The sequence below is a fragment of the Salminus brasiliensis genome, chromosome 21 (genome assembly GCF_030463535.1).
Source record: "Salminus brasiliensis chromosome 21, fSalBra1.hap2, whole genome shotgun sequence".
Classification (NCBI taxonomy): domain Eukaryota; kingdom Metazoa; phylum Chordata; class Actinopteri; order Characiformes; family Bryconidae; genus Salminus; species Salminus brasiliensis.
The window spans coordinates 22,875,678-23,016,548 of NC_132898.1; the positions used below are offsets into that span (position 1 = coordinate 22,875,678).

The following is a 140,871-nucleotide window of genomic DNA, read 5'->3' on the forward strand; positions in this document are numbered from 1 at the left end:
ACACACACACCCCTCTACTGCACCCCACCATTACACTCTTTCGCATTCACTCACATAGTCTGTGCCCCAGCATCGCCGCTGCCTCTTGGCTTTTTGTTTTTTGCTTGGAAGACCTTTTTCTACAGTTGTACCAGAGCAAATACGTTTATCAACCTATAGGTCTTTGCTTCTGTGTTCCGAACGGTTGCTTGTTCTAGATATGAAGGTGCCTAGTACAGAAAAATTGCTGGGTTTTTATTTTATTAGCTTTTGATTTCAAGCCCTTTTCAGCAGTTTGTGGCACTTAAGGTCCTTGTGATGTTTGTCTTGAGGACCAGAGGTGCTTTGAGGATGGACACTAAATTAGTAGGCTAAATTAACGCAAATTCCTCTGTTTATTTCCAGCTAGGACCCTGTTTACACCTGCTCACTTCATGTGAGTAGTATATGGATTGTATCCTGATAAGATTTAGGCACATGGGTTTGCACTCTGTATAGTCAAATGCCTCTCTGGTTATGCCAGGTTCACACTACACAGACTTTTTTGGTAATGTCAGACAAAAGCCTCAGTTCAGGCATAAATCGGCACGGTCTCAGTCACTGTGTGTAAACTCCCAAAAGACGAAATCTGAGAGCTCATGGAGTCCTCAGCGATGATTTGAAACCCCCCGACAAATACCTAGCAGGTTTAATAGCTGGATCTGTGGGTGACTCTAAATCCAGTTGTGTGAGAAGTGTTGGAGGGTGGGGGAGTCTTGCACATGGCATCACATCAGTTCCCGTGTGTGTGTTTGGACAACTGATAGACTCGTCGCAGTTTTGTACTTTTCCTGCTCAAGCACACCTGATCAAACTCTCCTGTTAGTTGCCAGGTTTAGTAGGTCTTTTAAAGCAGGGAAGTATGAGAACTGTTCTGGGCACCAACCCCCATTGACCACCCCTGTTATTTATTATTTATTTATTTGTTTGTTTGTTTTAATCTCATCTGAGTGATGCCCTACGATTACCTAGAAATTAAATCACTTATGTGCGGCCTTCTATTTACTGCACAAAGATTAGTAGTACTGGGTTAGGGTACACTATATGATCAAAAGGATTGGGACACCTCCTTCGTTTCCCCTAGATTTTAAGAGTAGCTGTCTCTACTGTCCAAGAAAGGCTTTCTAATAGACTCTGGAGCATTGCTGTGAGGACTTGCTTACATTCCGTGATAAGAGCAGTTAGTGAGGTCAGGAGGTTGGATGATCACCACCCCAACTCACCCCAAGCATATTGGATGGCACACCATTATTCTAGAGAACACAGTTCCTCTGCCCCACCCCTGGCATTAGGCATGGAGCCAGCCTGCTTCAGGAAGTCCATTTCTATTGGCAAAATTTCTTAATTATTCCACCATCATCTCAGAAATGGAAGATGGATATGTTTATCATCTGCCCTCATTGCAGTCAGTGCGGTTTAATTGATGCTCTCTGGTAATTCGGTAATTTAACCTCAGCACCAGAGTCCCCGTCAGGGATTTTGAGCCCCATAACGCTTAGAATTTTGCCATAATACTCATTTACATTTTTCTGTCAGTCTGTGCCCCTGCCTAGACATGATCTACAACAAATATATTTATTTATTTATTTATATTTAAAGCAGTTTGACACTGACACTTATTCTTTAGGTTTCTCAAGATGACTGACTTGATTTGACTTCTGACTCTACGTGTAACGTTTGCAAGTGCAGCTAATATCGGAAAGTGTTTCAGCAGTCTCTGTAAGCCTTGTTCACTGGATTAGTCTACATCTCAGTGGTGAGGAGTTTCAGCGGGACAGTGTTGACCTACAAGCTTCTCTTAAGTGCGTGACTAGATAGATTAATTCCTTTGCTCAGAGTACAGTGAACTTAAGTAGCAATTTTACTACGAAGATAAAAATATGCTTAAGGGCTACAAATATAAGCTGTGTCCCAGTGATGACTTCTTACTAATACTAGAAGATGTACATTATGTAATAATCTAATGGTTTGGGTTTGGCAGGTTAGTACAGAAAATACCAAGGTGGTAACCAGTCTGCTTTGCAGCTGCGCTTACATTTACGCTATCCGTCTTTTTTTCGTTTTTTAATTGTTCCATGTGAGTAGCTTCATTACATGTTGCACTGTTGGATAATAGTATGGTGTCCATCATGACCATAGTATGCAAGTATCCTCAACTTTGACACATCTATATTACATACTTCATACTCAAAACATATGCAAGGAATGCACAGTAAAGCAAATACCTTAATCCAGGTGTTCTCTTGTGTGTCTAGAACACATACATGCTCTGGATGCAAGGCTGACTTTGTAGGGGGGGTGTAGGGTGTCCACAGTATGAATTGACACTAAGTCAGAGAGTCAGTCTGATCTGGTATGAAGTGGCAGCAGTTCTGATGAGTAAGCTTCACTGTACTGTACTATGCGTCTGTATAATACAAGCACAACCAGAGCCAGAGCTTTTCTCTTTCTTCTTTATTTAAAAACAGCAGGTTAGGCCACATTTTTCACCTTTAGTGTGACTGACTGGATCAGGAAAAAAAGGTTGTAAAGATTTGCCATTATAGTATTTATTACTGTCTGATCTTTACTCTCTAATAACTTGGTCACATGATCAGTCTATCTCTCAGCGATGGTCAGTATATTATAGCTAGGCCAGCCTCACTGAACTGCAAAGCTGTGTTTCTGTACAAACATGACTCAAACTGGAGCTATATCATTTTATACAAGCGTACCAGAGCAAATACTTGTATGAGTGTATAACCTTTTTGTCTAAGTATTTGCATTTGTATTCAAAACAAATGCTTTATCTGGAGACTAGGGTGATCCATACTAGGGGGACCATAGCTTTGAGACCCCCCCCCCCCCCCCCTCAGTCGTCTGAACGGCGGAGAATAAGTTCTTAAAAGTGTTCTTTTTATGCAATTAATGACGCCTTGGCTTAACACACCTTACTAATTCAGTCTCAGGGTCCAGCTGCATTAGTCATTAGTACATTAGTAGTAAGGAGTTGTTTCTCTTCGCAACCATCTTTTCATGTAATGGTAAATAGTACTGCTGGACCTATTTTGTTTTTATTGGTGTAGGGTTTTGAGGGGATTTAGGCCAGTACGTCTCAGTAGTGGTCTAGTTTTGTCTAATAGTGCAGGAACTCTGGGTGGAGCGCATTCAGTAAGCTGATTTACTTGGCAGGGGTGTCCAATGTTAACCGCAAAGGGCAGGTGTGACTGCAGGCCAAGCAGAAGCGCTTGAAGGCTGACCAGCCACACCAGCCCTTTGTGGATAAGTTTGGTCACCCCTGCCACAGATGAAGTAGAGCAGCTTAAAGAATCTGCGCTCAGTTCAGAGCCAAGGCCAGAAGCTTTCCACCACCAGGGGGCAGTAGTACTCCATCCATTGGATTCCCTTTTAATTCCCTAAATCCAGAACTGCCCTTTCTGGTTGAAGGAGTTCGGTTTCAGAAAGCTTCTGTTTTTTTTCCTGAATGGAATTTTAAATGCCATCACCATGATAAGCAAACTAAAAGCCATTACTTGAATTAAGGGTAAACACACAGGCAGTCCCTCAATCACACCTTAACATACAACAGCTCCAGTTCAGTCCAGCAGGTTCACTCTAACTCAACCCAATTTTTTCAAAATTCTTCACATAAAAAAAATGCTTAAGATGTGACCCAGAGTGGGTTTGGTGTGATGGAGAAACGTACCCAGTCAGAACGATGGATGGTGAATGGAACCTCTAAAAGCTCCCTCACTGAAAGTTATTACATCATGAAGACACTGCCTGATCCCTGAGACACTGTTTTACCAGAGTCTTGAGAAGATTTTGGGTATTTTACTATCATCAGCATTCCATATAAAACTCGTGTAGATGCGAGTAGGTTCTCCGATGGGTGTGGGGAATGAATTAAATGGCTGTATTAAACTGCAGGTGACTAAGTGTTGAAAGAAAAGCCTTTATCTTTATCGTAGGACCCATGAATATTTATGAATGATGATTTCTAGATGTTGTGGGGGTGGTTTTTGTGTTTGTTTTTTATGAGTAAAATGCTAAATCCCAGTTTGTCAAACATTGAGGTTATATTCTGGTTATATTTAGGAGGTACTGGAGCAGAGATGGTTCTTTGTTTTTTCGTTCTGTTTTGTGCACTGTGGAATAATAGTCCAGCGGCGCTGTTTGAAGCTGTGATGCTGTTTGGCCAATAGAGGGTGCAGATGCTCCACAGTTTTTAAAGCTTATTGGTGACATTTTAAGGGAAAAAATGAAACTGATCTATCTTGAAAGGAAGAAGAGCTCACAATGTAGGCTGGTGCTTGAGTGACATTGAAGTCACATGATCTATGTTTAGAGCACATCAGATGACTCCGTTCTGTTTAGCGTTTACACTGTTGTCACATTCAGTCACTTTCTAAATGTTGAACCAATTAAATGTCCAAATCTAGTAATATTTGAGCACTATGTGCACATCATTGCTGTTTGTTTTTCTATGTGTGTGTCAGTCAGTATCTATTGTGGTATTTCCTTGACCCTGCTGCTGTTCAGATACACACAGAACGGTATTCTTCACATGCTGGAGAGGAACAAGCGCATCAAGCCAAGGCCGGAGCGGTTCCAGAGCTGTAAAGAGCAGTTTGATCTGGTCATCACATGTGAGGAAAGAGTGTATGACCAGGTCCTAGAGGGTGAGCAGATTAGTCTGTGTGTGTGTGTGTGTGTGTGTGTGTGTGTGTGTGTGTATGGGTTTGCTTTCAGATCTCAGTGATGGGGTGCATGTGACCTTGAGTTTAGATATGCTACAATGAGAGCCACTGTTCTGAAGAGTCACTGAAGAGCCAACCACAGTGTGTTTAACTGTGTGCTGTGACCGTCCTGAGCAACCACAGCTCCAGACAAGTGTGTGGGTGTTTCAAAGAAGCGTGTTCATTAAATCAACATAAGAAAATTCATCAAAATAATGCAGCCTAAACCCAGCCTGCTTCTAGAGAACTTGTAGCTGCCCAGAAGAGTTCTAGAATGAGTTCCAAAATGTGAGAGTTCTGTGATGTAAGTAATTGCAACAGTTCCAGAATGCAAGTAATTGTGAGGGTTTTGAAATATGAGTAATGCTGAGTTCTGGAATTTAATATTTCTAGAATGCGAGTGTTTGTGAGAGTTCTGGAATTTAATATTTCTAGAATGCGAGTGTTTGTGAGAGTTCTGGAATTTAATATTTCTAGAATGCGAGTGTTTGTGAGAGTTCTGGAATTTAATATTTCTAGAATGCGAGTGTTTGTGAGAGTTCTGGAAGGTAAGTCATGGTGAGAGAAATGCAAATTCTTTGTGAGAGTTCTTGGTTTGGCTGGTGTTGCTGAGCACTGCTGATCTAATGTTAGTCTGTTAATGTAAAACGTAGGGGAGTGTGTAAAACTGAGTGTGTGGGTTTGTGTTTGTTCTCATCAGACCTGAACTCCCGTGAGCAGGAGACGTTCCAGCCTGTGCACGTCATCAATGTGGACGTCCAGGACAACCACGAGGAGGCCACACTCGGAGCCTTCCTCATCTGTGAGCTCTGCCAGTGTGTAAGTATCCAATACATACACACACACACACAATCCCTGTAGCACTGTGCACAGGTGAGTGACAGGCTTCAGTGCTGGTTAGAGTGTTGACAAGGCTGACTCTCTCTCTCCCTCTCTGTCTTTCTCTCTCAGATTCAGCACACTGATGATATGGAGAATGAAATAGATGAGCTGCTGCAGGAGTTTGAGGACAAAAGCAGCCGCCCGTTCCTCCACACAGTCTGCTTTTACTGACCACTGAATAATCTCACACACACACACACACACACACACACACACACACATACTGACACTGAACACATGCAATAGTCATAGGTCCATACACACACAGAAATTGATTGCCTTCTCTTTACATATACACACACACACACACACACACATCAATACAGGTCTCCTAGTCTAAACCTCAGACCTGTGCTGGTCTGGTCGCTGTTCGGTCTAGCAGAAAAGATGTGAACTGGTACAGAAACACACAGGCAACCACCTCAGGCCATCCAGGGAGATTGCACACAACATTATTTCTCGTTTAGCTGGATAACTTCTGCCCAAAGGTTTTCATTAAGCCTTGCATTTTTAATAACAATAATATAAGTAATAATTATCTTTCATACGCAAACATGCATCTGACTGAATCGCATTAAACAAACAAGACTGTAAATAAACAGCAAATGGCCAGTACATTGTTTTGGCTTCTATCCAAATCATACCTTCCTGGAAGCTGTGATTTGGATCAAACAAGCTGTTTATGGCGATATTGCACCATCATTTAGCTGGATAAATTAAGCCAAAAGTCAGGATTATCTGATTTTAATCAGACTTTCCTCGGTTTTGCCTCAAGTTATTCAGTGAATATAGCCTCAAGAACCCATGCAGAATCCACACTGACCTCAGCCTTCTCACACCACACCATCCCGTCACACTGAATCACCCAAACAACATTCTAAATACCAACTGACAGCTTCTGCACCTGGAGTTTCCACACACACACACACACACACACACACACACACATGCACATTCACTTCAGTCACATCATTAGCATCATATTTACAATTTACATTACTTTTTTTTATTATTATTATTCGTTCCCCTTTAATCAGACCCACCATGGTTTATAGTGAGCTGTTTTAGCCTAAAGGATACAAATCGTAACTCAACTTTTACTAGTAAAAATTCACATTTTTAAAGATATGCACAATTTTTACTAGTAATATCAGATGTACAGCCGTTCCACTTATACATAATGTAAGTCTGCCTTCTCGTGCATTACAATAGATATACATGGAATCTCAATATCTGTAATAATAAAAATGTAATTAAACTCCAATTACAGATTTACCAGTATAAAAGTAGTAGTACTAATTATAGGCCTTTACTAATTCTGACTAGCAAAATGTTGGATCATTTAAAAAATATATATATTTATATATTTATATTTATAATAGTTGGTATACTGGTTAAAACCTTAATTGTAGTCAAGATCTTTTGAGATCTGAAACTAAATTAGAGATATTAAATTACCATTTGTCAGAATGAATTTATATGGAGCTATTTACAAGTCAGAATTACGGAGTAGGTATCAGCTCCACATGTCCGTAAATTAATTTTGACTGCTGAAAATGATAATTCAGGATCTCTCTAATTTTGTAAATTAATATGAATTCAGATATGTGCGGTTTCACATCTCTTGCAATGTAATTGTAGATATTTATAATCTGGGTTTGGACTGGGCATAATTAATGTCAGACGACAGTTTCTGCTGGTTAGAATTTTGTATATATCCGTAATTGGAGTTTTTCCTGGATTAATGCAATTCTTGATTATCATTAGAAAATGATATTCCCTGTAAATCAGCGGTAACACAAGACTAGTCAGAATTACATTACACACAGTATGCAGTTCTGGAAATATGACTACTCAATTTCTTCAAAAAGATTTAGATCTGATATTACTAGTAAAAATTATATAGTTATCTGAAATTAGAACATCTACAAAAATTGTTAGGGTTTGTTTTGCTGCTCATGTTTTAGGCTAAAACAGCTGTAACGGTTACACATTAGAACACAATATATTATACATAATTATATTTATCACTTTTCCCCTTGTTTGTTTTGCCTTCTCATTTCTAAAAGCGGCAGTTTCATTCTCCAGCTAAACATTTTGTTCTTTTTATTATTGTTATTAATTTGTTTTATATAATTAATATGACGACCCTATTTGCGTTGGTGTGTTTGTGTGTATTTGTGCAGATTGGGGTCAAAGGGTCAGATTTGAGTGAGAAGTGTATGTGTGTGTGACTGTCTGAGTGAACTAGTGTTTAAAAATAAGAACATTTTTACTTGAACTGATGACAATGACAACGATGATGATGATGATGATAATGAGTTTCTGATGGTCTCTCTGTAATTTCTATTATTTTTGTTCATAGCTATTTAAACCTTATTTGACTTGGATAAATATATAGAATGAGTTGTTTTTTGTTTTGGATTTTTTTTTCCGTTTTTTTCTCTTTTTTTTTTTTCTTTTGTAAATTGAAAACAAGTATAATTGTAAGCGGAAAACGCGCAAGTCCAGAGTGCCTGAACTTCTTTGTGTAAATATTAAGCTTAAAAATGCAAAATAAACCTCTGAAGAAAATGCAACCAATCTGCTGTCTTTATTTACCGAGTAACAATCTGTGGCCACTTTATCAGAACCCCCCTTGACTCCATTCATTCAGATGTCTGATGGTTGTCTCTCTCTACTGATAATGGGTCGAGGGAGTCTGATAAACTGCAGTCTGTAACTGAATACCTACAAAGTGCACCGGTATGGTCACCAGGCCAACTGAGCTATTTACTGATTAGCTAATGGGACATAAACTCAAATCAATCAAGATAATGGAACAACAGTTAACACACACGCTTAGAATGTGAGCTGAGGTGTGTGATCTGCATGCATTATTACTGCAGGTAAAGCAGCCCGGTGTCAGTAACCCCCTGCAGGTATCACTGACCTGGTTGTGTTTCACAGGTGTGTTTACCTGTGCAGGTAAAGTCTAGGAAGGGTGGCAGAGAGTGTGATGTGTGAGTGTGGCTGTAGTATGTATAGTGTATGGGTTGTGTGTGTGTGTGTGTGTTTGGAAACAAATATACATTGCATAAATAAATAGTAACATTTAAAAACATATACAGTATGTTTAACACTATTGAACATGGTCCACAGTAAAGTATTGTAATGTGTATAGACTGTAAATGTAGACTGTAAAATTTAAAAGAAAGAAAAGTAATATAAAAAAGCTTACAAATGGTGAACGTAAAATACTGTTCAATTGGAAGAATATACTGTGGTCAGTTACTACAATTTAAAAATATATACAGTAGAAATGACACTTAAATTAGAAAATGATGCATTATATACATAAAATATACATTAAGGTAATAATAGTGAAAAGACTGATAAATGATTGGAAAAGTATAATACTGTAAAGTCAAATAATATACAGATAAAATGTGACACTAAAATTGAAACATAAAGGTATAATAATGTACAAAAATACTGTAAGTTTAGAAGGTGTGATACAATGTTTAAAATGATACAATGTGTAAAATGTAAAGTTTGAAAAATATACAGTAAGTAAAATACTGTACTATACTTATAGATATAGTACAGTATTTTACTTACTATATATTACATATAACTTTACATATATATTACATATAACTTATATATATATATATATATATATATATATATGTGTGTAAATAGTGAACATATATTAAAAGTGTAATAAGTAGATAATAAAGTAGGTAAATGGTAGTAATAAAATATCTGCCCTAATAATTCTGCCACAGATCAGACCAGCTGTACAGTGTGTGTATCTGTGCAGTGTAGTGCGTGTTCAGTGTTTACTGTGTGTGCTGACTACACGTGTATCGTATGTGTGTGTGTGTGTGTGTGTCTGAGTTCAGCTCTTCCCGCCAGAACCGTTAGGGGGCGCCGCGGTGGGAGGCGCGCGCCAGCGGAAGTATATGGCGCGGAGGGGAGCGCGAGGTACCGTTCTGTAGAGCCCGCGGAGCCTCACGCGCTGCTGTGTGTCTGTGTGTGTGTGTTAGTGGGAAAGCAGGGGCACGAGGGGGCAGTTAGAGCCCCGCGCGCGCGCAGGCATGGGGGCTCGGGCTGGTGTGACGTCGTGATCGATGGAGCTGCAGTGAGGAGGAGGAGGATGATCTTCATGCTCAGCGGCGCTGCTGTGGTGATGGTGAGGAAACACACTCGCGCGCGCGCTCACACACACATAGAGCTGTGCTGTGGACGCGTTTGGTGTGCAGTGGGAGCGCGAGCGCGACACTCGCTGAGATCTTCATTGTTGTGAGTGTGTGTGTGTGTGTGTGTGTGTGTGTTTGTGGGTATGTATGTGTGTGTGTGTTTGTGTTGATGACCACAGCGCTGTGTTGCTCCTCCTCCTCTAGGCCATCGCGTGCTGCTTGGACATGAACGCGCTGCTGGACCGCTTTCACAACTACATTCTACCGCACGTGCGCGGGGCGGATCGCGTGTGTCACTGCACCTGTGGCAGGTAAGGAGGGAAGGAGGGAGGGAGGGAGGGAGTGAGGGTGGGTGTCTGGTTTCAGTCCTAATCTAACACACCTGATCCAGGTGAGCAGTGTCTTCAGGGGGTCAGATCAGGATCAGGTGTGCTACAGTGAAGGTTGCAGAAAACAGGTTGTGAACATTCAGGTGAATTATGATGAATGTGGGTTTGTCCAGCTGTGTACTTTCATCAGGTGTGCTGGATTCCAGTGCACTGAGACCAGGTGTGTTACAGTAAAGATCATTAAAAGCAGGTGCACTGCCGTTCCATATGTTCAGGTGCATTCAGACCAGGTTCCGTTCCATATGTTCAGGTGCATTAAGACCAGGTTCCGTTCCATATGTTCAGGTGCATTCAGACCAGGTTCCGTTCCATATGTTCAGGTGCATTCAGACCAGGTTCCGTTCCATATGTTCAGGTGCATTCAGACCAGGTTCAGTTCCATATGTTCAGGTGCATTCAGACCAGGTTCCGTTTCATATGTTCAGGTGCATTAAGACCAGGTTCAGTTCCATATGTTCAGGTGCATTCAGACCAGGTTCCGTTCCATATGTTCAGGTGCATTCAGACCAGGTTCCGTTCCATATGTTCAGGTGCATTAAGACCCAGTTCCGTTCCATATGTTCAGGTGCATTAAGACCAGGTTCCGTTCCATATGTTCAGGTGCATTAAGACCAGGTTCCGTTCCATATGTTCAGGTGCATGAAGACCAGGTTCCGTTCCATATGTTCAGGTGCATTAAGACCAGGTTCAGTTCCATATGTTCAGGTGCATGAAGACCAGGTTCCATTCCATATATTTAGGTGTTCCATTCCATATGTTCAGGTGCATTAAGACCAGGTTCCGTTCCATATGTTCAGGTGCATTAAGACCAGGTTCCGTTCCATATGTTCAGGTGCATTCAGACCAGGTTCCGTTCCATATGTTCAGGTGCATTCAGACCAGGTTCCGTTCCATATGTTCAGGTGCATTCAGACCAGGTTCCGTTTCATATGTTCAGGTGCATTAAGACCAGGTTCAGTTCCATATGTTCAGGTGCATTAAGACCAGGTTCTGTTTCATATGTTCAGGTGCATTCAGACCAGGTTCCGTTCCATATGTTCAGGTGCATTAAGACCAGGTTCAGTTCCATATGTTCAGGTGCATTCAGACCAGGTTCCGTTTCATATGTTCAGGTGCATTCAGACCAGGTTCCGTTCCATATCTTCAGGTGCATTAAGACCAGGTTCAGTTCCATATGTTCAGGTGCATTCAGACCAGGTTCCGTTTCATATGTTCAGGTGCATTAAGACCAGGTTCCGTTTCATATGTTCAGGTGCATTAAGACCAGGTTCAGTTCCATATGTTCAGGTGCATTAAGACCAGGTTCCGTTCCATATGTTCAGGTGCATTCAGACCAGGTTCAGTTCCATATGTTCAGGTGCATTCAGACCAGGTTCCGTTCCATATGTTCAGGTGCATTAAGACCCAGTTCCGTTCCATATGTTCAGGTGCATTAAGACCAGGTTCCGTTCCATATGTTCAGGTGCATTAAGACCAGGTTCCGTTCCATATGTTCAGGTGCATGAAGACCAGGTTCCGTTCCATATGTTCAGGTGCATGAAGACCAGGTTCCATTCCATATATTTAGGTGTTCCATTCCATACATCCATGAGTACGGAGACCAGTGCATTGTGACTAGGTGTATTATGATCAGGTGTATAGAAACCAGCTTCCATACTTTCAGGTGTATTTGAGGTCAGGTGCATTAAGATCAGGTGTACTGAGATCAGAATCCATTTCATACATTCATGAGTATTGAGACCAGGTGTGCACTGAGACCAGGTGTATTATGATCAGGTGTGTTGAGATCATGTGTCACACATTCAGGTGATTTTAGATCAGGTGCACTGAGAATAGGTTCCAATGCTTCCATTAGGTGTTTTAAGACCAGGTGCATTGAGACCAGATTCCATACAACAAGGTGCACTGAGATCAGGTTGTGTACATTTAGGTGCATTTACATTTGTTCCATACGTTCAGGTGTATTGAGACCAGGTCTCCTTCCATACATTTAGGTGCTTTAAGATCGAATGTTATAGATGTAGGTGTATTGAGATCAGATGCTGTACATTCAGGTGCTTTGAGACCAGGTTCCATTCATTCAAGTATTTTGAGATAAGCTGCATTTAGACCAGGTGCTGTACAGTCAGGTGCATTTTGACATGGTTCCATACATGTAAATGTATTGAGATCAGGTGCAAAGAGACCTGGTTCCATACAGTCAGGTGCTTTGAGATCAGGTTCTTCAGGTGTTGTATCAGTTGTATGCTGAGGATGGATAAGACTAGCATCTCTAATCGCTGCACTGTCACTTTAAAGGTGAAGTGCTGTTGCCTCTCTTGTAAGCTTGTGAGTGTAAGCTGTCTGAGTGTGTGTGTGTGTGCGAGAGTGTGTGTTTGCAGGGCGCTAAACTGAGTGTAAAGCGATGTGTGTGAACAGAGAAGGCCGTGCTGTAATCCGTCCTCAGCAGCAGCAGCAGAGCAGCGTGGGGAGATCCAGCCTGTGGTGCGCTGTGGCATTTTCAGCAGCGCTGATTTGCAATGAGAGAACTCTTTTACTCCCACACACACACACACACACACAGACACACACATGCACATCCCTCCTGGCGGCTTAATCCTCTCCTGATGCGTGTGTGTGTGTGTGTGTTGGAGGAAGAGATGCGCAGCGTGTGTGGGAGAGTAGATGTGCGCCTTGGAAGATTGGCTGGTTTAACTTTATGGACAGGTCTGTTCACTCACTCTGTTTGCTAATATTATGGATGAAGAACATGGTCAAAAGTATTTGGACACCGGGTTTAGCTGCTTGAAGGTGCACCTATTACTGACACAGCTGTATAATCTCTATAGAAAAGCACTGACCGACAAAACACGCTCTGCAGCAGTTGTAAGCACATCAATCATCCAACCTCAGTGCTGACCTCACTGGTGCTTTCACTCTTATGGGGCTAGATGCAATCAAATCCTCCTCACAGCAATGTTCCAACATCTAGCATAAAGCCTAGAAAAAGCCTCTAGAATAGTAGAGGCTGTCACTGCCACAAAGGGGGACAAACTTCCAGAGATGCTCTCTGCGACTTCCAGGCACTGATGTATGGCTGTGGCATCACCAGGGATCAACCCTACCACATCTTGAAGACAGAGAGTACACTTGGACAGTTGCACAGTCGGGGATGTTTTTTTTTCATAGCTTGGAATGTAATGGAACTTCTTCATATCTCTCTCTCTCTCTCTCTCTCTCTCTCTCTCTCTCTCTCTCTCTCTCTCTCTCTTCAGAGACCGAGTGCAATATGTGATCCCATATGAAGGCTCCAGCTCGCTGGACAGAGACGGGCCAACAGGGGGCAGCAGCGTCACTAAGCAGGAAATGGACTTGGTTCTGGGGCTGCTCCTGGGTTTTATATTCAGCTGGGTTCTGCTGTGGCTGGATGGAGTTCTTCACCGGGTTCTGCGGGCCTGGAGAACCCGTCGACAGCAAGGTGAGTGTGCCACGAGGGTTGAAGGAACACTTAAAACAGTCGATCGGGCGAGTCATGTTTGGTGTATGAGGTTTGCTTTTCAAGTTAAATGCTAGAGAGAGAGAGTGAGGGAGGGAGAGAGAGAGAGAGAGAGAGAGAGAGAGATTGATATTAAATATGGGGACAGAGAGAGAGGGAGAGGGGGATTAGTTTCGTTTTAATTCTGAAAAGCTGTATGTCTAGAGGGGTTAGAGTGTGCGTGTGTGTGTGTGTGTGTGTGTGTAAGCTGCAGTGTGCAGTGTCCCTCAAAAGTGTGTGTGATATCTCTGAGGGGTTTATATGGGATTTACAGCACACACTTTACCATCACACACTGCCCATGACCGCAGAGTGTGTGTTTACAATTTCTCCAGATCTCTCTCTCTCTCTCTCTCTCTCTCTCTCTCTCTCTCTCTCTCTTCTCTCTCTCTCTCTCCTCTCCCCCCACCTCTTACTTTCCTTTCCTCTTCCTTCCCTCTGTTCTCCCTCTCTCCTCCCATTGTCTCTCTTTCTTTTCTCTCTCAAATCACTCTCTACCCCTCTACTTTCACTCTCCACTTTTCCTTTCCATCCTCTCTCTTCCTCTCTCTCTCTCTTTCTCTCTCTTTTCCCTCTCCCCTCTCCCCCCTCCATCTCTCTTTCCTCTTTCTTTCTCTCTCTCTCTTTGTGTGTGTGTCGGTGTTGTTTGTGTGTGTGAATCAGGAGTGTGAACTTGGTGTGTTCTAGGCTGGTGTCAGAGTGCAGCTCAGTGTTGGAATATTAATGGTTGGTTGTCTTCTTTTGTCATCCGTTTCACCCCCTCTCCGTTTCACATTCCTCTCTCTCACTCCTCGGCTCAAGTGTGTGTAACACCCCCCAGCCTGTCTTCTAATGTTATGAATGAGGTGACTCAGGAGTGCAGTAGTGTCTCCTTCTCTCAGCGTCTCTCACTCTTTCTCCTCCTCCTCCTCCTCCTCTCCGCTCTGCCTGCCCTCTTTAACTCCTCAGCCTGCAGGCAAATACACTCCATCCTCCATTGCACCCGTCTCACACATCCAGACGTTAAAGGGGCACTCCCAACTCAATCAAATATATACCATTTGGCACATCAGTCATAAACGTGCCTACTGTCCTCGTACAGTGGCACTGCGGTATCTGGAGAGCGCAATATTCCACTAAAGGAGGATAAAGACCAGTATTTACATAAATGTCAGATACGTCACACATCAGATACCAGTCTTCAACACTTCCACACAGTTTGAGGTGAGGTCAGCAGTTCCAGTACTAAATGGTGAGGCATAAGCTTCCATTATTTGTAAGCTACATTAGCCTTGTAGCTCCAGTGCTGATTTGCAGATTATACACTTCCATTACTTCTTAGCCAAAATAGCCTGATAGTTTCAGTGCTGTTTGGAGATGTATGTGCTTCCATCAGCTCCAGTGCTGATTGGTCGGGTAAAAGTAGAGATGGGCAATATGACAACATTTTTTTGTATCGTGATAAATTTTGTTATTGTGATACACAATATGCTTTTCTTAGCATATAGATGATTTAGTCAGTGCTTAAATAACACTGATCAGCTGCATGTTTCATTTTAAACTGTGTAATTAGACTGGTTTAACTGGATGAAGTGTGGCAAATTTGGGAAAAAAAATCATTATACTAAGTATGGGAGAGTATCTGAATAGTGTTTTTTAAAAATCTGTCACTACTGATGCATTTTCTCTGTAATCATGTCTATCGTGATTAATATTATGCATTGTGAAAATGTTTTTAAATTAGGGCTGCAACAACGAATCGATACAGTTGATAATACTCATTTATTAAAGGTGTCGATTTGTTGTGTTGTACGATTTTGTGTTACTCGCCTTGTGATCTGCTTACATCACCTGCGGGACTTCATCTACGCTGGAAAAAAGAAATAAATAAGAGTTGAACGAAGTGAGCCGGAGCGGAGGCGTAATCTTCAAAATACAGTGAGGAAAATAAGTATTTGAACACCCTGCGACTTTGCAAGTTCTCCCACTTAGAAATCATGGAGGGGTCTGAAATTTTCATCTTAGGTGCATGTCCACTGTGAGAGACATAATCTAAAAAAATAAAAATCCGGAAATCACAATGATTTTCAAATAATTTATTTGTGTGTTACTGCTGCAAATAAGTATTTAAACACCTGTGAAAATCAATGTTAATATTTGGTACAGTAGCCTTTGTTTGCAATTACAGAGTTTTTCATCAGGTTTGCACACACTGCAGCAGGGATTTTGGCCCATTCCTCCACACAGATCTTCTCCAGATCAGCCAGGTTTCTGGGCTGTCGCTGAGAAACACTGAGTTTGAGCTCCCTCCAAAAATGTTCTATAGGGTTTAGGTCTGGAGACTGGCTAGACCACTCCAGAACCTTGATATGCTTCTTACGGACCCACTCCATGGTTATCCTGGCTGTGTGCTTTGGGTCATTGTCATGTTGAAAGACCCAGCCACGACCCATCTTCAGTGCTCTGAACTGAGGAAGGAGGTTGTTCCCTAAAATCTCGCAATACGTGGCCCTGGTCATCCTCTCCTTAATACAGTGCAGTTGTCCTGTCCCATGTGCAAAAAAACACCCCCAAAGCATGATGCGTCCACCCCCATGCTTCACAGTAGGGATGGTGTTTTTGGCATGGTACTCATCATTCTTCGTCCTCCAAACACGGCGAGTGGAATTCAGACCAAAAAGTTCTATTTTGGTCTCATCTGACCACAGAACTTGGATCATCCAAATGGTCATGGGCAAACTTAAGACGGGCCTGGACGTGTGCTGATTTAAGCAGGGGAACCTTCCGTGCCATGCATGACTTTAAACTATGACGTCTTAGTGTACTTACCCACAGTAACCTTGGAAACAGTGGTGCCAGCTCTCTTCAGGTCATTGACCAGTTCCTCCCGTGTAGTTCTGGGCTGATTCCTCACCTTTCTTAGGACCATTGATACGCCACGAGGAGAGATCTTGCATGGAGCCCCAGTCCGAGGGATGATTGACAGTCATGTTTAGCTTCTTCCATTTTCTAATAATTGCTCCAACAGTCGATCTTTTTTCACCAAGCTGATTGGCAATTGCCCCGTAGCCCTTTCCAGCCTTGTGGAGGTCTACAATTTTGTCTCTGGTATCTTTGGACAGCTCTTTGGTCTTAGCCATGTTAGTAGTTGGAGTCTTACTGATTGTGTGGGGTGGACAGGTGTCTGTATGCAGCTAACGACCTCAAACGGGTGCTTCTAATTTAGAATAATAAGTGGAGTGGAGGTGGACCTTTTAGAGGCAGACTAACAGGTCTTTGAGGGCCAGAATTTTTTGCTGACGGGCAGGTGTTCAAATACATATTTGCAGCAGTAACACACAAATAAATTATTAAAAAATCATACATTGTGATTTCCGGATTTGTTTTTTTAGATTATGTCTCTCACAGTGGACATTCACCTAAGATGAAAATTTCAGACCCCTCCATGATTTCTAAGTGGGAGAACTTGCAAAGTCTAAGGGTGTTCAAATACTTATTTTCCTCACTGTAAGTTTAACATCAAGAAGTAAATACATTCCAAAAAATGAACCAGCAGAAAAGAAGCTTCGGATTAAATCCTCAAAAGTGTGGAGCACATTCACTACAATATCCCGAGTTTGTTCTGTTTTGAAGTGAGGAAACGTAACAGCGCACTCACACTATGCAAACTGGCACAGCACGGCACATGCTGTATTACGCTTGTTAACTGGACAATGACAGTAATAGGGTATGTGTGTGTGTGTGTGTGTGTGTGTTACTTTTATTATCAGTTTAATTCGCTTAAACAGTGTTTAAATGTGCTTTATAAAAACGTGTAACTTACTTGTACACAATGGTGGTAAATAATGATTAAGCTAAGTATGAGTGAAGACACTACATACAAACTAAATGCAGTTCATCCTGTCTCACTCCTCACTTCAATACAGTGCAGTGTTTGCATCATTTACATTTAAGGCATTTAGCAGACGCTCTTATCCAGAGCGACTTACAATAGTGCTTTGCACCCCCCAGCCTGTCTTCTAATGCGCTTATTTTTCTTTATTATTTTAATGTAATTGTAATTATTCAATGTACAATTTTCAAACAAAGACATGGAAATGTATTTGTAATCCGATTCATCAATTAATCGAAAAATAATCAACAGATTAATCGATTAACAAAATAATCGTTAGTTGCAGCCGTACTTTAAATATCATGATATAATAGTTTTAGCATATCGCCCAGTCCTAAGTAAAAGCTTCCATTGCTTGTTAGCTCCATTAGCCTCATAGCTCCAATGCTAAAACTAAAAAAGCAAACTTCAGACACTGAACATGACTTAATTACTTTATGTCTTTAATTGGGAGAACATTTATGGTTTTGTGTTTCATAACTAATGCCCTTCTTTTGATGACACACACACATACACTCTTTTCTCTGTGCAGACGCATGGCGCTCGTGGAAGTGGGTGACCCGTGTGTGTGACGTGAGGGAGCTGCACCGGCGACTGCAGCTGCGCAGGCCGGATGATACGGGAGGGAACAATGTGGTGCATATCAAACAGAAACACTACCATAACGGACATCCGAGCCCACGCAGACTCTAACACACACACAAACACACACACACACACACACACACACACTGCAACGAGTACCTGAGTAAGATGAATCCACCTGCAGTTACAGAGCACAGTGTGGCTTTAGGCTTGGACACAATTAGCATGCTGTGTTAGCATCACACTTGAATGTCTCTGAATCCTCTGAACAACAAACTCATTAAGGAGCTGAAATAGGAACAGTGCTACATGCTAAGCTAACACTCCTGCACACTATATAAGAGTCCTGTATAAGACTGACCTCAACAAAACACCTTAAACCGATCAGCAGCCTTTGTTAAAAGATGTTAGCTTATTGTGTTTAGCACTTTTAAGCTAAGTAGCTTAAGTAGCTGGTGTTGTTTGCTAACAATATTGAAGTGGGTGAAAATTGGTATTTTTTGCTCCTGGGCTCCCCCTACAGTTGGGGCGTGTAATGCACTTTTACTCCACTGCCATAAATGCAATTCAGGCTTTGAGTGCCCCCCCCTCATGGGCAGCTGTACAGGTGCATTTGTTGACAAGACAAGAGAGATACAAGAGTGGCATCTGTAGTGCAAGAAGCATGTGGACTAAGGTGGTAGAGTAAGATTTTACACGTATATGACTCGGGTTACGCAACGTTACGCAGTTCTAGCGAAAAGTCTCGTGCAGCTCCAACAAAGTTCCATAGTGCAGTAGCAGCGCGTCGGCCAGGAGTGGAAATGGCCGAGACGCCATTGTCCATGTTACAGTCAGTGGAGCATCAACATGATTCTTAAGTTGATGTTTTAAGGAACAACTGATACAGAATGTTGCTAAGGTTTAATAGTTGGCTTTCTTTCGTGCAACGTCAGTTCAAAGCACAGTGTTAGCTTAGCATGTAGCATGGATGTAGCGTTATTCATATTTTGACTCCGTAACCCCTTGAACCGTAGGCTTTTTTAGTTTTAAAACCCATTATTTAGTAACTACTATAAATGATTCTGTATCTAGATAAATGATTCAGTATCTACAATAAATGCTTGTGTATCTACTGTAACCAGTTCATTATCAACTATAAAGGATTCAGAATCTCTATTAAACGATTCATTATCTACAATTGATGAATCCATATTTAGTAGCTACTGTAAATGCTTCAGTATTTATTATAATTTATTTATTATCTACTATAAAGAATTCAAGCTCTTTTATAAATGGTTCAGTATCTACATTTAATGATTCTGTTTCCACTATAAATATTCAGTATTTCTAATTAAGGATTTCTAATTAATAAATGATTTAGTATCTACAATTAATGGTTCCATATTGAGTACCTACTACAAATGATATAGTATCTACAGTAAATGCTTTAGTATCTAATTAATTATGTACTATATAGGATTCAGAATCTACTATAAGTGGTTCAGTATTTGTAATAAATGATTCAATATCTACTATGTGATCTAGTAGCTACTATAAATTATTCAGTAGCTGCTATGAAAATACGTAAGTTATGTGGTTTGAGGGTATAGACTTGGTGAATGGGCCACACACTGGCTGTTTGGTTTAAAAGGGTTAATGTCCTTGTATTTCAGAGGATCCAGAGACATTCTGTGGGAAAATGTACACATAACTAAACATGTGGGGTTTGGAGTAAAGGGTGTGTTGACTACAGAGTTTATGAACCTGTTCATTTCTGTCAGAAACCCGTCTCAGATCCAGGGCTGATAATACGCACTCTGTGAGGAAATACGGCTGTTCTAACAGCTAGGGGGCGCTAACATTAAGCCACTTGCACTGAAACTGCAGGTTTAGAACTGCTGCTGGCACACATACACACACACATACATACACATATATACAACCACAACAGGCACCTGTGCCCACTCATACACACAAGCTCACACAGTCACTTGCAGTGGGAGCTGCAGCCCACACTCACAACATCTACAAACAGTAACACGGCTGCTCCAGCACACACACACACACACACACACACACACACACACACACACATAGATTGAACACTTACCTGGTCTCAAACACTCAAACAAAGTCAAACACAAACACATACACACTCTGCCGAGTGCTGTGTATTGTAATGACAACAGGACTGAAGGCCTGGTGTAAACGTCCAGCCTACCATCAGCAGCTCTCCGTTTCACTTCGGACAGGGACCGGACCCAACTTGCACTTTTTTCTGCCCGAGGTATTCCATTTTTGATGATTAGATGTTTATTTTGCTTGCTAATGTCTGTTTTTACGAGTTTTTGTGGGTAGTGTTAGTTTTGTACAGCCTGGGTGGGTGGAGTGGGGGTAGGGATGGGGTGTACTTAGGAACTCAGGATTTGCATTTTTTTAAAGGGGGGTGAATTTGTGTATTGAGGGGAAACATTTTGTGTCTATTTTAGGAAAAAAAAAAACGGCATGCCCACAAATCTTTAGTACTGTGGTGCAGTTTCAACTGTAATGGTGCAAAAACATGGGGTAGATATTTTTGTGTGGCATCATCAGCATGGGCAGGTTCCTCCTAGATCTCTTGCTGTAAATGGATTTGTTGTACATGGGTATGGAGACGTCTGATGAAATTTTGTTTGTTTTGCTATCAGTTTTTGTTTGTTTATTTATGTATTTGTTTATTTATTTTTCAGTAAAATTGTGTGTATTGTTGTGGGATACCAAATGTCTGCATCTAAAAAGCTGTTAAAGGATGAATCTAGTTTAAGCTGGAAGGGAAACACCTTCTCTTCCATACCCGACTGTCCAAAAAAACGACTGTCGTTTTCGTGAAGATGTTTGTGTGTTCGATTAAAAGGTGGAGTCGAACCGTGAACCCACTCGGACTGTTCCTTTCACTCCCACTGAGCAAACCTGGATTTGACAGCGATTGTTGTTTAAAACGTTCCACAAATTAGCCCAAGTGTAGTTCTTTGGGCCTGTTTCATTAGCTACAGGGCTAATGTTGCTAGGCTAAGTACTGCAAGCTACCAATGATCTAATGGGCAAGATGCTAACTGCATGGCTAAGTCACAGACCGTGTGGAGGTGTTCAGTAATCTCTAAAAGACTCAATTATGTGGTTTCTGACTCGGTATAAGACTCACAATTATCTAGAACATTGACTAAAGTACAAATAAGGTTCTAGCTATGCTAATGTAGATAACAGTGGTTCTCAGAGTGTCACGCTTTGATTAAAGAGTGTGATGATTTAGCATCAAGAAGTTAGCGCAGTGCTAATGTGTTTCATACAATGGAGCTACAAGTAATACTGCTTGTAAAATGTTATATGTGAAGTGTTAAATTATCAGCACATTTAGCAAAGTTTTCACCTGTAGCGAAAAAAACATGTCGTCTATACTGGGTAGTGCTATTGTTCAAACATGCATTATTGCAAACAGCTTGTAAGGTCATACAAGCAGTGGCTGACTAAATACTTTTTTGCCCCACATTCTAGATAACAGCAAATCATACAGTGTCAGAAAGCACATAAGCAAGTTTATTGAACATCTCCACGCGCTTTGTGTGCTAAGCAGCTCATAACTACATGTTAGCTACAGTAATGTCAATCACAGGATGCAAGTCTGTTAGACTGGAGTCCAGGGGTTTAGGTAACTGAAGCAGTTAGCATTGTCAGAACAGCTAAGCTCTAGAGTAATCTCATATGGCTATATATAATTGTTATATATATTATTTAGGCTGTAGTCTCATATGGCTGTATATTTATATATACACTGAATATATATATATATATATATTATTTAGGATGTTAAACGCATGGTACAGATGATTTTCATATACAGTGAACTGCAAACATACCAAAATGTTTAAGGAAATCAGTGTTATTTTATTGTTGGCCATATAAATGTTCTCCATCTTATTAGTTAAACACGTTCCTTTGTTTTCGTGACATTAACAGACATTGTACAAGGGATCTATAACACAAACAACACATTACACATTTCACATAGCCATGGTTTTTCTTTTATTTAACGTTTACTACCCGCCACCCCAACCCATCCCCTCCATCCATTTCTACTGACCACACAGACACATACAGACCAAAATGACTCCCTGTTTAAGTCATTAGGGTTTATTATGGCAAAATATATCCACAGTGGTGTGGTCAGATAAGAGCTTCTGTCCACTCCTGTCCTAGTAGGGAGCCTGGGGCCAATTGGGATTTAGCCTGGATAGCCATCTTGCTCAAATACAAATACTTGTAAAGTTCTACTGAGGCTTTCCTGATAAAAACTAAACTTATGTCCAGCTGTTGACATGCCATGGATGTGTCTGTGACCTAAAGTACATCAAGCCTGACATAATTACGAACAAGACTCCCCACTAGTGCAGACAAAACCAGGAACGCTGGCACTGGAATCCGCAAGAGGCTACAATCTCTACAGAGATGAATCACAGATTGTGTGTATGAGCTATACAGGCACTGCTGCTCTTACTGGAGGTCAGTGATGAAGACTGGAAGCTGGATTCATTATGTGGATATGATGTTATTAAACTATTAATCTACAGTAATAAATGCATTCTAATGCATTCTAGTTTTTGGAGGGAAACCTCTTTGTTTAGGGTCAAATTTTAGCTAATAAGACTAATATTTAATATTGTCACTTTTTAAACAGCCGTAGTGACAGCTGCAATATATAGTAATATTAAATACCACAACACAGTGTTCTTTTCATTTTTCATTTTGTGCACTAGAGAGTGTGCAGCTAACACACTTTAGAGTGCACTGGACTTTAAACAGGGAGACATTTTGGATGCAGACACTGTGCTGACTCGGCGTGTTTGAGTAACAGTGATTTCATAAAGGTCAGCACACGTTCACTGACCCATAGTTTTATTATTATTCTTATTATTAATCAGACATTCTGCGCCTCTGTTGAGTCCCCTTAAGTTACCCAAACAGTCATTCCCCAGTTCTGGGGGTCAATTAGTGAGTAATACACTGTCAGACTGCTTCTGTTCATACTGATCTTCATATGCATACACATACACATATGTATACACACTGTAAACATACATATGTCCAGCTTATCTGACCCAGGAGCAGTCATTCTGTTCTGCAGTGTCATGTTAATATGGCTGAACTGGACTGGTTACACTGGTGTCCCCTCCTTGGGTGGCACTTGTTTATCCTGTACCGTCTCCCCCCCTGCAGCTTGATCAGTCCCCTTATCTGCAGCAGCACCAGCACCCCCCTGTTCTGTTGTATTGGAAGAGTCCAGAGCAGGGGAGTCCACCTGTAGGGGAGACAGCAGCTCCTCAGCTTGGGGAGGGGCACCCTGAGGCACTATAAAGCCCATTTTGGCACCTTTGCCTGCTGCTGCACCCTGGTGGCTGGGAGACATAGTGATGCCCTCACTGTCCTGCAGCCAGTCCATCTTCTGCATGTGCTGCCGGACAGCGTCATCCACTCGAGCGTCGATCATCGTCTCCGTCAGCACGCCGTCCTGAGATGAGTATGCAGCAGCCTGAGAGAGAGAGAGAGGGGGGAGAGAATGATGAGAACCGCACTGGACAATAATTGTTAAAAATGTACAAGAAATTAATAAATAAAATAAAATACAACAATAATAAAAACATTAAACAAAGTACTTCATAAGGATAAATATGAATCAAGCAAAACAGGACATAAAAATATCTAACCATAATTTACGAAATAATAAAGTAATGACAAAACGTAAATAGTAATAAGATAATTATTCTAGGTAATAATTCAAAACAAATCAAAATAATCACTCATTTATTTTTGAGGAATTGATCTTTGCAATATCAATGTTGCATAAGGTTGCAATATGCAAATGAGCCCTGGTAGCTCCAGATGAGTTTCCTTAATGGGATATCCAGGGATATATAAAGGAAGAACCAGTAAGAAGCACTAACAGGACTTGAGAGGTACTCTGCTGCCCCCTGCTGTTCAGCATGTTTCCTGTGACATACATACATGAGCTAGTGTCCTACTTTCAGTTATTTTGGTCTGAGACAGATAGACACTGGGATGGTATAAGTGTGTCTGGAGCATTCTAAATGGGATCAGTAATGGGAACAGCACAGCCTGCAGCAGGACTTCTCCCATGTGGTGAACTGGATTTTCCATTCATAAAAGACTGTTTGTGCTGATTGCTGTTATTAATGAAACAGTCAGGAGGTCATGTTGTTTGTGGCCAATCTTTTGAGTGTGTCCCAGAAAGGGCAGCGCACTGATGTGACGATTCTAAGTGACAGGCTTTAGGTTTTACTATATTATATGTATTGTACACATGTGCAGTCCTGTGCAAATATTTAAGCACCCATGGTCAAATAACATTGCTGCTGTGCTAAATGAAATTTTAGACATCCTACAGGTGTTTACACACACACGTCTGTTCCCTCACCTGCCAGGCCACGCCCAGTTTGGAAATCTCTCGCCCAGACATTCCCTCAGTCCTCTTGGCGATTTCTGAGCACTTCTTTCCGTAGTCAAATTGAGCCAGTTTCAGCCGCCTGCAACAAACACAAACAGAAGACAAACTCACTAAGGGCAGCAACTAACCATTATTTCAACAATCAATTAATCTGTCAAACTAATAATATTGGCTAGATTAATGAGACCATTTTAAATTATTTAAATACTCTGTCTTTATTGGCAACAAAGTTCCAATGACTTGTTTTTTTACACTGCAATAAAACTACAAAAGGTCACATCACCCCTACACTCCTGTAGTGAATTACAGTGTCAGAATGAGTGTGTGATCACATGAACATTATAGAGCTTTACAGAGCTCCCCTACACTTCCTGTAGTGTATTACAGTCTGTCAGAACTGTCTGTCAGACCGTGAGGATACAAATAAACAGTGACAGTCCACAGACATTTTACTGGTCACAGAGAACTATAATAAAATGGGAACAGGTAAAGTAGTGATCAGTACACCAACACCCATGGTTACATTCTGGAAAGTTCTGTTCAGTCTTTCAGGTGCAGCTTTGTCCTCTACCTTATAAATACACTCACTTCCTGTATTATCTGGGACCTTTCTCACCTCGTCCTGAGTAAAATTAATGACTGCGTGTTCACAAAGTCCTGACATACTTTTACTTGCAGGGAGTTAAAGCCTTGCTATATTGTGCTGAAGAAAGCAGAAAAGGCTCTGAAGTGAGAGAGCCTTAAATCCCACACAAAGAAAAGATGATACACAACACATTCACAATATACACAAACAGCGTCCAGTAAGATGGAAGACTAGCCTTTAACTACTCAGGAAACTTGACTTCACACATCATTGAACACTGCTGCTTCATAAAGGCACTGTTGTGTGTTTTACCCCTGGTCAAATGTGTATGTGTGTATGTGTATGTGACACAAAGGTGAAATATACTTTGTTTCAGATTATCTTTTTTTCCTCCAATATACAGATTAAACCAAGTCCTGAAGGGCTGGATTCCTGCACAGTTTTGTGCATTTCTGGCACTAGTACAGTTGACTCAACTCCCCTGTTAATTTAGTCGGTCTGTTAGAGCAGGAAAAGCAGCAAACTATGCTGGAGTCTGGCCCCTACTGCAAACCGAAAAAGTCTGGAAAAACATGTACTCACTGCCTCCCCCCGGTGGCTGGCTCCAGTACGTATTTGTCGAAGTAAAGACGTACGAGCCGCTCTCTCTCCTCAGGGCCAGGGAGGGCAAAGTTCACGATTTCATCAATACGGTCATTAATGGCCCAGTCAAACTGCTCCGGCTGATTACTGGCCAAAACCAGCATGAACCTGCAGAAGCAGCAGAGTCGAGTGTTACAAAACTTACATACTTGATGTTTTTTGTTCTTTAAATATTCTTGATTCTACACGGCAAACAACAATAAAACTAACAACAACAACAACAACAACAACAACAATTATAAAAATAAAAACAATAATACTTGTTGCTCTGCTCTCCAGTTCGGTACAGGAATGCGTTCAGTGTTGCTCGCAGATCCTCACTGATCTTCTCCTACAAGAAGCACAAAACAAGCACGTGTGATTATCCCACATCACAAACCACCCTCACGTACAGCACACAGTTAACATAGCCATTAAGCTAAACATCAACACAAACTCACAGTGGCTCTCTTGCGCAGGAATGCATCAGCTTCATCCACAAATAGCAGCAGACTGCAAGAATTTATGAAAACAAACAAAAAAATTAATAACTAAATAAATATAAAGAGAATTAAAAAACAATCCTTTAGGGCTGATGTGGTCTACGGCTGATTTCCTCTTTGTTGTAATAGTAATAATAATAATCATAATAATAATACAACTAAATTAATAACAGCAAAATTTTATATTTTTACCATTTCTACTGTCCTTTTTTATAACATAAATTATAATTATGCACTGTATCAAATTCAACACTAGCACAGTTTAGAATCAGTGTCAACATAAAAGCCACATAATTTAAAGTAATATAATAATATATAAAGAATTTAATTGTATATATTAAAATTGCAGCATCTACAGAGAAGATCAGAACTGTGTGTTGTGGGATGTGTAGTGTTTTACCCTCTGCGGCTGGTGCTGGCCCAGTCAAACACTTTGTGCATAGCAGTTACACCCTCCCGCCCCATGGGGGCAACGTCTCCCCCAGTCATAATGGCATAGTCCATCCCAGAATGCACTGCCAATTTCTACTCAGGAGAGGACATGGGAAAGTGACATTAGGGGGGGGGGATAATAAAAGTAATAAAAATAACTGTCTTATTTGCGTGTATGTGTGTGCCTACCTTGGCAAAGAGTGTTTTTCCAGTTCCGGGGGGGCCATACATTAGAATATTCCTATAGAGACCGCGGTTCTGTCGGGTGTTGCGTGTTGCTATAGCAATATCACGAACACGTTCCTCCAGAGACGGCTGCAAGAAGAGGAGAGACGATTCAGTTCCCCTTTAAGACGCGTATCTGACAGAGCAGATATGACTGTGTGGACGGGCCTTAATACTCACACTGAGGACAACTCCCTCCAGAGCATCCTGAGGCTTACTCATCAACCTCTTACTCATCTATGACAGAGACAGAGAGAGAGAGAGGGAGACAATAAGGTAAATGCTACTATTTTTAATGATGCACTGTTTTACCAGGGGTTCCGGGAAGAAGAAGTAAGTCTGAAATATACATTTCTAAAACATATCATTATTATAATGGAGGGACACAAATACTCCCTGAAGACCATCATCAACATTCCATATAAAACTCAGCAGACACGTGTAGGTTCACTGGTGGGTTTGGAGAGTAAATAAAATGGCTTATTTTGTGCTGTAGTCATGGCGACAGGCGCCTGGTTCCATTCACCACTACTGCCATGTGAATTTCCCCACTGCGGGACTAATAAAGGACTATCTTAACGAAATCAGAGATTCTGTGGGTCTGTGTACCTTGATAGGGTGTTTGACGGCCTCAGTCACCGTGATCCGCGAGGTCTCTCTCACCAGAGACGGTTTACCAAGTCGAGCCTCGATGTAGCGCGCTCCCACACCTGTAGCATTGCGTGCAGAATACACACCTACAGCCAGCAGAGTCAAGCCTGCCACCTAGTGGTGTGGAGCAGACAGTGGAGTTGAATTATTCACCCTGTTGATTTTGTACGTTATGTGCATGATAAAAAAAAGCTGTGGTGTGTTTGTGTGTGTGTGTGTGTGTGCGCTTACTGTTGCTGTAACTTTGTCCCAGTCTGAAATGAAAGCCTTGAAGCCCTCCCCAAACACAGCGCCAGCAGTTCTAATAGATAAACAACAGCATTACGTTTCATTAGTCTGTATGTCTTCCATCAACAGCAGCTATTAGAGATTTGGTGTTCCCCTAATCTTTGATATACAGTAATAACATCAATTTGCATTCGCTTACATCCTTTATACAAGGGGTTTAAGCAGGGGTGCCAAAAAAAATTCAATTAAACCTTTATTATTGTCAGTAGAGTACATGTGTGTCTCCTAATTATAACTTTATTGTTTATAAAAATGTGTTAAAAACATCTGACTTTTCCCCCCCCATATCATACAGTCTGTCAAGCTCAACCAACCACCCCATTGTGCAAAATAAACACTGAAAACAGTTTAATAAAAAAAATAAAAATAATAATAATTATATATATAATTCAAAATGAATGGTATGTGTGCAAAGTCAGGAACAAAAGTACTGGGACTTTGGAGCATTGCTGCGAGGATCTGATTGCATTCAAAAGCAACAAGAGCATTAGTTAGGTCAGGATGTTTGTTGATCACCATCCCACCTCATCTCCAACTCCGCCCAAAAGTATTGGATGAAGCACCAACCATCATTCCGGTACAGCTGCTTCACAGCTCAATGCTGTAGGGCTTTCTACCCCTCTAGCCCACGCCTGGCATTAAGACATGGTACCAATCGGTTCATGTTTAACTGCTCCAGAGAGTCCTGTTGTATTGGCATTACTTCTCTACAGAGACTAGAAAATGTGTTGCAATGGGTGCAACTTGTCCACAAACATTTGGACATATAGTGTCTCTTTCATATGTGTACGTGTGTACCTTTCAATGTACTACGTTTGGTCTACAGTATTACAAGCTACAAAAGTGTATACAGAGTGTGACTGTGTGTGTGTGTATATACATACCGTATACTATCCAGAACAGTCTGTCTGTGTTCAGCTGCTTTAAGGCGGATTTGTTCCCGGATGATGTCTGCGTTCTCCCTCTCCACACGAGCTCGAGCTTTAGCCTCAGCGTCCACCCGCAGCATCTCGTTCTTATGCCTCAGGTCCATCTCATGCTCGATGGTGGCTATACCAATCACATGGCCCAGCAGTTACAATACACTGAATATCACACACATAAATCTTGAGTACAACACACTACACACAGTTTACTCAGGCCTCTAATTCTGTAGCCACATTCAGTGGCCACTTTATCAGAAACACCTCCCCTACAGGTGCACTCTGTAGGTGTTGAGTTTTTTCTAAAATGTGATGTAATAATAAAAAAAAAAATCACAATATCATCTTGCTTACAGTATCACAATACATTGAATCGTGAGCTCTGTACTGTTTAGCTATATGGACAAAAGTACACCTGCTTAGTCCAAGGAAGACTTTTGGAGCTTTATACCCCTCTAGCCCATGCCTGGCATTAGACATGGTGTTAATTTATATCTGCTCCAGAGGCAATATTTCTCTACAGAGACCAGACCAGCTGTATCCGAATGCATTCATTAGAAGGAGGTGTGCACAAACGTTTGGATTTGCAATGCAAATCCATTCAAAATGGAATCTACCTTTCCTCATGGCCTCTTGCTTCTGCACGGACTCTTCCTGCCTCCGCAGGTTCTCCTCGTTAAGAGCTTGCTGTGAAGAGGAAGAAGAGAAGCATCTCAAGCTTAAATGAGTAGGAAGTAACAGCAATATGCTCATATATAGTTACCATAGTATTTACAGTTATATTATATATACAGCTGCGGTCACAGATATTAAATCACTAGTCATTTATTTGTTGTTATTGTCCCAAAAGTTCTATATCACAGTACTTTAAGCTTAATACACAGCATTCAGTACAGGACTAAATGTGGTGTAAACAAGCGGGTCAGTACCTGCTGTCGTAGCTGGTCCTCATAGCGCTGCCTGGCCAGTTTATCCTGGTACTGAGCCCTCTGTAAAGAAAGAGCATACACATTAGGGTTGGGCGGTACCCTTTTTTTCCCCATACATCTCAAAATATTACAGCGAGATATGGAGTTTTTGATGGCAGGAAGTCCCGTAAGCTGCTCAAGTAGCTCAGATGGTTCTACAGTCACATGGCTTCCATACAAACTCATCCTGTCTTATTTTAAATAACGAAAAACAAACTAATACAAAGTTGGGTTTGCTCACAGGGTCACAGAGTAAGTGAACACTGTGCACAATTTTAAATTAACAATTTATTCAATGTTAAATCATACGGCCTATAAAACCGCTCTGTATGCTTTCAGGAAACATGCACAAATATGAATGAAATGAGCGCAGGCTCTGTCCATATCTGTATTTAACATTGAGCATAAAAAGCTTTTAAATGCACATGAGGAGATTAGATATTTTTGCCATGTTCTACATAAACACCGAACAGATATTTGACTCAGAAACGTCATGATTTTGAATTACCATTACCATTTGGAGATACTATCAACATTTTTATATAGTGTGGTAATTAACCCTAAATACTAGGACTACGGATTAGGGCTGCACAACATTGGGGGGGAGGGGGGCATTTCTACAATATATTTAATATATATTTAAAGACATTTATCATGATACATGTAATTACAGACTAAATACTACTATTTAGATACTCATTCTGAACACAGTGATTTTATTTAACCTTCACTGCACTTCATCTAATTAAACCAGTCTAATTACACTGTTGGTAATAAAACTTGCAGCTGATCATTGTTTATTAAGCACTAATAATATCCTCCATATGCTTAGAAAAGCATATTGACACTGCACATCCAGCGGCATGACTATTGCACATGCACACACTGTGATGGTGATGCTGAAGCGATATCCTGTGAAGTCCTACTACGGATTATTAAATGCATTATAACAAACTGCTCTGGAAGTGAAAAATTTTGTAAATTCAAAATCTTAGATATAAAAATGATAATACGTGTAATTTCTTCATTAAAAATGTGTTTTTTTATTATCCATATTACTGTTTATATATCTTCAGTTACATTACTGTATTCAGTGTCCGTATACTCATCATTTTGAACTGTAAGAGAATCAGACTGAGTTCTGGATCGGGAGAAACTGGCGGAAGCAGAAGCAAAAGAGTTGAGTGAAAAGAGCTGAGTGCTAGTTACTACTGCAGCCACACTCGTGTGTGTGTGTGTTACACTGCAGCAGAGCTAAACCAAAGAATGGCTAGGAATTAACAGGACACATTCCAAAAGGCATAAATGCAACCTAGTTAGGGTTACTCCATAAAAGCTTTTCTACTGCGAATTATTGAAAAGCAAACATTATACATAAGTATATGTATTTATCAATCTTCCATTATTCAACATACAGCATGACGTATTACTCATTTACTATTAACTTATTACTTACATTTTAAATACAGCCAATCAGATCGAACTGAGTGAAATGTGAACTGTGGTGAAATGTGAGCGTTCATTATTCACGCAGTAGCCTCTGTTTAAAGTATTGATCAAGATTTACACCCCTGATACACAGCCTGCACACTGGGGGCTGAGGGAGGTTGTAATCCACTCATTTTCCACACAATTAGTATTAAAGACATGGAGCTTTGTGGTAACGGAAGCAATCTCTCACCGCCTGATGCTGTTTGGTTTCCTCATTCAGCGTTTTCCTCCTCTCCTCCGCCTGGACGCGGATCTGATCCCCCTTCAGCTGCTCCACTGCTGCTTCATACTCCTGAGAACACCACACACACACACACACACACACACACACACACACACACACACACACACACACACATTACAGTCACAATACCTACATCATTCATAGCACACAGAACACACTGCCTCTATGTGAGAATACAAAAGGCTGCGATTTTAACACGATTGAGGGGTGATTTTAGGTCGTAGGAGGTGGAGGTGGTGAAGTAGTGAGAAAATACAATACAAAAACAATCTGATTCATCAGTGTTCAGTAAATAATTCAGTGTTAATCAGTGTTCAGTAACAGTACACTGTGCAAGCACTGCTTGAAATTCATATTAAGAGCAGTTTTTGCTGGTAGCTGTTTTTTCAGATAGGTTAACCAGCTGGGTTAAGCTCATTAACACCCCCCTCTTGCCCCCCTAAATGAATGCAAGACTGAATGAATGAATGAATGAAATCAAATCAATCAATCAAATCAATCCCTCTTTTAAACACAACTTGTAATCAGATTACGCTGAAAGGATTCCCCTGGATTACCTTAAGTGTAACACTGACCACACAGGCACAACACAATGGACCTTGTAGCCGAAGGTATGAACCTTACCTTCATCTTACTCTGATGCTCCATCTGAACCGTCTGCTCCTGCATGCAAGCCAGGTCCAGCGCTTCTTTAGCATGACCTGCAAGTCAAACATCATGACATCCATCAATCCGCACTACAAATATCTAAAGGAGCTTTGAGAAGATTTTTTTTTGGTGGCGGGATACATGCAGGGTATTGTGGAGCAAAAAAAAAAAAAGTCCCTAAAGAAAAAGAGAATATTTTACCATCATCAACATCCCATGCAAAACTTGTGTAAGATGATGTGTGTAGGTTCACTGGTGGGTTTGGGCAATGGCAATAGTTGTGTTGTAGTCATGGCGACCACCAATGTAAAGACATCCGAGGTGTTGTAGAAAATGTTTCTCCACAATAAACCACAAACACACCAAACCCAACTCTGAATGCGTTCAGGTCACGCAGAGAATTAGAGAAATCAGCGACATCCCCATTGAAACTGTTCAAACTGAATGGCCTGGACAGCATTTCTGTGACCTTTGACCTACTGCCCTTGAGTAAGTGACTTTAGAGTGACATCAGTCACATGCAACACCGTTAATTAACACATTTAACCCTCTAGTCTGCAGATCTCAGCCGTCACAAGATTCAGCCAGACACCCACCACTTAAAGTTATCACAGAATAACCACGTCAAATAATGTCTCTATGTAAAATGAATGAAAATATATGTGATTGCATTTAATTTTCATATCTAACAAGTTCAGTTGAAACTGCATTCATTATTTCAGTCAATTCAACACAGGTTCATTTTGTCTTTTTTTCGCTTCGCATGTTTTCGCTTTTCGAACGTTGTAGTTTTTAAGTGAGACATTTCAACGCAACTGAGTAGGAGTGGGTGTCCAGGAAAACTACAACTCCCATGTCGCATTGCGAGAAACAGGCTAGCTAGCTACAGAAGGAGAGTTAACAGCTATAAGCTGTCAAACGAAGATTGAACACGTGAAAACAGAACATTGCACAAAATGTAGATCAGGATGTAATAGAGAGAACAGAATGTTAATTTATATGCAAAACAACTTAGATCAGAAGAAGTTTAAATAAAATACGCTAAAATAACGGTTAGCTTCGCTGCTACGTGCTCTAAAGTGCTGAATGTGTGATGGTAATGTAATAAACATTTATGATTAAGAAAGTAATATCGCAATATAGCCATGTCCACCAAACAAAACCGAACATTAATTTCAGAAACTGAATCCCACAGTCATTAACAGCATTAGGGGTGAACTTGCATCAGCCTCCAGTGATGCTATGAATTCAGCTAAGCTAATCTGCTGAATTATTATTATTATTATTATTATATGTTCATTTTTTTTGCATTATAATTTTATAAGATCACGTCTGCATGTTTCACTTACGGGACTTGTCGAGCTCCCTGGCCGCCTGGGCCGCCCTCTCCAGCCCAGTGGGGTCGAAGTTGCTCCACTTGTCCTTGGGCTTGTCTCCACCGCCGGAGCCCCCCGAGCCCCCAGGCGGGGGTGGCGGCGGTGGAGGCACCGGTAGGTCCGGAGGAGGCTCGGACTGACCGCGGTTCAGACCGAAAAGCCACGACATGGTTCTAGTTCGGGAGAAACGGGCGGACGGAGAACCGAAGGCTGAGAGCCGGTTACTACTGCGGCCACACGTGTGTGTGTCACGCTGCTGCGGAGCTGGAGCAAGACTCGCGATGGTTGGGAATGAACAGGACGCGCTCCAAACGGCACATTAGTTACATGCAGCCTAGAAAGGGTTACTACCTAAAGGGTTTTCTACTGCGAATGATCGAAAAGCAAACATTATATATACGCTTATATGTAAGTATTTACATGTATTTATCACTTATTCACTCAAAACATACAGTATGACTTATTTCTCGATTGTTGTCACCATATTACTATACTGAGGGTTAGGTGTTTCTGCTTTTACCATGCTTTACATGGCAACTCTATTTACTTGAGTAAATGCGCATGTGAACAAGTAAGCAGTGAGCAAGTAACAGTGAAGCACTGTCCGCTCCCCCTCGTAATGAATGCGTTTCTTAGAGCTGTCCTTTTTGAACCCTACAACTAGAAGCACTTAGTACCCTCTGTGGAGGGCGTAGGGAGTAGGGCTCATCAGCTCTAAATGGAACACGTCGCAAAATCGTCCTCTAAAGGTCATCATGAAGTCCCGCCCAGCCCCCGGAGTATGGCGGCTGTAGTGGGCCAAACAGCATTGCAGCACCATGCTAGCAGTGTAGCCGGGGTTATACTGATAGTGAAAGGTGGATTAATAGTGTTACAAGCACTACATTTCATACTATGCACTGCAAACTCAAATACAGGGCTTCCTTTTTTGTGTCATACAACATTTTCTAAAACATAGCACATAAAATGTCTATGTCTCTCTCTCTCTCTCTTACACACACCATGTGTATTCCTCTTAGTGTGCTCCTTCTATAAAGGTATGTAAGGGCAGCTGGGCTCCATCCAGCACAACCCTCAACCCCACCAACCAAAAGAGAAGCCTGGGCCCTGTTACCTTTTCTAATAAAAGCTGTAGTATTTTGTTGTAAAAACAAAAAAATAAATAAAATAAAAGCATTGCTGCATAAAAGCTGTAGTATAAAAAATATATAAAATGCAAATAAAATAATAAAATATATTTATTATATATAATATATTTATATTAAAAGAATTATAAATATATATATAATCAAATTACTTTATTTTTTAGTGCATCTTCCACAATATATACACATACGTTGTAAGTAAGTTACAATGTATGTTAAAGGTGTGGTGTGTTCAGAGATCATTAGCATGGTGAGATGTGTGTGATTGACTATATTGTATTATTATTATTATTTGTAATTATTATTATTATTATTATTATTATTATTATTATTATTAATAATAATAATAATAATAATATAAAACAATTTTCTTGTAGTGGATAATTACCCAAATGCATACACAAACACACTTAACACAAGCATAGAGAGGAAAAAGATTTATTAACAGGAACAGTACAATAGCATATATATATTTACATACGCAAAAACACACCATCACACACTCTAACACGCATATACCCCAGCGCTTCTCCAGTCTCAGATCTTCTACAGTGTGATCCAGAAACAGCACTCCAACATGGAGAACCTTTATGTACACATCTCTGACTGTTTACACTCACTCTTCTCCTCTCTTCATTTTCACACTTGGAAGGCTGCAACAGGGCACAGTTTTCTTACTCATTCAAACACATTCATTGAACCTACAGCGCAACGTACCACAGTTCTCCAATGTCTGTCCTTCAGAACCGGCGCCAAAAAAAGTCCTTCACAAAGCAGAACAGCGTTTTCTAAACCTTGACTAGTCAAGCAACAGTAGATATGAAATAACTAATTTGTGGGTGGAGTCGGGGGGGGGGGTTGTGTAATAAGGCTTTATGATATGGACAAAATATGGTGATCTTATTGCTACATACTGTGATACGCATTATGTATTAAGACACACAGGTGATGCTGACGGCAAATCATTTGAAGTTGATGGATCTTTATGAACCCTGATGTAACTGCAGCTGTGATTGGTCAGAATGCTCACTTTAATACACTGTGGTTGGTCAGAGGGCTAGTTTATCAATAATTAATAAATTATGCACTGTGCATCACTTGAATGAGGTTGAACAGTTCTGCTACGCTCTTAACAAGGAAGTTTTTTAAGGGTTCTTCTGTGAAGGACGTGGTTTTATATAAAACCATGACCTTTTAACCATCCATTTGGATGCTTAAATGGTTCCCCGCCTGGTTACAGGGTGCTTCACACTGGGGAGAACCTCTTGTAGATGGTTCTATTTAGAACTACAGCCCCAAAAAGAGTTCTGCTATCTTCAGAAGTTGAAGAACCCTTTAAGAGGGCTATAGAGAAGGGAATAGCAGGGTAGACTCAGGTCAGTACATCTCGGGTGGCACCTCTCGGCTCTGCTGCAGCTGCTGAAGGGTTTGGCTGTTTTGGAGCTTTGTGGAGAACTGGGTATAAGTGCTCTGTGGATGGCTGAGTGCAGAGGCAATCACTGCAGCTGCGTGATGCGTGAGAACACCCCCGCCGGCTCTTTCCCGTCGCCCAATGCCGCCCGCAGACCCTCTTGCTGCCGTGCCCGTGCCAACGTCGCCAAGGCCTGAAACGTCCGTGGCTCTGTGATCGCCAACTCACTCAAAATCCGCCTGTTCAGCTGGACACTGCACTGAAACACAGATTGAACACACACGTTAATATCAGCTCCCACTCCATATTATACAATTATCCTGACCTTTTTTGGGGATTTTGGGCCCCATGAAAAGATAAGAAAAATAAAAACAAAAAATTGGTTGAAGGCACCAAATATAAAACATCCAGCCAACAGCAGAACATTCATACTCAGAAAAATGGCTCGGTTATGAAGCTCCAGTCAAGCAGACTCATAGGGTGCTTTTTAGGCTCCGAGGCTAACTACTCTTACCTGACAACTTCACAAGCACCCAACAAGTCCCAATTCACTGGCGCTTTATCACAGACTTTCTTCTCCAACAAAAAGCTAATCTTTGTTGAACAGCTAGTTCGCTAGCTCATTGGAATGTTGGGTTGGCATAGCTAGCTACCTTACGATCAGTGTCCGCAGCAGTAACCTACTTTAGACTGCATTCATCATGCGACCGTAAACCTTTCGATACAAGATGACCAGGAATTCCAGACGAAAGTGGCCGTGAAAGTGGACATGATGACATAAGGTAAATAAGGAGCATTTCAGTATGCTTTTTGAATGAGGCTCTTTTACATAGAACAATCTTAAAGCAACACTATGTAGCTTTTTTTGTTCCCTTAAAAGGGAACATTGTGATGCTCCACTGACCTGTAATAGAGAGAACAACACCTCTGTCGTTCATGATACTCTGAGCTCGGCACTCAGGATAACGCTTGCAGTAACCTGAGTCGTAAGTGTAAAATACAGTAATACTACTGTCCTACGTTAGTCCACATGCTTCTTTTACTTTCAATGGCGGTTCTGAATCTCTCAGATCATCCATAGAAACGTGTCTTTTTTGGGTGGCTCCAAGCTCAAATTACACTTCCCGACTAATGGGTTTCATAGTGTTGCTTTACTGGAACAGTGTACTCAATGGTAAAGGATAGAGAGAGGTTGGTATAATATATATTTGATGAGTGCGTTTATAGTGGGTTATGAGAGCCAATTAGAGGACCATTATTTTATTAAAGCTTTAGAATTATAATACTTTATAATCTCCTTAGTAATCAGCCCACACGATCTGGCTTTTCTGGCAGACTTTAATTTCTAATGCTCTTCCAGGGTAGACATAGGGGATGGAAGTTCCTCTAGCAGGCCATGTAAACAAGTCTGGTAAAGCATCCATTGATCAGAGAAAAGTTTAATATGGATCTGCACCCGGAGACTAAATAGGAAGCGACATTTAGCTGGAAAATGACGTATGTGTAGTAGAAACTTAATGTTTCCTCACATTCAATAAAGCGAGGGAAATTCTATGACTGGCCCTTTGAGTGGTTGAGCGAGCGAGTTAACATAATCCTAACATCAAGATGTCTTGGGAAAACTGGACCTAGTACAGTGCTAAGTTCAGTGAGTAATTCAGCCTGTAATTTTCTCAAGAGAGGAAGAAGAAAAACACACAGCTGATCTGGACAGAAATAAGATCACACAGTAGCTTATTGTCGGTAAAAGAGGAATTTCGTGTACATTTCATCCTGTCTGAAGTATATCTGGAAATCAGATGAGGTTTATGAGAAGAAGCATGAAGCATAAAGGTGGTGTAAACAGCCAGATGTGGCAGAAGGGTAATATACTCACTTTCACAAGGTTGTGAATCAGCAGAGGATATTTCATTCCATGCTCGCGAGTAGCTGCAGCGATGCGAGTTATCCACAACTACAGGACAGAAAGCAGCAGAGATACAGAGCAGATTAAAATACAGTACACTCTCATCTCCCACTAGTAGCAACAATGGAACATTTTTTGTGCTTTATAGAAGCTTTTTTAAAACTGTGCCCTATTCACCATCATATGCAAAAATCCAGATCACCATAAAGAGCACAGAATTCCACATGGTAGTGAACAGTTCTCAGACATCACTACAAACCAGAAGAACTCAGTCACTTTGGATAAGAGCATCTGCTAAATGCAATAAATGTAAATGAACCATTTAACTAGAGGGGTCTGTCACATAGAAGAAAGTCTGGGGGCTCTAACCAATCCAACAGTATTGGGGGGGGGGGGGATTCCTATTGGATAGTCCTCACTTCTACACATTTTAATACACAGTTATTGTTCATGTACTAAACTGAACAGACTGCAAACCAAAAAAAATGTGTGCAAAAGTAATGGCACATCATAGATATGGAAAGAAAATTGTAGAATGTCAAATGCATGATTTATTTGTTTTCCAATCTGCACATTTGGGTCTAAAATGTGCAGAGAGCACAATCCTTTATAAAAAGCTATGTCTAGTAATCCTGGATTATGAAATATCCCAGAAAAATACCTATTCATGCATTATGGTTATTTGGGGTGTCATGGTCCTACGCAGAACCACGGTCTTTACTAAAGAATCCTTAAAGAACCTCATTTTTAAGGGTGCTCTTTTTTAAAAAAAAAATTGTCCTACCGATCTCATGCTACGCCGCTTAAACTTCCTCGCCTTGGTTGCATACACAAAGGCCCTGCGGACAGCCCGGGCGGCCAGCTTATAGCAGCGGTTCTTCCTGCCCCTGAAGTGCTGAAGATAAAGACATCACGAGTAAACACACAATGTATAAATGATGCAAATGTAATAAATGATCACTCTAGTTACTGAAGATAAAGACTTATTCAGACCCCACATCAGCCATGAAGAAAAGAAATTGCCCCTCTAAACCTAATAGCTGGTTGTAGAAATGTTTTAGACTGGCTAGACTGGAGGGTTTTGCAGCATAAGCTGCCTGATTAACATCTCATTGGGATTCAAACCAGTCTCCCAGGACAGGAACTGAAGAGTGTTAGACTCTATTTTTCTCTGTTTGCATCTTTTGATCCAACATAAAACACTGCAGCTCCAGACTGGGTGGAGTGACCTAGCTACAGTAAAGCAGTGCAGGAGCTGAACCAACACAACACCATCAACTAAAACCCAGAAAAGAGACTCACGAGATGAATGATAAAGACTAAACTGGGCCTGAGGAGAAATTCCTCACCAGAATAGCTTATAAAAACCACCTAGGAAAGCACAAGTCCATCAGAACCTCACTTATCACCCAGTATGTGCCACAGTGGTGCAGTATGGCTGGAGATGTTGGTTAGCTGAAGCTAATGCTAAAACCTTCTCACCCGAGCATTCTTCAGAAGCTCCTGCACTTTCCAGTAGCGGTCAGGTCCTCGACTTCGGGTCCAGCAGGATAAAGTCAGAAACACCATGATGTTTTCTAACAGATACTGGACACACGCGGGCTGTGTTTGACCTTAATCTTCACTGGAACCCCAACGTGCCTGTGGGTCCGGAGGCACTGCGCACTGCGCATGCGTTAACCAGTAAAAGTCCCGTCAAGGTCATGTATTTATAATCATTAAAAAATAAAAATACATTATAATGTAATATAATTAATATATACTTATAATTAATATATATTTATAATTATAATGTGTATATGATGTATTAACGTGTTAACGAACGTGTTAAAGTTAAAACACGTGTTACGTGCAAATACGTAGTAATAACAATAACAGAAGTTCATTGAAAGGCGAGAGATTCCTGAATAATTATGCAACTATAATCCAAATTATGTCATTTTTATTGAGCAAATAAACAAAGGAAAAGGAAAAAAATATATTAATCGAATTAAAAAGAAAGCAAGAGTGTAATTCTTAGGTAACTGGGTAAACCTCACCTCATGTCCTTATTATATGAAACCTATAGAAACATGAATATTATCCAGATCAGCTGGATAATAAGAGTTTTCTGTGAACTCCAGTATCGATTTGTTCAGTTCCACCAGCAACTCATCTGATTTACTTTAATGAAGGACTGATTGCATAAACCTGGTGTTGGATGGAAACTGGGACGTCTGGTCAACCACTAGAAAAGCACTGGAAATGGTCAAATCATTTCAGACCATATCAGACTAAGTTCATACAGCTAGTAGGGCAATGCTTTAATAACTGTCGATCACATAGAAAATCAAGATAAATAAATATTTTAAAAAGCAAAACATTAAACATTATAAAAAATATATAGAGATAAGGAACGTCTACAACAAAGTTGTATACATGTGTCTATAACAATACACTATATAGACAAAAGTATTGGGACACCCTACAGCATTCATTGTTTCTACCAAATAAGGGTATTAAACAAGAGTATATTCTGCTTTTGTTGGAGTGACTGTGTCTACTGTTTTCTAATGTATTTTGGAGCATAGCTGTGAGGATTTTATTGCATTTAGCAACAAGAGCATTAGTAAGCCCAGGATGTGGGTTGATCATCACCCCTCCTCATCCCCAACTCCCCAACTCATCCCAAAAGTTCCAGAGAACTTTTTTCCAGGGGGGGGGGGGGTGTTATGGTGCCAATAAGTTCATGTTTATCTGCTCCAGAGAGTCCTATTGTATTGGCAATGCTTCTCTGCAGGAACATTGTGTCAGCAATGGGTGCAACTTCAAGTAGTTAAATACATTCATTAGAATTTTAGGGTTGTCCACAAACTTTTGACCATTTAGTATATATAATATAATTTGTGTATGTCGAGTATGAGCATATAAAATGGTATAGATGCAAGAACAGATGTAAAACAGACGTTAAATGAGGAGATTAAGCTAAAATCTCTAGTAGCAGCTCTGGACCATAGGGACCGCTGTGTAGCGGCAGAGGCGGCGCAGTGGCTGACGGTCCGGCGGCGGACAGTGTTCTGTAACAGTAGTGATGGCGGCGCTGTGTGTGTGCTCAGCTCGGCAGGGCGCTGCTGCTCTTCGCTCTTCTAACGGCCTGCTGGTGAGATTTACACGCATACCACGGAGCAGTTATCAGTCTAAATGAAAAATTTAGACAACTTACAACCGCGCCAGGGTGGCTTTATGAGTGTTCGTGAGCCCGTTAGCCTGTTAGCTTAGCATAGTTTAGCGTAGCCAGGTCACTTAGCTACTGACTTACAGCCTCTCTGCGGTTATTAATAAGAGCTTTAGGAGAGGCTCGGTGAATGCAGGGTTTATCGGTATGTGTAGACACTGTTAACAGTGTGACTGAGCTTTGTGTGTTTGGTAGTGTTTGTATTTAGCTGTGTTAGTTAGCTGGATAACTGTTGGAGCCCTGACCTTTAAACACCGAGTCCTCTAAAGAGTTTGAGAACTATTTACATTAATATTACTATTCCTATAAAAATGTGCTTCTACTTTTTTAGCTTGTGATTGATCAGCTAACTATCGATCACACAGAAGAAATGGTTGGCGAGGAACTTCTTTAATAAGCTGCTTGTACAGTGTGTTATACAAGCTGAACTGATGTAACCTGCCTGATATGTAATGGGGTGTAGAGTGACAGCTGGGGGAACATGTAAACATCCCCCTCATCCCTCCACTGACTTTCCAGCTGGAGTTCAGTAGGGCTGTAGCTTTTGGTGTCAGTCATTTTCAGCATTTCTGATGTTGATAATTTGTCATAATGTTAATATTAACACGTACAAGCAGTCATAGCTTGTGAGGCAGGGGAGAGAAATAAAGTAGTAGTGTCTTTTAGTGGCTTATATTCTGTTATTACACAGATCAGCCACCTGCCTAATATTGGCTAGGTCTCCCATGTGCCGCCACAACAGATCTGATCATTCGAGGCATGGACTCCACATGACCTCTGAAGGTGTTCTTCAGTATATGGCACCAATATGTTACCGCAGATCCTTTAAGTCCTGTGAGTTGTGTAGTGGGGCCTCCCTGACCATCTATGAGTCTTGGGCACCAGTGACCCTGATGTGGGTTCACTTGTGGGTCCTTTGTTGGACTACATTTAGGAGCTACACACACACACACATAAGGAGTGGGGAACCAAGGGCTGATTTCCTGCTCTAACAAACTGTGCAGAATTCCAGCCCTGCAGGATATCAGCACCTCATTAATTCATAAGCCATTCAGACTTTTTACTGTCTGATAACTTTGTGTTGTGTAGAACGTTTTGTTTGTAAGTGTCCTCTTATTGATTTCCTCTGGGTTCAGTAAAGAATGTCTGTCTGTCTGTCTAACTCGGGTAGCTTTACAGGTGTCTGAGACAGCAGTTTGCAAATGGCGCACTTTAACACCCTGTGGTAAACAAACCTAAGTCCGTTACTATTTGTAAATCATAATCTTATTTTAATGTCAGCAAAAATCAGACAAATATTTGCTGTCCCAACAAACCACGTATCTTTAGAAGAGAAGGCCTAATCATTCTCAGATTTAAATAGATCCTGTTGATCCCATCATTATACAGTGTTCAAAAGCAATTTAAGATTACCATTAATATAAAACATATCACTGCTACTATTGTACAAAGACTGTTTACCTTTGTACCTGCAGAATGCAGTGTGTGTGTGTGTGTGTGTGTGTGTGTGTGTGTGTGTGTGTATAGAAGTACAGCTAACACTGTTCCTTGTAGAAACACTATCAATAGTAACTCAATAAAACACTCCAAATAGACCAGCGAGCTCAGTCCAATGTGGAGTTAAGAGGTGTTGGCTTAGCTTGTAGCATGGATGTGGCTTCATTTAGAAGATCCAAAGACATTCGGGGAAAGTATGGGGTTCGGAACATGTGTTTACCACAGGGTGAGAGAGAGGATATTTCTAAGAATGCTGTTCATTTTCCACCCAGAGAGGAAGAAGCTTAGAACCAGGGTTTCATATTTGGGCCTGATGCCGTCTGCAGAATGACGCACAACTTCAGAGGTCTGTTGCCGTTGCGGCCTTTCTGATATTGCCAACAACTGTTTAGATTTGTTAATTCGGTCTGATCTGATTTTGTAATGACAGTTCTTATCCCAGTGTAAGCAAGAACCTGATGACGAGCGGCGTTATTTGTTCCAGATCTCATATTTTCACTGTTCTGTTTCACAGAGCCACTCTTGTTAATTTGAACAGTATCCTCTCTGTTCTGTCTTCTTTCTCTCCACAGATGAGCACTGATTGTGTTTTGGAGAAATCTGGTTTGTTGGGCTGAGCTCTGCCGTGCTCCTTGTTTATTTACGGTTGTTTATTTTCTTGGTTCTCTCTCAGGCTTTGCGCTATGTCCAGACCGCTGCAGCTGCAGCTCCGGCCGTCCAGCCCCGGATTAAGAAGTTCCAGATTTACCGCTGGGACCCGGATACACCTGGAGACAAGCCCCGCATGCAGACCTACGAGATTGACCTCAACACGTGAGTGCTGCTGCCGTGCCTCTCTGACTCAGGATGCTGCTGGTGGGGGAGAGATCAAGTCCACGCATTTCCCCACCCTAAATGTGGTTCATGAAGTTTATGTTGAAGATAGCATTCAGAACTGTAGATATGTACTGTAATTAATATTGCACTTACAGTACATAGACCAAATACAGTAGATAAACCACATAACGGTACATAACAAAACACCCAACAGTACAGTATGGAGTGAAGTTCAAATAGCAAAATGAGAATAATGGCAAATGTGAGGATACATCCCAATGGATTCTGTCATTTTCTGTAGAATAATATACTAAACTGTAGTACAATTAGAGTGTAACCTAATATATATTTTACCTCACACTAATATAACTCTATTCTCCAATCACACACCAGAGTGATGTCACTGCAGACATGTGGCCGTGTTGCCTTATGGGTCCGTAATGATTTTATCCACATGCTCATATTCACGTGACCGACAGCTGCACAGCCTGTATGTTTCCACTGAAGCTCTGCATCCAGATTGAAGGCATTATCACTGTAGAAAGTAACAGCAGGAAAACTGCCTTCCACACTGTTATGATTAAAGTTTGGTCATTTATCCACGATTTATGTACGTCCAGAACCACTCCTAGTTGCTGTAGAATAATGTACTGTACCACATTGTAATGCTTTAGTGTAAAAAGCTTATTCCCCACCAATTTGCACTGGCAGCCCTTTGTATATTTGACTTAATTATATAAAGTGCTTACAGTTGTGTTACTGCAGGAGATCTGCTTTCCTGTACAGCACAGTTCAACCCAAAGCTAAAACTCCTGGTGATGCTAAGCAGCTCCCTCTGAGTGCTGGTTATTTTGCTCTGGTGCGGAACAGATTGGGATAAATCTCTAGGAGCAGTGTCGGTGACCACCCTTTCAGAGAACACCATTAACCCTTTATAACCCTAACTGAACACAGAGTGGACCTGTTTGTTTGAGTTTTGATGAAGCAACAGTAAACAATGATATCGCCTTAAATATTTGAATTTCTGGGGCTACTGAGTTATTAAAAATGAAAATCCCAGATGCTTTACTTTTAAAGAATATAAATGAAATTGGGCAGTGTTTGCTCATGGTTATGCTCTGAGCTGAGGGGATGAGGGTTAATCCTTTGGCTCCTTGTGGCGATTTGGGCTGACAGAAGGACAAGCAGTTTCCATCTTGCCCCGTCACTCTGCCCAGATAATGAGATAATGTCTCTCTCTCTCTCGTTCTCTCTCTCTCATTCTCTCTTCCATCTCTCCTTACCTCTTTGCTTCCAGTCTGAAGCCATATGGATCAGGACCGGTCCAGTATTTTTTAAATCAGCTAATATCCACACATGCAGAAATGGCATTGTGTGTTATTGTGGAAATAATGACTAAGCATTCACTGACTAAGCCAGTGAATGAAAAAATAAACGGTTTAATTTTTGAATAATATACTGCAGTTCACACTTAAAAATAAAAGTGCTACAAAAGATTCTTTGGGTAATGCAATAGAAGAACCACTTTTGGTTCAGATTTTTTTCTGTCCTGTAGTAAAACAGCAGACAACAGACGGCTCAGCAGAAACACTGCAGATGCAGATAAAACCTCCACTCACTGAAGAACTGAGATTTGATCTGCTTCAGGCACTCATAAAATGGCAGACTGTTAACATTAACAAACATTAACTATAGTGATATCGGGTCTAGCTCTGTGAGATAATGCTGAAAAAAATCTCTTCTGTTTTGGCTCAGTCTGGATACGGAATAATTCATAATGGATACTGAATAATGCACTGTGGATACTGAATAATTAATAGTAGTTTTTGAATAATGGAAGATGGACAAGTAATAGTAGTTACTAAATAATTCATAGTAGAAACAGAATAATCTATAGTAGGTATAATAGTTACTAAATAATTCAGTGGATACTGAATAATCCATAGTAAGTATTGGACAGTTGATGGTGGATACTGGACAGTTATTAGTAGATTCTGGACAATAAATAGTATTTACTAAATAGTTCTTAGTGGATACTAAATAATTCATAGGACCAGCTGAATAATCTATGGTAGATGCTGAATAATTCAAATGAGTTACTTATTAATTCATTGTGGATACTAAGTAATTTGTAGTAGATGCTAAACGACATTCCTACAGTTTAAGGTGGTATTACTCTGTGTGTACTGTAGTCCCACATTTTTATCTGAACAGTCTGTTTGCTCTCTGTCCACAGGTGTGGGCCGATGGTGCTGGACGCCCTGATTAAAATCAAGAACGAGATGGACTCTACCCTCACCTTCAGACGCTCATGCAGAGAAGGTAGAAACTGATCAAACCCAAAAAGTCTAAATCTAATCTAAATCAGCCTAAATCAACAGCATTGATAATGTTGAGAATATTGTTCTGTGTGTGTTGTCAGGTATCTGTGGTTCGTGTGCGATGAACATTAATGGTGGGAATACACTGGCCTGCCTAAACAAAATTGATACCAACCTCAGCAAAGCAAGCAAGATTTACCCCCTCCCGCATATGTATGTGGTCAAGGACCTGGTGCCGGTGAGTATCTCCAACTGCCAGTCCACCACAGTGCACAATAATCACAGTACAAGCAGCGCACAAGCGCAGTGTGAATTCTAGTGTCATGTGGACCATGACCAGAATGTATAACATACATTAACAGATATCCAGCCCAGTGTGTGTTGATTAGGTACAAAGGCTATGTTTACTGCTTCTCAATTTAAAAAATGCATAATTTGGCCAAGGGTGCCTAAACTTTGGAGTTAGACTTTTTATATATATATATATATATAACTGCATGTCCAAAGAAAAACATGTATCTTCATTTTTGTCTGTTTTTAGTTTTCTCAATCATTTGAACCCTGTAGCTGCTTTAAACACTGTGTAAATAGTTCAGGATTAATATACCAATGGAAATGCGCTAAATTACTTGTAATACACTATTTGTGCTCTTATCGTACTTGACTTTTATTCAAATTCAGAACATTTTGCCTTCTCGTGTAAAGTCACAATTTTGGAGAGACGTGTTTTTCATTGGACGATGTGTTATTTACCATTATTGTATAAATTAAGATGCAAACGTTCATTCACCACGGCAACAATAGATTAGTAATTTAATTTAATTTAACTTTAAAATAAAAAAAAAACTTTAAACTTATTTTATTTATTTATTTTTGAACAAATAAGCTCTTACTGACCAAATAAATAGCTTTACAGATTATTTCTCAGATAGTTTAGGCTTTGAACCACTGAAGTGTTCTGTCTCCACTAGGACATGAGCAACTTCTATGCACAATACAAATCCATCGAGCCATTCCTGAAGAAGAAGGATGAGAGTAAGCAGGGGAAGGAGCAGTATCTGCAGACTGTGGAGGACCGACAGAAACTGGTATATAAATCCACCACGTCAGTTTGGTTAAATGTCCCAAACTGGGTTGCAGATTTTAGGAGTAAACACAGCGTGACGCACTACTAGTGTGTATAGTTGTAACGACTGTAATTTAGTACAGCACTTTTGACTGGAGTATTACAGAATTATAGTATTATGCCCTTACAGAGGTTTTTTTTGGGGGGCGGGGGGATGTGTGTGTGTGTGTGTGTGTGTGTGTGTGTGTGTGTGTGTGTGTGTGTGTGTGTGTGTGTGTGTGTGTGTGTGTGTGTGTGTGTGTGTGTGTGTGTGTGTTTTAGGATGGCCTGTACGAGTGTATCCTTTGTGCGTGCTGCAGTACCAGCTGTCCGAGCTACTGGTGGAATGGAGACAAATACCTGGGACCTGCCGTCCTCATGCAGGCGAGTGAGAGTCTGATCTAAACATGCAAGCGTTTTATTCTCGATTCTCTGATTCAATACAGTATGTTTAATAGGATGATTCACACACAGACTCACAGCTGTTTTTGACTCTGTGTATGTGTGTGTTTCTGTAGGCATATCGGTGGATGATAGACTCGCGTGATGATTACACAGAGGAGAGACTGGCCAAGCTGCAGGACCCGTTCTCTCTGTACCGCTGTCACACCATCATGAACTGCACCAGAACCTGCCCAAAGGTACTGCTTGGAGTCCACTTCACTGACCAGAAATGAAAGACTTAACATTAACAGGACAGTTAAAGCTTTGCAAGCCTATTTTGAGCAAGCCAAGGGATGTTAGTGACAAGGAAAACCTCCCTAAGAAACCTTAAGAGGAACCAAGACTCAGAACGGGAACTCCTCCTAAGCTATGGCTTGTGTGACATCAAGCCCTAAATTGTGAGAATGAGAGTGAGTGCATGACACATGCTCATGGTTAGTGGCAAAGTCCTTGTAGATTAAACATTCATATGCACAGCCATGTTGTGTGGCTTGAATTAAACGGTGCAAAGATCCAGAGCAGGGCAGCATCGCAGTAGGCAGCAGGGTAGTGGAGAGCCAGGTCGGGTATCCTCAGGCAGAATAGTAGGAACAGAGCGTCTCAATACATGGAAAAGTTGGGAGTGGAAGATGAAAGTAAAAACAAAGGGGTTATGAGAATTGTGGCAAACAGGTTGCAGGTATACACAGCAGGAGAGCCTGGTCCAGAGGGTAGGCAGGCACCAGCATCCAACTATGAATGGACTCACTCCAGCATCAAGGAGGGGGTGAGGAAGAGAGAAGAAATGAGATGATGAAGAAGGTGTTTAGCGAATACTAGTAGTCAGGAGTAAAACCTGTAAGGGAAGTAGCTATTTTGAGCAAATTACAAGTAACACAGCTAATTAATATTATTATACAGATATTATTATTATCAGCTAATTAGATGTTTAATGTGTTAACTTCCAAGCAAGTCAGGAAAGCAGTAGAAATCGCATTCTGAAAAGGTTTGGAGGTGTAATATTGAGCTAAAATGACACCACTGTGGATGTTTTTTAGGGGCTGAACCCGGGGAAGGCTATAGCAGAGATAAAGAAGATGATGGCCATGTATAAGGAGAAGAAAGCGGCCACTGCGTGATCTGCAGTCAAGCCAAAGCCCTCCATAGCAACAGTCCATAGCAACAGCATCAACATTACAGTGCTGAACATACTCAGAGAAACCTGACCAGCTTCCTGACCCTAACCTCCTGATCAGCCACACACGCCCAGCGCAGCTTCATACCACTCCACAATACAGCAGACTGATCTGTGTGTGTGTAAATATGAGAGGTTACATAAACATTAATTTAATTGATACTGCATTCCTTCATTACTGTCTGTTATATAGCCTACATAGACATGTGAATATAGATGGGTGTGTACAGGTGTGTGTGGGTGCGGTCAGCAACATTTGAAGTACATAATATCATAATCTTCTCTTGTATTTATGGGAGATGATTTTTGTGTAATAAATAAATGCATCACATCCTCAGCTCTGCAGTCCCATCTCTGTATAGCACAGGCTTCACGTGAGGGTTCTTTAAACCTATAAAAGGCTCTATACACTCAAATGTATCTCTTAAAAAAAAGTTTCTTTGGTGTAACATGTAAGTGTGTGCAAGCTAAGCATTCTGAAACTTAAGTAATAATAAGTCATTTTAAATTAATGAAGCGTTTTAAAATGTAGGTGTGAACTGGTTGAGTATTCGCTAGTATTGCACACTAAATTAGTTTTCTGGAAACACAAATACTTTAAAAGTGTTCTAAACATTAAGTTCACAATAGGTAAGTGTTCCAGAACACAAACATGCACTAGCTAGGCAATCTAAAACACAAGTGTGCACTACTTAGCTAAGCATTTTAGAACACAAATGTGCCCTACAACCTTGATAAGCATTCTAAAGTGTGGTTGGTCTCTATTTAAGTGTTCCAGAACACAAGCATTCTATGTACCAAACTACTTAGCTAAGCATTCTAGGAAACGGGTGCTCTAGTGCTCTAATTAGTGCTCTAGTACACAAGCATGCTAGGTACATGTTCTGAACATGATATGTGGTTTCTATATGTTCCAGAACGCAAGTGTGCACTACTTAGCTAAGCGTTCTAGAACGCAAGTGTGCACTACTTAGCTAAGCGTTCCAGAACGCAAGTGTGCACTACTTAGCTAAGCGTTCTAGGACGCAAGTGTGCACTACTTAGCTAAGCGTTCTAGGACGCAAGTGTGAACTACTTAGCTATGCGTTCTAGGACGCAAGTGTGAACTACTTAGCTAAGCGTTCTAGGACGCAAGTGTGCACTACTTAGCTAAGCGTTCTAGGACGCCAGTGTGCACTACTTAGCTATGCGTTCTAGAACGCCAGTGTGCGCTACTTAGCTAAGCGTTCTAGGACGCAAATGTGCACTACTTAGCTATGCGTTCCAGGACGCAAGTGCGCACTTCTTAGCTATGCGTTCCAGGACGCAAGTGCGCACTTCTTAGCTATGCGTTTTAGGACGCAAGTGTGCACTACTTAGCTATGCAGTCTAGAACGCAAGTGTGCACTACTTAGCTATGCGTTCTAGAATGCAAGTGTGCACTACTTAGCTATGCGTTCCAGGACGCAAGTGCGCACTTCTTAGCTATGCGTTTTAGGACGCAAGTGTGCACTACTTAGCTATGCAGTCTAGAACGCAAGTGTGCACTACTTAGCTATGCGTTCTAGAACGCAAGTGTGCACTACTTAGCTATGCGTTCTAGGACGCAAGTGTGCACTACTTAGCTATGCGTTCTAGGACGCAAGTGTGCGCTACTTAGCTATGCGTTCTAGGACGCAAGTGTGCACTTCTTAGCTATGCGTTTTAGGATGAAAGTGTGCACTACTTAGCTATGCGTTCCAGAACACAAGTGTACACTACTTAGCTAAGCGTTCTAGGACGCAAATGTGCACTACTTAGCTAAGCGTTCCAGGACGCAAGTGTGCACTACTTAGCTAAGCCTTCTAGAGCTTAATTATAAACATACACTTCTTAAACCATGGGTGTGCCCTAGTCAAGTATTCTTAAGCACATACTCCATTAGTTTTACAACACAAGTGTGCGCCCTCTATTGTGGTTGGTGTGGTGCAACAGATAACACCACTACCTGGTTGGGGTTCGATTCCAGGTCTGGGTGACTATGCTGCGCTACACCAATAAGAGTCCTTGGGCAAGACTCCTGACACTACATTGGCCCACCTCTGTAATACGAGTAACCTTGTAAGTCGCTCTGGAGAAGAGCGTCTGCTAAATTCCATAAATGTAAATGTAGTGAGGCTAAATGTTCCCAAGAATGCACTAAGCTAAGCTTTCTAAAACACATGCACTAGCTACTAGTCTAGAACACAGTAAATACACAAGCTAGCACTGTGGAACACAAGTACATGCAAGCCAAGAGTTTTCTTCAACATTCAGTACTGTTTTTTTTTTTCTTCTTTTTTTTTACAAAAACATATTTAAATTAGAAACTCAGTTATAAAATATATAAGTACTATAAATATCATCGACTAACAAAAAAAATAATCAGTGCGAAATCACATGACCTAGTTGGATTTAATGGAGTAATAGGAGTTACACTACTCTTACACGCAAAGACGCTCCATTTGGAACACAGCCGGTTCCGTCCGGTTCAGCGACTGTAAAAACTCATTGGTTTGTAGTGAGTGGGCGTGGCCTATGTGTCCGGCGTCGGCGCTAGGACCCGGTGAGCTTATAGCTAGTAAGTCACACACATAAACTCACACACATATACACACACACGCCGAGACTGAGGGTCCACTCGGGGGAAAGAAAGCCACTTTAAGGTAAGACCTATAAAACCGTGTGTGTTCTGGAGTTAAACACACTGATACAGCGGGAGCTCTGAGAGAACTGGAGCTGAAGTTCAACAGCTTAACTGGCTTTGGGTCTGTATTGGGAACACTGGGCAGAGTGGAATAGGGCTGAAAGTGTGTGTTAGTGATGTGGCTTAATTCCCAGTTTTCCCAGTGAAGGTGAGTTTGGGGGGCCTCATTGTAGGGGGGTTATATAGCCTGGGGCCAAATGACAGTACAATAGGGGGAGGCAGCCAACATAAATACTTCTGCTCGCGCGCGGGTGTGTGTGTGTGTGTGTGTGTGTGTGTGTGTGTGAGAGATATGGTTGAATTCATAGTGACGGTTTAAGTAGAGTTTTGGGGACCTAAATGCATGGGGGTTTATATAGCCTAGGGGGGAAATGACAGTACAATAGGGGGAGACAGCCTATATAAATACGTGTGTGTGTGTGTGTGTGTGTGTGTGTGTGTTAGTGTTGTGATTTTATTCACAGTGCAGGTTTAAGGTAAGTTTGGGGGCCCTCACTGTAGGCGGAGTTAACATAGCCCGGAGGGCAAATGACAGTACAATAGGTGGGAGACAGCCAACATAAATACTTGAGTGTGTGTGTGTGTGTGTGTGGAATGATCATTGGGGAGGTTGGGGGTGGGGCAAATATAAAAAGAGGAAAGGAAATGAGAGGAGAGGATAAAAGGAGAGTGGTCGAGGAAGGGAGTGAGAGGAGAAGAGATGTGTGTGTGTGTGTGTGTGTGTGTGTGTGTTGGGGGAGGGGGCAGTGAGAGCGGGGAGAAGAGGGGGGGGGTTAATAGTTCCCAGATGTGAACTGTGAAAACATATGGTTTCCGATGACCACTGTGATGCACTGGAGGAATGTCTGGCTTTACACACACACACATATGATCACTTTTATATACACACTCCTTATATACTTTAATTAGTTCCATATCAACACTGTCCAAAGAATAGTATCGTTCTTTAACACACACACACACACACACACACACACAGAGTCAGACACAATACACATATTCGAATGCACTCAGTGACACACTCGGACACACACACTCAGAAACACACACACACTTGCGCTCACTCTTTCCTCGAGGTATCACTCCTGGCAGAGTTTAGTTTGAATGTTAGTTTCTTGGAAATGCTTAGAAATTGGAGTCACACACACACACACACACACACACACACACACACACACAGCAGAGCTGTAGTTTTGGCTCCTGGATCTCACTGCACTCATTCAACCTGGAGAGTGGGGAGAGAGAGAGGGAGAGAGAGAAGGAGAAGGAACAGGGGGTGAAAGTAAGAAAGAGAGATATAAGAAGAGTGAGAGAGGAAGAGAGAGAGGGAGAGTGAAAGAGAGAGAGGGAGGAGGGAAAATGAGGGAGCAAAGAAAATAAAAGAAAGAAGAAGAGAAAAAATGACAAAGAGAGAGTGTGGCAGAAAAGAGCTGTGTGTGTGTGTGTGTGTGTGTGTGTGCGCTGCTGGAATGTGTCGCTGCTTGGGGGAAAAGAAATAGAAAACCAGAGAAGTTGCTAACAAACTTACACATTCTCTCTCTCTTTCTCTCTCTCTCTCACTGTGAGGTGAAGTGGGAAAGAGAGATGGGGGGCTCGAGGGAGACCGACTGTAAAACTGCATTGGTCTGAAGGAAGTGATTCACTAAATGTTTAAAACTGTGGATTCTAGTTGATTCTTATAGAATGAATTAAAAGACGCTGTAATCAGTGTGTGTGTATATGTGTGTGTGTATTCCACGGATGTGTGTGAACATATCCTCCAGGTACAGCTGTGAATTCAGTCTGTTCGAATCTAAATTGAACCAAAAGAATCAAATCAAATAGATTCATTATAAAATGTAAGACTTAATGATTCACTAAGTCATTTTCTTAAAGCAAATCCCTTTTGTATCTCTCTGCAGCGCCAGTGAGTCTACCTCCACACACACACACACACACACGTACACACACGATGAGAGCCAGCGTCCTACTACTGCTGGGCCTGCCAGGTGAGTCTGAAGCGCACACAGACACACACACACACACATCTGATCTCATCTTTATTTAAATACACAGCTCTTGAGTTTTGCTGCAGATCATTTAAGATAATATGCTGCTAATACCCCGCCCCTAACACACAGACACACACACACACACAGTGTTAAAGGGGTAATGATTAATTGTAATCTCTCTCTGCTGTATCTGTAGCATCCAGTCAGTCACCACAGATTATTATTTCAACACGATGAACACTGATCTTTTGACCCCCCCCCCCTCATCCCGAACTTTCCAACTCATCCCAAAAGTGTTGGATGGAGCGCCATCATTCCAGAGAACACAGTTATACCCCTCTAGCCCACACCTGCTATTAGACATGGTGCCAGTAGGTTCATGTTTATCTGCTCCAGAGAGTCCTATTTTAATACTTCTCTACAGAGGCTAGACAAGCTGTGTGCACATCTGCTAATAAGTGCAACTTATACTAATAGCTATATGCATTCATTAATTAGAAGGGTGTCCACACACACACACACACACACACACACACCTACCTATGATCCTTTATAGAGTGTGAGTAAGTGACTCTGGGTGTCTGCGTACGTCGTTTCTGCAGTTCTCCTGGCGCAGACGTTTGAGCCGGACTACAGAGATGAGCTGTTCAAATTCAGTAAGAAATAAAACTCATTTATTAATACTGTAATAATCCATTATTATCATACAGGTTCATTTATCATCACACAGGTATAGTTATATATTTATACTGAGATTCTTTAATTACATTGAAGCTTTGAAATAATGATGAATTATTATAATTGTATTATATTTATGGATTCACATTGTTTTATTATTTGATTTTTATTCTTCTTATTTTTATAAAAATGTTTAACTCCCCCCGGGGTTCCAACTCCAGCTTGTTCAGTCTGATGTTGATTCAGGCTTGTACAGCTTTTTGTTTGGACGCATTGATTTCGACGTAGCAACAGATGTTAGTGGATTCTTTTCCCATAGGAATGGATGAGGTGCAAAAGTTTTGGCACCCTTCTCATGTCATGATGAGCCACTAGTATCACCCAAACAACAACAAGGGGGACCATGGCAACCACTTGACATCCACCTAAGACACTATACCATAGCAACTGCCAAGCAACCCCTAAACACCACAGTTGCCAAAAAAGCCATGGCAATCACCTTGCCTAGGACCTAAGACCTACCTAGCAAGCACCTAGCAACACCATAGCAACCAGCTAGCAACCACTTAACACCATATTAAACAGGGATACCAAATCAACCAACTGGCAACACAAAAAAAACACCTGGAATACCATAACAACCATGTAGCAACAGCCTAGCAAGCCTTTAGGAAATTAGGAAATGCTCTTTTCTAGCATATTTTATATGTTGGACTGTACAGCGAAATGTGTCCTCCGCATTTAACCCATCTGGTAGTGAACACACACTCACACACACACATGTGTTAGGGGCAGTGAGTACACACACACACCCAGAGCGGTGGGCAGCCAACTCCAGCGCCCGGGGAGCAGAGAGGGTAAAGGGCCTTGCTCAAGGACCCAACAGTGGCAGCTTGCCGAGCCCGGGAATCGAACCCACAACCCTGTTATCGATATCCCGGCGCTCTTAACCGCTGAGCCACCACTGCCCCTGTGATAAAAACAGGAGCATTGCTAGGAGCATTGCTAGTGCTAGGGGGAGAAAGAGTGGTAAAATTCAACAAACAAAATAAAGTTTGTTTACAGGAAAAGTTTGTTTGTTTGTAAAGTTTGTAAAGTTTGTTTACTTATTTATGCGAGATGTACAGACATTTGCACATAACTGTAAATTTATTTTTAAATGGCTTGTGTGTGTCTGTGTGTTTTTTTTCCGTAGCCGATTACAACCCATATGAAGCGCAGTGTAAGTGCAGCTCCTCTTTAACTCTGCTCTGAACAGTGGAAGGATTTATGTACTGTGGAACAGTATTGTGCTGTTATTGTGAATTCAGTGTATTTTTGGACTCTACTGATGGAGGTGTGTGTTCTTATCACAGACCCAGAACTCCCACAGCAGGTCCTACAGCAGCCAGCAGTGGGGCAAGAACAGACTGGTACACACAGATACACACACACACAAACACACAGAGAAGTGTTTGCATTATGTAGGGCTAATAATTTCTGTTTTATTGTTTCAGAAGCTGAGCTACAACTAACAGAGCCAACAGAGCCCGGACCACTGGGTGAGAGAGAGAGAGCGAGAGAGAGAGAGAGCAGAGGGACGGATACAAGAGAAGAGAGAGAGAGCAGAGGGACGGATACAAGAGAAGAGAGAGAGAGAGAGCAGAGGGACGGATACAAGAGAAGAGAGAGAGAGAGAGCAGAGGGACAGATACAAGAGGAGAGAGAGAGAGAGCAGAGGGACAGATACAAGAGGAGAGAGAGAGAGAGCAGAGGAACAGATACAAGAGGAGAGAGAGAGAGAGCAGAGGAACAGATACAAGAGGAGAGAGAGAGCAGAGGGACAGATACAAGAGGAGAGAGAGAGCAGAGGAACAGATACAAGAGAAGAGAGAGAGAGGGAGCAGAGGAACAGATACAAGAGGAGAGAGAGAGCAGAGGAACAGATACAAGAGGAGAGAGAGAGCAGAGAAACAGATACAAGAGAAGAGAGAGAGAGCAGAGAAAAAGATACAAGAGGAGAGAGAGAGAGAGCAGAGGGACAGATACAAGAGGAGAGAGAGAGAGAGCAGAGGGACAGATACAAGAGGAGAGAGAGAGCAGAGAAAAAGATACAAGAGGAGAGAGAGAGCAGAGGAACAGAGACAAGAGGAGAGAGAGAGAGAGCAGAGAAAAAGATACAAGAGGAGAGAGAGAGCAGAGGAACAGATACAAGAGGAGAGAGAGAGAGCAGAGGAACAGATACAAGAGAAGAGAGAGAGAGGGAGCAGAGCAACAGATACAAGAGGAGAGAGAGAGAGAGCAGAGAAAAAGATACAAGAGGAGAGAGAGAGCAGAGGAACAGAGACAAGAGGAGAGAGAGAGAGCAGAGGAACAGATACAAGAGAAGAGAGAGAGAGGGAGCAGAGCAACAGATACAAGAGGAGAGAGAGAGAGAGCAGAGAAAAAGATACAAGAGGAGAGAGAGAGCAGAGGAACAGAGACAAGAGGAGAGAGAGAGCAGAGGAACAGAGACAAGAGGAGAGAGAGAGCAGAGGAACAGAGACAAGAGGAGAGAGAGAGAGAGCAGAGGGACAGATACAAGAGGAGAGAGAGAGAGAGCAGAGGGACAGATACAAGAGGAGAGAGAGAGAGAGCAGAGGGACAGATACAAGAGGAGAGAGAGAGAGAGCAGAGAAAAAGATACAAGAGGAGAGAGAGAGAGAGCAGAGAAAAAGATACAAGAGGAGAGAGAGAGAGAGCAGAGGGACAGATACAAGAGGAGAGAGAGAGCAGAGAAAAAGATACAAGAGGAGAGAGAGAGCAGAGGAACAGAGACAAGAGGAGAGAGAGAGAGCAGAGAAAAAGATACAAGAGGAGAGAGAGAGCAGAGGGACAGATACAAGAGGAGAGAGAGAGCAGAGGAACAGATACAAGAGGAGAGAGAGAGAGAGCAGAGGAACAGATACAAGAGGAGAGAGAGAGAGAGCAGAGGAACAGATACAAGAGGAGAGAGGGAAGAGGGAAAATAAAGAGATGAGAGAGATGGGACAGATAAGAGAGGAGGATGAGATGGGGCAGGAGAAAGTGAGAAAGAGGAGAGACGGATACAAGAGGAGAGAGAGAGAAGAGGGAAGATAGAGAGATGAGACAGATAAAGAGGAGCAAGAGAGAGAGAGACAGACAAGATAGATAAAATGAAAACGATAGAGAGACAAAGAATAGAAAAGAGAACCAAGGAGAGAGAGGGAAGAAATATAAAAGTAAATCGGAGAAAGAGGGGAAATATAAAAGGGATGGGACACGTAAAAGAGAAGCTTGCGAGAGATGAGGGACAGATGAAAGAGGAGAGAGAGAGACAGATTAAGTTAAAGCAGTTTGGAGTGTCTCAGTACAGTATAATGAGTGCTGCATGTGGAGCGTTTCTGCAGATGATCATCCACTGAGAAATGTCGCTCCAGCAGAGTACGGTCTTAGAAGGGGGTTGAATAAATTGGAATGGTTTACTACTTGTGTATTTTGGGAGTGTAACAAGTTTGACTGTGTGTGTTGTTGGTGTGTGTGTTTAGACTGCCATGAGGAGCAGTACCCCTGTACCAGACTGTACTCTGTCCACCAGCCCTGTAAACAGTGCCTCAACAGCATCTGTTTCTACAGGTTTGTACACACGCTCACTCACTCACTCACTCACTCCCTCACTCCCTCACTCACTCACTCACTCACGCATCTCAAAGATGTGAGTTTTCAGTATCTCTCTCTCTCTCTCTCTCTCTCTCCCTCTCTATAGTCTGCGCAGAATGTATGTCATAAATAAGGAGATCTGTGTGAGGACTGTTTGTGCCCACGAGGAGCTACTCAGAGGTGGGTGAGAAGTGTGTGTGTTTGATTTTGTAGACTCAATAATCAAATATTTTATATTTTAATCCCCAAAATATAAATCCCCTCCGGCCTACCAACATGGTGGTTTTTCCAAAAGCATAACTTTGAAATGGTCAAATAAGCATCACACTGACCAAGTCGAGTCAAGTCCGGAGAAAAAAACCCTCATATATTTATGTTGACTAACAATGGAAAAGAGAACTGCACTATATGGACAAAAGTATTGGGACACCTGCTCTTTTAAAAGCTAGTAAAAAAGAGTTTATGCTGCTTTTGTTGGAGTAACTGTCTCTACTCTCCAAGGGATTGCTGTGAGGATTTGATTGCATTCAGCGACCAGAGCTTTAGTGAGGTCAGGATGTTAAATGATATCCACCCCACCTCCCCTACTCATCCCAGAAGTATTGGATGGAGCACCAACCATCATTCCAGAGAACACAGTTCCACTGCTCCACAGCTCAATGCTTGGGGGCTTAATACCCCTCTAGCCCACACCTGGCATTACATTGACATTACAGTTAAGGCATTTAGCAGACGCTCGTTCAGCTATCTGAATATTTTTCATATGTAAAGCTATGCCGTTAAAAATATATATGTCTTCATTACCTCAACACCATCAATGATTAAGAGGTTTGTCCCAATACATTTGTCCATATAGTGCACCTTCTGTGTGGGACACGGCCATAGTCATCTGCTCTTTACTATAACTAACCAAACTAATGGTGCAATTCCCTTGACCCCTTTAGCCGACCTGTGCCGTGACCAGTTCTCCCGTTGTGGTGTGGCAGCGCTGACTGGCCAGTGTGGAGCGATGGGGAGCAGCTGTGTGAAGAGCTGTGGAGGATGTTAAAGATGACCCGAACCCAGAATACTGCCCGACCACACCCAACACTTATCCACCTAACCCCCCCCCCCAACACCCCTGAAAACAGCATTTCCTGACCCAGCCTAACACTCATTCACCTAAAACCACCACACCTACAGTCACACCCCTCCTCTTCATCCTCATCCTCAGCAATTTCCACTTTTAATGTCTTTGTTTTTTAATGTTAGCCCACATCTGCAGCTGATGGTTGGTGTACAAGATCTACATCAGTGCTGTATCAACGCTCAGTGTTCGTAAGAGTGGGTTCTAGACTACGCGTGGACGGATGAATTTATATAAACCTGTATTTACTTTTGTACTCTTTTTTTATGAATCCTTTCGACTGTACGAAGTCACTGGTGCTATCGTAGCTATCTGTTCTACCACGGTGCTAGGGAAGGTAGCAGCAGCAGCACAGGAACAGCTGGAGGAAGACTTTTATTTTGTAATAATTGCTTTACTGTATCATGTATTTTGTTCTGTTGTGTTTTTATTCTGTTAGTTTGTTTGTAGGCTGTATCTTGCAACCAAAGGGAGAAGTTGCTGTTATTAGAATAATGATACTGATCTAGAACCAGTTATGCCCTTGACTGCCACAAAGAAACCGCCAAACTGACCTCAGATCAGCTTAAAAAAAGCGCCATCTGAGCAGCCTCGGCCTCTGTTTCAGTACTGAACATGTCTTCATTACACAAGTGGACAATCCACAGGGCAGGAGGTTCTTCAGTAGGGATGTAGCTACTGCCCTTGGCGGCTAGGCTAGCCTCAGTGAGCTAATAAGATTGCTAAGCTAACTACATAATGCAAACCGGTTTTTGGGAGGCCTTAAAAAACACTTTGTGAACATTTGCTTTATCTGGTTTCATCTTTGAGTTTAGGTAAAAAGAACTGTGGTGCACTGCCCATCCTTCTTGTTGTTGTTGTTAGCTGTGTAGCTCTTAGTTTGCTAACTAGCTAGCTAGCAGAGTAGAATAGAGTAGCTAAGACAGAGTACTTAGCTCATTAGCTTCACAAAGCCCATTTTAAAGGTGGGAAATATAATGGTTTAGCTTTGAAATATCAAGTATTTTTAAGGTACTGTGTTGCTTTAGCTTTCTGTAAAAGTAAATAAAATGATAGCATTGTTATTTGGGCAGTTTATGTTGACTAGCCGCTCCAAGAGGTCATATAATAAACCAAGCCTCAGCTACTTCAGAAAAGGATCAGCCTTTAAGAAGGCCTCATCAGTACTCAGTAATCAGCACTGTCCGCTTCAGTACCAGCAGCAATGCAGCGGACGGCTCAGAACATCTTGACTTGAAATATTGCAGAATCCAGCAGTAGACACCACACCGCACACGTCTGTAAACAAGATGCAAATATACAACTGAATAAACACTTTTATACCACCAAACTGGAACTGGTGTGTTTTCTGAGTGAAATTAGAGTTATAACAGCTGCAAGCGAAACTTTGGGGCTGAACAGGATTGGGTTTCCAGGTTAAACCTCATCAAAGTGGACTCTCCATTTTTTACATCAAGGACTAGGTTTAATCTTTGCCCACAAAACCAATACAGCTAAAAATGCTAAAACATTCAAATTCAAGTATTCGCACTGGGCTTTCCGTTACCACAGACTAACAAACAAGACTAATGGAGTGTGTTCAGCTAAAGCCAACATAAAGGGTTGGGGTGTTGGTTCTTCATGCTGGATTGGTGTTGGTCTTTGTTTCATGTTGGGTTGGTTATTGTCGTTTCTGGATGTGTGTTTGTGCTGTTTCTTGGAATTGGGTGTTTCTGTATGTTGGGTTGGTGTTTGTTGTTTCTTTATATTGGGTTGGTGTTGGGGTTGTTTCTTCGTGTTGGGTTGGTGTTTGTTGTTTCCTGATGTTGGGATGGAGTTTGTTGTTTCTTTATATTGGGTTGGTGTTGGGGTTGTTTCTTCATGTTGGGTTGGTGTTTGTTGTTTCCTGATGTTGGGATGGAGTTTGTTGTTTCTTTATATTGGGTTGGTGTTGGGGTTGTTTCTTCATGTTGGGTTGGTGTTTGTTGTTTCCTGATGTTGGGATGGAGTTTGTTGTTTCTTTATATTGGGTTGGTGTTGGGGTTGTTTCTTTATATTGGGTTGGTGTTTGTTGTTTCCTGATGTTGGGTTGGTGTTTGTTGTTTCCTGATGTTGGGATGGAGTTTGTTGTTTCTTTATATTGGGTTGGTGTTGGGGTTGTTTCTTCATGTTGGGTTGGTGTTTGTTGTTTCCTGATGTTGGGATGGAGTTTGTTGTTTCTTTATATTGGGTTGGTGTTGGGGTTGTTTCTTCGTGTTGGGTTGGTGTTTGTTGTTTCCTGATGTTGGGTTGGTGTTTGTTGTTTCCTGATGTTGGGATGGAGTTTGTTGTTTCTTTATATTGGGTTGGTGTTGGGGTTGTTTCTTCATGTTGGGTTGGTGTTTGTTGTTTCCTGATGTTGGGATGGAGTTTGTTGTTTCTTTATATTGGGTTGGTGTTGGGGTTGTTTCTTCGTGTTGGGTTGGTGTTTGTTGTTTCCTGATGTTGGGTTGGTGTTTGTTGTTTCCTGATGTTGGGATGGAGTTTGTTGTTTCTTTATATTGGGTTGGTGTTGGGGTTGTTTCTTCATGTTGGGTTGGTGTTTGTTGTTTCCTGATGTTGGGATGGAGTTTGTTGTTTCTTTATATTGGGTTGGTGTTGGGGTTGTTTCTTCGTGTTGGGTTGGTGTTTGTTGTTTCCTGATGTTGGGTTGGTGTTTGTTGTTTCCTGATGTTGGGATGGAGTTTGTTGTTTCTTTATATTGGGTTGGTGTTGGGGTTGTTTCTTCGTGTTGGGTTGGTGTTTGTTGTTTCCTGATGTTGGGTTGGTGGTTGTTGTTTCTTTATGTTTGGTTGTGTTTTTTTTAATGTTGATTGGTGCTTGTTATTGTTAATTCATGATGTTTGGTTGCTCTGTATTTGGTGAATGCTGGTGTTGGTTGGGGAATGCTGGTGTTTGTTTGTGATTTAAATCACATTCATTCATTATTAAACTGTTACATTGGAATCAAGATACATATTATACATTAGTGTACAGAGAAATAAACACTACATCTTTGTTTTGATTCAATATCTAAAAAACATAACTGCACCTTCCTAAAAATGTAAAATAAAAATATATTTAATGTTTGGTGTCAGTCCTATAGAATTTCATACCGTCTTCACTCTATAAACGACACTCCCTGCTGAATTTTCAACACATTTTTAAAAATAATTCAGTTAATCCACATATAAATCATCTTCTGAACTACTCCTGAATGTCTTCTTTCAGAATTACTGTATTCCTAACTGTTTCCGCCTGCATGCCTCATCCATGGCTTTTTAGAACAAGAGACTGGACTCTGACCAGCCATCTCTTCTTCACCTGATTAGATGTGTGTGTGTTTATGTGCTGAAACAGCTGTGTGTATATATGGGTTTGGTCCTGTAAACAAAACTAGACTGGTACAGGTCTGGATCATACATTTCTATAGGTTAAAGCTGGTCAGTGATGTCAGTGTAACATGCCTGATAAATACAAACTCTTCAGGATCAGGCAGATTTATATAAATCAGGGCTCTTCTCAAGCTTTCTGAAATTCATTCAGAAGGTTGATTTGAGGTCAGTACTGTAGAGTTTGACACTGTGCTTATAAAGGTCTATGCTGATCTAAAATCTGATCTTTAGGTGTCCTCTGGTCAGTGGGACTGCAGTGTTTATTGTTTTTGGCTGGTCTGAGATCAGTTGCCCATGGGCATGGGGGTCAGAGACGGCTGCCTGCGCCGCAACTCATACTGCAGCTGTTCCTTCAGTGTGGACACCTGCAAAACACACACACATGCAGTAATGTTATGTTCTTTCCATAAAACTGCCTGTAAATACTTAAATTGCTGTTTGATTTGTTCCACTTTTATACTGCTGACATATAAACTGTGAAGAATAGGAGTTCAGTAATGACTCTGCTCTGTTACTCGTAAATAAACACACACGTCTCCAGGCAGCCAGCAGCACAGTAATGAGACACACATTGTTATGAACTGTTGTTTCAGCATTTGATACCAATAGCAACATTTTCATTCATTAGAGAAGCACATTCAGCTCAACTTAATTCAGTTAAAGGGCATTTTGACATGACATGCATCTCCATACTCTGTCTCTGCAAAGGAACTCGTATTAGTATTCTAAAAGTGCTGTGAGAGCTCTTGGGTACCAATTACCCAGATCTTATTTGTATAATTCTGACTTGAAGAAACATCTCTATCCATTCCTATCCACATCCAGACCAATACCAATCCATATCCATCCATAGTCACCCATACTTACTCATATTTACCCATACAAACCCAGTCCCACTCATACCCACCCCAGTTAATGGCATCCATGTCCATACTCAGACCCACCCATACCAATCCTCATCACCACTCATACCCTTCCATCCCGATCCATACTCACCCATACCCATCCATCAACACCAATACGTATCCTACATCCCCATCCATCCCCATCCCTACTCATACCTGCCCATACCCATCCACACCCACTCATCCCCATCCCCACTCATACCTACTCATACCCATCCATACTCACACACCCCATCCCTGCTCATACCTACTCATCCCGCCCATACCATCCATAACCACTCACCCCACCCCCTCATACCTATTCATCCCCACTCATCCCCATCCCTTCTCATACCCACCCCCATTCATACCTATTCATCCCCACTCATCCCCATCCCTTCCCATACCCACCCCCCATTCATACCTATACCCATTTTTAGTATGTAGTGATGAGCACCTGTTCTTCCAGCCCCTTCACTCTCTGTCTGTGCGCTCTCTCTCGAGCTGCCAGTGTTCGCTCAGCTTCTCTCTGACTGGCTCTCAGTCGCTCCGCCTCCCTCTGAGAGTCCTCGCGCTGACGGGCCGACTGCTCACTCGCAGTATGAGACGATTCTATCTCCGCAAGCTGAGCCTGGAACACACACAGTAACACACACACAAACACAGTGTCATATTTACATACACAGTATAATATACACAGTATTATACATGCAAATATATCCACAAACACTCAAGTAGGATTGCTGGCCGATTGAACCTATTCTAGGTTTGTAAAACACAAACACTCCACATACACCAGTGTCAGGAGCAATGGAGCAATGGGATAGAAGTAAAGCCAAACATATTTTCCTCTGCTACATACTGAGGGACCATTCATAATAGGCCAGTAACACACACACACACACACACACACACACACACACACACAGTGTAAACAAATACAGCTGTGCAGAAAAAAAAACAAACTCAGAAAAACAACTAAACATTAGCATCAATGTGTTTGGGCCTGTGGCTACATGCACACACACATACACTGAGCATGAGCGAACCTATGAGTCAGCTATGCTGCACAGCTCAGAGGTACAAACAACAGCTCACAGCATGAGGCCTAAACACCAGCCAATCTGCTTTTCAATTTTTGAATGTGATGCAAACAACTACAGTGGGGCAAGAAAGTATTTAGTCAGCCACTGATTGTGCAAGTTCTCCTACTTAGAAAGATGAGAGAGGTCTGTAATTTTCATCATAGGTACACTTCAACTATGAAAGACAAAATCCAGGAAATCACATTGTCTGATTTTTAAAGAATTTATTTGTAAATAATAGTGGAAAAGAACTATTTGGTCACCTACAAACAAGCAAGATTTCTGGCTATCACAGACCTGTAACTTCTCCTTTAAGAAGCTCCTCTGTCCTCCACTCATTACCTGTATTAATGACACCTGTTTGAACTCGTTAACAGTATAAAAGACACCTGCCCACAACCTCAAACAGTCACACTCCAAACTCCACTATGGTGAAGACCAAAGAGCTGTCAAAGGACACCAGAAACAAAATTGTAGACCTGCACCAGGCTGGGAAGACTGAATCTGCAATAGGCAAGCAGCTTGGTGTGAATAAATCAATGGTGGACCATTGATAATCTCAATGGTCCACCGCAAGATCTCATCCCATGGGGTCAAAATGATCATGACAATAGTGAACAAAAATCCCGGAACTACACAAAGGGACCTGATGAATGACCTTCAGAGAGCTGGGAAAAACTAAACAAAGGCTACCATCAGTAACACACTACACAGAGAGAGACTCAAATCCTGCAGTGCCAGGCGTGTCCCCCCACTTAAGCCAGTACATTTCCAGCCCGTCAGAAGTTTGCCAGAGAGCATATGGATGATCCAGAAGAGGATTAGGAGAATATCATGTGGTCAAATGAAACCAAAATAGAACTTTTTGGTAAAAACTCAACTCCTTGTGTTTGGAGGAGAGTGAATGCTCAGTTGCATCCCAAGAACACCATACCAACTGTGAAGCATGGGGGTGGAGACATCATGCTTTGGGGCTGTTTTTCTGCAAAGGGAACAGGACGACTGATCCGTGTTAGTGGAAGAATAAACGGGGTCATGTATCGTAAGATTTTAAGCCAAAACCTCCTTCCATCAGTGAAAGCATTGAAGATGGAACATGGCTGGGTCTTCCAGCATGACAATGATTCCAAACACAATGCTCGGGCAACGAAGGAGTGGCTCTGTAAAAAGCATTTCAAGGTCCTGGAGTGGCCTAGCCAGTCTCCAGACCTCAATCCCATAGAAAATTTGTGGAGGGAGTGGAAAGTCTGTGTTGCCCAGTGACAGCCCCAAAACATCACTGCTCTAGAGGAGCTCTGCATGAAGGAATGGGCCAAAATAGCAGCTACAGTGTGTGCAACCTGGTGAAGACTTACAGGAAACGTTTGATCTCTGTCATTGCCAACAAAGGTTATGTTACAAAGTATTGAGCTGAACTTTTGTTATTGACCAAATACTTATTTTATTTTAAAATTCTTTAAACATCCTACAATGTAATTTTACTGTTTTTTTTTTCTCATTTTGTCTCTCATAGTTGGTGTACCTATGATGAAAATTACAGACCTCTCTCATCTTTCTAAGTTGGAGAACTTGCACAATCAGTGGCTGACTAAATACTTTTTTGTCCCACTGTACTTACACGTGCCCTTAAGGACATATGTGCCCATAAAGACTGGAGATGTTTTATTAAAGGGTTAATATCATAGAAAACTCAACTTTCCTCATTTGTGGGTAGAAACTGCTAAAGTTCACTCCTTCCAGTCATACAGTTCATATTTAGAAACTAATCTGTACAAACAGCCTATTCTGAACTCTGAGTTTTAAACTGTGAGTTCAGTTTAAAAGTTTTTGTGAGTTCAGTATAAAAATATATCTGCCTATTTAGCTTACAGCAGTTTATCCCCGCCCACTCTGATTGTTGCATTTTCAAAACAGGAGATGTTATCCAGCTCTTTTCGTGCCGATTACAAAATACAACAATGCAAAAAACAATGCAATGCCAAAAACCCAGTGTGGCCGGTGCTTCACGCTGAAATTATAACAGGTTCAGGCCTAAATTGCATTCTGAATGATGCACTATACGGGGCATCCAATCAGAGGAGAGCTCATTTACATATATCTGTGTTAAAGGTACTGTAGCAGAAACAGTGTGAAGAGATGTATAAAAATGAATGACTGTTAGTTTCATAAACCCACACAAAAGGTTATAAGTGAAGCCTAGGGAGGAAAATACATATGTATAGGATATGGGCCCTTTATGACATGCTGGTGTATGGATAGGCTGGTGTATGGATACAGGTGGAGGTCAGAATGGCAAATAAACGATAGACAAAGCGACAATTACTCTACGCTATGTCCACAAACTCTTCTTTTGTCTGTATCAATTTTGACAGTGTCCAAAAAAAAAAAGAGTAGAGTGTGTGTTGGTGTGTTTTCCACTCCTAACTGAAAGCACATGTGTCTCGAGGCCACAGTGTTCCCCTGCACTGATCAAACACCCCCATCCCCACACACCAGTCTTCATTTGCCTTCATTAGCCTTCATGACACATTGTAGCCTCCAGTCAGCCTGACTGACGAACTCTTACTGGACAGGCAGGAGACAAAGTGCTGCAGCATTACAGCTCCACCTTAAGGACAAGTCCTACTATACGCTACAAGGCTAATGCTATTTCAGTCATACTCAGTCCCTGCTCCCCAACAGCCAGACACAGATAGCTCTACCCATGGAGTGTAGTGTAGTAGAATGTAGATAGAGCACAGTAAAGAATAAAGTACCCATGAAAATACATGTAGTGTAACTATAGATATGGATGTAATGTAACCATGGTAATGGATGTAGTGTAACAACAGAAACAGATGTAGTGTAACAATGGAAATGCATGTAGTGTAACTATGTATATGGATGTAGTGTAACCATGGAAATAGATGTAATGTAACCATGATAATGGATGTATTATAACAATGTAAACAGATGTAGTGTAACCATGGAAATGGATGTAGTGTAGACATGGATATGGATGTAATGTAACCATGGAGATGGATGTAGAGTAACCATAGAAATAGATGTAGCGTAACCATGGAAATAGGTGTATACAACCATGAAAATAAATGTAATGTAACTATGCTAATTGATGAAGTACAACAATGAAAATATATGTAATGTAACCATGGAAATTGATGTAGTGTAGCCATGTAAATGGATGTAGTGCAACCATGGAAATGGATGGAGTGTAACTATGGAATCAGATGTGGTGTAACCATGGAATTGATGTAGTGTAGTCATGGAAATGGTTGTAGTGTAGTCATTAAAATGGATGTTGCGCAACCATAGAAATGGATGGAATGTAACCATGGCATTAAATGTGGTGTAACCATGTAGTGTAGTCATGGAAATAGATGTAGTTTAACCATGGAAACAGATGTAGCAAAACTATGAAAACAAATGTAGTGTGACCATGAAACCAGATAATGTGTAAAGTAACTATGGAGATGAATGTAATATAGTCATTAAAGAACCATGACTGTAGTGTAATCATAGAAACCTAAATTGATGCAGTATAACCATGGAAATGAATTAAGCATTACTACAGAAACGACTGTAATGTAACCATGGAAACTAAACATATCTTTAAATGTTACAGCGCTGATTCTCTCAGTTCAGTGAATTACAGCTGATCAGGAGGGGTGAAGGGTTGAGGGTTTGTTTGGAGGGCAGGACTGAGTACCTCTGAATTCGAGTAACGCCAGAGTATGAGGCCTTACTTACCAGACACACAGCTATCTTCTCTTTCACACACACCAACTCGTCCTTCCCAACAGATCAGCAAGTAAACACACACACACACCCCTTCAGAGTCACACCACTGCGAACGCAGTCACAGCACTTAAAGGTAAATACAGACATGGTGATCCCTTTTCACTGATGAATGGAAATGTGTGCATGTGAGTGTGTGTGGGTGTGTGTGTGTTTACCTGTAACAGTGCTATCTGTCTCTGTGCATCCTGCAGCTCCTGCTCTGCTGTGTTCAGAGACAGATCCAGACGTCCTCTCTCTGCAGACAGACGCATGCTGCTCTCCTCTGTCTTCAGCTTCTGACGCTCCACCTGCGGCAAACACACACACAAACACACACACACACACACACACATATTTTGTGGATTAATAGCAATACCAACAACAGAGCTAGAGTGCTGTATGCTGAATGTCTGGTCATATGTCAATGTATTTGTGGTTGTATAATAATAATAATATTAATTAATTAATAATTAATTAATTATTATTAATTAATAATAATATTAGCACGTTGGAATTTAAACATGTGGGGATGGGCGGAGCTACATATCATACTGCAACCAGCCCGCAGAGGCACTACACTTATGGTGGCCTCACTTTTGAGAGATGTCGTGCTGTCCATCTTTTCTACAGTCACTGATTCTGACCCAGTCATCTAGCCATCACAGCAAAGAACAGAATCTAGCAGTCACCAGTTCAAATGATGACATTCACTTTCATTTAATCTTAGCAACATTAGCATAACGGACCGAACAGTTCAATAAAATGATCAGGAATTGTGTTGGTGTTTGTCAGATTGCCTCGACCTCTGACCTTATCCAGAGTGTTCCTGAGTGCGTTTTTGTCTTTTTCTAGCCGGACCGCCTGCCTCTCCGCATCCCTCTTTTCTGTCTCCAGCAGGGCCACAGCTCTCTGAAGCGCTCGCAGGCGCTCCTCTGCATTCGCCCGCTCCGTCTGCGCCACCTGCAGATTGCGCTGAGCCTCGCACAGGGCGGAGCTACGCTGACGTAACGCCTGCAAAGAGAGAGAGAGAAAGAGAGAGAGAGAGAGAGAGAGAGAGAGAGAGAGAGAGAGAGATATTACTAAACTACTCAAAGCTACTCAAAACCTAAAACTACTAAAGGGGCCATATTTCACACTTTTCTTACATTTGTGTGGTATTATGAATGGATGGGACTACATTTTGTAGGCTACATTAGTTGGGCTAAACTGCAGTGGGCTGAATGGGTGGGGTTAAACTGCTGTAGGCTGAATGGGTGGGATTAAACTGCTGTAGGCTGAATGGGTGGGATTAAACTGCTGTAGGCTGAATGGGTGGGATTAAACTGCTGTAGGCTAAATGGGTGGGATTAAACTGCTGTAGGCTGAATGGGTGGGGTTAAACTGCTGTAGGCTGAATGGGTGGGACTAAATTGCTGTAGGCTGGATGGGTGGGGGTAAACTGCTGTAGGCTGAATAGGTGGGACTAAATTGCTGTAGGCTGAATGGGTGGGATTAAACTGCTGTAGGCTGAATGGGTGGGATTAAACAGCTGTAGGCTGAATGGGTGGGATTAAACGGCTGTAGGCTGAATGGGTGGGATTAAACGGCTGTAGGCTGGATAGGGTGGGGCTAAACTGCTGTAGGCTGAATGGGTGGGATTAAACTGCTGTAGGCTGAATGGGTGGGATTAAACGGCTGTAGGCTGAATGGGTGGGGTCAAACAACCACAGGCTGAATGGCCAGGGCTAATGTAAATGTAGGCAATGTGGCTGTAACACACACACACACACACCTCCTGTGTGTTGGACAGTTCTGTCTCCAGTTCCTCTCGCCGCATTTGGCTGTGTGTGAGCTCAGACTGCAGTGTCTGCACGCGCTCAGTGAGAGACGTCACAGTGAGTTTCCCCTCACTTAGTGCCGCCCGCAGCTCATCCACGCGTTCCTGCAGGAAAATACACACACACACACACACACACACACATAACCATAACACACACTATGTCACATAGTCTCCAACATTCAGTATAAACACGCTGCTTTCCCAGGAATCTTACATTAAAACAGAACTTATTAAACTATTTTGTTTACATTTTTATTCATATTTATGGTTCTGTCTGTTACTGATTCTCAAACATTGACTAGCAATTCTATCACTTTATGAGATACAGTATCAAACACTCCCACTCTTTGGAATGCAACTGCGTTTCAAATCTTTACCCTTTATGTATACATTTCCCTTTTTTACATGTTTACCCTTTACCCTGAGATGTACCCAGCCTGTAGCCTTCTGATCTGTCTGTTATATTTTGTTGGTGATAACAATCAATAAAAACAACTCCCACTCTGAACTGAAAATACAGCTGTTAACAAATTACCTTGATCTTAAATTAATCTGTGAATGTGAGGAAGACAACATTCCTTCCATCTGTTGGACTGGGTTTAACTGAGGCGACTGAGGCGAGAACTGATACCGTATCCTAAAGTTTCTAAACAGCTCTGTGTCAAATTCCATCTGTGTCCAGCACAAATGGTGATTGTGGGTGTTTTTTGTCTTGTTACAAAATAAACATTTATGTCTAATTATGTCTCTTTTAAAATGAATATCTATAATGAAGTTCTAATATTAATATCCAGAATACATTTTAAGAACATTAATATCCAGAATGAAGATCTAATAACATTACTACCCAGAATTAATTTCTAATAACATTAGAACATGTTTATATATGATATCATGTATATATCATATTAATAACAACATAATATCCAGAGTGATGTTCTGTGTCTTTGGGGTTCTGACCTGCAGCTGTCTACGGTCCTGCTCGGCCGTGGTCAGGTTTTTCTGCAGTGTGGCGAGTCTCCCCTGGGTGGCGTTGTGGGCGGTGGAGGCCTCCTGCAGGCTGAGCGAAACAGTCTGGGCTTTCTCTCTCTGAACACACTCCGCATCCTGAACCTTACAGAGCACAGCGGTCAGTCTGTCCACCTCCCTCTGCAGGGACGCCACACGAGCCTCAGCATCTACTACCTAATACACACACACACACACACACACACACACACAAATACAAAATATATGACATCACAACCATGATGAACTGGTTTAATTGGCTGTTTTTGCAGCTTTGTGCACATATATGGAGAGCATGTACTATATTAACTGTTACCTGTCTGAGCACACTCACTGAACCTGTCAGCAATTACCTGTAAGAGCATGCTGTCTAATTATTACCTGCTTGAGTGTTACCTGCCTGAGCGTGCTGTCTGAGTGTTACCTGTCTAAATGTTACCTGTCTGAGTGATATCTGTCTGAGCATGCTGCCTGAGTGTTACCTGTCTGAGCGTGCTGCCGGAGTGTTACCTGTCTGAGCGTGCTGCCGGAGTGTTACCTGTTACCTGTCTGAGCATGCTGTCTGAGTGTTACATGTCTGAGCGTGCTGCCGGAGTGTTACCTGTTACCTGTCTGAGCATGCTGTCTGAGTGTTACATGTCTAAGTGTTACCTGTCTGAGCATGCTGTCTGAGTGTTACCTGTCTGAGCGTGCTGCCTAAGTGTTACCTGTCTGAGCATGCTGTCTGAGTGTTACCTGTTACCTGTCTGAGTGTTACCTGTTACCTGTCTGAGTGTTACCTGTCTGAGCGTGCTGCCTAAGTGTTACCTGTCTGAGCATGCTGCCTGAGTGTTACCTGTTACCTGTCTGAGTGTTACCTGTTACCTGTCTGAGTGTTACCTGTCTGAGCATGCTGTCTAAGTGTTACCAGTCTGAGCATGCTATGAGTGTTACCTGTCTGAGCATGCTCCCTGAGTGTTACCTGTCTGAGTGTTACCTGTCTGAGCACGCTGTCGTATCGTTCCTGTGCAGTCTGGGCCTCTGTCTCTCGCTCAGTGAGACACACTCGGAGACGCTGGATCTCTCCCTCCAGGCTCCGCCTCCCCAGCTCCACCCGTGTAGCCCGAGACTCCGCTCCTTCCAGTGCCTCCCGCAGCCTCCGCCGCTCCGCCTCCAATCGCACCTCTCCTGCTCTCAGCTTACTGCACTGCTCCTGCGTGTAAGGTCACAGACACGTTAATCAAAATACACCTCATTAGAATTTGCTCAGTATGTCTGGATCAGTAAGTACACTATATGTCCACATGTTTGTGGACAGCTCTTCTAATAAATGCATTCAGCTACTTTAATTTGCACCTATTGCTGACAGATGTGTACACACACAGCTTCTCTTATCCCTGCAGCAGAGAGAACCTGAACATAAACCTGTAAACCACTATGCCTACTGTCAGGTGTCTGCTAGAGGAGTATAAACAAACAGCATTCAGCTGTGGAGCAGTGGAACTGTGTTCTCTGGAATGATGGTGGTGCTTCATCCAATACTTTTGGGATGAGTTGGGGAGTTGGGGATGATGTGGGGTGGTGATCATTCAATATCCTGACCTCACTAATGCTCTTGTGGCTAAATGTAATCTCAAAATCTCACACCAAAGCTCTTAAATCTAGTAGAAAGCCTTGTTCCCTGGACAGTAGAGACTCTTGATTTCTGAAGAAACAATGCATTAGCAGGTGTCCTAATCCTTTTGTCCCTTTTGTTCCTTCAGTATATTCTTACAGGTTAGATACTGAGTTTAAGTGTGTGTGTGTGTCTGTGTGTACCTGCAGGTGTTTGCGTTCTGTCTCTGCGTTCTGCAGTGTTCTCTCCAGCTCGTTCACCCTCTCAGTGAGCGCTCTCCTCTCTCTCTCTCCTCTCCTCACACACTCCTCCTGCTGCTGGAGCAAAGCCTGAGTGGAACTCAATCTGCTGTCCACGCCACGCTTACCTGCACTCACACATACACACACACACACAGATACACAACAAATCCAGGTGTTTGTCCTTCATTAAACAGTGGTGAGGATCTCCAGCTCTGGGGGGTGGAGTGCACAGGTTTGTGGTTTACCTGCCTGAACAACCACCTGATTGAACTCACTTGTAAACTGCCAGGTTTGAGAGGTCTGTTAGAGGACATCATTACACTGTGCTGGGCCCTCTGTTCCCCACCCCTGTTCTAGCTATCTGTTTTTTTTACTATACCTGTATCACTGCATCAACAGTTACTAAGCAACAGCAATGTTCACTTAATTCTGGAAACTACTTTTTGAAAACTACTGGAACTACTTTTTTGGCGGAAGAATTGCTGAAGGTGAACTGACTGAATTACTGTGTATTATAGTAGTGATATTGTAGTGTGGGGCCTTATGGCGCTATTCCACTAGGCAATGCGGTCTGGCATGGTACACCTTTATAGCTGCAATTCCTCAAACTGGGACATAGTCATGGCAAGGAAAAGTGCAGAGCTCTGATTGGTTAAACACAGTCTGTTCTGAACAGAAACAGTAGTCAGCTGTGTTGCTAACGTTAGCCAAAAGCTACTAGCGCTGGAATACTTCTTCTACAGAATTAAAAGCCCTGTGTGTCTGTGATTTACCTTCCTGACACTCCTGCAGTGTGTTATGGAGCTGAGTGAGGCGGTCCTGGGCAGAATCTCTTTCTCCTGTTACTTCTTCCAATTCCCTCTGCAGTGCCCCCAGCTGGCTCCGAGCTTCATCCTACACATACATCCATATAAACTATATTAACTTACAAACCAGTGCAAGTTTCTCTCAATCAGACAAATAATTAGGGCAGTCATGGCCTAATGGTTAGAGAAGTGGGCTTGAGACCGGAAGGTCACCTGTCACTACAACGAATGAGACAAACGTGGAGGACACTGTACATTGAACAGATTATAATTCTGTATAATCTGTGTTTGTATTCACACGCTTTAATTTGACACACCTGCTAAAATTACGACAATTAAAATATATATATGTAAAATTTGCAATTTCTATAAAAAGCCCTATACGTTCAGAACAACTTCAAGTTGGTTAATTTCAAGACACTGTAAATTGTCCTGTAGACTTAAACAAAAAAAATTGTTTTGGTTTATCCCACTACAGTTACACATGTGTCCAGCAACCGAATCATTTTCCAAAGTAGTTGGTTCAAAGCTTTAGAAAGACCCATTTTCACCCATTACTGGAGTGTCTGTGTGTGTGTGTTGTACCCTGTCTCTCTGTGTCTCTCTGAGTTCCTGCAGGAAGTCTCTGAGGCTGTTACGGAGTGTTTCTGAGTCCAGTTCGTGCAGAATGAGAGGAAGAGGCGTGTCGCCTCTTTCTGGAGATAAAGGACGGGACGCTATAGTGTTATCAGGACTGGATTTATCCACCGAGTCTGAGAGACGGAGAGAGAGAGAGAGAGAGAGAGAGAACACAGTGTCAAAATCATCCACAGTCAAAAGGGCCAACAGGACAAAAAACCTGAAAATTATCCAAGTGTGCAGGAAGTCAAATGTAACTGAATTGATTGAACAGCAAAACCATCTCTCCTCAATCTTTAAATGTGTTCTTAGTCTGACTGGCTGAGCTGCAGAAGCATCTCTCATTAATCTACACAGTCATTTCAGAATATTATGACCACCTAACTAATAGTGGGAATAACTACCCTTGACCATTTCAGTGCTAATTGATGGGGTATAAGCTTTATTTTTTTGCTTCATTAGCTCACAGCTCCTAAAGATGTTCTGGCTGATTGACTATATTTGGGAAACCCAATTTCAATTGGATTTTCACTTTAAGCTCCTCACCTTTAGGAGGCGACAGTGAGCAGCGCAGCGGGGACACGCTCCTCCGCCGCAGGACCACACCGGATGCTATGGAGGAGTGGGAGGAACCTGCGGGGCTGCGTCCACGACTGCCCCGCCCCCCTGCACTAATGCCCAGCGTGCGAGTCAGTGCAGACTGCAGGCTGATTAGCCTGAACTCCAGGTCCCGTCGTCCTGCCTCAGAGCGCGTCAGCTCCGCCTCCGTAGCGGCCAGCCGGCCCTCAGCCTCGCTTAGCCGCAGCTGGACCTGGGTAGAGGTGTCAGCGGCGGCCTGAGCACGCAGGGACAGGTTCCTCGCCTCGTCCTGCAGCTTCTTCTCACAGCCTCGCGCCTCTTGCAACTGAGCAGCCAGGTCGCGCTCACACCCACGCCAAACAGACTCGTTATCACACAAGCGCTTCTGCAGAGAGGTGAGCTGCAGAAAGAGAAAGAAGATTAACTCTGATAGCTCTACTAACATCGATGTGCAGAAAGACACTCCGTCAAACAGAACCGCTCAGGGGTTCTCCTCTCCACCTCTTTTCTGAGGGAGCTCCTGCCTGCCTCTGCCTCGGCCAGCCTCTGTTTAAGCGAGAAATGTTCCTTCCCTCTCTCCTCCTCCCTCTGCTCCTCCATAGACAGCCGAGCCTGGAGCTCCGCCACCTCCCTGCCTTTCTGCTCCCGCTCCCCGTCCACCACCTTCACCTGTACAGGAGGAGGAGGAACACAGTCAGCAGGACGACAGGGTTATGGGGCTCTGATCATGGAGAACTGAGTGTTCCTCGCATTTTTGAAATATAAATATTGTTAAGGTTTCTTAGAGTACAGTCCATATACCTGTCTGCGCAGTTCCTGCAGTTCCCTCCTGGCCTCCAGCCGTGATCGCTCAACCTCCCGCAAGCAGCTGCGCAGCTCCCCCACTTCCTTCTGTGAAGACGCCAGAGTCTCCTCCTGCACGGCCAGCCGCTGCTCCTTCTCCTCACACTGTCGCTTCACACTGAAGAATGTTAATCAATAAAGCAGGGAAAGGTTAATCTATATAGTAAGTCTCATCAATATCCAGTCTGACCAATATACACTGCTCAAAAAAATAAAGGGAGCACTTAAACAACACAATATAACTCCAAGTAAATCAAACTTCTGTGATATCAAACTGTCCACTTAGGAAGCAACACTGATTGACAATCAATTTCACATGCTGTTGTGCAAATGGAATAGACAACAGGTGGACATTATTGGCAATTAGCAAGACACACTCAATAAAGGTTGAGGTGGTTCTGCAGGTGGGGGCCACAGACCACTTCTCAGTACTTATGCTTTCTGGCTGATGTTTTGATTACTTTTGAATGCTGGTGGTGCTTTCACACTCGTGATAGCATGAGACGGACTCTACAACCCACACAAGTGACTCAGGTAGTGCGGCTCATCGAGGATGGCACATCAATGCGAGCTGTGGCAAGAAGGTTTGCTGTGTCTGTCAGTACACCAGGAGACGTGGAGGAGGCCATAGGAGCGCACCAACCCAGCAGTATGACCGCTACCTCCGCCTTTGTGCAAGGAGGAACAGGAGGAGCACTGCCAGAGCTCTGCAAAATGACCTCCAGCAGGCCACAAATGTGCATGTGTCTGCACAAACGGTTAGAAACCGACTCCATGAGGATGGTATGAGGGCCCGACGTCCACAGATGGGGGTTGTGCTCACAGCCCAATACCGTGCAGGACGCTTGGCATTTGCCAGAGAACACCAGGATTGGCAAATTCGCCACTGGCGCCCTGTGCTCTTCACAGATAAAAGCAGGTTCACACTGAGCACATGTGACAGACGTGACAGTGTCTGGAGACACTGTGGAGAGCGATCTGCTGCCTGCAACATCCTTCAGCATGGCCGGTTTGGCAGTGGGTCAGTAATGGTGTGGGGCAGCACAGCCCTCCATGTGCTCGCCAGAGGTAGCCTGACTGCCATTAGGTACAGGAGATGAAATCCTCAGACCCCTTGTGAGACCATATGCTGGTGCGGTTGGCCCTGGGTTCCTCCTAATGCAGGACAATGCTAGACCTCATGTGGCTGGAGTGTGTCAGCAGTTCCTGCAAGATGAAGGCATTGAAGCTATGGACTGGCCCGCCCGTTCCCCAGACCTGAATCCGATTGAGCACATCTGGGACATCATGTCTCGCTCCTTTCACCAACGTCACGTTGCACCACAGACTGTCCAGGAGTTGGCAGATGCTTTAGTCCAGGTCTGGGAGGAGATCCTCATCAGTAGCATGCACAGGCGTTGTAGGGAGGTCATACAGGCACGTGGAGGCCACACACAATACTGAGCCTCGTTTTTACTTGTTTTAAGGACATTACATCAAAGTTGGGTCAGCCTGTCGTGTGTTTTTCCACTTTAATTTTGTGTGTGACTCCATATCCAGGCCTCCATTGGTTAATAAATTTGACTTCCATTGATGATTTTTGTGTGATTTTGTTGTCAGTTCATTCAACTTTGTACAGAACAAAGTATTCCATGAGAATATTTCATTCATTCAGATCTAGGATGTGTTATTTGAGTGTTCCCTTTATTTTTTTGAGCAGTGTAGAATGTCTCATTAAATCCATTTTAATCAATACACCAGGTCTAATTAATACAGGACACAAGACCAATTAATATAGCAAAACTAATTTACATAGCAAGTCTAACAAATATTAGAGGGGTAAGACTCAGACATGAAACTGAATCTTTTTGAATGCAATGCTTTTGAAAATGATTCAGTGAATCATGAACTTTCACACCCTCTCTTATTATAAACATTTATTCAAAATTTAAATTGAGGAAACCACTGTGACACTCCTAACCTGATTCGCTCGCTCTCCGCAGCCCTGAGTGCCTCCCTCAGCTGGCCGTTTGATTGGCTGAGAGCATCTCTCTCTTTGGTGATGTCACTGAGGGATCGCCGCAGCTCCACAGCATCTCTCCGGTGCCCCTCTCCGCCGTCCCGTGTATGGCACAGGCGCTTCTCCAGCTCCAGGACATCCCGTCTGGCCCCGTCTCGGCTCTCCTCACATAATACCAGGAGAGCGCGACACTCCTCCAGCTGTGACCCACAGAAGAGTGAATCGTCAGAAGATTCTGATTCAGATTCAAAACTTTAAATCTGAGGTCAAGTTTGATTCCATCTCCCAAAACATCACCACAACCCCTATAGTGTATAATCTCAGCTCAGCTGAGTGTGGCTGTGTCCCTATCATATGCCCCACCCCATCCACATACTTTACTCTGACTAAGACAACAAAAGAAAAACCTTGATTGATTGTCAGCCTAATTATCACTTTAACAGACCAGGTGCAGGTGAGAGGTGTGTGTGTGTGTGTGTGTGTGTGTTTGTGTGTGTTGAGCCGAACCTCTCTCAGTGTGGTGTCTGCACGGGTCTGCTGGTCGGCACAGTTCTCCTGCAGTCTGCGCAGCTCTCGGCTGTGTGAGCTCACCGTGTCCTCCAGCTGCACCCGCAGCTCCTGAAGCTCCGCGCTTAGAGCAGTTACTGCGACCTGCACACACACATACACACATCACAGCCTCTTATACACTATATGGACAAAAGTATTGGGACACCTGCTTATTTATTTGTTCTTTCAAGTTCAAGAGTAACTCTCTTATTCAAGAGTAGTCTCTACTGTCCAAGGAAGGCACTGCTGTGAAGAAGAGAGTTAAGGAGGTCAGGATGTTTGATGATCATCACCCCCATCCATCCCAAACTCCCAAACTTATCTCCAGGGACCGTCCTACCCACCCACAGAGAACAAGAACAGGTATGATCTCAGGGAACCCTGATTACATATGGCTGTGACATCACCAGCCCTCAAACAGCTATACTTTCTTCTGCAAAAAAAGTAGTTCCTGTGACCACTGTTGTTGCTGCTTAGCAACCGGTGGCCAGTGAAATGAAACAGGTAGGGAAGGGGGGGGCAATATGAGGCTGGACTTTTGTAATGAGACGACACTCAGACATACCCTCTCTTGGTCCTTCAGGCTTTGAGTCTCTCTGGTGAGCTTTTCCACCTCCAGCATTGCAGTTCCCAGCTCAGCCTGCAGGGAGCACACTCTCTCTGACAGCATTGCCTTCTCCGTCTCCTTCAGAGACAATGCCTGCACACAGGGGACCGGAGAGATGCGGCTCAGATGGATTCTAAATGGCTTTCAGGAGCTTGTTAGTCAAGTCTTGTTAGTTTTCCATATTTATACTGTATTTAATGGGTCTGTATTTAATCTCTCCAACCTGCTGCTTCTCGCTCTCAGCCTGTAGGAGGCGCTGGTCCCTCTGGTGCTGTGAAGTTCGGATCTCCTCCTGTAGCTCCTCACGCTCTCGCTCCATCCTGCGCAGCTGCTCCTCTAGCTCCTCCCGCAGCCGTCGCAGCGCCCCCTCTTGCTCAGCCTCCAGACTGCAGCGCAGAGCCTCCTACAGGACTCACAGAGACATTACACCTGGCTTATTAGTTCAAACCTGGAGCTCATATTGGAGTAAAAAAAATAGGTTACTTTGTTTACAGCAATAATTATCAGATGTGGATTTGTGTATAAACTGTATTTATTAAATACAGTATGGTATGTTTTTTACCTTCTGTCCAATTATTTAAAAAAAAATGTAATAACATTTTGCATAAATAACTTATTTTGAATAATAATTGTTATATCAGGTATTTTTCTTTGTGTGTTTTTTTAACTTACAGACCACAAAACTGTCTAAGTATTTGCCTTGCCTGGTGCATGCAGTGCACAGTGTGCAGAACACATTTATCTAAATTTATTAATGTAATTAATTTTTTGAGACATTCTGGACTGATTGATTTAGTTTAGTAGAGACATTTCTTAAAATGACTGTTTTATAGTGTGTTCTCCAAAAGACTGAGAGCATCAGTGCTAATGCAGAGCCCCATAACCTCCCACTGTTGCTCAGAAGAGCGAAGGCACCTAGCAAGTGCCACACAGTAAGGGCTGCTGGTTAAACTGGGAATTCTGAATAGGTCATTCATCTGATTTTAGTATTTTTAGTTCATTCATGCATCAGATTCGGAGTTTCTGTGATAAAAGTGGGCAGGCCTAGATTTGTTGGGCCCAATCACAGCACTGCTACTGCATAGTGCTCAAACTGATATATTGCAATTGTGCACAGCTCTGACCTTCTCGCTGGCGAGTCTCTCTAGCTCCTCCTGGTGGTCATTCAGAGCGTTGCGAAGAGAGGTTTGTGCCTCCTGCTGGGCATCGGCCAGTGCCTGTTTGAGCGCCGCCCGCTCTCTCTCACCCTGAGCCACAGCATTCTCTCGATCTGCACGCAAACGCTTCAGCTCCGCTGAGGAACCAAAACAGAGGGATAAAGAAATAGGGTTCAGTTAGTCGTTCCAATCACATTAGATCAGAACTCTAATTAAAGGGTCCATATCCTGCATTTTTGGATTTCTACCTTTAAGAGGGTTTCATTAATTCATTTATTTTAAACAGTTTCTGTGCCTTTACGGACAATTTTCTGACAAAAGTATTGGGACACCTACTCATTCACTGTTTCTTCCCTAATAAAGGGTATTTAAAAGAGCGAATCCTGACACCTGTCACCGTTTCTCGCGTCCAGAGATTTATACTCAATTTTGGAGGAGCACTGCTGTGAGGATTTGATTGAATTCAGCAACAAGAGCGTTAGTGAGGTCAGGATGTTGGATGATCACCTCATCCCCAACTCCCCAACTCATCCCAGTATTGGATGGAGCACCACCATCATTGCAAAGAACACAGTCCTTTCACTGCTCCACAGCTCAATGCTGGGGGGGCTTTATACCCCTCTAGCCCACACCTGGCATTAGGCATGGTGCCAATAGGTTCATGTTTATCTGCTCCAGTGAGTCCTATTCTATTGGCAGTACTTTTCTACAGAGAGTATACCTGTGTGTGTATGTGTGTGTGCGCGTGTGTGCATGTACATATCTGTGTCAGCAATGGGTGCAGCTAATGCATTCATTAGAAGGGGTGTCCACAAGCAGTTGGACATATAGTGCACATACATGAGCTCTGTTCTGATTGGCTGTACAAAGTGTATACTGGCTGAATATGCAGATGTATGTAAATGTGTTGTTGTGACATCACAAAGACAGTGCATTAGTTTTCCTTATTCAGACTGTATGGAATGACGATGTTTCAGCAGTGCTATACTGCTCTTTCTCAACAGCGTCCTTTAATAATACTGTGTGTGTGTGTGTTTCTGTGTACCTGTGGTGGTGTCACTGCGCAGTTTCAGGCTCGTGTTTTCTGTCTCGAGCTGCTCTCTGCGGGACTCCAACTGCACCAGCTGCTGCTGAACCTCGAACAGACTCGCCTCCAACACCTCCCTCTCCGACCTCACACACACACAAACCCATGTTAGATGTGATATGATTTCGGCCCTGTGACTGATAGAGCTGTACATACTACGGGTGGAAATCTCTAGGCATCCCTCATTCAATGCTATGGTATTTTTACAGCAAAGTATTTGTAATGATCCATAATGAATTTACTTCCAATACCTTTTATTAATTAAACAAATGGCACGGTGAGACCAAAAAGAGGGTGCACTTCCAAGTTGTGCTTTTTGCATTCTGGCAACGTTATCAATTAACATTAAGAAAATCGATAGTTAATCATTATTATTATTATTGAAGGAGCTTGCCTAAAAACCACAGATCCACATTGATTCTCAGTGAAAAGAGTGTTCAGAGTGCCCCCTGCAGTTAAGCAGGTTAACAATGAATTGGAAGTGATGCACATTACAGGTCCTATAGGTCGCCCTCATACTGAGACATATTTCACGCTAATGATCCAATAGTAAACGACAGATTTCTAAACATTTTTACACGTTATTGCATTTAAATTTTTTTTTATACTGTGTTTCCCCGCAATGCATCAAATTATCTCTCTCTCTGTACCTGAACGCAGTCAGCTCTTCAGTCAGTGCAGCGTTTTCTCTCTCAGAAGCTGTTAGCTGGACCACTAGCCCTGCCCTCTCCCTGGCAAGCTCTGCCCTGCTTCGTCCAGCCTCCTCCAGAGCCACACCCTGCCGCTCCCCTTCACCACGGGCAACGCCGAGCTCCGCACCCAGGGAGCTCACTTCACCACACAGCTGTGGGGGAAAAAACATCAACTTAACACACAAGCTCAGTTCTGATTGGCTGCCTTGTATTGAGCCTCATTCAGAAAACACTCTGAGAACAGCTCCTGAGTGGGTGGGGCTAAACTGTGGTAGGGCCCCAATGAGGGCAGCGTAATTATCTGGGGACTTTGCTGACCTGTGTGACTTTGTCCTGCAGTTTCTGCCTGTCCACTTTGAGCATCTGAAGCTCCGCCTCCAGCCCTGCCCTCTGCAGCTCAGACTCCTGCAGCGACTGATGCAGAGCGAGGCGGGCAGTGTCCAGCTCCAGCCGGTCCTGCTCTAGTCGCACCAGCTCGTCTCGAATGGTCAGCTTCTCCTGCTCCGCCTCTCTCCGCTGAACCAGCAAAACACTCTTCTCCTCCTCCAGCTGAATGAACAAGCCCAACAATTAATACTCACCCAAAACGGACATTAAACACAGTTATACAACAGATGATGACGATGTTCAGGTGAGTGTGTGGTACCTGTGTGATGATGATGTTTAGGTGAGTGTGTGGTACCTGTGTGATGGTGATGCTGTTCCTGTGAGTTTTTGGTACCTGCATGATGATGATGTTCTTGTGAGTGTGTGGTACCTGTGTGATGATGTTTAGGTGAGTGTGTGGTACCTGTGTGATGATGTTTAGGTGAGTGTGTGGTACCTGTGTAGTGATGATGATGTTCTTATGAGTGTGTAGTACCTGTGTAGTGATGAGGATGTTCTTGTGAGTGTGTGGTACCTGTGTGGTGGTGATGATGTTCTTGTGAGTGTGTGGTACCTGTGTGGTGGTGATGTTCTTGTGAGTGTGTGGTACCTGTGTGGTGGTGATGATGTACAGGTGAGTGTGTGGTACCTGTGTGGTGGTGATGTTCTTGTGAGTGTGTGGTACCTGTGTGGTGGTGATGATGTACAGGTGAGTGTGTGGTACCTGTGTGGTGGTGATGATGTTCAGGTGAGTGTGTGTGGTACTTGTGTGGTGGTGATGATGTTCAGGTGAGTGTGTGTGGTACTTGTGTGGTGGTGATGATGTTCAGGTGAGTGTGTGTGGTACTTGTGTGGTGGTGATGATGTTCAGGTGAGTGTGTGTGGTGATGATGTTGTTCTTGTGAGTGTGTGGTACCTGTGTAGTGACAATGATGTTCTTGTGAGTGTGTGGTACCTGTGTGGTGATGATGATGTTCTTGTGAGTGTGTGGTACCTGTGTAGTGACAATGATGTTCTTGTGAGTGTGTGGTACCTGTGTGGTGGTGATGGTATTCTTGTGAGTGTGTGGTACCTGTGTGGTGGTGATGATATTCTTGTGAGTGTGTGGTACCTGTGTGGTGGTGATGATGTTCTTGTGAGTGTGTGGTACCTGTGTGATGGTGATGTTCTTGTGAGTGTGTGGTACCTGTGTGGTGGTGATGATGTACAGGTGAGTGTGTGGTATCTGTGTGGTGGTGATGATGTACAGGTGAGTGTGTGGTACCTGTGTGGTGGTGATGATGTTCAGGTGAGTGTGTGTGGTACTTGTGTGGTGGTGATGATGTTCAGGTGAGTGTGTGTGGTACTTGTGTGGTGGTGATGATGTTCAGGTGAGTGTGTGTGGTGATGATGTTGTTCTTGTGAGTGTGTGGTACCTGTGTAGTGACAATGATGTTCTTGTGAGTGTGTGGTACCTGTGTGGTGATGATGATGTTCTTGTGAGTGTGTGGTACCTGTGTAGTGACAATGATGTTCTTGTGAGTGTGTGGTACCTGTGTGGTGGTGATGGTATTCTTGTGAGTGTGTGGTACCTGTGTGGTGGTGATGATATTCTTGTGAGTGTGTGGTACCTGTGTGGTGGTGATGATGTTCTTGTGAGTGTGTGGTACCTGTGTGATGGTGATGTTCTTGTGAGTGTGTGGTACCTGTGTGGTGGTGATGATGTACAGGTGAGTGTGTGGTACCTGTGTGGTGGTGATGATGTTCAGGTGAGTGTGTGTGGTACTTGTGTGGTGGTGATGATGTTCAGGTGAGTGTGTGTGGTACTTGTGTGGTGGTGATGATGTTCAGGTGAGTGTGTGTGGTGATGATGTTGTTCTTGTGAGTGTGTGGTACCTGTGTAGTGACAATGATGTTCTTGTGAGTGTGTGGTACCTGTGTGGTGATGATGATGTTCTTGTGAGTGTGTGGTACCTGTGTGGTGGTGATGATATTCTTGTGAGTGTGTGGTACCTGTGTGGTGGTGATGATCTTGTGAGTGTGTGGTACCTGTGTAGTGACAATGATGTTCTTGTGAGTGTGTGGTACCTGTGTGGTGGTGATGATATTCTTGTGAGTGTGTGGTACCTGTGTGGTGGTGATGATCTTGTGAGTGTGTGGTACCTGTGTGGTGGTGATGATGTTCTTGTGAGTGTGTGGTACCTGTGTGGTGGTGATGATATTCTTGTGAGTGTGTGGTACCTGTGTGGTGGTGATGATGTTCTTGTGAGTGTGTGGTACCTGTGTGGTGGTGATGATGTTCTTGTGAGTGTGTGGTACCTGTGTGGTGGTGATGATATTCTTGTGAGTGTGTGGTACCTGTGTGGTGGTGGTGATGATCTTGTGAGTGTGTGGTACCTGTGTGGTGGTGATGATGTTCTTGTGAGTGTGTGGTACCTGTGTGGTGGTGATGATCTTGTGAGTGTGTGGTACCTGTGTGGTGGTGATGATGTTCTTGTGAGTGTGTGGTACCTGTGTGGTGGTGATGATATTCTTGTGAGTGTGTGGTACCTGTGTGGTGGTGGTGATGATCTTGTGAGTGTGTGGTACCTGTGTGGTGGTGGTGATGATCTTGTGAGTGTGTGGTACCTGTGTGGTGGTGATGATGTTCTTGTGAGTGTGTGGTACCTGTGTGGTGGTGGTGATGATCTTGTGAGTGTGTGGTACCTGTGTGGTGGTGATGATGTTCTTGTGAGTGTGTGGTACCTGTGTGGTGGTGATGATGTTCAGTTGAGTGTGTGGTACCTGTGTGGTGGTGATGATGATGTTCAGGTGAGTTTTTGTTACCTGTATGATGATGCTGTTCAGGTCAGATTTGTCCTGGGCCAGGCCCTCGTTCATGCCGCCCATTTTAGCCAGAGAATCCCTCAGTGCAGCTTCCTCAGAGTGCAGCTTCGCTACCAACACGGTCAATTCAGCATTACTAGACTCCGCCTACACACACACACACACACACACACACACACACACACACACACACACACACAATATATTGGTATTCAAAAAAATATGGGTATTGTTATACTCACAATAGTATGGATAATAGTGTGTGTGTGTGTGTGTGTGTGTATGTGTGTGTGTGTAAATAATTAATACCCTGCTGAGAGCGTCACTGAGCTGGTTTTTCTCAGTCTCAAGCAGTTGCTTCTCTATCTCCCCCTGCTGGAGCGCCTCCTTCACTGCAGCTAGTTCAGAGCGCTGAGAGCTTCCACGGGTCTCACTCTGACTCCACTGAGTCTGACTGCACGCACGCACACACACACACACACACACACACACACACACACAGAAATATTAAATATTACTTATTCACTTCAATGTTCTTTCTTAATATTTATTTCATGATGTTACTCCTATATTATGGATATGGTGATAATGATAACCTGCAGCTCAGGGTGCTTTACATTAGGCACATTAATTCTATAAGTTAACAATTACAAAATTATGTTATTTTAATAATAAAAGCCAGAGATAAACTACAAGAATGAAGTAAAACTGCAACAGAACAATGAATAAAAAAATAGATCAATTAATCATATTAAAATAAAAGATCATATCAAATACCATCTATATCACCTATATGACGATATCAAGACAATAAAATAACACCTGGAAACAAAATATATATTTTTCTTTTTTTCACTGTGCCAAACTGCACTGCATTGTGTTCTAATTCGTTTTCTATTTAATGAAAAATCAATAAATATAATGTTTTTTTTTTTTTTTTTTTTTTTTTAGAAAGTCTAAGGTAACGTTCTCACAGCAGGTAAAGTGGCCTAAATCCACCCTTCTTGTTTCACTGATGTGTATGTGTGTGTGTTCACTGCACAGATGGGTTAAAGGCAGAGGCCAAAATCCATCTGTGTCCAACGCAAATGGTGAATATGGTCGTCTAGTCTTGAATATGGTCGTCTTGTCTTTTGAGCATGTGCATCAGTCTAGGTGCACAGGGTCCTCAAATAGCAGCTTTAGTCTACATTCATGTAGCAGGTAAAGTGGCCCAAATCCGATTTTCACACCAAATCCGATGTTTTTTTAATATAACATATATTTGACGTTCGTCTCTGAACTGTTCAGACAAACGTCAGATATAGATATAGATCAGATATAGGTCATATTAAAAAAAACATTGGATTTGTTGAGAAAATCGGATTTGGGCCACTTTACCTGCTACATGAATGTAGCCTAAAGCTGCTATTTGAGGACCCTTGTGGACACGACCACAAACTGTACATTATAAACGTATGATATTTAATAATACTTATCAATAATAAAACTTATTAGACTTTGCATTAATATATTATAATGCATTAGTACTATTATTATAACAACACAGTGAAATCATATTGTTATTTTCTGTTTAATGAAAAATACAGTAAAAAACAAAATCAGGGTGTGTGTGTGTGTGTGTGTGTGTGAGACTCACACTCTCAGGGTCTCAGCTTTGGCACGCTCTCTCTCTTGCACGGCTGCCTCTCTCTCCTCTCTCTCGTGATCTCTCTCTCTCTGAGCGGACACTGTGGCCTGCTGAAGCTTCTCACACTCTAGCTGCAACAGCTCTGCCTTCGTCTGCGCAGCCTGAGCCGCCTTCTCCAGACTGTCCTTCTCACTGCGGCCGAGAAGAGAGAGAGAGAGAGAGAGAGAGAGAGAGAGAGAGAGAGTGAGATAAAGGAAGTCCTTAAAGTAGTCTTTAAATGAAGTCTTTAAAGAGCCCATATTCTACATGTCACATTTTCTATTCTCTCTACTGTATGAGTAGGTTTTGGTACCAGAAAACAACTACCAAACACACCTAATATACAGCTCCGGAAAAGATTAAGAGACCACCCTACTGTCTTAGTTTTGCTGGTTTACTATTTATAGGCAATGTGTTTATAGCAAAATTAACATGTTTTATTTCATAAACCATGGACAACATTTCCCCTAAATTCCAAATATAAATATTGATCTTTAGAGCATTTATTTGTAGAAATGACAACAGCTCAGAAACAGCTGCTCAATTAAAGCAGATAAATTATTATAATAATTACAATGCAAAGACGTTATTATTCAAATTTATTTGAATATTTTAATTTAATTATTCAATTCACAGCTTTCATGTCTTGGCAGGTTCTCCACTAGTCTTTCACATTGCTGTTGGGACTTTAAGCCATTCATTGTCTGCTTCAGCTCAGATTCAGCTCACTTAGCTTTGTTTGATGAAATGCCTGGAATAAAATGGTTGTCATACACGTAGAGATGCACATTTAAGAAAAAAAAAAAAAAAAGTGGTCTCTTAATGTTTTCCAGAGCTGTATGAGCTCTGCTTGGCTCTGATTGGCTGCCCTGCATTGTACCCCAGCATGAGTGGGTGGGGCTAAACTGCTATGCAAATATGTTGTCTTTTGTGACATCACAAAAACAATTAATTCAAATTTATTTAAGTTTCCCTACATGGACTTTGAGGTACCTAAAAAATATCATAGTTCATATCACTTCATTAGTTCATTAGCAAACAGGTGAGGGGTTAATCAGCAGTCTGCTCCCCGTCAGGGTGAGCTACCTGTTAAGTTTCTCTCTCTCCTGCCGTATCCTGTCTCTCTCTCTCACAGCCGTCTCTCTCTCTCTCTGAGCGTCGTCTCGCTCTCCCTGCATTGCCTGCATTCGTAGCTCTGCCTCCCGCCGGCCGGACTCTGCCTCCGCCAGCTGTTTGCGTACCTGCTGCAGGCTCAACTGCGCAGACTGCAGACGACCTCTGATCTCCTGGGGACGGACAGGAGACGGTTACAGAGATGAACTACTCATTAACTACTGTTTCAGACACTAATCCCAACTTTTACGATACGTTCACACAGCAGGTCAAGTGGCCCAAACCTAAAAATATGAAATATTACTCATTCAATTACTTTCATGTTTTTTTCTAAGTATTTATTTAATCTTCAGCTCATGAGAATGTTATTTTTTATGTTATGAATATGAAAAAAAAATAGAACTGGCATTAGACATGGTGCCAATAGGTTCATGTTTATACATTTGCACATGTGTGTCAGCAATGGGTGCAACATAAAGTAACTGAATGCATTAATCAGAAGGGGTGTCCACAAACATTTGGACATACAGTGTATCAACCATCCCCACAGTGCTCACTGTCCCATTTAGGTTGTTTCACCCCTACTGTGATATGATAAAAAAACTATGTTATCAGCTATCAGGGAGTCTCACCTGTAGCTGCAGTTGTCTGCTGGTCACCATGGACCGCAAGACAGAGAGACTGGGCTCTGGAAGCGACAGGAGGGAGGGTTTCCGTGGAGACGAAGGGCGGTGCGGGGATGGGGAGTGGAGTAAGGGCAATAAAGATAACACACTGTTCTCCGAATCCCCCTCTGCTGAGGATGTTAACACTCCGGAGTCAGAATCGGACAACATTGCCTGGAACAGAGAGGAGGAGGAGGATAAGACAGAAGACAACACAGACTGTCATTACAATTAAATCAAATATAATTTAAAATAAATCTAATGAAAGTAGATGATTGCTTGATCATTGCTGGGCAGCAAACACACTCTGACTGCAGCTGTTGATGGCAAAGGGGTATGGCTTGGCATTAGACTGCTGAGCAACTCGGAGCCCTCATCGGTGTGTTGTCACTACCGCAAGTTTCCTTTCTAGGTGTTGTGCTGAATTCTGCCTCCCTTTCCTAAATCTGACTCTTCTAGTGCATGCACATGATGGTTCAGTTCAATCCGGACCGAGATCCCCTCCTTTGGCCGGACCAAATTTTGGACCTATGGTCCGAAAATTGGTCCACGGCACCTTTCGCATCTGCTGTTTTGTTTCGAACCAAACTGAAAAGCCTGAAGGTCTGGACCAAACAGGGTGGGTGTGAAAGCACTTTCAGTGTCAGAAAATAAACATTTACATAAATAAAATATAATAAAAAATCAAAATAAATCGTTTAAAATGGAAAAAGGGCTGAGAAATCGTATCCTGGGCAATCCTCGCTCTGCTATCAGCCTGTGGAGTCTGAGATTTGACCATGCTCTCCCTGGGTGGGTAAATGGAACTCTCTCCCTTCATCACTCCTAAAGCAAATGTTACTAGGCACAGGCTTCTGTTAGTGGTGTAGCAGAGCTGGGGGGCCGGGCACTTTCTTCCAAGTGTGTCGACTGCAACCTCAAAAATAGGTGGTGGCTGGCTTTGCATGAGGTGACGTGTTAAATCCTTACCCTCTTAGTGTCAAGAACATCGCTAGTGCTAGGGGGAGTTATGTATGGGTGGCATAAAATAGATTAAAAAGGTGTAAAATTAATGTTGGATGGTGTGTGCTGTAAGTGTGAATGCATGTGAGACACAGAGAAAGAGAGAGTGTTACCTGAGCGATGTCCCTCAGTGTGTCCAGCAGGGTCTCGGTGTGAGCTCTCAGTGAGAGGAGCTCGGACTCCTCATCTCCACTCTGCTCCTGAAATCACACACACACAATAAAACAGCCACACTCTCGTACTGCTCAGTTACAGTGTAAATGAGGCTCTCCCTCTTTCCCTCAATAGTAGTTAGTTGACTGATTGATTGATTGATTGATTGATTAAATTGTACACACCTCCAGTTTCCTAGTGAGAGATGCGACCTCATACTCTCTCTCCTCTTTTCGGGCCTTCAGTCTCTCCACCTCTCGCACAGCCTCTGCCAGCCTGTGCAGCACACACACAAACACAACACACACTCGTACAGCAGCACACACTGTACACACCTCTCCTATTCGACCATACCAACAATGTGTGTTTAAGTCACTGCAGTATTGACCTGTTATTGAGTTCAGCTCTCTCTGAGTCGCTCTTGGCCTGCAAGTTCATCATCTCCGTCACTCTCTCTCTGAGCTGCTGCTCCAGAGCGTTCCGCTGTGCCGCCTCACGCTCCAGAACCAGCGCTGAGCCGTCCTCGCGGCTACGGACGGCTACGCACACCCCTACACACTGAAGCTGCACGCTCTGGGACGTCTGAGACAGCTCGCTCCGCATGTGCGACAGGTCCCTGACGGAGAGGGAGAGAGAGAGAGCGAGAGAGAGAAAGGTTAAATCTGGCTTTACTTCTGTCCATGTTCTAGATAATAATGAGTCATATAGTGTCAGACAGCACATTATAAAGTCCATTAGAGATTACTTAACATCTTCACACGGCTTTTGGGCGAAACACAGCTTTAAGTAGTTTTAAAGCACAAAGGAGTTTTTACATGTAGTACATTGGAGTGAGAGCTGGAAAGCTGGAAGGCCCCACTGAAAACGTGGGTTCTTTTCCTCATCTCCAGCAGCGTTTCTGAAAATCTCTTCATCCAGAACAGAACTCAAAAAACACTCCAAAACACTTGGTTGATCATGACAGCCCAGCATAACACCTCACTATTGATGTTCCTCATGAAGCAGCGTAATGGACAAGACAGACCCAAATCAGCAACAGACTTACAACCCAGTTTATACCACTAAGTTTGTTTATGTTTATGTGGTGATGCTGCTGTTTCTGAATAGTTTCAATCAGAATAGTGGAGCTTTTCCAGCTTTTATTTGTATCCAAATATGATCCAGGACAGTTAAACGAAACCACACGGCCAGTCCTTAGTTGACAACAACCGCTTGTATGCAGTGATTTCAATGTTTTTGTTCTCAAAAATTCTCGAAGGTTCCCAAAAACTTCAGTTTTCCGTCACATAAAACACCGTGCTCATGTGGACGGAAGCCAAAACACAGAGAAAAGGCTACATTTTTTAACATTTCCCAATACATATGGTCAGGGCTTGAGACACTGATACAGCACAAAGAATTGTGTAAACAAAAGTGTGAATAGCTTTTGCCTCCAACCTCTCTGTGGCGCTCTTCAGCTCGCACACACTCCTGCGAAACCCCACAACCTGGCGCCACAAAGTCAGCAGACGGCTGTGTTCACTGCTGAAGTAGTTGTGGAAGGACTGCAGAGGAAAGGGGTAAAAGAGAAAGTCATCTGGAACTGAGTGAGATACATGCTCAAAACATACATACAACCATTGGGCTGGATTAAGCGAGCTAAGAGAAGAGCAGCTGTGCGTGTGTGTGTGTGTGTGTGTGTGTGTGTGTGTGTGTGTGTGTAAGAAAATGATTGTGTTGATCTCACACACTGAGAAAGAATTTTGACACATGAGTGGAATTGCTTTTAAACTCATGAATATTAATGTACTCATAACTAACAGTTAATGTGAAAATCTGTTGCCCCACCTCCTCCTCTCTCCTCCAATCAGCTTCCCTCTGTTCCAGCTCCTCCCTCGCTTTGGTCCAATCAGTAGTGAGTCTGCGTATGTCCTGGCTAAGCGCCTCATTGGCCAGACTGGCCTGCTCCAGCTGCTCACGCAGCATTGCGTTGACCGCCGACAGACTGCTGCTTCTGCTTCCACACACACACACACACACACACACACACACACATGCAAATGCACACTTAAGACCACCTGCAGCACACTGTTGAAAGTGTTAACGGCATTTACAGCACCAGAACAGTACAATACAATACTCTCAGTATACGACCAAGACAACTAGCAAACCTAGGCTCACAGCCTGACAGTAAACACACTCCAGTGCTGCTGTTCCACTGCAAAATCACTGTAAAAAGTGACCTGTCTGTCTCAAAAATTAGACGTTGATAAACAGAGCTGTTCGCATGTTGTGATGGAGACAGATAGTGGGGGGATTGGAAATGACTAAATAAAAAAAAAACAATAAAATCAAAGTTCCTGCATTATTTCGGCTAATCTCTAAAACAAACTCACAGCTGCAACTGTGTAATTTTTCTAAATATTTAAAGTAAAGCACATTGTCATACTGATCACTTTCCACTTGGTTTCTTCTTAAAAACAGTTTAAAAGGGAAAAATCCATAAGCAAGGTCAATGTCTGGGTCTCTGACAGTAAGAACCGCAGATGTATTAAAAAAGGTGCAAACTGCCTAGAATGAACTTACACTGACACAGAGCAGCTTAACAACCAAACTAGACAAGTGTGTGTATGTGCGTGTGTGTGTAACACAACAGTCAGACCTCTGCTGTTCCTCCTCCAGACGAATGAGAGCAGTCTCCAGTTCACTGCTGGGCTCATCCTCCCCACGCCGTTGACCGTTACTGGACATGTCACTCTGTAAAATAGTACACAGCTATATGTACACTGACATATCAGAATATTATGACCACCTACCTAATAGTGGGAGTAACCACCCTTGGCTCGGATGACATTCGTAAGATGTTGTGGTATTGGTTGTGGTACTGATTGTGATACTGGCTGTGGTAATGGCTGTGGTAATGGCTGTGGTATCAACTGTGGGATTGGCTGTGGGATTGGCTGTGGGATTGGCTGTGGGATTGGCTGTGGTATCAACTGTGGTACTGGCGGTGGTACTGGCGGTGGTACTGGCGGTGGTAATGGTTGTGGTACTGATTGTGATATTGGCTGTGGTAATGGCTGTGGGATTGGCTGTGGGATTGGCTGTGGGATTGGCTGTGGGATTGGCTGTGGGATCGGCTGTGGGATCGGCTGTGGTATCGGCTGTGGTACTGGCTGTGGTACTGGCTGTGGTACTGGCTGTGGGATTGGCTGTGGGATTGGCTGTGGCACTGGCTGTGGCACTGGCTGTGGCACTGGCTGTGGCACTGGCTGTGGGATTGGATGTGGGATTGGATGTGGGATTGGATGTGGTATCGGCTGTGTTACTGGCTGCGTGCCGTTTGTAGTTTAGAGGTTGAGGTCATTTACACTCAGTCTGTTCTGATCCATCTCAGAGGACTTCTCCAGCAGAGACTGCTCCAAATCACCACACTTCTTCTTATACTGGAGAACCTGAACTCACACACACACACACACACACACACACACACACACAACCATCAGAAATGAAGAGACATCATAGAGACATCATACATGTACATTATATCATCGCTGTCAGGCAAAAACCTTGTATCTCCGTTTTCGATATAATGTGAATCTGTTATTTATATTGTGGTAGTTCCATGAGGAATGGACCAATCGAAATTATCCAAAAATCTTATATATAGATTATATCTTATATATATCTCACTATCATCTGATTCATTTTAATGTGTATTTCAGTCCACTGATTAATAAAGGTGCATTTAAGACATGTCTTTTCTAATCCACGGGAGGGTGCCATTTCCTTCTGGAGAAATCAAGGTTTTTGATAGTGGAGGTGTTTCTAAAACTGTGAAAGACCTTGGCCTGTAGTTTCTGGACAAGCTGAGCCTGTCTCTGCTGGCCCTCCTGGTAAGCGGTCAGTTTGCGTTTGTAAGCAGCCTGCTCCTCCTCCAGCCGGCGCCGCAGATCCACATTCTGCTGGGCCAGACTGCGCGACTCTGCACAGTCCCTGTCTCCAACATCTGTGTCCAAACGCAGAGCCTGCTCCAGCTGCGCACACACACATACACAGGTAATATGCACAGAGTGTCCACCTTATTACGTCCACCTACCACCACCTACTAAATAAACACATACATTATTATTATTAGTAGTAGTAGTAGTAATAGTAGTATTATTAAAACACACTGATGTTTAAACAAATGAGTCCTGCAGTTTGACGTAAACAAAAAGTTATTAACATTTTTTGGGGAATTAATATGATTTTATGTCAAAATAATCGACTACTAAACTATTCTTCAATAATATTAGCAAGACGCACTGACTGGACAATACCTATTATAATGAATATAGTCATTCATTAATCATTTGTAATAACTGTCATTAGTAGTTTACACAGGTGAGTAAACAAATAGATTATGTGTAATATATACTGTTTATAGTTCCTGTTTAATTACTCATTTTTAGTTACTGTTCATTTACTGTTTTGTGTTAAAGTTTATTTACTGACTTTCACAGTTACTCTTTATTTACTTGATTTTTACAGTTACTTTTTATTTGCTTAATTTTGTAGTTAGTGTTTATTTACTGATTTTTTCCAGTTGCTGTTTATTTACTGTTTTTAGTTATTTAGTCGATAGTTTACTTAGCATGCTGGAAAGGAAACATTAAATGTGGTGTGTGCAAAAGTAATAGCACATTATATGTTATAGTTTTTAGAGTCTAAATTCAGCAAATAAATAAAAAATTGTGCCTAAAATGTGCAGAAAAATATTTAGGTTTTAATTTCAGGATTTCTTCACTTATTTATACAAAGAATATCAAAAACACATGGACAGGGGATTGAACAGGGGTGCACAAACTTTTGCATAGCATGGTATACACTCACACACAAAACTGATTCCAGAACAGGTAACAGTGCAACACGTCTGCAATCCTGAGGTACTGTTTTAAGATCACAGCAGACCCTGTTAAACACCAACCCCCACAATCCCCCAAACCTCCCCTCAAACCCCCTGCCCTGTTTACAGTCTCCATGGGTGACAAACGCCATGGCAACGTGCCACTTCACTTCATTCCACTCCACATTGCCAAGGAGATCACCACACACACACACATACACACACACACAAAGAAACCCCCCAAAAGAGAAAATGAGCTGAGATGATTTGTATTCGTAGGGAGGATTTTACAGGCGCTAAAATCACCTCAGAATCCACAACAGGACCAACCACCCCCTCCCCCCGAGCTGAAACTGGAACCTCACACCGCTCACCTAAACACAGCGGCCAATCACTGACTGAGTTCGGTTGCATTTAATGATAACTGAATTTTTGCTTTACCGCTGAACTCACAGTGCTAATACCTCACTTACAGAACTACAGCACAAGCCCGCCCCCCTACTGAGAACACAGTGCTATACTGCCAGCTAGAACCCACTCAGAACAGGCCTACAGCTAGCACCTACAGCTCCACAGACCTCCATAACTAACTCACTAGCCATTCTTCCTTCTTACTGACTTTGGATCCAACCCTGGTCAACCCGATCCACCTAATTACGCCTTCACAAGTCCCTGATTGGCTGAACTGGATGATTCAGATATGGGTTGAAGTTGAAACCTGCAGGAAGCTCTACGATACATTAGCTCTACAGGGGGGGGGGATACAACACCCACAACCTATACAGGGAGCGTTACTGATAAAATGGCCAATGGGTATAGATCTCTCACCCTCTCGCTAATGGCGCTGTATTTGATGGCAAGCTCATCGCGGTCAGCACGGCTGTGGGCCAGCAGGTCCTCCAGACGACCGAGTTCACCCTGCAGCACCCGGTTCTCCTCTTGCAGAGACAGAACGGAGGACATACTGCCTCCTGGAACAGAGAGAGAAAGCGAGAGAGAGGCTTAAAATATCTTGTCCAGTGGTTTCCCCCACAGCACTGGTTCCGGGTTCACTGGACAGGCCTTTTAAGTGTTAGTGTTAGTGAGTGTGTCTGAGTACAGTCGTTTCATACCGCTGTCGTTCAGGTTCTTGGTGACAATCTCTCTTACTCGGGCGGGAATGCAGGTGGGCGGGACATCAGGGGAGGGGCCACGAACCAGCAATTTTTTCTCCTCCAATAACACACTCTCCTCCAGCTTCTGGAAGAAATCAGAGTCATTTAGTTACAAGTGTGATGTGAAGAGGATGTGTCAGATATGCTAATGAGCACGTCTAATCAAATTAGCATACGCATACGCATTACAGGCCAACAAAAACACTGAGAGAAACCAAGACACAAACGAGAACGTCCCCAAGAGCATTAGAGGAACCAAGATCCAAATAGAGAACCTCCCAAAAAGCTTGAGTTAGAACCACTTAAAGGAACCAACACTCAAATGAGAACCTCCCAAAAAGCTTGAGTTAGAACCACTTAAAGGAACCAACACTCAAATGAGAACCTCCCGAAAACCTTGAGTAAGAACCACTTAAAGGAACCAATCAGAACCTCCCAAAAAGCTTGAGTTAGAACCACTTAAAGGAACCAATCAGAACCTCCCAAAAAGCTTGAATTAGAACCACTTAAAGGAACCAACACTCAAATGAGAACCTCCCAAAGCATGAGGATGAATCACAGAGAGGAACCAAGACTCAAGAGATAATTTCTAACAGCATATGGAAGAGGCTCGGACAGGAACCGAGACTCAAAACAGGGACCCCACGGTTCTCCAGGCTGTAAAATCAGCTTTGCTGGCATTTCTGCTTTATGTGCACTTTAACAAACACTGATCCAGAACACTGTCTGATCCATTCCACATCATGCTGATCCAGGAGCAGCTCCTCAATATCCAGCTCTAATCTAATCATCATAATCCACATCAACACAACACACACACCCTTACACTGCTCTGAGATCAGACCTGCCGCCGGGCCAGGAACAGGTGGCGGCACAGCAAGGCCGACTTACACCTGCAGAGCAGTATATTTAGATCAGGACATGGACAGGCAGGGTGCATCCCCCCCCCCCCCACACACACACACACAATTATGTCCTATATGTATTAAATATTCACTGATAGCCATCAAATTAGTAAATCTGACAAGTGCAGTAAAAAACATTAATCATTTTCATCAACAGTGGCTCCTATCAAAGGGTGGATGTACTAGGAAGCACGTGAACAGTCAGTGTTTGGAGGTGATGTGTTGGAAGCAGAAAAACGGGAGAGCGCAAGAACATGAGCCACTTTGACAAGAACCTGTGATGTTGTAGACGCCAGAACATTTCAGGTCAGAACATCTCCAAAACATCAGGCAGGTCTTGTGGGATGTTCCCGGTGTGCAGTGTTCAGGACCTACCAAAAGTGCTCCAGGGAAGGACAGCCGGTGAACCAGCTATAGGGTTATGGGCCCCCCAAGGCTCACTGATGCTTTTGGAGGCTCCACCTCACAACTTGAAGGATTTAAAGGATCTGTTGCTAATGTCTTGGTGCCAGATACCACAGGATGCCTTCAGAGGTCTTGTGGAGTAATGTTATTGGATAATGATCAGTTGATGCAAGTATGGCTATGTAATAATAATAATAATAATAATAATAATGTGACCCATATATGTGTTTGTGTATGTGTGTGTGCCATTTTGTTTATGTAACAATATGTCCCATATGTATATATATATATATATATACACACACACACATATATATATATACTGTAGCTATATAAAAATATATATTTAGATATGTAATAACATTATTAATACATATATGTGTAAGTACATATATGTAACAATTACAATACATACCCCATATGTATTATACAGTATATACTGTATTTATACTCTATTATTTTTATTATTATTCTTTAATTTTTGCAAAATACAAAAAATACACAAAGGCTCTCTGACTCTCTGAGTCTCTCTGATGTTCTGATTCGAACAAAGTAAATCTGCTTCACCTGAATCACCGCTTCCAGCTTCCCCTCCGCACACACACTCTCCGGAGCGCTCATGGAGAAAAGAGTCCCCGGAAATACCCAAAACAGCAGGAACTCAAATCCAATCGATTAAGACGAGATGCTGTTTTTAAACCAAGCTGAGAAATGAAGTGAAAGTGTTTCGGTTCAGTTTGATGAAGCCAGACTGAGGAGCTGCTGCTGTCCCACAGGTGTCCCGGACAGAGACTGAGAGAGAGACTGAATGAGCGAGAGAGAGAGGTGGGGGGGGGGGGATTAGGAGGATTCAACCCCCCTCTTTCTCTTGTGCATTCCTCGGCCTTGAGCTCCACCTTTTGTCACACACACACATACTAAACCTTGTATCTCCAAAATGGCAACTTTACAGGGGAAGGAAAAAACCTTCTTAACTTTCAATGTAAATAAATATTTATTCCAAGTCAGTTGGAGCATTTCTATTCTCCATTCATCATGAAATTTTGACACAATGTAAAGAACAACAGCCACATTAACATCATGTCAAAAAGTGAAATACAGAAAACTTACTGCAAGTGTAGTTAATGATCTACAGCATCATTTTAATGATATTATGCTGTTAAATTCTATATTTTCATATTATTGTTATTAGTGACGGGTGTGAGAGAGTGAGGACTTGCACTTACGGATGGCTGTGGCATCACTCAGAATCAATCCTGCGACCTCCCAATGACAGAACCAACGCTGTGCACCTGTAGATCTTTAGTATATTTCCTCACAGTCAAAAACCAAAATGGTTAACCATTTTCATAAATAATATGATATTTTAATCTAAAATGAGAGATTTGATTGTTTAATCAGTTCCTGATGGGAGATGTTTAGGTTTCTATCCAGCAGGAAATGATGTTTACAGTTCTCTAGTCACGGTTGGCGAGAGTGAACTGACTGTATGCAGAGTTCCTGTCACACGTGTGTGTGTGTGTGTGTGTGTGTGTGTGTGTGTGTGTGAGAGAGAGAGAGAGAGTCACTGTATGTGTGAGTGTGTCTGTCCCAGCAGCATTATTGCTTCTGCTGTCATGGAAACGGGCCTATCAACAAAGGTGGGGGGGGGGGGGGGGGGGCTCTCTAATAACCTTTGTGCGCTCTCGTACTCTAACCAGACCACTCACTGGTTGCCATGGGCTTTGGTACCTACCCAGTGCTCAGTAACCAGAATGCCACATAATCAGCACTCAGTAGACACAATACCAGCCAATCAGCACTCACTAGACACAATACCAGCCAATCAGCACTCACTAGACACAATACCAGCCAATCAGCACTCACTAGACACAATACCAGCCAATCAGCACTCACAAACCAGAATGACAGCCCCACCAATTAGCACTCTGTAGGCAGAATGCCAGTAAATCAGCACACACTCAGCAGCCAGGCAAGCAGAATTCAGTAGCCAGCCAATCAGCACTCAGTATCCATAATGCCATTTGGCAGCTAGAATGCCAGCCAGTCAGCATTCAGTAGTTACCCAATCAGCACTTAGTTGCCAGAATGCCAGTCATTAAGCATTCAATAGCCAGCCAATCAGAATCAGTAGTCAGAAAACCAGCCAATCAGCATTTAGTAGCCAGAATGCCACTCAACATTCAGTAGTTCCCCAATCAGCACTTAGTAGCCAGTTATTAGGCGCTCAATAGCCAGCCAATCAACACTCACTAATTATAATGCCAGCCAATCAGCACTCGTAGCACTATTATTATACTATTAGACGTTAAGGCAATCACTAAAGGCTGGAGCGCCCTCTAGCGTTTCAGTCACTCGTATTTGTATAAGGGGAGGAACGGGCAGAGCTCAGGCTCCTCTTAAGCGGACTCTGGAGCGTGTGTTTATGGCTATGCTGCTCTCTAGTGGCTGAACGTGAGAAAGCACCCAGGAACAGGAACTCTCTGTCTCACTTTTCAGTATAAATAACTTTCTCTGATGACTGTTTCCTACAGCAAACCGCCCTGACAAGCCTGATTATTTCTAAAACCACCAAAAAAGCTAAACGTGTCCTGATAAAGCAGCACTTTCACTCTCCTCCTACGCCTGGGCTTATTTCATGCTTTTCAGGGCATCAGCTAAGCTGTAGCTCACGTCTGTAGCCAGTTTCCCTTAATCTGTCCAAGATCGTCCAAGTTTGCCCACTATTACACTGCCTAACTGCGGTCAGCGCTGGTTCAGTGGTCCAGCTATATCCCCCAGCTTCGGCAGCACCCTGTCAGACGGAGTTTGGAGGCTAACTGAGGATTAACCTCGGCTCAGTCCTGCAGCAAGTGAAATCAGCAGCCAGTGAGGACCCTCTGACGAAAGCCTGCTTTCTGGGCGTGCATCTGAGCATGCATTCAAAAGAGTAGGTATTTTCTTATTACACACACACACACACACACACACACACACACACACACACACACACACCCTCTGCAGCGAGTGTTCAGAACACGTGCCTACCTTCGGGAGGGACGAGAGCACCCTGAGGCCCAGGTTACGTCATTACACTGCTTCAGAGCCTCAGCTCCACCGCGGCTGGGGTGGACATGCGGGGATGTCGCTGGGTTTGGATGGGGATTCCTGCAGCCCGTTTCAGAGCCGTTTTCCGGGGAGGGTCTAAGCAGAAGCGTGCCTTTCTCTTTGTGTATCTACAGATCTAAAACAGTTCAGTGGGCTGCTGTGATTCTGATTTTAATTAATGTCGGAATACTGTTTAAATAAGTGATTAAATGAAGGCTCACACTGTTCGTCAGTGTGTTTGTATGGATTTTTAGGATGTTTACAGCACACACACACACACACACACACACACACACACACTACAGTGGGCATTTTGAAAATGGCTCCACCTGCTGTTCACATGATCAAATAAATCAGATTTATTCCATATACTTTTGACTTTTTATCTAATTTCTCAGTTTTAATAATATTTTACCTTAATAATAGTAATACACTATATTGTCATATAGATTTTATACTGATTATATATTAGAAAAAAATTAGATCATTACTGTTTCTGTGATGGCGGTTTAATCTCTCTAATTTAGGGTGGGACACGGTGTATATATTTATGCAAATTCCTATTAATTGCTGATATTATTTAGTTTAGTTTTCTTGTTTTAAGTGAAGATGTTTACAGTATTCAGCACAGAGTGGCCATGAAAACGACCATGAAAAAGCGACGAAAAATAATTACAAAATAGTTTTGATAAGATCAGATTTTAAAATTGCTTTAAATTGTTATTTTGGGACGTTAATTAAGTTATTTAATTATATAAATATATATGCACCGTGGCACTGCATATAAGACAGCGATTATACACACACAGAAACAGTAATAATTTGATATACACATCAATTATATATATATATATATATATAATTATAATAAGGTAAAAGCTGTGAAATGTATTAGTTGTAAGAAATTAACTCTTTTATTTTGACACTTTTCCACAGTGAAAGAGAAAGTTAGCTCGGTGCAGCAAAAAACGTAGCATCACCATGGCGACGTCGGCTTACGTAGCCAGCGTAACCGTTAAAGTAACCAGAGCTAACGCAAGCAGCGTAGCTAACGGGATACAAGTGCAGTCACAGTCCTCCCGCTTCAGACAGTGGACTAAAAAGCTGGAGTTTGGATCTGATCTGATCTGATCTGCAGGAACTGATATATATAGTTTCTGCGTTAAATTTAATCTCTGCCAAAGCTTTAGGTCATAAACCCAGAATAACAGAAGCTGAGAAGGGCAGGGAAGCTAGCTAGCTAACGTGCTAACAGAAACTAATCCCCCGCTTTAAGACCAAGCCGAGGAATCGCTGCTTCACACGAACACACAGCACGTTTACACCCAAATAAGAGGCACATATGTAATAAAACGCGCCAGGAAAATGTCTTTCTTTAGTGAAATAGATGCGGCTGATCCATCGAGTGGCCTATTTATTGAATGCTATACATGAACATTGAAAAAAAAAGTCTTACCTCAGTTAGGAAGTTGTCCTTTGGCTCGTGATTCTTTTGCAGAAGTTAGTTAGCTAGTTAGCTGGCTGCTGGGCTCATATTCATAGCAATGGAAACCACACACACACACACACAACAGATCACACCATGGAGACAATCTGCTTACACACACCAATCTCTCTTCAGTCACCTCTGAAAACCCAGAGGAGCTTAGAGGAGCCTAAATCCATCCTCAGGTGAAAGTGTTCCTGCAGTGAAACGAGCTGCACAGTTCCAATAAAGTCAACTACCACATCTAGCAGCAGGCCAGGCCAAGTCAGTGAACTGCCTCTGTTCTTCTGATCAAGGCTCATACAATGAAGTGCTAATGCTCCAAAGATAGCTGCAGAACCAAGTGAAACCTTAATAAAAATGCATGACTTTAATCGAGCCTTTTTCACTAATATACTTAAGTATAAACTCAGACTTTTATATGATATATTTAGGATTATCATCTACCTAAGCACAAGACAAAAAAATATTGAGATATTAATAAACTAAAGCTAATTATAAGCTACAGTCACATCCATATGTATTTGGACAGAGACGATGTTATTTTGCCTCTATGCACCACCTCCACCAAGTTTGACAGATGATGTGGCATTGCTTTGGATCATTAACTTGAGTATGGAGAAAAAAAGAAGGTTCATTGTGGTTTCAGTCTGGAAGAGGTTTTTTTAAGCTTTCTCTCAGTCTAATCTGACCTTTCTGTTCTGGAGTATCTTAAAATAGCAGCCTTAAGTAACTTAATATCCATAGTATTACAGTGGAAGCAGTGGTGGCCCAGCGGTTAGAGCACTAGGCTATTTATGATTGGTTGTGGGTTCGATACCCAGGCTCTGCAAAGTGCCACTGTTGGGCCCTTGAGCATGGCCTCTCTGTTCACATGTGTGCTTGCGGTCAGTGTGCGTGTGTGTGTGTTTGATCACTAATGTGCGTGTATGTGTTTACTGCACGGACTGGTTAAAGGTAGAGGCCAGATTCCACCTGTATTACTAAGGATTTGTTGTTGACATTTTGTGATAGGAAAAACATCCCAATCAACATGAAAATAGAAAATAACTGCATAAATGTACGAAATGGGTAGAATGTTCCATTATTGTTTTCAGACAAAAACTGCCCATCAATCCACATCCAATCAAACCAAGATAAAGAACACAGAGCCATCAATAACTGATGTAATCAATAACTGATGAGCACAAGAAAGTAGAAGCTCCTGAGAGGAAAGGAAAAATGTTTTATTTACAAATAAAAGTGTTGCTTTACATTTTATACACATGATTCCATCATTAAAGGCACTTGGGAAGAGTTGACAAATCAAAAGCTATTACCACAAATAAACTCATTTAATAAGAGCATCAGAAAGTGTGATGTGTGTATGTGTGTGTATGTGTGTGTGTGTGTGTGTGTGTGTGCGCAAAGATGGGGGTTATGGGTGTTGGGGAGGATCAGTGTGTTATAATCTGTAAACAAATAAACAACGCTAACCGCAGCAGCATCCTTAGAGCACTGCATCTGCAGGAATTCTTCACCTTCTCAGTTCTGCCCAAATATGATCATAATGTTATTTAATCTACATTAAAGGAGCACTTCATTACTTTTCAGTCTAATCTCCATCTGTGTATCAGTGGTGTACAGTTTAATAAGCACAAACCATCATTTTAACACGATTTTGTTTTATTTTTGAAAAGAGCAGAAATCTCACCGACTCAAAACTCATTTATAATAGATGCTGACTTCGACGGCAAGTGTTTCTGTAATTGAATTTTTTTTATGTTTCTGTAGGATCTTTTGCCATATGTGTAAAGGAATATGGCTCTTTTCCGTTTCATGGTATCTACACTACCCAACTCTGCTTGACTCTCTTTTTCGTACCTGGTTCGCTTTCCACTACCACAGCTACCCCCCGTAATGTAGCTGGTGATGCCGCAAGACACCATCACTTCAGTTTATACATAGTAAATGTCATTATCTGAACAAAAATCCATATTTTAAATGGTTATTTTGTGTAAAGCAATCCTATTAAGAACACATAATATAAAGAATTAGCTAGCTGTTACTGTCAAGATAATTATGTTAGCTTGGGGCTACGTTTTTTTTATTTCAGCTCGTAACAAGCACACAAGTAACATGTATGTAGTGTAGTGTAGTGGTTGGTGTGGCGCAACAGATAACATCACTACCTGCCACTGAGCTACCACACCATGTTGGAGACTGGGGTTCGATTCCAGGTCTGGGTGACTGCGCTGCGCTACACCAATAAGAGTCCTTGGGCAAGACTCCTAACACTACATTGGCCCACCTCTGTAATATGAGTAACCCTGTAATGTAAATGTATTCCCTTCTGTATCTCAGTGTTTAGATGACGCATTATAGCCAGGCTTAAACTGGAAGTGTGACTTTTCATTATAGCAAAAGCAAAATATATACTCAATTTTCAACTCGAGTCTTTGGAAACCAATAGAGATATAGCAGCTATACAATATATATATATATATACTGCTATACAATACTATACAACATGGCCACCTAAACAGCACACGCTACTGTATCTAGTCTGTAGACACGAAGCCGGCATCAACAAAACGCTTCAATACAGATTTAAGACTAGAGAGAGTAGGGTGACTATTCTCACTGGCCGATCAGCGCTCTGCAAGAGTTCCCATTTTGGCTTCCTTGGAACCACAAATGAGCAGGTTCTTAAAAATGACCCGGTTCCAGGTACCAAATTTGCCTAATGGAAAAGCTAAAAAGCCAGCTAGAGTAGAGTACAGTAGTGTAGGTACCATGCAGTGGAAAAGCGCCATAAAGGACTGAATGGAAGTTCAGCTTTCACCTGTATCTTATCCCACTCTTAATGCTGTGGGTCTGGCAGGGAGCTTTAGTCTGACTACACAAAACAAGCTGAGCTCACTTGCTGATTAAGTAGACTATTTAAAACTATCTACCTGGATCTATCAGCAACCTGCGTGTTTCCACAAACATTCTGATTGGGTCTGTAAGTGAGTTTTGAGTTGCTGGGTTTTCTGTTCTGTTGGTTGTAGTAATGCCCTATGCTACAGCTACAGCATGTAGAGCAGGGGCGGGCAATGGGGCCCAGAGTCCAGCAGTTTGCTAATTTTCCAGCTCTAATAGATCTACTACACCTAGCAATTAACAGGCAGCTTGAGTCAGGTGTGCATAAGCAGAAAAAGCACGAAACAGTGCAGGAATCCGGCCCTCCAGGACCAGAACTGCCCACCCTTGATACAGAGGCTGGGCTGAACATCAACTCAACGCAACAAAAACAGCCCTTGGTTTTAGTTAGAGACAAATCAGGACTTGTGCTGAACTAAACCTCTGTGCTAATGTCAGACGGGACATGTTGGATATCTCTGGGGAAATTTTGTGCTCTCCCAGGATCCTTCATGAACACCCTAAACACCACACACACAATAGCACTACTGTGAAACCTTAAGCCTCTTCTGTTTAGGGGGGAAATAACTACAATAAAAAAAGCCCACCACACAAACCAGAAAATCAACTTCACACAAAGACGTCTGCAAAAAGAGTCGCTGAGATGATAGATCTACTTCAGGAATAAAAGCAAAAAAGTAAAGAAACGAAATAACAAAAATCCCTCAGACTGAAAACAGAGCCTAAAACAAAGGAAAAGGAAGAGAGACAACCAAAAACAAAACACTTAAAAACAGGGGGAAAATGCTCTACGAAAGGAAAAGTGGAATGCGTACATTTCTCAGCTGTAATAACAGTGATGTTTACACCCATCTGACCTGCAGATACACCAGCCTGCAGAGACAAACACAACAGCTACATGTGCAAGAGGCGTGTGGTACTGCTGGAGAGTGAGTGTGTTTCCTGCCCTTGCACGGGTTCCCTTCAGTCAGTTAAAACTGAACCCATCCGGACTTCACAGCTTCCTGAGTAGTGCTGTAGCGAGACATAAAGAGAGACAGAGAGATAATAAGAGTTGAGTTTCACATAATTCAAAATATCAATATTATAAATTCTTATATAAAAAAATCATATGTATATCATATTTAACCCTAATTTATTAATTATATATTATTTTATATAAATTTTAATATAAACACCCACATGCATTAGAAATTACACTCCATACACGCAAACATACACAAACAGCAAATATTTCTTGGCTGATCGACTGCAGCTGGGGTCAGCGATCAATCATTATGCTAAATGCTCCCTTAAATACAATAACATACATAGAAATTGTACATTCATCTTTTATTCATTTTTATTTTAGCAATTTCAGCAATTTGAAAAAGCATACTCAGATTTTTTGCATATGATTGGACATAACGATGCAGCACTAATACTGACCCTGATCCAGCAGCAGTGAAATCCCCCCAGAGGTCCTGGGACGGCTGGGTGGGGGCCGCTGGCGCGCCAAACTCTAACAGTAGGCCTAAGAGAGGAGAACAGATACACATGCACCACATAATCAAGCCTTTTAGACATGACAGGACACCTCTACGCGGTTTGAGGAGGGTGGGAGATGAGTTAGACATGCAGTTAGCATGATGCTAACCGGTGCTGCATAAACTTTCATTACTTGTTAGCTACATTAGCCTTGTAGCTCCAGTGCTAAATGAAACAAGCGGAACTTCAGACACCAAATGCCTCCTCTGACTGATTTTGTGTATTTGGTTTTTGTGTACCTGTGTTTGATTGTGCAGGTGCTGCTGCAGGTGGGCTTTGTGGGGTCTGCAATGTGCCTGGAGGAGGGAGAATCCCTCCTTTAGCCCCTGGTGGAGGGGGGAGCAGACCGCTGCTCCCAGGGCGAGACTTGGCACCCCCAGCAGCATCCTTCTTCTTTATGTTCTAAGGCAGTAAGAGACATGCAGATATTACTACATCTATCCTACATTAGGTTTTAAAGCAGTTACTGCATAATAATGCAACAGGACATGCTAAGCTAACGTTGCTAATAAATACTGGACTTAGACGGTCACCAATCTCGTCCCTGTAAACACAGGCCTAAAAAACTTCATTTCTTTTGCTTTATTCACACATTTTAGCTGAATCTGGAGCTCTATTCAGCTCTGTGGAACTTTATGTTTGTGTTAAGAGACACAAACAAAGTCACACCATGGTCTAAACCACATCCATTTACTGAACTAATGAAGATCTGGATAAAGACAAACGTTTTTGGGTGTGTGTTTACAGAGAGGAGAGGGTGACGGACCAAGCACAATGTTCGTTAGCAACTTTAGCCTAGCATCTCCCGTTGTAAACTAAGCCAGCACACATCAGAAAACAAATCTGCCCTAGCTGATCGACTGAATCTGGGATCAGAGATCAAACTTGTTAATTAGATTTTTTTGCTGAACTGTTCCTAAGAGTAATAAATGAATAATAAACTTGTGTTTATGGATTAAACAACTGTGGGTTTACAGACACATCTGGATATTTGTACACAATGTTTTTTAATTACAGAAAAGACTCAGGAGGAATTCACACAGCATGAGAGATTTGGCACGTAGAAGAAAACCGGATCTTCCTACAACTCCTGGCTGTTCTCTTACCCCGAGGCTAATTTTAATGGTTTGCCCCTCTTTAAAGCCCAGGTCCAGTTTGGGAGCTGCACTCGGATTAGCCTCCTGCTTAGCCAGCTCACTCTCCTGCTTTACCCACCTTAGGGAGAGGGAGAAGGAGACAGAGAGAAAGAGAGAGTGAACAGTACATGACTTTCAGAATCAGTATTGAAGCGACAACAACAGCTCTCAGACTGGCAAAGTCACAGAGTCAGGGCTAAATCATGTGTGCACACAGCATTAGATCAATCCACCACTGCAGAGTTTCCTGTTTGTATTTTAAGTGCACTTCCTTTTTTCCCCTAAATATCCTATGGCGTAATTAAAGCACTCACGTCGAGTCTTCGCGTTCTGAACTTACAGTGGATACTGCTTAATTCATAGTAGATACTGGATAATTCATAATGGATTTTGAATCATTTACAGCAGACACTGACAAAATCATAGTGGATATTGAATAATACAGAGTAGTTAGTGATTCATTCATAGTGGATACTGAATAATACAGAGTAGTTAGTGATTCATTCATAGTGGATATTGAATAATACAGAGTAGTTAGTGATTCATTCATAGCGGATACTGAATAATACAGAGTAGTTACTGATTCATTCATAGCGGATACTGAATAATACAGAGTAGTTACTGATTCATTCATAGCGGATACTGAATAATACAGAGTAGTTACTGATTAAAAAATAGCAGATATTGAATAATACACAGTAGTTACTGATTCATTCATAACAGTTAATGAATATAGCGGATAAGGAATAATACATAGAAGTTAATGAATACATCTTAGCGGATACCGAATACGTCACTGTAGACACTGAATAATTTTGCATACTTACTGAATAACAAATCTGCACATAAATAAATCTAATGATAAATATCCTATGGCGTAACTAAAGCACCCACTTGAAATGGTCCTGCAACGCCACGTTGAAATCAAACGAGTCTCCGCGGTCAGCAAAGCCGATTCCAATAAACGCGTGCCGTCCTGAAACAAATAGGAAAGAACAGAAATAACATCAGAATGACAGAAAAGACTGAACAAATACAGAGAGCTTAGGGCAGGGTTTTAATCTTGCTCTTACCATTGCCATCCTCTATCCTGATTACAAAGTACCGGCTGGAGTCTGTTACCGCTTCAACAGCAGAACCCGGGTACTGCTCTACTGGAGCCTGCGCAAACAGCTCACCTGCAAACACACATTATAGAACACTGTATAGAAACACACATCTCTATAAAATAACAGAGATTTTAGATCATTAACAGCTAAACCAAAGTTCAATAAGGCCTGAGCTCCTGACAAATCAGAGACAGTCTTCTAAAGGAGGTTGACCCTTCTGGTCATTTTTGGGTCTCTTTTTTTGGCTTTGTGGCGTTTCTGAGGTCACATAAGCAAGTGTGCTCTCCAGCAGAGGAATACAGCACCGATATCAAAAAATAAAGAAATTATTAATCCAAAAAGTACAGACACAACAGCAGCAGCCACCACTTATTTGTCTTTCAAAAATAAGCTGCTTAAGTCCTCTACTCTTAAATCATGTGATTGACCGGTTATCTTTAAAGAATATATACCTGGTTAACAGAGAATGTTAACGACATTTATTGAATTTTGTGCATTTTGTAAAGCTTACAAGCTGAACGTGCTTCACAAGACCCCTCTACTCTACTGGAACGTAGGTAAACAACAAAAACATCTCTCTTGTACGTACGCACACACACACACACACACACACACACACACACACACACACACACACACACTCACCTGTGTTCTTGTCCTCAAGTTTAATAAACGCAATCTTGGCCTTCGCTGTGATTTTCATTCGGCCACTCCAGGCGGGCTCATCCAGCTTCCACTCTGACGCCCTTTGCGGGAAATGAAAAATATATATACACAGTCAGGGTTTAACAGTACACATTAGCAAGTTCAATAATAATAACAAAACAAATAACTTAACAAGACAATAAAAGGTGCACATATTTGTCACTGTACAGCGAAATGTGTCCTCCGCATTTAACCCATCTGGTAGTGAACACACACTCACACACACATATGTGTTAGGGGCAGTGAGTACACACACACACACACCCAGAGCGGTGGGCAGCCAACTCCAGCGCCCGGGGAGCAGAGAGGGTAAAGGGCCTTGCTCAAAGGGCCTTGTTTGATTCCCGAGCCCGGGAATCGAACCCACAACCCTGTTATCGATATCCCGGCGCTCTTAACCGCTGAGCCACCACTGCCCCCCAATACAACCATGTTCACAATTTGTGTTGGACACAGATGGAATTTGGCCTCTGCCTTTAATCCATCCATGCAGTACACACACTAGTGCCAAACACACACAGTGACAGTGAGCACACATGCCCGGAGTGGTAAGCAGCCATCCCTGTGGCGCCCGGGGAGCAGAGAGGGTAAAGGGTCTTGGTCAAGGACCCATGGGGTCCCATGGGGTATGGGGTTTGGGTCACATGTGTTTACCGCGTGAGAAAGAGGAGCATTTCTAAAACAAGGTCCATTTCTGTCAGAGAGAAATTCAGCGTGGACCCAGGGGTCCTACTACAGACTCGGCGCCGGCCCGTAGACAGTGGTCCTACAAAAGTTGGTTGATAAAAATACTCAAAAGAGAGCGAGGTGTGCAAATCAAGAAGACAATACAAATCTCCAGGATGGGGGATAAATTAGTTCATATTTTTAGATATACTTGATATACTTGTTGTAAATATATGTTGTAAGTATGTCTATATATTTTTTATTGATGTTACTGATATTACAGTTAGGAAAACCATTTCTATCCCCTTCATGAAATCAACGAATTATAAAATAATAATTATAAATATCCATTAATAAAAGCATAAGAAAACACTGGACTTCTGGGCCTCCGTAGAGTCATGTGCTGTTAACAGTTAGTTCCTGCTAAAGTTTTAACGAACACAAAAAAGACTGTAAACAGTCAAACACAGCTTTAAACAGCATAAAAACGACCTTTAAAAATGACCTTACCCGTTTTAAACGTTATAAGAGTTGATTCTGACAGTCAGGGCGGACCAAATATAGGGGGTCTTTTATGAGTAACGTTAGCACAGAAGCTAATTGGCTAACAAAACAAACTGAAGAGTTTTTTAACGCTCCCCAGTCTTCACTTTCTCTCAGTTTTAATGGTGATAGAGATGGTAATAACTCGGTTGAAGCTGTGGGCGATCGCTCTAAAGGATTCCTCTCAGTAAGTCTGGATCTCAAACTGGGCTAAAAGTTGTTTTTCAGTGTTTAACAGTCGTTTTTGCTCACCGGTATCCGCGGTTCGTGGCTCTCGGCGGAATCCTGTAAACATGGACCTCCGGTTTCACACACAGAATAGATTCATAGGTGTCGTCTGCCATTCTGTCAGCTTCCAGACTTTATCCAGCAAAAGTAAAATCACCTGTGAGTGTGTGTGTGAGTGTGTGTGTGTGTGTGTGTGTGTGTGTGTGTGTGTGGAAACAGCAGGGGAAGTGTGCAGTGGGCTTCCGCCCATTGGTTTCAACACAGCAATTAAAAGTCCAGTTCAAATAACTGCTATTAATACTAGCTTGTACAAACCCTAGTGTATAATGTCTACGTTATTAGTCAGTTATATATATTAAATGAAATATATATGAAAATAACTTTCAACACAACTATTCTAATTCTTGTACTGTGGAACTAAAGGTAAATTACATGTATTCATTTAGGTTTTACACATGTAAAAGTGTAAAAGTGAATGTGGTCAGGTGTAATTTCCAATACTACATTTATTAGAAATGAATGAATTAAAATGGAACCTCTATACAGAGCGGTGAGGACTGGAAGAACATCATTTTACTGCATTGTGTACTGTGAGTACACACACACACCCAGAGCGGTGGGCAGCCAACTCCAGCGCCCGGGGAGCAGAGAGGGTAAAGGGCCTTGCTCAAGCTGCCACTGTTGGGTCCTTGAGCAAGGCCCTTTACCCTCTCTGCTCCCCGGGCGCTGGAGTTGGCTGCCCACTGCTCTGGGTGTGTGTGTGTACTCACTGCCCCTAACACGTGTGTGTGTGTGAGTGTGTGTTCACTACCAGATGGGTTAAATGCGGAGGACACATTTCGCTGTACACTGTACAGTGACAAATACGTGCACCTTTACCTTTTTTTACCTTGCCAACTGCTGAAAGGTGGTTAGAGCACCAGGCTATTGATGACAGGGTTGTGGGTTCAATACCCAGTCTTGACAAGCTGCCACTGTTGGGGCCCTTAAGCAAGGCTCTTCATCTTCCCTGCTCCCCAGGCGCCGCAGCAATGGGCGTGTGTGCTCAGTGCCACTGAGTGGGTTTTTTTCACCCACTCATTTTCTTCCCAATTTGGACTGCCAGTTACCCAACCCAACCCGTATGTACCCCTTCCATCGTACACTAGTGAGGGCAGACCAACACATGCCCCCTCCGACGAGTGCGCAGGCAAGCCTCTCAGTTTTTGTAACTGCCTCTGATGCATCATCACTGGGCAACCAACGCGCCTGGAGGCAATCGCCACATACCTGGCTTTGACGCACCAGCCTGCAGACGCAAAGCGATGTGGGGAGAGAGCAAGGCCAATTGTGCTTTCTCATGGCCTCGGCTGCCGATGGCTAGCAGCATGACCAAGATTCGAACCAGCGATCCTCTGATCATAGTGATATTAGTCCGCTGAACCACTCGGGGCCCGACCACAGTGTGTGTGTGTTCAATGCAAAGAGGCGGAGGCCAAATTCCATCTGCGTCCAACACAAATAGTGAATATTGTTGACATCTAGACTTTAGAACTTCTTGTATAAGGTTCTCTAAATGGTTCCACTACTTTTACAACTCATCCCTTTTTGCTATATGTTCTCTAATTTTTCAGAATAGCAAGAACACGCAGTGTCACTGATGTGAAGCACAAAAAGATATGCAGGTACAGTACAGGTCAAAAGTTTGGACACACCTTCTCATTCAATGCGTTTTCTGTATTTTCATGACTATTTACATTGTAGATTCTCACTGAAGGCATCAAAACTATGAATGAACACATGTGGAGTTTTGTACTTAACAAAAAAAGGTGAAATAACTGAAAACATGTTTTATACTCTAGTTTCTTCAAAATAGCCATCCTTTGCTCTGATTACTGCTTTGCACACTCTTGGCATTCTCTCAATGAGCTTCAAGAGGTAGTCACCTGAAATGGTTTTCAGGTGTGCCTTATCAGGGTTAATTAGTGCTTTATCAATGGGGTTGGGACCATCAGTTGTGTTGTGCAGAAGTCAGGTTACTACACAGCCGACAGCCATATTGGACAACTGTTAAAATTCATATTATGGCAAGAACCAATCAGCTAACTAAAGAAAAACGAGTGGCCATCATTACTGAATGAAATGAAGGTCAGTCAGTCCGGAAAGTTGCACTTTAACTTTAAATGTGTCCCCAAGTGGAGTCACAAAAACCATCAAGCGCTACAGCGAAACTGACACACACGAGGTCCAACCCAGGAAAGGAAGACTCACCTCTGCTTCTCAGGACAAGTTCATCCGAGTCACCAGCCTCAGAAATCGCAAGTTAACAGCAGCTCAGATCACAGACCAGTTGAATGCCACACAGAGGTCTAGCAGCAGACCCATCTCTAGAACAACTGTTAAGAGGAGACTGCGCAAATCAGGCCTTCATGGTCAAACAGCTGCTAGGAAACCACTGCTAAGGAGAGGCAACAAGCAGAAGAGATTTGTTTGGACCAAAAAACACAAGGAATAGACATTAGACCAGTGGAAATCTGTGCTTTGGTCTGATGAGTCCAAATTTGAGATCTTTGGTTCCAACCGCCGTGTCTTTGTGAGACGCAGAAAAGGTGAACGGATGGATTCCACATGCCTGGTTCCCACTGTGAAGCATGGAGGAGGAGCTGTGATGGTGTGGGGGTGTTTTGCTGGTGACACTGTTGGGGATTTATTCAAAATTGAAGGCACACTGAACCAGCATGGCTACCACAGCATCCTGGAGCGACATGCCATCCCATCTGGTTTGCGTTTAGTTGGACCATCCTTTATTTTTCAACAGGACAATGACCCCAAACACACAGTAATCAGTAAGCAGTAATCAGAGCAAAGGATGGCTATTTTGAAGAAACTAGAGTATAAAACATGTTTTCAGTTATTTCACCTTTTTTTGTTACAAAACTCCACGTGTTCATTCATAGTTGTGATGCCTTCAGTGAGAATCTACAATGTAAATAGTCATGAAAATACAGAAAACGCAAACTTTTGGCCTGTACTGTACAACTAGCACCCCTTTGTGAAACATCATCAGCCTGCTAAACATCACTGAGTGAGCTACAAGCCAGGCCCATGAGGTGCGTTAGATCTAATACAACACTACACATATGGTCGGTGTAACGTAGCAGGTAACACCACCAATTCCCCAGCCAGGCTAGCACAACACAATACACCAATAATGGTGTCATTGGGCAAGACTCCTAACACTGCATTCATTCATTCCTATGTAAGCTGTACTGCCTTCAAGTACTTCTCTGAAGTTCCTACTTACATCTTTGCAGCAAGTAAATATGACGTGATTCCTGTTCTAGTGGTTTTAGCCTACTAAGGCACAACACATGAGTCCCTTCAGTCTGTAACAATAAGCAGGCAGGTTTTAAGAGTAAAGTTTATTGAAGACAAACAAGCACAGTGTTGGTGTGTTGAAGCCCAGATGTGGAGCGGTCAGGCAGTGAAGCCCCTGATTAAACCAGAGAAGACATTTTTTATGACAGTAAAGATGACAGTCCACTCCTCCAGTAGAGAGACTGCATGGTTATAAAAAAAAGATTAAGTAACGTAACCAGTCACTGAGCAAAGATGCAGTTTATTTTTCGCTTCTTTATTTTACTATACTAACTAGAGACGCTAGGCTAGCATTGCTAACAAACACTTGACTTGAACTGTCACCAATCTCATCTTTGTTTGTGCCCAAAAACCTTTTGTCTCTCAAAACACATCCAGATCTTCTTTAGTTTGGTAAATGAATGTTGTGTAGGTCATAATGTGCCTTATATAACACTAAAAAAAAATTCTAATTTAGTTTAAAAGTTAAAGTAATGTCTATCCATGTTATTTTATTGAATAAACTTGTTTACATAGCATTGTTAAAAAAAAAAAGAAAAAAAAAAGATTGTCATCAGTACTGAAATGTGATTGATAGCCTAAGTCCATATTCCTATTTTTATCTGTGGACAGTTAAAGCTTGGGAGTTTATTATTCTTATTATTCATATTATTATTCATATTATTAAGCTCATGTATAATGTGATTATTAATATTAAAACTACTGTATAATATACAGCAAAAATATTTGTAAATATAGAAGCAATAACAACCATTTGGCACAGCTTCTGGTTGCACCTACGCATTTTACAACCATGCAGTCACTCACTAGAGAGCCATGCTGGTACAGTGCAAAGATGGTAATGTGGGATAACAGACAACAGAATAAACCTGAACAGTATTCACAGTATCTGCTCATAGCTGACCCCTATTGCATCTGACCACTTATATAAACCACCATTTTAAAATTCACACCACACACGAACAGAAAGAAAGCACAAAAAGACACAAATGAATCTCTAGCTGCTTTACAGGCACAGCGACTCCCACCTTTCTCATTCTTCCATTATTCTGCTATTTATGGCACTTAAGCTTTATGTATTTAGTAACTGGAGGGTGATTTGGGGGTGTCTTATTTTGTTAATCTGAATAACATCAAGGGACAGTTTGACCAAACACACTAGCTAACATTGCTAACAGCACGTAGACACCAGTCAGCATTCCTTCGCAAAATGCTAACCAGTGCTAGTCTCCATTAATTCACTGACAGAGCTGTGAATGCCAGTACTGTTCATCTACTGGTTCCTCAACAAGAATCGCCTTTCCTACTACTTACACTGGACGTGACAGGCGTGCCCATGGGCTTCAATTGCATGTGTGTTTTGAGTCACCATAAAAATGACTACCCATGGAAATTGCTATGTGCTATAGATGTGGCCGACAGATACGTTTGAAAGAACACTGAAGTATTCATGTAATTATCTGGCTAAAATGAGAAATCCATTGTGAAATCCACTCCGAATTGCTCAGTTAGTCAGAAAACAGATAAAAGGGTACTTAGCTAGCTATTAGCTTTGGCTAATCCTCCAAGTTATCCAGCTAACTGAGAAATTCTGCATTCTGAAAACCTTCGTACGGTCATTTCCAAAGACAAAGAGAGGAATATGGGGTAATACAAAAGGAGTGGTCCCCAAATCCAGAGCGCTAAATTTATGAGCGCTAATAGATCTTTTTCCATCTTTTAAGCATAGTTTACTGAAATGACACAAGAATTTCACATCATAAACTGGTTTCAAATAAATGAAGATGACAATACTTAATAAACTTACATTATCATTTTTTTAAAAGAACAATCTCAGATATATTGACTTGCCAAGGTGTATTTAGCAGGCCAGGGACTGCTTGCCCTGCTCTAGCACACCCTATTCAACTCACGAAGGGTTGATAATTGGCTGAGGAGCTGACACAGATATGTTCAAATCACTCGCTATGGCTGCTCAACCAGCACGAACCCCTGAAACGCTGCTAATCAGTAGCTCTAGGCACTGAACTACATCCAAACACCTAGCATGACAGCCCACAGTGCTGCACATGTACATGTTACAATGGGTGCATACAATTACTAAAACCCTACAGTAGTGACCGCAGTAGAAAAATAGACAGCTTTAACACCAGACACAAAATATGGACACCTGGTATTTTAAATGCTGAGTGTTTTCCATCAGTTAAAGGGAACTCAAAGCTGGGTTTCGGGGCTTTTCTTTTCAAGATTTACAGTTTTCCAATTTTTAGCCCAAACATAGTTAAACATCCAAGACATTTTTGGTCATTGGCATTATTTCTTTAGTTATACGCTGGAGCTACAAGGCCAACGTGGCGAACAAGTAGTAAAACCTAAACAAAAGTACAGATATTCTGGCTTTAAGTGGGCTACTATATTGTATGTTTCTAGATGACAGAGAGTCATACAGTGTCAGACACTGTATAATCGAGTCTACTAGAGATTACTGAACACTTCCACATGGTTTGCGGAGAGTGTGCGCTGATGTAGGCATGCAGTTAGAACCACATGCTAATTGGTAACAAGCTTTTTAGCAGCTTGTTAGCTACATTTGCCTCGTATCTTCAGTGTCATACAAAAGACGCAAACGTCCGACACTAAATATGTCTTGAGTGATCGATTACATTTGAAGTACGGGGTGAATTTTGCAAATTAAGATTTTTCTGAGTAGTTTTGTGTGCACACAAAACCCTTATTTCCAGACAGTACAACATTTGTAAACAGAACTGTAGAAAACGGTCACTCACAATTCACACGGTCAGGGTGGTTTAGTCTCAGAAAAAGACTAATTTGTACATGAAGGCAACCACCCTTTACTGTTGTTATTTAACACTGGGGCTCTTCTGCTAAAGTAAAAGCAGGTCTGATGACCGTTTTTCCTGAGGACATGTTACACTGAAGGCCAAACTTCTGAACACATGCAAAAGAATTAGTTCACTTCAAAAACCGCTGCACAAAATGAACTGGACCTGCATCGATTAGTCACTGACAAAACTGTTTGCTTAGAAACACGCTCTGTAATACTCATCTGATCCACACGGTCGGCCCGACAGACTGTAATACGAGAAGGGGAATAAACTCACACCATATAATTTAGGTAAGGCTAGGCTTGGTTTGTATCTGAGGAACCAGCTCAGAAAAAAACAATGGAGAAAGAAAGGCAGAACTAAGCTTATGACATACAACACACTCCTACAAATAGGGCTGGGCAATGTGACGATATCTGATCGTATCGTGATAAATTTGATAAAAAAAATGTTACTGTAATACACAATACACTTTCCAAAGCATCAACTGCAACGTTTTATTGCCGACTGTGTAATTAGACTGGTTTAATTAGATGACGGTATTCAGAATGGGACAGTATCTGAGTAGTAGTTTAGTCTGTGACTACATGTATCGTCTTTAAATATCGTGATATAGGATTTTTTTACCATATCGCCCAGCCCTACCTACAAAGCAATGCGACACAGTTCACATGTGGCAAATAAAGCAATACTTCAATAGTTTGTGATAGTTCAACATTTCCCATTTCAGTAAATCCCATTTCTTAAGGAGTGAGCTAGCTAGCTAACTCATTTCACTAGGCTAAGTAGTTAGCACAGGCTATCAGTGAATTCATTAGCCAATGTGTTAAATGTCCACATGAACCAGTCTGTTTTTTTTTTGTTGTTTTGTTTTTTGCAGTAGTCTGAAAGCTAATCATTCTATAGAGACCATTACAAATACAAATCTATCGCCATCACACAAAAACCTCCAAAATGACTTTTTACATTTGCTTTTTAACCACTGAATTCCGTTGAAAGTTAAGAAGGTTTATCATGCCCTGTCCTGTAAAGTCACCATTTTGGAGATCTATGAGCTTTTGAGCAAGAGCAACAATTTGCAATAGTTCAACATTTTGACAGCAAATCCCATTTTGCAACGCAAGCTAATTTATTTTGCTAATAAAATGGCTAATTGATTTTGCTAGGCTAAACAGTTTTATGTTGAATTCAAAGAGTGTGTAAGCAAAACAGAACAGCAACATTTGTTAAATATCCACATGAACTATCCAGTTTGTTTTTTTGCACTCAGTATAAATTTTTGTGTTTATATAAATCCACACTTTGAACACAAACGCTGGTTCAGGAGGAGTAAGTCTGGCTAAGCTATGCTAAGCAGACCTGCGTTCATACTGCACTTTAAAAAGGCTGTTAGTGAATTCACCAGACTTTAAGTAAGTGTGAAAAAGAGAATAGGAGTTAACTGCCAACATCACTGTTGCACTAGCCTAAACACGGGACTAAATCATTACAGGCCATTATAAATAAACAGCTGCAATAGTTAGACACAAACCCTTTTCAAGTGGAGCTAGCTAGCTGAGCAGTGTTCAAATCTCACTCCACAAACAGTGAGTAAAAAACTGTGTGTAAATTACTGACATGTTAAACTACTTTGTTCAGATTTTTAGTATTAGCCTTAAACAGAACCTGAAGCAAATCTTCTCTTACAAGCCAATATGCACCAATCAGCCGTGACATTAGTACCACCTCCCCAATATTGCGTAGGTTCCCCTTGTGCCGCCACAACAGACCATACGAGGCATGGACTGCACAAGACCTCTAAAGGCGTCCTGTGGCACCAATCTGGCACCAAGGTGTTAGCAGCAGAGTAAGTAGTGAGGTGAGGCTGATATGAGCATCAGAGAGCCTCAGGCGCCCATGACCCTTGTGCCGGTTCACTGGTTGTCCTTCCTTGGACAACTTTTGGTAGGTACTGGCGCTGCATACCGAGAACACCTTACAAGACCTGCCAGATGTTTTGACGATGTTCTGACCCAGCTGTCTAGCCGTTACAGTTTGGTTCTTGTCAAAGTGGCTCAGATCATTACACTTGATCATTTTGTTATGATTTTAACACATCACTTTCAAGAACTGGCTGTTCACTTGCTGCCTAATGTATACAACCCTTGACAGATGCCACTGTAGACTGCAGAGATAGTCAATGTTATTCCCTTCACCTGTGCTAATGTTATGGCTGATCGGGGTCGGTAAACATGTCTGATAGTTCAACACAGCAAATAGCATTTCAGCCTGCTAGCAAACTTAAATTAATTTTACTAAACTACGCTGTTCTGCTTCCAAATCGCACTTCAAGAAGGTTGTCAGTGAATTTATAGGCCTTTGAAAACAAAAAAACAAATAAACAAATAACATAAGAGAAAAAACAACACCTGTAATAATAGCCAATATGCTAAAATGTCCTGTTCAGGTTTGTCCACTAGCCATAGAAGCAAATGTCAATTTTTCACAGGTCATTATATCCAACATAAAAGCTATAACTGAATTAAAAGAATAAAGACAAAAAATAGACAGGCACAAACAAAATAACATTTACAGTTAGAACCCAGCTCCCCCCTCAGCCTGAAAGAGTCCTACTTATTTATTTCTATTATTGCTTTGTGGAGTCTGACTGGTGACTTGGTGACCGTTTCCTGTGTGGTGGGGTCATGTTTATTCAGTCTTTGGTGGGATGTCTCTATCTCATCTGAAAGCCCCAGTCAGGAAAAGCTGAATCAGCCCCACTAAAATCTCTAAAGCGCTGCGTTCAAGAGCACACCCCTCCTCAAGACTAGTTCCAACAACAGAGAGCCACTGTCAACGTTCATGTTTGCTCTGTTTGGGTGCGGTTTTGTAAACACTCATTATTCTAACGCTTCTTCTCTCACAGTGCCCAAATCACAGGCGTTCAACATTCTGTGTTTTTCCATAGCTACTGTTGCTTGGCCAGACAAGCTTTACAGAACGATGGTAAAAATCCTTTTCAGCCCTAATGAGAGCCTGTAACTCCGCCTCAGTGTATATCACAATATGTATTGGCATTGATGTTATGATATACACTGAGGTGGAGCTACAGTCTCTCATTAGGGTGAATATTAATAACACTCTAAATGTAGATATTGTGATATACACTGAGGTGGAGCGACAGTCTCTCATTAGAGTGAATATTAATAACACTCTAAATGTAGATATTGTGATATACACTGAGGTGGAGCTACAGTCTCTCATTAGAGTGAATATTAATAACACTCTAAATGTAGGTATTGTGATATACACTGAGGCGGAGCTACAGTCACTCATTATTGGTTAAATGGGTTTTTTAGCAGCATTGTGAAAAGCTTGTTTGTCCTTACAGTTGTCGATATGGAAAAAAAAACATTTCTGGGGCAGAGCCTTTACAGATCAAATGGCTAGGGATTTGTTATAGGTGTGTTTGAGCAGGAGGACACTTATGTCTTATGGTAGGTACTCAATTATTAACTGCCTAGCATGTTAGGTACATGTGTACATTAGAGATGGCACGCTGGTATCAGGCTAACAGCAGCAGAAAATGCTGGATCAGGATGTCAGATCCAATTTTGCAAGATACTATAGTCCAAAATTGAAGTATGTTGTGTGGTATCAGTGCCATGTAATAATGTCACTATGTAACCTGCAGCGAGGGTGGGCAAGTACAGCGTGAGCATATTTCATGAGTATAGAAAGTATTTCATTTGAAATCTTTGTAGTTCTTAAAGAAAATAAATATAATTTAATATATACTCTACGTATCAGTATAAGCCAATACTCAAGTTTTGGTATCAAAAGAGACATTCGGCATATCATGCCACCTGTAGCTCACGTTGCGGTGGGTGTGTACATTTCTTAAAGCAGCAACCACAGTCTACATCAGAATAACCAGTCATTATTCTAATGCTTCTGTTTGTTATTACAACTCCCAAACTGCCGTTCTCTCAGCTGCAGTCACTCCTGACTGGGGCTTTCAGACCAATGCTGCCCCCCCCCACCCTGGAGTGTATCTCACCCCAAAACATGAACAAGGGGAGTGTTATTGAGGAAATGCACAGTGTATAGAGTCCGAAAACAGAGAGCGAAATGGCCCCATTATAGCGTGGCCCAGGCAGAGAGACGCTTTGTCTTCATCCTTTCTCCCCGGAGGCGCTCTTCTGCACGTCCAGCAGGAAAAGAGAAGAAAAAGAAAAGTAGGGGAGGTTTCAAGCAAAGCAGGCAAGCTAATGCTTTTCTGTTCCTCAATGCTGTTCCTCCAAACCTTCTTTAAGTCTGTCTCCAAATTGTTAAAACTCACTCCTGCATGGGGTAGCATCTCCATCTCTCGCTCTATCTCTATGTCTCTCTTTTTATCTGCTGAGGCGGAAGCCTGTGGTGCCATCCGGCCCCAGTGGTTGGCGGATAATGTGATTGTTTGGCCGCAGAGATTCTGATGGAGCACCTGAGAGGGCAGGTCTGAGAGAAAAAGGCAAAAGAGAGGGATTACGAAATTATATATTAATATAAAGATCTATGTCATTAGAACATATAATTTTTCAGCCCTACTCGGCATACCTGTCTGCATCTGGTCTTTCCTGAGATGGTTCCTCAGCACTCCCCAGAATCCTCCTACGGGCCTCGGCATACTCTGCCTCTCTCTGAGCCAGAGACTTTACCTGCTGCGCCGGCCGTGATGCCACCTGCTGCCCCAGTGACCCATTACTGGCAGGCCGCTTCAGGATTCTGATCTGTGGAGGTGGGGCTGCGGGCAGCGAATCATCCTGAATCACCACCGCCGTCTTAACAGGCAAACTTTGGTTGCTGTAAAGATGAAAAACAAACCAAAACAGAACTACTAACCAAAATCTTGTAGAGAAAAAAAAAAACATGTGCACACCCACACTTATCTGCATATACATACCCATCCATAATCTTAACCACATGTGAATTAATACCCATCCTCATACCCAATCAGATACAGACCCAGACTCGTCCTCATACATACTCACTTAATCATCCCCATCAGTCCCCATACTCATACCATCCACACACTCACCCCATTCTCTTCCATACCTGTACTCCCACCTAAACTTGTCCCCATACGTACATACTCAATCATCCCCATACCATCACCATCAGTACCCATACTCATACCATCCAAACACTCATCCCCATTCTCTTCCATACCCATACTCACCCCATGAATACATACTCAGTCACCCTCATCCTTATTTTCTTCCATACCCATTCATCTCCATCTGCACCCATCCATATACTATTCTCTTTCATACCCATACTAATTCCTAAGTTTCTGTAGCATAGTGGTTATCACGTTTGGCTCACACGCGAAAGGTCCCCGGTTTGAAACCGGGCAGAAACACTCTTGCTTAGGGGCAGTGGTGGCTCAGCGGTTAGAGCGCCGGATTATCGATAACAGGGTTGTGGGTTCGATTTCCCAGGCTTGGCAAGCTGCCACTGTTGGGCCCTTGAGCAAGGCCCTTTACCCTCTCTGCTCCTCGGGTGCTGGAGTTGGCTGCCCACCGCTCTGGGTGTGTGTGTGTGTGTACTCACTGCCCCTAGCTCACTAGTGTGTGAGTGAATGTGTGTTCACTACCACAGATGGGTTAAATGCGGAGGAATACGTGCACCTTTACCTTTTTACCTTTATCACTCTTCTCTTCCATCCCCATCCATACTCATACTTATACTTATCCACATCCGTACCCAAACTCATGCCCACCCCAACTTTACTCATACTAACCCCTATCCCCTATCCATACTTACCAACAAGATACTCATCCCTCTTCTTTTCCATCCCCATCCCCACCCATAATCATAGCCAGCCATAATCATCCCCTTCCACGTGCCCCTGTACTTTCATTCATTTGCTAATTTAATCACATCATTACAAGGTGCTCGTTACACTCACTTAGATTTCTGACTGATCTTCAGTTTGGCTTCCAGCCGTCTCTCAATCTCCTGCAGAGAAAACACCAGCAGGTTATATGGGTAAACCTGCCCATTGACCACTGCTTTATGCTAATTTGGGTTTATTCTAATGTCATGTAATGTGTTAGCTACCGTTTCACAGTCCTTTAATAACTTTGTTTACATTCCCTCCATTTATTAAAGGCTGATCAGTAAAAAAAATATATGTTTTTAAGTCACAATGTCTCCAAACCCTAAACCCATAAAACAATCTCTGAACTGCCAGCGAGGCTAGGAAGTTTGCGCTCCACCTTAAACAGTGTAGGAGGTCCACTCTGCCGCCTCAGGCCCCAGACTGCAACTGCTGACCTATTTAAGGTGGAACGGAGAATTCGAGCAAGGAGCAAAAACTTCGAGCTAAAGCTTTCACTGGTCCGTTTAAGACAATACAGCGACTTGCTCGGTTGAACACACAACCAAAGAAAATGTCAAGAATTACAACCCCTTATACTAGCCAAAATAAACAAGCCAAATAAGCACTTAAACGCTAGCGACGATGCTAAGTTGAGCTAACCGGCTACAGCTAGCTAGCTAGCATACATACAGAGCTGTGTAGCTGTATAGGCCTCGCAGCAGCTAAAAATACTCCTCTCTGACACAAATATCAGGTCACTAACATCACCCAAAAGAGTGACATGGCTCTCTATCTCACCCCACTGTCCGCCGCGTCCTCCCAATTATCGGACACATCCTCATCCTCCATCGTTGCCTTAATTTAGCTTTGCAACTCCGGCTAAATCAATCCGGACTACTGCTAGTTTTGGGGGCCTCGAAGCGCTGCTTATTTCTGCCGCCTGGTGGCGCCCATGTGTCCTGGACCTACCTTCTCTACACATGGTGGACTGTAAAGAGAGATTCCACCAAAACCTCAAAATATATGCTGTATTAAACTGTTCAGATGTAAATAAAGTTGTTTTAGTTATAGTAAATATTATTGTGCCCAGCATGGGTGAACAGACGTCTGGACAGACCTCATACAAAGCTCCCTTACGGAAAGTTATTAACTCACAGCAAATTGTTAGGAATATGTTGTCTATGAAAATGGTGATTGGATAGATTTTAGGTCTACAGCATGCTTTAAAATAGCATAATTTGTCATAGGTGTAATGTGACAAGAAATAGTCCCCCCCCCCAAAAAAAAATAAATAAATAGGTATTTGTTCAGATTTGCCAATATTTTTACCATATTCAAAACTGCATATGAAATAAGATGTGTCACTGGTGGCTTTATTTATATAATTATCCCTCAAGTATGCAGAAGCAGTGGTGGCTCAGCGGTTAAGAGCGCCGGGATATCGATAACAGGGTTGTGGGGTCGATTCCCGGGCTCGGCAAGCTGCCACTGTTGGGCCCTTGAGCAAGGCCCTTTACCCTCTCTGCTCCCCGGGTGCTGGAGTTGGCTGCTCACCGCTGTGTGTGTGTGTGTGTGTGTGTGTACTCACTGCCCCTAACACGTGTGTGAGTGTGTGTTCACTACCAGATGGGTTAAATGCGGAGGACACATTTTGCTGTACAGTGTACACTGTACAGTGACAAATACGTGCACCTTTACCCTTTAAATGTTGGGAAATAGGTGGGAAATATGTTCTGTGTAGTGGTGTGGTGTTTCTTTAGTGGTTGTTCTTGCTCTATCACTCCAAGCAAGAAAATACTAAACCCAGATAAACGTTATAGTTTCATAGATAGATATATCAGATAATGAATCCCAGAACGTCATACATTACAGCAGCACACTAGCTGTCCTTTATTGTCTGGAGAAAATGTCCTGTATGCTGGGGACACTCCCATAGAATAATAGGAGGTTAATTGTCTGGACTGTAAACTTATAAACTTACAAATAATATATTCATGATCAACATTAATACCAGGTAAAGTGAAAAACATTGAGTATCTTCATCTACAGTGGCAAGGGGTGAGTATATTAGGAAGCGAGTTAATATTCGGTTCTTAATACCGGTGCGTTAAAAACAGGAAAAAAGAACAAGCATAAGAAACTGAGCCACTTTGATAAAGGTGTGACTCTTAGAGGACTGGTTCATCTCCAAAACATCCCGGCTTGTGGGAGTTTTCTGGTATGTAGTGGTCAGGACCTATCTAAAGGGTGAACTGGTGACAAGGTAATGGGCAACTAAGGCTCAGAGATGCTCCTGGAGTATAACTGCTGTAACGTCTTGGTGCCTCAGGATGACTTGTGGAGGTCTTGTGGAGTCCTTTAGCTCTGTTGTGGCAGCACATGTTAATGTTAACATAACCCAGGCATTTAAGTATGTGATAGATGTATAGTTGCATATCAAAGGGGGGGGGGGGGGTATTAGGATATGAGCAGAGTACAGTGAGCCTGTCCTGTTTAGTGGCTTAAGACACAGTAATGTCCTGACACAACTGGCAGTTTTTATTTAGGATAATTAAGATCAGACTGGAGACTTAGTCTTTCCTTCACTGTTACCTTTGAACTTTAATGTGCTAAAATACCCCTATTTATGTGTTTTATTAGATATTTATCTACTTCTGTCTTTATTTATTAAAAATCTCCACCCATAGCCCACCGATGACGTGCCCCGGCCGATGACGCATTCGCCAGTGTCGTTCTGCGTGCGCGCTCCCGCCTCTGCCTCCTGTTGTGTGCGTGCGCGCGCCCGCTGGGTGAAGATGGCGGAGCGGGACAGCAGGAGCTGATAAAGGAGCGCAGCGGAGAGAGCGGAAAACAAACACGGAGAACCGGAGGACGCACACAGCACGGTAATGTACAACAACTCCGACACCGCCGGGAGATCCGCCCGGAGATCCGCCCGGAGCCAAGCAGCGCTTTAAAACCGCGGGGTTTGGTTTAGGGATGGAGAAGTTAGCGGCGTTAGCCTGGTTAGCATTGTTAGCAGCAGTGTTTCTGATTGAGGCTGAAATAGCGGCTGATTGAGCTCAGATTGACTCGATTATTACATCGGAAACATAATCTTAGCCTGATAACAGCTGTATAAAGTGGTTTATTTAAGGACAGTGTTCGCACGGCGCTTCAGTAGCTAAGTAACGGGAGCAGAACTGAGGGGCGTGTTTTTTTACCACCCTGTTTTGGAATGAGGTTGCAAATATTGCAGGACGGTCTCTCTCTCCCTCCCTCTGTCTCTCTCTCCCTCCCTCTCCCTCTCTCTCTCTCTCTCTCTTCTCTATATTGCTGTATTTCTTTTTCTGCGTGCCCCCCCCCTCTCTCTCTCTCCCCCACCTGGCTCTATTTCCGTCTCTATCTCCCATCTGTGTCTCTCTGTCTCTCTCTCTCTCTCTCTCTCTCTCTCCCTCCCTCTCTCCTTCTCTCTAACTGTCTCTCTCTACCTCTATTTCTTTATTATTATTTTTTGTTCAGTTTCTATATGTCCCTCTGTCTCTCTTCCTTCATCTGTCTGTGTCTCGAGATTCAAAGTACCTTCATTGGTCTGACTCTAATTACTGCAGTATTGCAAAAACATTATAGCTATAATAATAATAACTATAATGACAAAGGAAGCAACAAAGATGAAAAATCTGGTGTCTATCCTGCTGTTTTTTTCCTCCTACTGTCTGTCTACCTCTCTGTTTCCCTCTCTTTCTGTATACCTCACTATCCGTCTTCCGCTCCCGCTGTATCTCTTTATCTGTCTGCCTCTGTACAGTTATCTTAGACCTAAGACCTGTTGATCTAAGACCTGTTGTATCTTCTCTCCTATAGGTTGTATGTGTGTGTGTGTGTGTGTATCCGGTCTTGTCTCTCTCCTTCAATATATGGCTGTTTCTCTCTGGCTCCCCCAGTATATTTCACCCCGTATAGTCTATAGTAATGGTGTTTAACAGTTTATTGTCAATGCTGGAGTGTTTTTTAATACAGCTCCGCTAATCCGATCTACTCTGTAATGAACTTTTAACAACACTACCGATTAAGTCAGCCTTCCCCAGGTCTGAGCCCCGAAAGACCTGTAGAGTGCACTTTTCTAACGGGTTGATGCGTTCCATATGGTCTGGCTTGTCTCGGCCATCATTATAATCACAGTGCCGTGATGTATCATAATGATGTTCTTCACACCAGATCCTTGTCTACTGTGGATAGAGGTGGATGGAAAAAAGCAAAAGGGACTTTATCTCGGTGTTTAAATTCAAGCAGACTTTCAGCCGTGCAGAATGTTTAGTCTGTCTGGGTCGTACTGATTGTAGCAGTTGTTAACAACATTTTCAGGTCCACATCTTGTCTGGTCATCGCCAAATTGTTCCCTGAAAATGTTCTAGTGAGGAATTCTTTAGGTTTTTATGGAAATCCATCTTCTGAGGGATGGTTTTTTTTTTTTTTTTTTTTTTTTTTAACAGTGTTGTGGTGTTCTTCAGAAACATCTAGCAGATTTAATGCTGCCATAATAGGTTTATTTGTTTTGTGTGTCTTTTATTATAAGTGATTCTGACATCATCTTCCATCGCAGGCAGCATGTCCCGGTCCTCCGACAGCGATGATGGCTGCTTTGTTGACATGGACACTGAGGACAGTGGGGTCACATTAGCGGGTCAGGCAGAGGACCAGGTTGTGGAGATGAAGTTAGGAAGCGTCACCGGAGAGATAAACGCAGACGGCGAGCAGCAGCCCGGCAGAGGCAGCCAGAGAGTCATGGGGGAGCTGCCCGAGGAGGTTCTAGAGTACATCCTGTCTTTCCTTTCCCCATATCAGGAGCACAAGACTGCCGCCCTGGTGTGCAAGCAGTGGTATCGCCTCATCAAAGGTTAGTTCAGTAAAAGTCTGTTAGGGCTGCACAGTATAGCATGTCAGTATCTGTAGGCACTGGCAGCTTCGGGGAGAGACGGGGATGGTCAAGGTCTTTTTAGGGATTATAGGATGTATTGGCACGCTCCACCTCATCTTCAACTCATCTCAGAAGTATCATATGGAGCACCAGCATTCCAGAGAACACTGTTCCACCCTGCTGGGGGACTTTTTACCTAGGCATGGTGCCAATGGGTTCAAATTCATCAGCTCCAGAGAGTCCTATTCTATTAGCAGTACTTCTCTATAGGGACTAGATAAGTTGTGTGCGCATTTGCACATCTTTGTCAGCAGTGTACAACACTAATCTCTTCATTATAAAGAGTGCAAAAAATAAACAAAAGCAACAAATAAATAAAACAAACCGTATTACTTAATCAATATATATGTATATGTGGATATACAACCACAATGCTGATTGTTTGTCATGTTGTATCATGTTGGCAGTAACCTGCAAGTGAGTGCTGTATGTTACCTCAGTGTTGTCAGTTACCCTTCACCAGTCATCAAAGAGCTTCACTGTCTCCTGCAATGTCCCCAGGTGTAGCATATCAGTGTTACCACGGGTTCCTGAGGGCCGTGCAGGAAGGAAACATCCAGTGGGAGAGTCGCACCTACCCGTATCCGGGGACGCCCATCACCCAGCGCTTCTCACACAGTCAGTACACACACCTCTCTACCTCACATCTTTATCTGTAGCCCCTTTCACATCACAACCTTTTAAATGGCAATTGCTTCAGTGGGAAGTGGTAAAGTTTTGCATTAAAGGCTGTGCGTGAGATCACGGGAATCCTGAACATTACTGCTAATAGTAACCAACTCTGCAGTGTGGGGTTTAAGTATAAAATAGAGCTTGATAAACAAGGCACAGTCATAAATACTTGGTAGGGAGATCTTTTTAGATATTGCAGTGGGCAGGTAAGTCTGCAGAAAGCTTTAGAAGTTGTAAGGATTCTTCCTTTTTAGCTATTTTTTTTCTTTAGTTGAATGCAGAAAATGTGCTTAAATTTAGTGCAGTAAGGTCTGTTGCCATATGGCAGCATCATGCAGGCATAAAGCTGCTGTGTATTGTTTTTTACAGTGGGACTAAATCAGTACACTGACCACTGAACACTTCCAATATCCAACCCTGCATAAAGATCATTCATACATGAAAGTATGAACATAATTCTGCTGAAAAATTATTAAGGCAGCAGCTTGGGATATTGGTGTATTCATTTTCTTTTTTGTCACATACTGTTGACACAACACTTATGAACAATATTTTATTATGTCAGATGAACTTCTTGACTGGTTTTACTTATAAAACAAAATGGTGACTTCCCACAGTTTCTTTTTTTTTTTTTTAAATGTTGAATTATACACATTTTCAGAGCGTATCTGATGCTATACCTCACTATGCAGGTAAAAACAAGTAGTAAAATCTGCAGCAGGAAGTCATGGAATCATTCATTCATTCCCCAATCTACCAATTCTGACCAATTCAATGGCAGAATTCTCACATAATATACAAATGTATGATACAGACAAACCTTTTCTTTTTATAAATCAACCAAAAACAAAGCACATAGTGTGGATATTATTTAATATTATATACAAATCCTCAACTACAGAACATGGCTGGTCATCCAGTACATTGAATTCTGTTATTTTTCCTGTAATGATTGTGGCTGACTCTATGCTCTCCCTTTAGCCTCTTTGCTAATTCTTCAGATTGGGCATATTCAGAAAGATACTGGTGTTTTTAAGGTGGTGTGTTAAATTTAATGGTCTAAATATTTTGAGTTGTTCCTGTGAGTTGTGGCCTACTTTGGTCTTGCAGGTTTGGCAGTTTGTTGGCATCTTCACTCATCGTGAATAACTTTAATGCTCACAATTTTATTTCATTTTTTTCAAGGCTGTGCTGCTATTGCTAATATAAATAACCAATAGTACGGTGCAAGTGAATACATTTGACCAGCAAAGAATCTGATATTTGACACAGATTGTCCAGTCAAGCTGGATTTGGAGGATCAGTGCATCTTCAGTTGTCATATGGCATAAAAAGCATTCTGCTGTGATCTGACTTTTGTTGTCTAGCAACTATTGCCAACTGTTAACTACACTGCATGGTGGAGTTTTTGTTTTTTATTTATTACCACGAATGGCATAAGATTATAATGTTGTATTTTGTGGTTGTTTTGTTACTGAATTAAGCGACAGATGGGTTTGAGTTCATTAATTCTTGCAGCACAAATTAGCCGCCCAAAACAGCTTAAAGTGTAGCAGCTGCTCAAAATCGTCTTTATTGATGAAGGAGGAACAACAACTGTTGGAACAGCCTTCCTACGAACACTGGTGGAACAGTCTCGCAGCAGTAGGTAAAGCTGAATTTGTAAGACGAGCATGTGATTGTGTGTGAGAGAGGCGTCTGAGCTGCAGTCTCCTGAATGTCTGGGCGTCTAGCGGAGCGTGGCTGTGGAGCCAAAGGGCTCGCTGTTTCCCGCCGGGGTTTTGGTGAGAAAGAGCCTGCTCAGCAGGTTGGTGTGAAAAGACTCTTATTGTCATTCAGCTTCACGCCCCACCCACCCACATACCCACACACACACACACACACACACACCCTGCTTCCCAGTCCAGTGCGGGAGTAGGGGGTTCATTTAGTAGAGATTTCACACAGATTTCTGTGTGAACATGTGGTAAACATTACACCCTACTGGGAATGAGAGGTTTACTGCTATGATGGTCTACAGTGCTATACAACTCACAAACTGGGGTCTGCAAATGTTTAAAAAATGAAAAGGCAACTTGTACATTGTCTTAAAGATCTGATGTTTCCAGACCTGTGCTTCAGTGTTACATGGACAAAACTATTGGGACACCCCCCTTCATTGTTTTTTCTCTAATCAAGGGTATTAAAGAGTTGATCCTGCTTTTATTGGAATAACTGTCAATAGATTTAGCTGTGAACATTTCTGTGAGAATTAGATTGGATTCAGCAACGAGAACATTTGTGAGGTCAGGATGTTGAACAATCACCACTCAACCTCATCCCTAACTCCCCAACTTGTCCCAAAAGTAGTGGATGGGGCACATCATTTCAGAGAACAGTTATACTGCTCCACATCTCAATGCTGGAGGTCTTCATACCCCTCTAGCCCACACCTGGCATTCGGCATGGTGCCAATAGGTTCATGTTTATCTGCTAGAGAGAGTCCTATTGCTATTGGCAATGCTTCTCCACAGGGACTAGACAAGCTATATTTACATTTGCTGTTTTGATGATCGAATCACATTCAAATTTTACATCAGATCATTTACACAGCACATTGGGAGGTGGTCCGAGATGGATCTTGTCCACATGTAATACAAGTATAAACTGAATGCTTTTTTCTGTGATAGGATTTTGTCAGACAAGCAGAAATACGACTGTCGAAAAAGACGTTAATGAGTAATAATTACTGTGAATCTTGTGTGTGTGTGTGTGTGTGTGTGTGTGTGTGTGTGTGTGTGTGTGTGTGTGTGTGTGTGTGTGTAAATAGTCCTTTACGTTTTCTGAAGGAGCCGTTACAGGAATGTGAGAACTACCTATTGTTCCACTGTCTTTCAGAACCCCCTGCTGTTTCTCTAACTCTCCCAGAGCAGAGACAGTTTTGATGAGAAACCTTCATTTGCAGGAAATTGAGTGGAATTGCTGTATGTGGTGTTTGTGCTTTTTACACAAGAAAGTAAAATCGGTCTCATCTGGTCACACTGAGGATGCATTGTAATGACGAGTGTAAACAGAATCTGTTTAAAGTAGACCCAAATACTCTCCACATACAAAATGAATGTTAATGCCAGGTGTAAACCGGTCTACTGCATACTTGGATTAGTTGATTATCAAATAGATCACTTCTCCCTATGTAGTGCACTACATAGGGTGTAAAAATAAGGGGCTCCCGTACCAAAACAAATGCTGTATTAAAGGCTTATTTATATGCCTGTGTAGGTGCGCAGTTGCGTTGAGTATGTGTAGTTCAGAGACTTGGAGAGGCTGTATCTGTGGAGCTGGGTAGCAAACCAAATCTGACTGGCTCTCCAGTACAGTTGAAAGCGGGAGTTGTTTTTACAAACAAACAAGTCAGAACAAGCACCAAATCAGAATAGAGCGGTTTGAGGATTGGTTGGCTGGAGAAGTAGGTTGTTATAAACATTTAAATGAACCGGCCTCAGTGTTGTAAAAGCAGTCAAGTGAGTACGCCCCCTAGTGGATGTCGTCTGAGTGTAGAATCCACAGGTTGCTATTGCTGTTTTGCCTCATAAACCAAACCCAACGTCCTAATTGCAGCAAAAACTCTTTCTTTTTTTTTTTTTTTACTGATTGGTTTTTGGTTGGTTACTGAAGTTTCCAGTGCTGTTCAACTGATATTAGGTTGTTTTTGTAACATAGTAAAAGTAAATCTTCGTATGTTTGTTTTTGAAGGTGCTTGTTACTATGATTCCAACCAGTCCATGTACGTGTTTGGAGGCTGCACTCAGAGCAGCTGTAACGCCGCCTTTAACGACCTGTGGAGGCTCGACCTGAACAGCAAGGAGTGGATACGACCACTGGCTTCAGGTACACACACACACACACACATGAACTGATCACTTTAGAGCTCGTCTCTATGCCAACCCCAGAGTTAGCAGAGATTGGTGGAGTGAGTTCAAGTCACCCCTTTCACATTTTCACCGTCTGAATTGATTCATAACTTTAATAGAATGAATCAACTGAACGCTGTGTGTAAATGCCTTTACCCCACAACTACGCCTCCTGTGGTGTACCTCAGTCTATTAGAATGACAGTAATGGATTGTAGTACCATTAATTAATCTCATAATCAATGCTGGCTGGCGTCTTTGTTGACTTATCGTTACTCATGCTTAATCGCTGACCTCCAGACCTCTAGAGCAGTTTGCTTTGCTTGTTCGGTAGATGTTTGAGTTTTTTTCCCCTCCCTGCAGGATCTTACCCCTCCCCTAAAGCCGGAGCAACATTAGTGATGTTTAAAGACCTACTGGTACTGTTTGGGGGCTGGACCCGGCCCAGCCCGTACCCCCTACACCAACCAGAGCGATTCTTCGATGAGATCCACACCTACTCGCCCTCCAAAAACTGGTGCGCTGAATTACTGAATGGATAAAACCAGGAATGTCTATCATCAAAACAAACAAGCATTTCCTTCTGTTACGTGTTAAATGTATTTTCTCTCTCTCTCTCTCTCAGGTGGAACTGCATTGTAACTACTCATGGTCCTCCCCCCATGGCTGGCCACTCCTCCTCTGTCATTAACAACAACATGATCGTGTTCGGAGGCTCTCTTGGAGCTCGCCAAATGTACGTAAACCGCTCATGGAGTCTCAAAATCTGGTCTTCTGCTTGTCCAAAGAGTCTGCCAGGTTTTGTCGCTGTTCAGTCTTCTTAGTGTACACTAAATATCTGACAGTCCATTTACTGCTGTAGGCGGAGCTTCCTAATGTGCCACTGTTCATTTAGATCAGTGTTCACCAGACCTATTCCTTTGTGGGCTGGTAGCTTGGCTACTGAGACAAGAAATTTACACTGGAATTAAAGTTTAAAGGTTTTAGGTTTTAGCCAGTGGTGCTCTATTTATTGAATTTTGGAATGCTGCACGGTCATGTGAACGGACACGCTAGACTGCCACCAAGGCACTAGTCTTTATACACAATGCAATTCACTGTCAATGTAGCGTAAACCACACACGCTGTTTATATCCAGCGTTAGTCTAGTGTGTTAATGCAGTATAACTGTAATGTTAGCTTTTTGTATTCTTTTTTTTCCTTAAAATATATAGCTTGTCTAAATAGTAATGCTTTATGTGTCTGTTTTTGTATTTTAGGAGTAATGAAGTATGGGTTTTGGATCTGGAGCAGTGGTCCTGGTCTAAGCCCACCATTAAAGGCCCGTCCCCTCACCCCCGCGGGGGCCAGTCACAGGTTAGATTGTCTTTCACCTACAGTCATCTCAGATATTTACGTAGAAGGCCGGTGGTCATAACGTTTTTGGTTTATTGCTATATGCAAAATAATGAATAGAAAGACATTTCTTGTGCTCATCGCTTTTGTATTGTACTCTGCACACTTTATTTTCTTAGTGGTTTGTTTTCAGTGACTGGATTCTCTGTACAGCTATTACAGAGTGATGTGACATTTACCTGCTTGTATCTTTCACAGATTGTTATAGATGATGAAACTCTGCTTATTCTGGGAGGCTGCGGGGGCCCTAATGCGGTGAGTGGCCTTTTTAGCATTGCACAAAGTAATGTCTGGCGCAAACTGATTTACCCATCACATACAAATAATGTTTCCTTTGAAGCAAAAATATAATTAACATCTGCATAAATATAATTAAGAGAAACCATGTGTGAGATACAATACCACATGTCCAAAACCCCTGTGCTAGAGGGGTAAAAAGCCCCCTTAGCATTGGGCTGTGGGGTTCTCTGGAATGATGATTAGGCTCCATCCAGTACCTTTAGGCTGAGTTGGCAAATCTAATCATCCAACATCAGCGCCTGACTTTACTGATGCGCTCGCTCCCCTGGGGCTGAATGCAATCAAAATTTTCCTCACTGAAATGATCCAACATCTAGTATATAGCCTTCCTGGAAGAGTAGAGACTGTAACTGCAGCAAAGGGTGACAAACTCTCTAATAATACCTGAGTATTATACGGAGTTAAAAAAAAAAAAGCTGGACCAGCAGGTGTCCACATACTTTTAAAAGGTAGTGTAAGAGGGTTTTTGAGATGGACCACATGAAGTTTATCTTCCCTCTGTTCTCTAGCTGCTGAAGGATGCCTGGCTGCTGCACATGGGTGCCCCCACATGGTCATGGCAGCAACTGCGAGTGGAAAATGAAGAGCATGGAGCTCCAGAGCTGTGGTGCCACCCAGCCTGCAGGGTGAGTGTGTTTGTCTGTGCGCGTCTGTTAGGGGTGTAAGTAGGCATGCACCTACCAATGCCAGTTTTTCCCTTCTATTACCATTACCTAAACCTCAAATATCAACTGATATTTTGTACTGATATCAAGTCTGTCATAAGAAATCTGCAATTATTGGTTTCTTTCTTTTTAGGTTGGTCAGTGTGTGGTGGTCTTCTCTCAGGCCCCCTCAGGTCGAGCCCCCCTGAGCCCAAGCCTTAACTCCCGTCCCTCCCCAATCAGCGCCACTCCCGCCCCCCTCGGCCCGGACCCTCCTTCCTTGCGCTCACAGTCTCCAGTCCGCAGTGGCAGCAGTGGGGCTGCAGCTCTGGTGCTGGGCTCTGCCGAGGAGGCACCCTGTGTCAATGGCCGTTGGGGGACCCTTCGCCCACGCCCAAGGGGTGGAGCTAGAGACGGGAGCCCCTCCTCCTCTTCGTCCTCTCAGCAACCGTCTCCATCACAGGCCCCAGACAGCCCTCCTCTTCCTCCACTGCTGAACGGCTCCTCCCCATCTCCTCGCACAAGCCCCTCACAGGCTGCGTCTCCGCCCTCCAGGCTGCATGGACACGCCCACTTACCCACAGACTACGGCTGGGAGTCCCCTCCCCCTCCTTCTTCTGCGATTCCTCATGACCATCCGAGCACAAACGGGCTGCACACACCTCCCCGAACTCCACCTGGCGCAGTCTCACCCGCTGCTCTCCGCAGAGGCCTCGAAGCTGTCAAAGCCCTTTCCTCACCTTCGTCATCCTCCCTCCCATCCTCCTCGTCTTCTCTAGGCCAGCCTGGTGGAAACGCCGCCTTAAAAGCCCTCTCCTCTTCGTGTCCGTTGTCGTCTTCACCCTCCTCTTCCTCCGCAGCCCAGCCTGGAGCGAGCTCCACCCCTAGCAGCACACCTCCCGCCCCTTCTTCCTCCTCCAGCCCTCCTTCACAGGCTGCTGCTGCTGCCGCCGCCGCCACTGCCGATGGACACTCCATTCCGCCAATCGCACGCCGCCTCGGCCACCACCCGCCCCAGAGCCTCAATGTGGGCAAGCCGCTCTACCAGTCGCTCAACTGCAAGCCCATGCAGATGTACGTGCTGGACATTTCACGGGCGAAAACGGACGCTGTGGTCTCCTGGAGGGTTTACGGAAGCGGCGGAGCCCCAAGCGCAGTCACTGGACCGCCAGAAACAAGCCTGCACACGGTGGTCCAGGGACGCGGTGAGCTGATCATCTTCGGGGGCCTGATGGACAAAAAGCAGAACGTGAAGTACTACCCCAAAACCAACGCCTTGTACTTTGTGCGTGCTAAAAGGTAATGAGTTCCAGCAGACAGAAACGTGGACAGTGTGAGCAGTAGCCTATGAACTGGCCATCTTTTGGGACGGACCCTGCGCTCTGGCCTACCGAACATGACCTGCCTTCAGCTGGGGAGCGAAACGAACGCAAGGAGAGAGAGAAGAGGATACAAGACTAAAAAAAAAAAAAAAGAAAGTTTTGCTAACGTCTGCCGTTCGCCTCTTTCCCGACACTAAGCTCCTCCTCCGCTCTCCCGGTTTGCGTAACTATGGTAACTAAGGAAATAAACAGTTCAACACATTTAAAGGACACTCGTTTGGTGTTGTATGACTGACATACCCAACCTCAACTCCCTTTGTGTGCAAATGTGTATGTGATTGTGTGGGTGTGTGTCTATGTAAGTATGTGTGTGTTTGAGGGTGGAGGAGAGAAAATGAAGGGAACGTTCCTCAGTTTCTTGTGCATCGTCCAAGGAAGCGCCCAGGAAATGGAGCGGCGGACGACTACCTTGCTTTTATATCTCACTTCCTGCCTGCATTGTTTACAAACTGTGTGTATGTGTGTGAGACATAATGTGCTGCATGTGTCCGTGAATGAATGAATGAATGAATGAAGTGTGTGTGTGTGTGTGTGTGTGTGTGTGTGTGTGTGTGTGTGTGTGCGCGCTGGTTGATGTTTGGGAAGGGATTTGAAGGGTATGGTCTATTGCAGTGTACTCTAAACAAAGTAAAACAATAAAGGCCTCCATGTCTTAACTCTCGGAGTTGCTGTTTGAAAAAAAAAAAAACGGCCACTAGAGGCCTTCTGTTAGCACTGATTTAAAGGGACGGTATTAAGAATTTCTACAGATTAACTTAGTGTGGGTTCACAAATGCTTTGTTTCTGTTCCTTAAAGGCTAAGGCATGTAAAGGCGCTCTGTTCCGACCACCATGTATCATACCGCATTCAGAAAGTGGCTCATGCTGAAACGCTCCTCATACAGAGATGGTTATACAGTCTCAATCTCAAGTCTCAATTATACAGTGGTTATATCCATATAGACATCACAAAAACGGTGATCTCATAAATAGCTGGTTCTGCAGTTTAGTATTTTAGCAAATGTGTTTTTAAACTTTAATGAAGTTTGCATGCTCCATCGCACTCTGCCTTCACGTTTGTCCCGAATACGTGAGTATGCACTCAGGGCCGATTCTGGGCTCGTTTGGAGAAAGGGCTCATTATCGCTGGTTTGATTTCACACTGAACAATTCCATATAACCTGTGGAATGATTGCACAAATTCAAACGTCAGTTTTCATGCTCATTTTTTGCTAAATGGTAGGCCTAGGTTCATCTGTTTATCACTTTTCCTCATTTTTCTTGGATACAAACACTCAAGCTGCGCAGTGCTTTCTGGACTCATGGCATTTCACAGTGCAGGAACACCTGCAAACAAACGAGATCATGCATTGGACATCTCCTGGGTTCGAACAGCTTTTAAACAGACCAAACTCTGGTCTGGGGGGGTAAAAACACTAATGTGAAAGCATTCTTTAACAATAAGTTATGGTTGCCACAAAATTGTCCAGTAATAATGGACAGGGAGCTGCACAGTGGTCCTACTTGCCATTCAATTAAATATGTATAACTGCTCAAAATTTCTGACCAATAAAAAAGGGTGCTCTGTAGCAGCCGTGAGTGCGTGAGGTCACTTAAGGTCACCGTGCTTAATGCTGAGCGTAGATTAGAGGGATATAAAGCATGGAATGTCTGGAGTTTTGATGGAGCGTCATCCAATACCTTTGGGGTGAGCTGGAGTGGCAGAAAGAATCCTTAAATGTCAGTACCTGACCTTGCTGATGCTCTCATTTGCATAGGGCTGAATGCAATCCAATCCTCTACACAGCAATGCTCCAACATCTTTCTTACCTTTAGATGACACTTGAATTATCTCAGCTTGTGAGCAAATGCACGTGCACAGCTGTCCATGAGGAGGCGCTTAGAGCATCATTTGTATTTTCTGCAGTGGAGTAAAAGTCAATTACACTTCTTAACTGAAGGGGGAGCCCAAGAGTCAAAAATACCAATTTGCACGTAATGCTGGTGTAATGTGGTCCAATATGGTAGACTAGGGCAGGTAGTGGGCTGTGTCCCAAAGCCTAGACTGCAACCGAGTTGGGTCAGGTCCTTGATAAGACTGTCCAATAAAAAAATCCTTCCTAGCCTTCGTTGGTCACAGAAGTGGAGCAGTCTTAACCGGGCTGTATGCTGACATCACTAAAAGGTCCTCTTGCAATTGCTTTTATAATTATAAAAACTAATATGTTTTGCCCTGGAGGCCCAGTGGTGCAGCAGGTAGTGTATGTGCTACTCAGTTCCAGGAGCCTTGAAGGTGAAGGTTTGACCATTGCTTGGTTTGGGTCTCTTACCTCCTAAAACCACATATGGTAGTTGAAGTAGCTGTGCCAAATCAACCACTATGTGTGAGTGCATGGAACCTTGCAGTGGACACGTATTCCTGTCTTGCAAGCAAATAAAGAGATGGATGTCTGGACCACTGTGCCAACCCATGTAGTGCCAACACCCCCCCCCCCCCCCCCCCCATGTCTGACCTTTGATCACTTTGATTGATAGAAACTGCTTGAGATGTAGACGCACGTTGAGGTTCATGCTTGATGTTCTGGAAAACAACAGAGACACCTGGAGTGACTGGTGTGTTTATGTAGAGACTCACAGTTGTGCTGAGTTACAGTAAAGCTAAAGTTACGTGATGTGTGTGTGTGTTTGGTACTCTGTGCATACTGACACACAAGCCCAGTGAAAGCAGATAGTCTCAGAGGGAGTGGACTGACTGGTCACTCTGTGTATGGTGGAGATGTGTTGACTCACGGTGTGGCTAAAATAAGTGTCTCTGTGCGAAAGGCTTTATTGTGTAGATACAGAACTCAGATCCTGTACGTTTTGCCTCTGTGTGAAAGTGTGTGAAAGTGTGTGAGTGTGATTTATGTCATTTGGAGACAAACACACTTTTGGACAATGTTACGGCCTAATGAAGTCCAGAGCTAATGAAGTCCAGTGTTGATCCTTGATTATTACGTATCCCTACATTTTAGGCCGCAAATATACAATATACACTGATCAGCCTTAAAATGAGCTCCACCACAACAGATCTGTCCGTTCGAGAAGGTGTCCTGTGGAATCTGGCACCAAGTCCCGTAAGTTGTGAGGGGGGAGCCTTGAGTGTCCATGATCCTGTTTCCAGTTCACTGGTTGTCTTTCCATGAAGCACTTTTGGTAGGCATTGGCCACTGCATACCTGGAATACCTCACAAGACCTGCGTGATGTTTTGGAGGTGCTCTTACCAGAAAAGAGTTAAGAGCCCCTCTACGGGCTACTAGAAGTAGTGCTAAGCTAACAATACACTTGAACGTGTTTAATGGCACAGTGGTGCAGCAGGTAGTGTGTGTCACCTACTTCCTTTCTCCATGAAGGTGAAGGTTTGATCATTGCTTGGTTTGGGTCTCTTACCTCCCAAAACCACACATGGTAGTTGAACTGGCTGTGCTAAATTGCCCACTAGGTGTGAGTGCATGGTACCTTGCGATGGACGTATCCTGCCAAGCAAGTATTCCAGTCTTGTAAGCGGATAAAGGGATGCATGTCTGGACCACTGTGCCAACCCAAGCAGTAACCAGACAATTCTTAAACTAAAGTAGAGAGGTATTGCCATTAGATTAGGACTCCCTGGAGCAGATAAACATAAATCTATTGGCACCATGCCTAATGCCTAAGTGTGGGCTAGGGGAGTATAAAGCATTGAGCTGTGGAGTGGTGGAACTGTGTGTGTCCTGGAATAATGGTGGTGCTCCATCCAATACTGTTGGGAAGAGTTGGGGAGCTGGGGATTAGGTGGGGTGGTGATCATTCAACATCCTAAACTCACTAGCACTTTATTCGCAGAATGCAATCAAATCCTAACAGCAATGGTTCCAAATCTGGGCAGTAGAGAAAAACTGAACGAGCATGTGTCCCAATACTTTTGTCCATATAGTGTATATAAGCCAGTACTGTGTTTTGTTTGTAGTATTTTCCAGTAATACTCCAGTACTCCAGTATTACTGTAAAAGCATGTCTCTATTAAAAGTGCTGAGTGTGTGTGTGTGGGGGAGCGTCTGATTTGAGATGCAGTTCATGCTGACACACCGCACCCCAACCCCCTTTAACCTTTACCCCATTTCCCCTCTTTAGGTCTGGCACTGTATGGATGAGAGGGTGGAATGTGGATTCTGATTGGCTGGGCGCTAGGGAGACCACGCGATGGACGCGGAGGCGGCGCTGTGATTGGCTGCGCTAAGGGTGGGCGGGGCTCTAGTTGAGGTTCAGGTTGAAGCGGCGTGTTTACTCTCCGCTAAGCGGCACAAAGAGAGACGGAGGAGACGGAGCGGATGGGGTGAGTGTAAAACCCGAGCAGAGCAGCAGTTAAACTGATTTATAGAGTAAGAACAGGAGCAGCAGCACTTTTAAACCGCGTTACGAACTAAACGAGCAGTGCGAACTGTCACTGACACTCTTTATACGTCGCTAGTTTGGATTTCTGTTCTTGCGCATGCGCGGTACAGGACTGTTTTTATGTGGATTAAGCATTTTTTTCAAAAGTTATTAGGGGGAAGCTTTAAGATGCAGCTTTTATTTGTGGAAATATCCTGCTGTCTATGGCTTTATTGAACAGATATTAGAAAAACTATGTAAAAATGTAATTTTCCATGCCTGTCATTTCCATCTCTCTTACCCATATGCAGCCTGCAGGTTAATAGACACAAGACTCTCATATCAAACTATACTTATTTTTTGGTAATTGCATATTTTTCAACATAGTATGTCAAATAGTTTCTCAATAGGTAAAAATCCTAAGATCAAATAAGTCATTATTACACTATTTGAACATGCTGTCAAAATTGTATTAAGATTTTGATTTAATATCTAACATGACTTTATATCTTAAAATAATTTACTTATTATCTCAGATTTTGCACTTATCATGTAGAACTATATGCCAGATAGTTTAGAGAAGTAAGTCATTACCTTGGACCCAAGTCCAAATATTGACATACTGCTGTTCGGAGTGGAGTAGAATAAAAGAGGTGACTTTCTCCATGTCTTCAATGGTAAGATTAAACACTGTTCAAATTAAATGTTACATTTTTACATTGTGATTTTAATTTACAGACATAACTTGCTTGTCATGAACTATACACTTTATTTCCTGCCTTTCTTCAGTCTGACTGGTCCTGTTACGTATTTGCTCGTAATCATGTGCTGCTCACCATGACTGTCAGTGTCCGCGGCCAGCTCTTTCTTAATCATGTGTAATCTGCCTGGTGGCGGGACCTCTCATTCTCCAGCATTTCATCTCCGAGATTGCCACTGAACTGCGTCTTATCTGTCCTTGTTTGTTGCAGAATTGTTCCTGCGGTCAGAAGAAGCTGTCCAGGGCACTGGTCCAGTGTGCTGGTGGTGGACTACCTCCTCATAAGAAAGTATTATAGTTATTATGTTAATATGTTGTAGTATTATATATTATAATACTTATATAATATAGTATTTTATATATAGTATTTTTTAGTATAGTATGGGAACACTCAGTCCCATTATCTGTTTATTTCACAGGAGTCAGAGGACACCAAGGTGAATGGTTATACACTGA

At 42.6% G+C, this 140,871-nt stretch overlaps 11 protein-coding genes across 17 annotated transcripts in view; 6 read left to right on the forward strand and 5 right to left on the reverse strand.

Annotated features, from left to right (window-relative positions):
* The window catches only part of ssu72 (SSU72 homolog, RNA polymerase II CTD phosphatase), a 9,967-nt gene extending 1,770 nt beyond the window's left edge, over window positions 1–8,197 (forward strand). Inside the window, exons 3-5 of the mRNA XM_072666088.1 lie at window positions 4,540–4,679; window positions 5,437–5,555; window positions 5,688–8,197. Of these exons, the coding sequence (XP_072522189.1) occupies window positions 4,540–4,679; window positions 5,437–5,555; window positions 5,688–5,789 (361 nt within the window). The 3' untranslated portion in view covers window positions 5,790–8,197. The remainder of the gene's footprint in view (window positions 1–4,539; window positions 4,680–5,436; window positions 5,556–5,687) is intronic.
* A 1,336-nt stretch (window positions 8,198–9,533) lies between these two features.
* On the forward strand, window positions 9,534–21,054 carry tmem240b (transmembrane protein 240b). Its single transcript, XM_072665908.1, has 4 exons — window positions 9,534–9,795; window positions 10,007–10,113; window positions 13,446–13,648; window positions 18,109–21,054. The coding sequence occupies exons 1-4, from the start codon at window positions 9,760–9,762 to the stop codon at window positions 18,267–18,269; spliced, it is 507 nt and encodes a 168-aa protein (XP_072522009.1). The 5' UTR covers window positions 9,534–9,759; the 3' UTR covers window positions 18,270–21,054.
* A 1,980-nt stretch (window positions 21,055–23,034) lies between these two features.
* atad3 (ATPase family AAA domain containing 3) lies at window positions 23,035–33,837 on the reverse strand. Its single transcript, XM_072665834.1, has 16 exons — window positions 33,569–33,837; window positions 32,196–32,272; window positions 31,518–31,619; window positions 29,798–29,857; window positions 29,486–29,555; window positions 28,830–28,995; window positions 27,889–27,958; window positions 27,616–27,771; window positions 27,187–27,243; window positions 26,971–27,096; window positions 26,750–26,874; window positions 26,308–26,359; window positions 26,128–26,198; window positions 25,808–25,975; window positions 24,610–24,718; window positions 23,035–23,706 (listed from the first exon to the last, which is right to left on the reverse strand). Exons 1-16 carry the CDS (start codon window positions 33,762–33,764, stop codon window positions 23,332–23,334), a joined length of 1,980 nt encoding a protein of 659 aa, XP_072521935.1. The 5' UTR covers window positions 33,765–33,837; the 3' UTR covers window positions 23,035–23,331.
* A 1,325-nt stretch (window positions 33,838–35,162) lies between these two features.
* Window positions 35,163–39,711, reverse strand: mrpl20 (mitochondrial ribosomal protein L20). Its single transcript, XM_072666077.1, has 4 exons — window positions 39,540–39,711; window positions 38,842–38,952; window positions 38,028–38,105; window positions 35,163–36,410 (listed from the first exon to the last, which is right to left on the reverse strand). The coding sequence occupies exons 1-4, from the start codon at window positions 39,624–39,626 to the stop codon at window positions 36,237–36,239; spliced, it is 450 nt and encodes a 149-aa protein (XP_072522178.1). The 5' UTR covers window positions 39,627–39,711; the 3' UTR covers window positions 35,163–36,236.
* A 1,378-nt stretch (window positions 39,712–41,089) lies between these two features.
* Window positions 41,090–48,965, forward strand: sdhb (succinate dehydrogenase complex, subunit B, iron sulfur (Ip)). Its single transcript, XM_072665781.1, has 8 exons — window positions 41,090–41,196; window positions 43,442–43,581; window positions 45,821–45,906; window positions 46,007–46,143; window positions 46,877–46,993; window positions 47,293–47,394; window positions 47,529–47,651; window positions 48,492–48,965. The coding sequence occupies exons 1-8, from the start codon at window positions 41,128–41,130 to the stop codon at window positions 48,570–48,572; spliced, it is 855 nt and encodes a 284-aa protein (XP_072521882.1). The 5' UTR covers window positions 41,090–41,127; the 3' UTR covers window positions 48,573–48,965.
* Window positions 48,966–51,218: 2,253 nt separating this feature from the next.
* Window positions 51,219–60,096, forward strand: mfap2 (microfibril associated protein 2). Of its 2 annotated transcripts, XM_072666294.1 has the most exons (9): window positions 51,219–51,291; window positions 53,234–53,320; window positions 53,926–53,979; window positions 55,197–55,223; window positions 55,357–55,413; window positions 55,498–55,542; window positions 57,529–57,616; window positions 57,747–57,820; window positions 58,585–60,096. In XM_072666294.1, exons 2-9 carry the CDS (start codon window positions 53,284–53,286, stop codon window positions 58,686–58,688), a joined length of 486 nt encoding a protein of 161 aa, XP_072522395.1. In that variant the 5' UTR covers window positions 51,219–51,291; window positions 53,234–53,283; the 3' UTR covers window positions 58,689–60,096. The 2 variants fall into 2 exon arrangements, with proteins under 2 accessions (XP_072522395.1, XP_072522394.1); XM_072666293.1 differs by lacking the exons at window positions 57,529–57,616; window positions 57,747–57,820; window positions 58,585–60,096 and having other exon boundaries at window positions 55,498–57,362.
* Window positions 60,097–60,209: 113 nt separating this feature from the next.
* On the reverse strand, window positions 60,210–101,223 carry LOC140542843 (uncharacterized). 6 transcript variants are annotated; one of them, XM_072665786.1, is made up of 38 exons: window positions 101,152–101,223; window positions 99,636–99,831; window positions 95,257–95,383; window positions 94,973–95,115; window positions 93,102–93,293; window positions 92,628–92,711; window positions 91,919–92,013; window positions 91,105–91,270; window positions 90,715–90,821; window positions 89,666–89,893; window positions 89,463–89,553; window positions 89,238–89,324; window positions 88,090–88,296; window positions 87,431–87,630; window positions 86,315–86,497; window positions 84,985–85,129; window positions 84,676–84,822; window positions 81,823–82,053; window positions 81,463–81,656; window positions 80,771–80,898; window positions 79,693–79,862; window positions 78,792–78,971; window positions 78,527–78,661; window positions 77,920–78,063; window positions 77,374–77,612; window positions 75,372–75,531; window positions 75,072–75,239; window positions 74,538–74,970; window positions 73,959–74,125; window positions 73,341–73,461; window positions 72,529–72,692; window positions 71,708–71,923; window positions 70,684–70,908; window positions 69,676–69,825; window positions 68,715–68,915; window positions 68,081–68,212; window positions 63,500–63,673; window positions 60,210–62,523 (listed from the first exon to the last, which is right to left on the reverse strand). In XM_072665786.1, exons 4-38 carry the CDS (start codon window positions 95,105–95,107, stop codon window positions 62,443–62,445), a joined length of 5,880 nt encoding a protein of 1,959 aa, XP_072521887.1. In that variant the 5' UTR covers window positions 95,108–95,115; window positions 95,257–95,383; window positions 99,636–99,831; window positions 101,152–101,223; the 3' UTR covers window positions 60,210–62,442. The 6 variants fall into 6 exon arrangements, with proteins under 6 accessions (XP_072521887.1, XP_072521888.1, XP_072521884.1 ...); XM_072665787.1 differs by lacking the exon at window positions 101,152–101,223 and having other exon boundaries at window positions 95,257–95,380; window positions 99,636–99,663; XM_072665783.1 differs by lacking the exons at window positions 99,636–99,831; window positions 101,152–101,223 and adding an exon at window positions 97,176–97,426 and having other exon boundaries at window positions 95,257–95,380.
* Window positions 101,224–102,386: 1,163 nt separating this feature from the next.
* necap2 (NECAP endocytosis associated 2) lies at window positions 102,387–110,177 on the reverse strand. Its single transcript, XM_072666289.1, has 8 exons — window positions 110,024–110,177; window positions 108,503–108,603; window positions 107,822–107,926; window positions 107,643–107,724; window positions 106,719–106,827; window positions 105,852–106,014; window positions 105,514–105,598; window positions 102,387–105,099 (listed from the first exon to the last, which is right to left on the reverse strand). Exons 1-8 carry the CDS (start codon window positions 110,113–110,115, stop codon window positions 105,057–105,059), a joined length of 780 nt encoding a protein of 259 aa, XP_072522390.1. The 5' UTR covers window positions 110,116–110,177; the 3' UTR covers window positions 102,387–105,056.
* Window positions 110,178–113,385: 3,208 nt separating this feature from the next.
* Window positions 113,386–122,958, reverse strand: LOC140543061 (SUZ RNA-binding domain-containing-like). Its single transcript, XM_072666076.1, has 4 exons — window positions 122,846–122,958; window positions 122,135–122,184; window positions 120,781–121,026; window positions 113,386–120,681 (listed from the first exon to the last, which is right to left on the reverse strand). Exons 1-4 carry the CDS (start codon window positions 122,894–122,896, stop codon window positions 120,576–120,578), a joined length of 453 nt encoding a protein of 150 aa, XP_072522177.1. The 5' UTR covers window positions 122,897–122,958; the 3' UTR covers window positions 113,386–120,575.
* Window positions 122,959–124,837: 1,879 nt separating this feature from the next.
* fbxo42 (F-box protein 42) lies at window positions 124,838–135,487 on the forward strand. Its single transcript, XM_072665721.1, has 10 exons — window positions 124,838–124,932; window positions 126,630–126,923; window positions 127,506–127,622; window positions 131,409–131,543; window positions 131,929–132,082; window positions 132,191–132,301; window positions 132,825–132,921; window positions 133,159–133,215; window positions 133,770–133,886; window positions 134,059–135,487. Exons 2-10 carry the CDS (start codon window positions 126,635–126,637, stop codon window positions 135,205–135,207), a joined length of 2,226 nt encoding a protein of 741 aa, XP_072521822.1. The 5' UTR covers window positions 124,838–124,932; window positions 126,630–126,634; the 3' UTR covers window positions 135,208–135,487.
* A 4,075-nt stretch (window positions 135,488–139,562) lies between these two features.
* Window positions 139,563–140,871, forward strand: part of slc25a34 (solute carrier family 25 member 34) — a 14,139-nt gene continuing 12,830 nt past the window's right edge. The window contains exons 1-3 of the mRNA XM_072666183.1: window positions 139,563–139,617; window positions 140,627–140,704; window positions 140,835–140,871. The exon at window positions 140,835–140,871 is cut by the window's right edge and continues 932 nt beyond it. The gene's annotated coding sequence lies outside the window, so the exon portion shown is untranslated. The remainder of the gene's footprint in view (window positions 139,618–140,626; window positions 140,705–140,834) is intronic.

Excerpts from the sequence above, each read along its gene's own strand:
- tmem240b (XM_072665908.1), top strand. The coding sequence starts at position 9,760 with ATGATCTTCATGCTCAGCGGCGCTGCTGTGGTGATG. Across the intron at positions 10,114-13,445 it reads TGTCACTGCACCTGTGGCAG|AGACCGAGTGCAATATGTGA; the intron begins GTAAGGAGGGAA and ends CTCTCTCTTCAG. Across the intron at positions 13,649-18,108 it reads GAGAACCCGTCGACAGCAAG|ACGCATGGCGCTCGTGGAAG; the intron begins GTGAGTGTGCCA and ends TTCTCTGTGCAG.
- LOC140542843 (XM_072665782.1), bottom strand. The coding sequence starts at position 97,229 with ATGAGCGCTCCGGAGAGTGTGTGTGCGGAGGGGAAGCTGGAAGCGGTG. Across the intron at positions 93,294-94,972 it reads ACAGCGCCATTAGCGAGAGG|CTGGAGCAGGCTCTGCGTTT; the intron begins GTGAGAGATCTA and ends GTGTGTGCGCAG. Across the intron at positions 68,213-68,714 it reads TCAGGAACACTCTGGATAAG|GTGGAGCGTCAGAAGCTGAA; the intron begins GTCAGAGGTCGA and ends TGTTTGCCGCAG.
- necap2 (XM_072666289.1), bottom strand. The coding sequence starts at position 110,115 with ATGGCAGACGACACCTATGAATCTATTCTGTGTGTGAAACCGGAGGTC. Across the intron at positions 107,725-107,821 it reads CAGGATAGAGGATGGCAATG|GACGGCACGCGTTTATTGGA; the intron begins GTAAGAGCAAGA and ends TATTTGTTTCAG. Across the intron at positions 105,599-105,851 it reads ACCTGCACAATCAAACACAG|GCCTACTGTTAGAGTTTGGC; the intron begins GTACACAAAAAC and ends CTCCTCTCTTAG.
- sdhb (XM_072665781.1), top strand. The coding sequence starts at position 41,128 with ATGGCGGCGCTGTGTGTGTGCTCAGCTCGGCAGGGCGCTGCTGCTCTT. Across the intron at positions 43,582-45,820 it reads TACGAGATTGACCTCAACAC|GTGTGGGCCGATGGTGCTGG; the intron begins GTGAGTGCTGCT and ends CTCTGTCCACAG. Across the intron at positions 47,395-47,528 it reads GACCTGCCGTCCTCATGCAG|GCATATCGGTGGATGATAGA; the intron begins GCGAGTGAGAGT and ends GTGTTTCTGTAG.
- LOC140543061 (XM_072666076.1), bottom strand. The coding sequence starts at position 122,896 with ATGGAGGATGAGGATGTGTCCGATAATTGGGAGGACGCGGCGGACAGT. Across the intron at positions 122,185-122,845 it reads AGGACGCGGCGGACAGTGGG|GAGATTGAGAGACGGCTGGA; the intron begins GTGAGATAGAGA and ends TTTTCTCTGCAG. Across the intron at positions 121,027-122,134 it reads AAGATCAGTCAGAAATCTAA|CAACCAAAGTTTGCCTGTTA; the intron begins GTGAGTGTAACG and ends TCATCTTTACAG.
- mfap2 (XM_072666293.1), top strand. The coding sequence starts at position 53,284 with ATGAGAGCCAGCGTCCTACTACTGCTGGGCCTGCCAG. Across the intron at positions 55,224-55,356 it reads CAACCCATATGAAGCGCAGT|ACCCAGAACTCCCACAGCAG; the intron begins GTAAGTGCAGCT and ends TTCTTATCACAG. Across the intron at positions 55,414-55,497 it reads AGTGGGGCAAGAACAGACTG|AAGCTGAGCTACAACTAACA; the intron begins GTACACACAGAT and ends TTATTGTTTCAG.
- fbxo42 (XM_072665721.1), top strand. The coding sequence starts at position 126,635 with ATGTCCCGGTCCTCCGACAGCGATGATGGCTGCTTTGTTGACATGGAC. Across the intron at positions 126,924-127,505 it reads GTGGTATCGCCTCATCAAAG|GTGTAGCATATCAGTGTTAC; the intron begins GTTAGTTCAGTA and ends CAATGTCCCCAG. Across the intron at positions 127,623-131,408 it reads CACCCAGCGCTTCTCACACA|GTGCTTGTTACTATGATTCC; the intron begins GTCAGTACACAC and ends TTGTTTTTGAAG.
- atad3 (XM_072665834.1), bottom strand. The coding sequence starts at position 33,764 with ATGTCGTGGCTTTTCGGTCTGAACCGCGGTCAGTCCGAGCCTCCTCCG. Across the intron at positions 24,719-25,807 it reads CCAGCCACCGGGGGGAGGCA|GCGGCTGAAACTGGCTCAAT; the intron begins GTGAGTACATGT and ends TGTTTGTTGCAG. Across the intron at positions 23,707-24,609 it reads AACTGGGCGTGGCCTGGCAG|GCTGCTGCATACTCATCTCA; the intron begins GTGAGGGAACAG and ends TCTCTCTCTCAG.
- mrpl20 (XM_072666077.1), bottom strand. The coding sequence starts at position 39,626 with ATGGTGTTTCTGACTTTATCCTGCTGGACCCGAAGTCGAGGACCTGAC. Across the intron at positions 38,953-39,539 it reads AGCTTCTGAAGAATGCTCGG|CACTTCAGGGGCAGGAAGAA; the intron begins GTGAGAAGGTTT and ends CTTTATCTTCAG. Across the intron at positions 38,106-38,841 it reads AGCGGCGTAGCATGAGATCG|TTGTGGATAACTCGCATCGC; the intron begins GTAGGACAATTT and ends TCTGTCCTGTAG.